General features: G+C 38.1%; 1 pseudogene; it reads left to right on the forward strand.

The window, feature by feature from the left end:
• The first annotated feature begins 4,771 nt into the window (after positions 1–4,771).
• On the forward strand, positions 4,772–118,509 carry LOC110306802 (phosphoglucomutase-1 pseudogene; annotated as a pseudogene).
• The last annotated feature ends 25,670 nt before the right edge of the window (positions 118,510–144,179 follow it).

Genomic DNA, 144,179 nt, shown 5'->3' on the forward strand with positions numbered 1-144,179 from the left:
CAATGTAAGCAGGAGATTGACTATAGTGAGAATACACAAAAACAAAAATCTTTCAGTTGGGGAATATTTGCCTGGTGTTAACACCAACACATGGACACACACACACACACACACACACACACACACACACACGCACAAAGTCATAGTTTACCAGAGTTATACATCGAACTCACAATCACAGTCTTCTGTTAGTCTTTCTGCTTCAGGGTAAATATTGAGTGTACTCTGTTTAAACCACTCTACCTTGGGTCTTTGAGGAGTACTGTTGTGGAATTTGTGGCAGAAACTAACAACATACTCATAAGACTCATCTTTTTCTCTTTTCCTAAATTGACTGTTTTCTTATTATCTGTGTCTTTTCTACTCAGGTGAGGCATATATGCTAGCTATATCTGGTTGTCAACTTGACTACATCTGGAATGAACTACAATCCAGAAATGAAGGGCATGACTGTGATCCAGATCTTGACCTTGAAAGACACAAGTTTCTGACCTGGATCTTGACATGGAGATCTTGAGGCATAGTGGTCCTGAAAAGGTTAGGCCCAGGCAAGGTAATACACATCTTTATCCCAGGAGATTGAGACAAACAGATCTCTGAGTTCTAGGTCAGCCTGAGACAAAGCAACTTCCAGATTCAGGTGTGGTGGAACAACTTGCCAACACATCTGTTGGAACCTCTTCTTCAGGATTCCAGCTTATACAGAAGACCAGGTACAACAACTAGCCTTGTGGACTGAGCAACTACTAGACTTTTAGACTTTCCATTCAGAGCTCCCCATTGTTGTGTTAGTTAGACTGCAGACTATAAGTCATTACATAAATTCTGTTAATATATAGAGACTTTCCATAAGTTGTGTGACTCTGGGGAATCCTGACTAATAACACCATACAAACTTTTTGTTGTTTTCTTGAATGGAAACTAACAGGTGCCATTGCTAGGCCAAAGCTGTTGTGTGGTGCAGCCTCTCTATGATTCTAGTCTTGGTTCTATTCAGATTCAGACTGTAGTACAAAAGTCCAAGGAGATGATACATAAACCAGATGGGGAGAGCAACCTGGAGTCTCTGATAAAACCAGAGTCACAGTCCTAGGTGCTCATATCACAATTCAGTGCTACTCAATAGGAATGGACTGGGACTCTCACAGTTATCATTTATGCTGTGTAATAGACAGCCCAGACAAAAGAGAAAGCTACAGTGCAAACCAGACAGAGAACTACACTGTGTGAGCAGTAAAGAGGAGTCTCTGAGTCAGTGGAGAATCAAAGAGGTTTGAGTGAAAGGGATGGCAGATGAGCCAGACAGAAAATAACCAAACCAAATAGAGCTTTGGAGGGGATTCAGTGGGTAAGAGCAGTTGCTCTGAAAGCAAGAGAAGCTGAGTTCAAATCCCCAGCACCTATGCAAAGCATTTTCTTAGAAGAGCCAGCTAAGCTGTTTAGCCACAGGTACACACGTACACACATACACACATGCACACACACACACAAAGAAAGACATAGAAAGATACAAAGAAAGATAGAAAGAGACAGAGAGATAGAGAGACAGAGGCAGAAAGAGTTTAAAAACAAGCCACAGACTACCACAAACAAAAACAAAGATGTTAATATTTGAAAATGGAAAAAACTGAACAAGTGTTCAGAAGCAGATGAACAGTCAAGGAGCTGTTGGGAAGTGTGGCTAGGTCATATATCATATGTTAATTTGGGGGACAAGTAAGCTACAGGAGACATGACTGGTGGTGCATGCCTGTAATTGTAGGAAGGACAAGTACATAAAGGAGGATCTGGCATTCAAGATTACCATCAGCCCCATAGCAAGTTTGAGGATACTATGGAATTGGGGACAGGAAGGGTAGGTTTGGAAAAACAGAATTATGTCTTCAAGTAAAAAGAAAATTGGCATTTAATTCTCAAAGATTCTTTTTTCTTTTTGAGGAGAAGTCAGGAAAAGTAATATGGTGGTGCTTAAGACAATCAGAACACAGGCTCAATTGTTCTCCATTGTTATGATGAGCCCCCTTGTCATAGCAATGACTAGCAGTGTAGAAGACACAGAGGAAAGGATGGTAATGACAAGGCTGGAGTAAAAGTAAAAGCCAGATAATTGTGTTTTGCTTCAGAGGGTGTGCTTTCTTCTTAGTGTAATAGGATGTCATTGGTATAGAGGCTATGAAGAACATCAGGACCTGGTTGGCACATCTCTTAGATCAGGAGAAGTGAAGTGCTTTGGTAGAAATGAATGTGAGGCATTTTTTAGAAGGTTATGACTCAAGAGGGGCAGGTCCTCTCCAAGAAATGGTACCCTGTGCTCTGTCTACCTTGCCTCTCCCTGCCCCCCTTTATTTTGTTATGTTTTTCCTAATAACACTCATCTCCACCTAAGGTAATATAGCCTATTTTTTCATTTATGGCTATGAAGTACAATCTAAATCCTACTTCACTGTGAGATCCAACAGGGAAGGAAGTCTTTCAGTATAGCAATGTCTGTGCTTAGGCAGTACTTGGGAGAGATAAAGTAGTGTTTCTTGGTTGGTTAAATGAATGGCTATTGACACCGCTATGATTTCCTGGGCAAGATCTGTTGTGTTGGAAGCATTGAAATGATGCCACATATTATTACTTTTGCATATGTAAAAGAACCCCTGCTTGGAACAGAGGGGAAGGCATGACTTCTAGCTTCATCAAAGAGTGCCTTTAGATTCTGCTTTTTTTTTTTCCAATTAAATTTATTTTTTACTCTCCATATTCCATTCCCTACCCACCCACCCCATCCACCTTCTAACTGCTGCACATCTCACACCTTGTTCCCCACCCCCATCTCCACTTGGATGCCCCCATTCCCTCCTGACCTCTAAACTCCCTGGGGACTCCAATCTCTTTAGGGTTAGGTGCATTATCTCTGAATGAACACAGACCTGGAAGTCCTCTACTGGATGTGTGTTGCGGGTATCATATCAGCTGGTGTGTGCTGTCTGTTTGGTGGTCCAGTGTTTGAGAGATCTCAGAGGGGGGGCAGATTAATTGAGATTGATGGTTATTTTATAGGATCGCCCTTCCCCTCAGCTTTTTACAGCCTTGCCTAATTCAACAACAGGGGTCAGCTGCTTCTGTCCATTGGTTGGGTACAAATATCTGCATCTGACTCTTTCAGCTGCTTGTTGGGTCTTTCAGAGGGCAATAATGATAGGTCCCTTTTTGTGAGCGATCCGTAGCCACAGTAATAGTGTCAGGCCTTGGGACCTCCCCTTGAACTGAATCCCACTTTGGGCCTGTTTACCTTCTTTCTGCTGGCCCTCAGGGCTTCACTCCTTTTCCCTTACACTCCTCACTCCCCACCACCATCCACTTTCCCTCCCTGGTCTCTCTCTCTCTCTCTCTCTCTCTCTCTCTCTCTCTCTCTCTCTCTCTCTCTCTCTCTCTCTCTCTCCCCACTTGTAATTGCTTTCTTTGCCCTCCGAAATGGAACTGAGGCTTCCTCACTTGGGCACTTCAGCTTGTTGAACTTTGTGAATTCTGTGGACTGTACCTTGGGTATTCTGTATTTTTTTTTTTGACTAATATCCACTTATTAGTAAGTACATACCATGCATGTCCTTTTGGGTCTGTGGTACCTCACTCGGGATGATATTGAAAGACTTGTATGACAATAACTTCAAGTCTCTCAAGAAAGAAATAGAAGATCTCAGAAAATGGAGAGATCTCCCATGCCCATGGATTGGAAGAATTAACATGGTAAAAATGGCCATCCTACCAAAGGCAATCCCCATCAAAATTCCAACACAATTCTTCAAAGACACAGAAAGAATAATTCTCAAACTCATCTGGAAAGGCAAAAAACCCACAATAGCGAAAACAATTCTTAACAATAAAAGAACAGCTGGTGGTATCACCATCCCTGACCTCGAGCTTTTCTACAGAGCAATAGTTATAGAAACTGCGTGGTATTGAAACAGAGACAGACACATTGATCAATGGACTAGGATTGAAAACCCAGAAATAAAAGCACACACTTATGGTCACTTGATCTTTGTTTCTGTTCTTAATATATAGCCCTTGGGTGCTTTAACTCATCTCTCTGAGTCTTATTGCTCATATATAAAATAGTGTAATTTTCTTTACTATGATTTTGTATATATTTAATCCTTAATCTTATATATTTGCAGAATTCTTGATTTGGTAAAAGAATTTAAGATTTTTCTAGAATTGTATGGTTGTCTGGAATTCTTTTCTTGAATTCACATTTTATATCCTGAAAGCTTGGCAGTGACTAATTTGTACATCTTCCTTTGCTTCCTGAATCTATCCTATTAAGAGAAATAATTTCATTGTTTTTCCCCTTGCTTTCCTTGAGTGCTGCTTCCTGCTTACTACACCACAGTGAGACAGTGAAAACGGGTTTAACTGCACAGTGTTGCCTAGCGATGTCATGCTTCTCTCATGGTCTCACTCTGGGATGCAGTAACTGAATTCTTGCTACTGAGGCTTCCATGCTCACATTTCTGGATCTTTCAATAACCATTCGTTGGGACAGTTTGCTTTTATTAGCTGATGGTCTTGTAGAAGGGTTGTCATTGCTATTCCTTCTAACAATATTAGGTCGAGCCATCTCTTTCTCTTTTCACCAAACCAGCCAGGTTCTGTGTTTAAAAGGTCAATCACATTTATCTCAAATGAGTAAGACAAACATTTCCTGTGCATCCTGAAAATAGAATGACCCAATGAACAGTCTCTTGAGAACACTGAAGAAAATAAAAATAAAAAAGTATCTATGGCACTAAAAGGTGCCTCCCAAACCTGCATTGAAAGTGATATTGAACAGATGGTGGTATCTGAAACAGAATCCACACCCAGAAAGGTGACACCAAGCGTGGTGTGGGTGAGATGACCTGGTCCTGTTATTGTATCCTTTACCATTAAATGACCATCGAGGCCATTCTGTCAGACTAAGATGAATAAGCAACAGTTCGTTCACAGTATTGCATCATGGAACTTTAGAGTTGATTTAAACATAGTAAATACAATTGAAAGCAAGGCCATTTAAAACACTAATCTGTAGACAGCAAGGCAATCGCACACAGATCCTATGATCTGTTGAGTTTTCACCCCTTCTTTCTCATGTCCTCACTCCTCTGAGTTTTCCCCACATTCTTTTTCCTAGTACTTTTTTGAAGGTAGGAAGAACTTCAACTTTAAAATCCACCTGAAGTAAAAGTGCCTAAATATTCAGCAATCCTCAAAGCAAGAACTCGTGGATGGACTACAAGAATGCAGTCTCCTACTATGTGATAATGAGACTTTAAGGGAATTCTCAGTAGCTTGAGATATATTATATGGAATCTAGAATTAGACACAAACCTGATGCATCCTTTGATCTTATCCTACAGGTCTTACTTACTATATGACCCCATATGGTTAGAAACTCAAATGCTTAGTGGGGCCAAATTATATTCTAATCCAAAACCTCAGCTACTCTTTATTTCTAGGTATATGTAGAGTATTGGGGTACAGAGCTATGGAAATTAGTTCATCGGGATTATTTTTTAAATCCACATTCAATTTTAGGCTGGTACACAAAAGGGTAATTTTAAAGCACTAAAGTTAAGTGGAACACTATAGCCAAATATATCTTTGAGATAGGCACAGCCCAGAAGCCAGCATTCTGGGACTTCTGTGTAGAGTCTGTTAGTAGTAATACAGGGTAGATGAAGTAAAATTATTCACTGGGCCCTTCTCAGAAATCACAGCTATGATTTGCCTGTAAGGCTGAGGTTCAAAGTCCTCCTAGCAAAATGGGGTTTCAAATGTGTATGTTACCTGTAACAGAGACTCTTATACCTCAAGAGGAAGTTGAAGTTGAAGACCTTCCCATTGTCTAAGGGGCACCAGGGAAAAGGAAGTAGAGTGAGTGACAGGTGGCCCTGATGGGTATGTGGCTAAGTTAGGCTCCAGCTCTGCCTGGGTAGGTGTTCTGGCCTTGACTGAATCTGAAAATATGGAAGTCCTGTGAATAAAAGGCATGGCCTTGGACTGCAATCTTTTGTAAGATCCTTACCACTAAGAAGAAAAAAATAAAATCCAAGATTGTCAATACTCACTCTGCTTTCTCATTGCCCCTACAGGAATCCAGTTCTTGATTAGTGGATGTGTTTCCCTTTCTTCCCTGAGAGAACATAATAGTTTTGCTATAAGGAAGAGGTATAGCCGGGCGTGGTGGCGCACGCCTTTAATCCCAGCACTCGGGAGGCAGAGGCTCGCGGATTTCTGAGTTCGAGGCCAGCCTGGTCTACAAAGTGAGTTCCAGAACAGCCAGGGCTATACAGAGAAACCCTGTCTCGAAAAACCAAAAAAAAAAAAAAAAAGGAAGAGGTATGAGTGAAACATTGTATTAGTTAAAAAAGAAACATCAATACCTGAATACATTGTTACAATAATTTCTTCCTAACAATAGGAGTCAAGCCTTGGCCTCCTAAATCAGGAACTTCAAACACCAAAATATAAGCCTATCACTAGCTCATTGGAGCATCTCATTCTCCAACTCTTTGCACACACTTGGGCTTTGATTTCAGTAATGACTTCAAGAAACAGATGTTCATACTATTCAACTGAACCCAATACATGAAACAATGTCATTGAAGAAGGGAACCAGAATCTCAACTAGAGAGACTTCTAGATACATTGCTATTGGCTTTGAAGAAGGAATAGACTCTTAGCTAAAGACTGAAGGTAGCCATTGACATGAGAAACCATAAGGAAACTAGCTGTCTACTGGAGCTTGTTTGAAGGACACTATCTGCTCCATTTTAGGGGTGAGACACTTGGACTTCTGACTTATAGAACTGTACATAAATATATCTGTGATTTTTTTTATTAGGTATTTTCCTCACTTACATTTCCAATGCTATCCAAAAAGTCCCCAATACACTCCCCTCCCCCAGTCCCTCACCCACCCACCCCCACCCCTTGGCCCTGGCATTCCCCTGTACTGGGGCATATAAAGTTGCCAAGTCCAATGGGCCTCTCTTTCCAGTGATGACCGACTAGGCCATCTTTTGATACAAATGCAGCTAGAGTCAAGAGCTCTGGGGTACTGGTTAGTTCATAATAATGTTCCACCTATGGGGTTGCAGTTCCCTTTAGCTCCTTGGATACTTTCTCTAGCTCCTCCATTGGGGGCCCATATCTGTGATTTTTAAACACCCAAGTATCTGGCAATTTTTTAGTAAAAGAAAAAAAAACATGCTTTACCTTAAAAATAAACTTAAAAATACTGCACACGGAACCTACAATTTGTAACATCTTAAAATCAAACATGGTGGAATCTCTTTTGGGGCTGGCCTAGTACTTAGCACGCAGGGTTTATTGGAGAGGCATTGTACAGATTTCTTTGGGTAAACCTAAGCTTTATAGTTTCCATAACTCATTGCAGTTACTGTATCATCTCTCTCCAGCTTTATGATCCATACCTCCTTTTCACTGTGTGGGATTCAGCTCATCTTCTCTGACAAGCTCTGCCTCCTGAATTCAGAATTTGACTCCATTTGCAGGTTAGGCAATCCCAAGTCAGATGCTATGGAACAACAGGTTGGAATGATGTACTAAGATTTATTTACCTGCAGAATCACAGAGACTGAGGTTGTTGCTTTTGCTTCTTAAAACAAAACAAAACAAAACAAAAAACTGGGGTAGTCAGATATCGCTGAATGCTACCTCATGTGTAGGCTGATTTTCTCTCAATGACCACTGTGCTCTATGGAAAATTCCTGCCATGCCTTGTGTCCATATCGTTATACCCATAACTGACCTCTGAGAGGCAGTTGAATCTATGATAGCAAGACAAAGCCCTGTACCAGGTATATGGAGGTATATGGAGACCACATATTGATGGGTGCAGGTGAGATGAACAGCAGCTGACAGCAGCTTAGAAACACACTTGTATAACAAGGGACATGTCACATTACCAGAGAGCCTCATTTGCTACAGATGAGTAGTTTGGTATAAAACTAACAGCCCCAAATAGCTTTTTTTCCCCTGCTATTCAGTGGAGCAATCCATTGGAAGCATTTGTGCGGCTCTGTCTAACATAATGGTGTCATGGTGAGTTTCCCAGGATTTTATTGGCACTGATGTGAAAGAGCTGACTGGTTTTTTTTTCTTCCCCTCTGAAACATTATAATTTTCCATGTTCTGATCCTGCAATCATAGCACCATTTGGGTTAACTCAATTTCTTTGTCGCTTTGCTAAAGACAGCCCACACATAATGGCAATTTAAAAAAAAATCATACAATTTTAATAATTGAGTGACTAAGACCCAAAGTGTCTGATACAGGAAGCTCATAATATTTTGTAATATGATTTTGAAAAGATAATACAGGAGAGAGAAATGAGTATGACATGGAAATGACAACACTTCCTTAAAGTGCTGCTATTAAGGAGCAGGACAAGCCCAGATGGTTACCTGAAACACTTGCAACAAAGCAGGACTCTTTGCAGAGGCTCTGGGGGCAGCTTGTAAGCAGGGAGGGATTACAGTGTGCAGTTGGATTTCTCTCTGGATTCTCAGGGCTTTCTTCCTAAGAATCCTTTTATACTCTGATCCTACTCTACTGCTCCAGTCTAGCTACAGCTCTAGGGCAGTTATAGAATCCAATGCCTTCTTATGGTCCTGGTAGGAGCAGTGGTTTTTAAAATCATTTTGTTTATCCTCAAAACAACAGAATCCTTTCTTCAAGAGAAATGCTTCATGTCTATGAACAATATAACACATACAAAAGGAGAACATGGCAATGGTGGTAGGAGAGATGCTGAGGGATGCTCAAGAAAATGGTCTGTGTGCAGACATACATAGACACTCTCTATGAGGGAAGTCAGAGGCATGCAGGTCCTCCTAGCCTCAGCTTTTCCTTTTCTCTCTAGAGACAGACAGGAAACGTTTGAACCTTGAAACTCTGTTTCCAAGAAGTGCTTCAAGCCAAGGTTGTGGCAATGGGTTTCTTCAGATTGCAGGCTTTGAGTACTGCCCTGTGGGCACAGTTCAGTGGGCTTTACTTGGACTAAGAAGATATCTCAATGGGCAGATTCTTTGTGTAAACTATATAGAAGTTCTATAATTGGAAAAGTTCCCTTCAATGATCTTTAATAATCCCAATTTATTTAATATAATATCCTGTAGATTTAAGTAGTGGGAATAAAAAGTACAGGTATTTGCTTTTCTCTATTGTTGGTTTCTTGTCCTTGGAGGTTTATATGAAATGTTTTCTATTTTGGTTTGATCATACAAAGATTTAAAATGACTTTTTTTTTTTTTTTTGCTATCTTTCCTCAAGGCATGTACTTTGGAGTCTCTATCTCAAGTAACCAAGAAAGAAAAAAAGTGACACCAAGGTTACATAGCCTCAGGTCTCCATGTGTGATCTTCAGATGAGGCAACAGAAACTGCAAAAGGCCAATTAATTTTCTAAAGGTCTATAATATAATTTTCTTAATGTTGCAGACTTAATATATACCCAAGCTTCCAAAGGAACTTTGAAAGAATTGGGCTCAATTTTGACATAGGAGTCACAATAAGTTGAAATTTATCTCAGGCTGTCACTTACCAGGCAGACAACATGATTTATCTAATGTCAAAACCACTCCCAGTTTTCACAGTATTTCTGTTGTACTAACAGGAAAGGTTGGCATTGTATGTATGGCTTCTGAAAAGTCTCCTTGGAAATAACAGCTCACTATAAAAATTAGAGAAAATTGCTAGGATTTGTTCTTGATCTTAAGATTAAACTCAGTAAACTTAAGGCAATCTCAACTCTTCAGGAGCTCTGTTGCTCTCCAAAGGGAATACCACTTCAGATGTGTAGCTTGCTACCATGGAAGAAGGTTGTTAATATAAGAATTGCCTTTCTTATTTCAATGCTATAGACAGTAAGTGGCCAGTTTACTCCGACCTGAGGGCTCTGAGCTTAGACAGGGAGCTTTCAGAGCCTAGCTTAGCTCAAAGTCCTGAGAGTAGATCAGACACTAGATGGTGGTAGCTGTTGTCACTGTCTCAATTGTAGAGGTGTTATTGCTAGGCATTTAGGGACACAGTAGGGAAGGAGAAAATCAGTCTCTTTTCTCTAGACCTTTTATTCAACTCCCTCTCACTTAAACAAACTGTGTCAGACCAGCCTCCACCTGTTGCTAAACTACTATCCTAATCTGAATCCCCTATCATTCTGTGTTGACATGAAATTGCACTGTCTAAATGTACATCAGTTACATTTAATGGTGACTGAAATCAACTCATTCCTAGAGTATGCTCTATCCTGTGTACTTAAACCTCATTGTAATAAAATTCCTAGGGACTTTTGACTTTCCCCAGAAAATAATTCTAACCTCCATAGTCCATTGAAAGAACACTCGCTTTTATTATAAAATGTCAATAGGGATGTGGTTGGTTTTGTTGTTGTTGTTGGTTTCAATTTGGGTAATGTGGGCTGAGCTTCAAATTATCTATGAAATGGAACTTAGCCTGTTATGGAACTCCTGCTTCTCCTGCATCTGCTCCTCAAGGGCTAGAATTACGGGTGAACCAATGTTCTTGAAGCTACCTGTGAGCAACCTTAAGAAGCACTGAATAATTTTATCACTTTTCTTTATCCTTTGCTACAAGATAGATGTAGTTAACCTTGAGCATAGGCCTTAGTTACAGGATAAAAATGATATGTACCTGAACCAGGGGTTACAATGAGGGAGATAAAACCATTACTAGTATTGTTTGTTACTAAAAAAAAAATAGCTTAGAACAAGCAGACTAACCTACTTATTCATATTTCAAAACCCGGCTTAACCTTATCGCTTCCATAAATCTTATTTCTGTATTACAGCATTCCTGGATTTGAATTCTAAACGTTACCACAGTAAATATGATATTGAAAATTTATTCCATTTTGCTGTTACTATAAAAATAAAAGGATAATTATCTCTCGAGGGTTATGACAAATTTAACATAGCTTATATAAAGTTCTTGGCACTCAATAATTAACACTATTTTATAAGTTTTACATTTCTCATTCTTTTTAAGTGGCATACTTGCTTATACTTAGGAACTCTTCACAAGTGATGAATAAATAAATAACTGCTTATTAATATTTATCCTCCTTTGCTTTCTTCTTAAGGTTTGGAAAGGAAACTGTCATTAATCTCCTAGAATGCCTACCCTGCAATTTGCCTAAAACTGGACTGCTCTAGAAGAGCAAAGCACAGTCTTAATTTTGGGGCCTCTGTGTCTTCTTGAAGAGCCAGTTAAATATAAAAAGGATTTCCTCACGTCCTTTCTGGAAGTGAATATTTAACATTCTCTTCTAGGTTTAATGAGGCATAAACACAATGTATTTTTGCTCATGATTTCTGTTACTCTTAGACAGGAAATCCTACGTGAATGAGTGAGTTAAGGAATGGCTGTAGATCACATTCTTGTTATGATCAAAAAGGAAGGAGGATTGCAAAGTAATAAAAAGTAAGCACAGATTTTTATTGCTCCCTAAATCCTTTTGTAGGATGTTCTGATTTCATATAAGGAACATTCATGCTGCTATTTTACACTTACCCTTTAGGGTAATTTCCTTTTTCTATTCAGAATTAATCCTGCTTTCTTATGTCTCCCCAAAGCCTGTTTTTAATAGTTGCTCACCCATCTGTGCATTTGTATGCCATCTTGTAATTCTTGTTTCTAAAGAGAGAAAAAAATTATCTCCAATAATGCCAACTGTAGGACAGACAATATAAGTCAAGTTCTTAGTGACTATCTTCTGAGCAGGAGTGTTGTGAATGACACAGCTTAGGGGATAAAAAGGAAATATGAAAGAGATTTGTAATTAAGAACTCAGTTACCCAAGTCAAGATCGGTGCTGTTTCCTCTACTACGTTCTTGAAGACTTCCTTTGTATGCCTCAGAGAACTGAGTTAGAAGGAAGAAAATCATTCTGGCAATTATTTGTTGATTTGCAGAGAACAATTTTGCCCAAGTGACAAAGTTGAATCCTGTAGCAATACTCTCAAGAAATAAGTGCAAAGGCAAGAGCTAAAGGCACTGACTAGGAGCTCAGTGGTAAGTGATGGACTTAAGCAACTAATTAATCCACTAACGAATGACAGGACAGATCTTTGGAGTTATATTGAGTTTTATTTTATCTACATATTGAGTTTTGAAACAACTACTCATGCAGCACAGGTTGCTTCTGAGCACTTGATGAAGCTGAAAATGATCAGCATCGTCTTCCATCTACTTTGCAAGGGCCAAGATTATAGGAATAAACTACTACACTTCTTCATGATCATTTTTATGTTTTTTTTTAAAATTAATGTGGTGTTCTTTTCTTTTTAAAATATTTTTATTAGATATTTTCTTCATTTACATTTCAAATGCTATCCCAAAAGCCCCCTATACCCTCCCCCGACCCTGCTCCCCTACCCACCCACTCCCACTTCTTGGCCCTGGCATTCCCCTGTACTGGGGCATATAAAGTTTGCAAGACCAAGGGACCTCTCTTCCCAATGATGGCCGATTAGGCCATCTTCTGATACATATGCAGCTAAAGACACGAGCTCTGGGGGTATTGGTTAGTTCATATTGTTGTTCCACTTATAGGGTTGCAGACCCCTTCAGCTCCTTGGGTTATTTATCTAGTTCCTCCATTGGGGGCCCTGTGTTCCATCCTATAGATGACTGTGAGCATCCACTTCTGTATTTGCCAGGCACTGGCATAGCCTCACAGGAGACAGTTATATCAGGGTCCTTTCAGCAAAATCTTGCTGGCATATGCAATAGTGTCTGCGTTTGGTGGCTGATTATGGGATGGACCCCCAGATGGGGCTGTCTCTGTATGGTCCATCCTTTCTTCTTAGCTCCAAACTTTGTCTCTGCAACTCCTTCCATGGATATTTTATTCCCTATTCTAGGGAGGAATGAAGTATCCACGCATTGGTCTTCCTTCTTGATTTTCTTGTGTTTTGGAAATTGTATCTTGGATATTCTAGATGTGAGAATCTTCATAAAAATTACAGCTTGCTCTACATAAAAGGTCTGTTTAAGCTGAGAAGGGAAATATGAACTGTTGAGGGCCAGAAGAACAATACAGAAGGTTAGACACCTTACAGAAGGCATAAGATACAAAACAATAAAATATGTGTTTGGAAATCTACATCTCTTAGGATGTAAATTGTCAGAGAATTAAGCTGAGAGAGGAATAGAAAAAGCTCCTGTGACATGATACATTTTGTCATTTCAAGGTGGACATTTGATTGACCGAGACATATTGTTGGAGGAAAAGAGGTAGATATTCCTCAAAGAAGATCAGGAGGAATGGATTGGGCTAATGGCTCTGTCACAAGAATGTGAAGGCTCAACTTGGGGGAGTTGAGTGGTTCCCTGGAGACCAAACAAAAACCCATATGTCCTAATTTAACCTCAGCAACTAATGCATAACTATTGAAAAGCTCCTTGAGGACAAGCCTAATAATTTACACAAACTGAGTTAATCTTCAGGCATTCCTCATGCCTAGGCTCATTCTCAATGATGATAAAGCAAAGGAAGAGAGTTGATGAGTCTTTTGCACTTCATCAGATTTATTCATTTGTTGTTACCTATAAGACATTTTGCCAAATTTCCCCCCTCATGTTTTGATTCATGTAAATATTAACCAACATTTATATTGTGCCAGTTATAGCTTCGTCCATGATGCTCTGTACTTAGTATCTCAAGGTACTGTACAAGACTTCCCCCTTAATAGCCCCTGGGATAGATAACAGAGATGTAAATGTGTAAGGAACTTCATATAACTTTCTCCCCTGGAGGAACTGGGGTGAAATCCAGATAACCGTGGGTCTAATTCACAGTATCAGACCCCTATGATAAACTTCTTTCTATAGACAGCAATTTGCTGATGAGACCAGTGTTGAAGGTCTTAATGTGAAGCTTCATAATAACACGTTGTGTCACTTCAGAGAGGACATAACTGAGTGAAAAGAGAACCTGCTGTGGCATCACCCATACTACTTGTATAGCCTTTACTTAGCTAAGTAAGTTCTTAGCTACTTTTCCATTATTCTTGTAAATGGAAATGGAAATTTACACATTGCAGTGTGGGTTTGAAGATGATGAGTAATCCAGGTAGCACTTCCTGGCATATAGTGAGTTCTTGATAAACATTAGCCATTAGAATTAGTTGTACTTGCAAATGTGACGGCCACCTGCTTCTCTTACGTCCTCAGCTTCGGTACTGTGGGGAACAGATTAAGTGCTAAATAAAGGATGGCTGACTGGGTGACTGATATTTTTTGCCTAGCTTGGGGGAAGACATCCCAGAACAATATGTTACTATTAGTCATTTTCTCCCTAATTTGTACACAGTCTCTTTAATAACAATTTGCACTTTCATAGTGCTTTCTATTAAAACAGCATCATCATTGCCACTATTAACAAGCCTTGCAAATACCTGTGTCATGGCAAGGCTGTGTATTCTATTAAATTCTTGTTCAGGTTTCAAAATGTTAGTCATTTAACACACACACACACACACACACACACACACACACACACACACACACACACAGAGCAAGCTTAGAACATCCATTACACTACAGTAGTTGGCTGCCTTCATGCAGAGCTCTCCATTTTGGAACTGCAAGTCCTCTTCTCTTGTTATGACAGTTTCCAGCTGAAGTTCATGGCTAAAAGCAAAGCCATTGATTTTGAGCAAATTATTTGTGTGTTCATTAAACTGCCATTTTCTCAGACTAAGTTGCTGTTCTGAATTAGCTTGTTATTTGCCTACTTAGAGTAGTTCAGATCTAGAAGGCAACACAAGGCAGGAAAATTAAGGCCCCCAAAGTATACTTTAAATAAACTGTTGCCAAAAGCAACTGGCACTATTGACGTGAACCAAGGGCCTACTCTATTATGATAGGAAAGAAACTACCAATATTTGTTAACATAATAGCTAACTCTCTTGCGTGCCAGTATTTCATTTTATAACCTAAACACACATGGTTTTGGTTCCAAAGAGCAAGGAGATCTATTTATATAATGTGAGCATTATTATTTTTTAAAACTCGAGCAGCAGAGAAGAAGACAGTCACTAATCCCATGTGGCAAATCCTACACAAAGTGTACTTTTTCTCCACTTGCAGCCAATCTGTTTTTGCTGCTGTATTTGTTATCTAGTATTCTTTTTTAAAACATGGGTAAAGACCTCTTAGTCTTTTGGTCTCAGAGGCAGAAAAATGCTGTGCTTCACATTGTTCTTCGTGATCTCCTTATGAACAACAGATTATGCAAATCTGTCTGGCTTGCTCTCCTCATTATTTCTCTCTTACTATCTCACAGCCTAGGTGGTCCCCTGGAGGCTTTCCCACCAGCTATACATGTGTATTTTATTTTGCTAGTTACTTTCTATCTTTGAATTTCATTTTTAAACACCTATAATATGAGAGAAAAGCTAAAAGTAGCACCTTTAATTGTTTTTTTTTTCCTAGCTGAAATAATATACATTCTGTCGTGATGCATTAGGTTGCTAATGATTCTGGTTTTCTCAGTGAGTATTTCTTGAGATGAAGTCTTAAAGATATTTTGAATTTCTATGGGGGAAACAATGGTCTAATGGTCATATTAGTTTCCTTTTGGTGCTGTAGCAAGTTTACTATAAACTTACAAACTTAAATAATGCAGATTTAGTATTTATGAGTTGCTATAGCTTGTCTTACAGCTTTATGACATATATTGGAGTACAATAAAGCTCTTAGCTCCTTCTGAGGGCTTTAGGTGAGAAACTTTTCTTGGCTTTCTTGGATAAGCTGGCTTTACTCTTAGCTCATATTCTGTCCTCAAACACCAGCAGTATTGATTCTCTCTGTGACTCTTCCTCAGTCATGTTTTCCTCTAACTGATTCACTTTCCTCCCACTCTTCATCCTCCCTCTTCTCTTTCAAAGAGCTTATGATTAAACAGACCAGATAATCCAGAATAACAGATAATCAATCTTAGTTGTATCTACAACATTTATTCCAAGATATCAGGCAATACAATGTAGTTACAGGTCTTATGGATTAGAACATAAACATCTTGAAAAAATTGTATATTTTCTTCCAGTAATTAGATATACATTTATTTAAATTTTGTTTTGACATTCACAGTGTGTTAGGCATGTAGTAGGTCCTGGATATGTATTAGCAAAAACGAACGTAGCCTGTGGCATCTTGGAATTTTCAGAAAGGTGGTATAATGTCAATTAGATAATTGTAGAAATAATATTATGAGAGTATATAAAAGTTGTTTTGGGTTATTGTTATGTATTGCCCTGATGCTGTTTGTATTCTGATGTTAATACTGCTTCCTCAAGAGGGGTTGCCCCAACAAAAAGTTGACATGTATTCAGGTGATCTCAGGTGATCCTTCTTCCCTTTCTAGCTGGTCAATAAAGGCCAGAGCCTGTGACTGGACAGGAAAGGGGAAAGGTGGGATGAGAAGTTTGGGAGAGTGGGGGAGAAATAGGGAGGAGAAGTGGGAGGACAGTAGAAGAGGACGAGGAAGCCACGATGAAGCAGTATCACGTGGCTAGGGGAAACTGAAAGTAGCAAAGGGTCTCATAGCTAGGGAATAAGTTAGTATAGTGCTAGATCTGCTCAATCTAGGCACATAGCTTATAATAACTGGATCATGTGTTTTCATATGAGCTTACTGTGGATGGAAATTCCAGCAACAGCTTATGGCTTAGTTAGTAAAATGCTCAGAACCCAAATAAAACTATTGAGCACAATAGCATTGTCTCATTATACCAGCATGGGGGAGGTTGAAACTGGAACATCCCTAATGTTCCTAGCCTAGTCTAGTTGGCAAGATCTAAGCCAAGGAGACTCTGTCTCCAAGGACAGAGAGAACATTCCTGAGAATGATACCCAAAGTTATCCTTCCACTTCAACAAATGTGGATAGTGCTACATGTATCCCTTCATATACATGGGCTCCAAAACATAAATGTGTACACACAAGGTTGTTTGTACTACTAAAAGATGCCAAGGAAACTTATCTCAGGAAATTATGACTTGAGTGTCTTAGTCAGGCTTTCTTTTTTTTTTTCATCTTTTTTAAAATTTATTATTTTTTATTACATATTTTCCTCAATTACATTTCCAATGCTATCCCAAAAGTCCCCCATACCCCCCCCCCACTTCCCTACCCACCCATTCCCATTCTTTTGGCCCCGGCATTCCCCTGTATTGGGGCATATGAAGTTTGCAAGTCCAATGGGCCTCTCTTTCCAGTGATGGCCGACTAGGCCATCTTTTGATACATATGCAGCTAGAGACAAGAGCTCCGTGGTACTAGTTAGTTCATCATGTTGTTCCAACTATAGGGTTGCAGATCCCTTTAGCTCCTTGGGTACTTTCTCTAGCTTCTCCATTGGGAGCCCTGTGATACATCCAATAGCTGACAGTGAGCATCCACTTCTGTGTTTGTTTGGCCCCGGCATAGTTTCACAAGAGAGAGCTATATCTGGGTCCTTTCAGCAAAATCTTGCTAGTGTATGCAATGGTGTCAGCATTTGGAAGCTGATTATGGGATGAATCCCTGGATATGGCAGTCTCTAGATGGTCCATCCTTTCATCTCAGCTCCAAACTTTGTCTCTGTAACTCCTTCCATGGGTGTTTTGTTCCCAATTCTAAGAAGGGGCACAGTGTCCACACTTTGGTCTTCATTCTTCTTGTGTTTCATGCGTTTAGCAAATTGTATCTTATATCTTGGGTATCCTAAGTTTTGGGCTAATATCCACTTATCAGTGAATACATATTGTGTGAGTTCCTTTGTGATTGTGTTACCTCACTCAAGATGATGCCCTCCAGGTCCATCCATTTGGCTAGGAATTTCATAAATTCATTCTTTTTAATAGCTGAGTAGTACTCCATTGTGTAAATGTATCATATTTTCTGTATCCATTCCTCTGTTGAGGAGCATCTGGGTTCTTTCCAGCTTCTGGCTATTATAAATAAGGCTGCTATGAACATAGTGGATCATGTGTCCTTCTTACTGGTTGGAATGTCTTCTGGATATATGCCCAGGAGAGGTATTGCTGGATTCTCCCGTAGTACTATGTCCAATTTTCTGAGGAACCGCCAGACTGATTTCCAGAGTGGTTGTACAAGCTTGCAATCCCACCAACAATGGAGGAGTGCTCTTCTTTCTCCACATCCTCGCCAGCATCTGCTGTCACCTGAATTTTTGATCTTAGCCATTCTGACTGGTGTGAAGTGGAATCTCAGGGTTGTTTTGATTTGCATTTCCCTGATGATTAAGGATGTTGAACATTTTTTCAGGTGCTTCTCTGCCATTCGGTATTCCTCAGGTGAGAATTCTTTGTTCAGTTCTGAGCCCCAATTTTTAATGGGGTTATTTGATTTTCTGGATTCCACCTTCTTGAGTTCTTTATATATATTGAATATTCTATTCCTGTACAAACATCATGACCAAGAAGCAGGCTGGGGAGGAAAGGATTTATTCAGCTTACACTTTCCACATTGCTGTTGATCACCAAGGGATGTCAGGACTGGAACTCAAGCAGGTCAGGAAGCAGGACCTGATGCAGAGGCCATGGAAGGATGTTCCTTACTGGCTTGCTTGCTTCCCCTGGCTTGCTCAGCCTGCTGCCAAGACTACCAGCCCAGGGATGGTCCCACCCACAAGGGGCCTTTCCCCTTTGATCACTAATTGAGAAAATGCCTTACAGCTGGATCTCATGGAGGCAATTCCTCAAATGAAGCTCCTTTCTCTGTGATAACTCCAGTTTGTGTTAAGTTGACATAAAACTAGCCAGTACACTTGAGTAACTGGAATTTACTAGAACCAAAATGGAGGAAGGATGATAATATGCAAAGTTCTTAGAGGAAGGTTGTGCATAGCCATTTGAGAGGTATAGGTGAGGCTTCTATAGCTTGAGATTCAGTAGGAAGTAGCCATGATGTTTAGTGAAATGGAACCAATTAGATGGGAAAGAATGGATTATGCTGAACCTTGGGAGTAGACATCATTTACACTAATACCATTTGAAAGGATGTGGCAATTTAGATATTGCAGTGACCTGCTCAGCTACTCAGTAGTTGATTTTGAGGATTGAAAAAATCTGTGATACTGCATTCACAAGCACTTAGTCTAAGCAACAGAAGTCATAAATATATGCATAAAAGATTATGTAACATGACAGTTAAGTAGTCTGACAAGACAGAGAATACTTGTGAACTAGATGAGATGGTACAGGTAAGAGGTTTACATTTGAAAGCTATTGTTCAGATAGATGCCCCAGATGAACCTCTTTTGGATCTCCTATCTGTGAGGAATGGGTTTCTGGTTGCAGGTGGGCAAAGGAGTCAGTGAGAGTGACAGACACAGACATGAGAGAGTGTGTTGGATCTCAATGTAATGTCCAAACAAAAACTAGACATTTTTATACAGAAGAAAAACAGGAAAAGCCAGGTGGACACATCCGCCATGTTATAGTGACACAAAACAAAAGGAATGCATACATCCAAAGATAGCGGGGATCAGGCCTCTTTTACCACTTAAAATGGAGCCAGGTGAATGCTCTGATTTAATGCTAGTCTATTGTTAAACCCACCACCAGGGGTTCTTAGTAAATACCTGATTATGCTATTCCTTTGGGCCTAGTGAAGAAACCTGTCCCAGGGGAATACCCTTCCACTAACTCTTTCATGGTTAACCCACCTATTTACTAGGCCATTGTGTATTCCCTTGTTTGGGAAATCACTATGCAGACTACCCCTGAGCTTTTCTAGAACTGTTCTTTGTAATGCCTAATTAGTTTCACTGTCTTTACTAGAAGTGAATTTGAATGTTACTGAATAGGAAACATTCTTACTGAATTCCAAGCTCACCATGGGCTTCAAGGATTTTCTAGGACATTGGAACTCTGGTGGAGGCTTACCTATGTCAAAAAAAAAAAAATCAATCCTTAAAGGCACTTATAACAAGAAAGCACACAGATCCATTTGTCAGACTAACATGGGGACAGGGTTTGAGTACATGGGCTATGGGAATGCTAAGGTTCCAGGAGGCATAGTTTCCTTGAAACTCTTTGCCTTTGCCTCGTGAGTGCTTCCAGGCCTCTCAGCCTGTCAAGCAGACGTCACTGGAGTGGGCATAGCAGATAGAATTTTTTTTTTTCTGTAATCAGAAAAATAAAGTGATGACTATGGATATATTTTAAAATTTATACAATAAAGTGTGATAGTATCTTTTATTTGCCTTATATAATTATTATCTCCCAGGTTTACTGTTTCCATCTGATAACTTAGGCCTAGTCCTGGAAGCTTCAGCCTTGATACAATGTAATCTAGGCCTAGAATGTGTTCAGCTTCTACAACTTACTGCTGAGTATGTCCACCCATTCTTGTTCTTTCTGAACTCTGGCTGGCTGGTTCAACTCAATCTCTTCTCCAAGATGACTGATTCAATCTGCCTTCCCTTCTGGATTCTGACTTTTTGCTCTGCTTGGCTTCAAACTAACATTGGCAATCTGTTTTAATCTTCTAGCTACTCATTCTCTGGCTCATTGTATCTTTACCTGTGCATAGCTTGTTCTCTCTCTATGACCTGACTCTGTAAAACTGCCCCAGTAAAACTACTTCTCTTCTCTCTCTCCCCCTCCCCCTCGCCCTCTCCTTCTTCCTCTCCTGCTCCCTCTCCCCCAACTCTCATAGCTTCCCTTTCCTCTCTATTCTCATGAAAGTTGGGCATCATCTATTCTGCCAACTTCTCTGATTCATCACTTTGTCTGCCACCCAATTAGACATAGCTTTCAAACATGGATGTTTCCTTCAACAAGCTAACTATACCTTTTACCTTTATTATTTGGGATTAAAGGTATATACTAAGGGCATGTCTGTATTCCATCCAGAGGGATTAAAAGTGTGTGCTATGGCTGAGCCACACTAAAACTAGATACAGATTTTTCCAGTAAACAACACAATCTTGGGGTTCACCATGTGATCAAATATCCTGCAACAATAAAGTAAGTATATTAATTATTCATTTTAATATCTATACAATAAAGTAATTTTATTAATTATTACTATAATTTTAATATTATGTAATATTATCATGCAATTAGTGTCTTAAATATTTGGATATTATTTCATCAGGAGTACCAGGTTTGGGTTCTCAGCTTAGGGCCCCCAAGTCTATAATCTAAGTGAGAGCTTATATAAAAGAATCTACTGTCAAATTCGTTGAGATTGTTAAGAACTCAGTCTCTTGTGGTTTTAGGTTAGCCTTTTTTTTTTCTTTTGACATATATCCTTATGCATATGTAAGACACTGAAAAGATACTCTTCTCATACTTGAGTTTCTCTGAAGAATTTTCCTACCTTTCTCTTTGGTTTTTCTGTCCTCATGGGGCTGTACTAGATTCACCCTTATAACGTTGAATAATATCCCTCTTTTCAGATCAAACAATAAACCTTCATTAAGTTTGAAATTTTTCTTTGGTTTGTTAAAACACATCATTTGCAAATAGGAAATAGTTCAGGGAGTGTCTTTGGAGATGATAGTTCTCTTTGTCATAGACATAGAGCTAAGCATAATGGAGAATTTTACATCTGCTGTTGAACATCTTTTATGGTGGCTGAAGAGGTAAGTTTCAGAAAAATAATAACTGATACAGTTTTTGTCTGTGTGCACATATGTGCCTAGTATGTTCCTAGATGTCCACTGGATACAAAAGTTCACATCTGTGCTGAACAAAACATCAAGGCTTTGATGAACTGCAATGAATATGGTGGCAAAAAGGTATTAATAATTCAGTATGTTTTTAAAAGTCTTGTTATCAAACAAGATATATTCATGGGTAAAATCTGTCCCACAAAGTGCCAGATATAAATATTAGAATACATTTTCTATAAACTAATGAAACTATTTAGAGAGAGAAATCTTTGTGTTTGGCCATTACTTGCATTTTCTAAAATTAATTATGCCTTTTTCCTTGACACATGTTCTTCAGGGAACCTCTCTGCTTTTTCTTTCTGAGGAAATGCCTCCATGAGATCCAACTGTAAGGCATTTTCTTAATTAGTGATCAAAGGGGAAAGGTCCCTTGTGGGTGGGACCATCCCTGGGCTGGTAGTCTTGGGTTCTATAAGAGAGCAGCCTGAGCAAGCCAAGAGAAGCAAGCCAGTAAAGAACATCCCTCCATGGCCTCTGCTCCTGCTTTTTTACCTGCTTGAGTTCCAGTCCTGACTTTCTTGGTGATGAACAACAGTATGGAAGTGTAAGCTGAATAAACCCTTTCCTCCCCAACTTGCTTCTTGGTCATGATGCTTGTGCAGGAATAGAAACCCTGACTTAGACAGTTGTCGTCTCAAATATTGGATATAAAGACACCTGGAATGCACTAGACAAAATGGAGCTCTCATTTACACAATGATCACCTTGTTTAACTTTTAACTCACATGTACTCTGACATATATTCCTTTAAATATATTTATTCATCTAGGGACTGTCTTTGTTCACTATGATTTTAAATTGGTGAAAGCAATCACTTATCATGTTTGTTGATTGACATGCTAAATCTCATACAGGAAAAATATACGTGTCAAAAGATATAATAAATGACAGTCTTTTGGAAGGGCTTGTTTTCTACGAGTCCTAAACTGGACTTTGAAAGAAGAGAACTTCATTTGAGTGAGGAGAGAAGAAAGGCAATCTTGGGAGGTTCTATGAGGACAACAAGGACACAAACTGGAAGTAAGACAAATACTAAGAGTAATCTTAGCTAGTGCTTCCCGAGGACTCAATAATCATGTTGTGATTTACTATTGTAATTAAAGCAATGCAGCTTACTAGGTAGTTTGTATCTGGTATTTGTCCTCAATACTGGTTTGCCCTACTGCTTGTTTAAAGTAAAACCACTTCTTCACCTCCCCCTCCCCCAGGTGCAGTAATGTTAAAAGAGAAATTGTCTTTCAGGCACAGAGTATTTAGTAAGAATGACTGATATGACACCTATATAAAATTCTGTGTAGCAATTACGGGTTATGTATGAAGCCAGTCAGTGTTATATTAGCTACACGAGGGGAAAGGCTGTGCTAAACCATTCTTCTTTCACATAAAAGCAAAAACCAGGCATGGGAAACTCACTCTACTCCTGTTTCTCACAAGCGTATATACTTTTTCTTCAAAAGGAAATTTTTGTCTGCTCAAGAATTCAGACAAATAATTGGTCGAGTTCCCAGAGCACTGAACCTTAAACCATAGCTCATTATTTTCATCTGTAAAAGGGAAAAAAGAAATTGAGAAAAAAAACTTTCAAGAGCACAAGCTTTGGAGCTATATAGATACAGCCATACAGATACAGAACTTGGTTCAGCCATTTATAGGAAACTAGACTCATGGCACTTCTCTCACGGAGTCCTCAGCTTCCTCACCTCCAAATCGCCCTTGGGGACATACAAGATTATTGGTGTTTTCCTAAGACAGTAGGCACTTTTCATGGCTTTGTCTGTCTTAGGGAAGGGCTGGTCCCATCATATACATCCTGAAAGCTACAGCCGGTGCTTCACACCTTTTCCTCTTCCTCCTCCTACAATCAAGCTAGTGTTCCCACACCACACAGCCCCTGAGCTCTGGCTTCTCCCTTCTGTCTCAGGCACCCTCCTAGTGTGACCCTTGCCTCCCTCCTGGCTTCTGTACTGGTGTAAAGAGGATAATTCCTTCCACTTTTTTTTTCTTTTCGCTCTCCTTCCATGCTGAAGTAAAAGCAAGGCTCTGAGGATGGAAATCCAACCCAGCATGTCTACACTCCCGACATTATCAGACCTTTTGTAGCTTTCTCTTTGATGGTGGGTCTATCATCCATAAGTCTGTATCTATTTTTTACCATTGTGTACTCTCCCCCAACGGTGCTCTTGCAGCTTTCCAGTTCTCACTCTCTCTAGTTTCCATAGCCGCAGAGTTTCTGTGTTCTGTGTGATGAGCCTGGCTTGCCCTTCACCCACTCCACTTCTTTCATTTCATGGCCTTCATGACTCAGGCCCCCACCCCCCTTTTAAAAAAACCTCACAGCCGATATCAGATAACTTTTCTAAAGACATGCTTTTTGAGTTTCTAGTAATCATCCAGATCTTTAATATAATTTTGTAACTACACAGATGATCACATGATTAATTCCCTCAGTGGCCTCCATGCTCCTAGGCAGAACAATGTCTGCCTCTGCAGATGACTCTGCTGCTAGTCCTTAGCATTGTGTCTTTTACAGAGTACCTCTCTGAATGACACTTGTAGAATTATTAATTAAGTGAGATTTCACAGTATCTGCCACTGTATGTTGTCAAATGTATTTGCTATTATTATCTTTCGGTTTCATCATATATCAAATTATCTTAATTTATTTCCTAAAAATTGATTTTGACTTTTCTTCTGTCCTAATTAACTTCACCATATTGTAAGATAAGATTGTCAATGTCATTCAGAGAAATGATGTCTGTGTGCATGAGAAATTATAAACAGAGATTAATTACATTTCTGATCTAGAAGAATCTAGCATATGTCTATGACCTCATCCATATATATATATGAAAAAGTAAATAGATTGTGAGAGGGTTCTTATATTACTTTATCCTAATAATTTTGTAAGCCAGAATGTCAGGTGACTATTCATCCTTTTTTTTTGAATGTAAGTTTTTCGTGCAGCTCAACTGACATGCTAGAGAAAAAGCTTGGCTCTACAAATTGTTGAGCAAATCCATACTGATAACAATAAGGTTAAAGAGTTTGGTAGAAGTAGCAAACCCATTCATGAACTTAATACCTTTCCATATAAATAACACTCAGTCCCAACACTGAAAATTTGATTTGTATTAAAGTTGGCAAATGTTTGGTATTTCAGTAAGCTCTGTGGATAGAAAAGACCTCCTACCATATATGATGTTCTTTTCCACTTAGAAATATGCTCTAAGAACATTTTTCAACCCAGTACTTGAGATTGCTTACCTATTGTTTTGAGTTGGGAATTGAAGTATAATTTACTGCTATAATTAATATTTAGGTAATCTTAAATAGTGGAGATATTTTTCTAATTCTCTGTTTTGTCTTAACTTCAGGTATCTATAAACATATTTCCACCTGTGAAGAACTACCAGAACCCAGGAAAAAGGTCTATGCAGGTTAACATATAGTTATGTAGGTAAAGAAAACAATTTATATGGCCATGACATGGTTGTCTTTCTGTGTTGTATTTTCTGAAGGCCAGGATGTGGGAAACAATATCCTTTAAACTATGTTCATGATTGTTTATGGTGGCTCCATAGCCTTCAGAGCAACTAATATATATGTTTGGTTTTAATATGATAAATTGTCTGAAAAATGTTTGAATTTCAAAAGATATAGGTGTGACTTCATATGAATTCTATTGGGATGTTATATCATAATATTCTTAGAAAACCAGCCATATTTTAGAATTCATCTCTGACTTGGGTAGCCACAGCCAGTTGCAAGGAACTTCCATTGACTCTAGTTATATAGTGTTATGTGTTGTTTTTTTGCTTTTTTTTTTTTAATCTAGAGCAGTAATTCTTATTCTGGGAAATTTGGATTCCTAAACCTTACCAGAGTATTTTTAGTGATGTGTGGAGTCATTTTTGTTTGTCAAAATAGTAAAAATCATAGTGGACATGATACACAGATACTTTGAAATATTCTTCAGTATACAGTCAAGACCCTACATCAAAGAGTCATATCCAAGTATCAATAGTATATTTTTCAGGAATCCCGATTTAGAGGGAGTTCCCTATGAATATTAGCTCCATAGGACCACGAATCTGATTTTCTTTGTGCAATGCATTGAATATATTGGTTGAGTGTTTACTGTCTCTTACTTGACAGGAGGAAATAATGATCAGTGTTGGACATTTACAAACTAGTGTTGTCACTCAAAATGGAGAGATTTTTACTTTAGCTTCAATTATTATTGCTATAGCTTCTCAATGTGACAAATAGCAAGGTAACAGTTTAAGACAATGCTGGTGTCTGTATCAATATTTTTAAAAAGTAAATATGTACTTTTCTCTCATACAAATACCAAACTATATTGTAGAATTGAAAAAATGAAAACTCGATCATTGAAAGATTCACAGCACAGTCTCTATTATTAGACATGTAAGATATCACCTTAGATCATGTTGGACTCTTATCGATTTCAAACAGTGCGAACAAGTTAATTTAAAGGCATGTCTTCCTCACATATTGCCAAGTGTACCTTACCAAAATTAAAAATCACAATAATGTAACACAATGATTGCTGTTCTCAGAATATGTAGTAAAGAGTTGAATTTTTGACAAAACTAATTTCCAATCATTTAGTATAAAAATATACAAAGCTAGCTAAAAATCCTTAGTATATAATGTTCAAGATACTGCCATAAATTTCTAGGAACAAGGAGATATAACAAGACATCCATATTCCCTTGGCTCTGCCCTTTTGGGAGTATGTCTTGGCTTGGAGCTCTCTATGTCAGGGCTAAATATGGCAAGTCAGGGGTTTTCTGAGAACTTTTCTTTTTAATTACAGAATTAGAATCTCTAGAAAGTGCTTGGTTTTAACACACACATGTGCGCGCCTGGGCGCGTGCGCGCACACACACACACACACACACACACTCCAAGGAGAGATGTGTACCTTTTAAAAAACATCACAATTCTAGGCTTTAAAAACACAGCTTTCTTCAATTAGTTTTTATTTCTCCATAAATAAGTTTTACTTTTTTATTAGATTTATGGATGATGCTCAGAGAGGCTAATAACATGTACCAAGACTATTCAGCTATAAGGCTAAGCATTGACCTTGAATCCAGGTCTCTCTTATCCTAAATATTCAGTCTGCAGCTGCCAGGGTTGATTTGACAGTGGGGATATGGAACCAGAAGAGGCAATCTCCTGTAGCCAGGCAGGGTCCCCAGTGGAGGGATAAGGACCCTCACCCATCCACAAATCTTTTGACCCAAAATTTGTCCTATTTAAAAGACATACAGTGACAAAGATGGGGTACAGTCTGAAGGAGTAGCCAACCAATAATAGGCCCAACTCAAACCCATCTCATGCGCAAGCTCTAATCTCTGACATTTTGAATGTTACACTGTTATGGTTGTAGACAGGAGCTTAGCATAACTGTCTTCTGAGAGGCACACCTAGCAGCTGACTGAAACAGATATAGATACCCACAGGCAAACATTGTATGGAGGTTAGGGACTCATACGGAAGAGTTTGAGATAGGATTGAAGGCTCCAAAGTAGATAGAAACTCCACAGCAAGACCAAAAGAGTCAACTAACCTGGAGCCCGGAGAGCTCTCAGAGATGGAGCCACTAATCCAAGGAACATACACAGACTGCACCAACTCCCCAGCCCCCATGCACAGAGGCAGCAGATGCTCAGTCTTCATGTGGGCCCCCCAATAACTGTAGTGGGGTCTGTCCCTAAAGCTGTGGTCTGACTATAGAATTGGTTCTCTGAGAAGGCTGCTTTGTCTGGCCTCAATGGGAGAGGATGGGACTAATCTTGCAGAAACTTAATGTGCTAGGGTTGGGGGATTCCCAGGGAGATCTCAACCTATCAGAGGAAAAGGGGAGTTGGTAGGAGAGGGACTCTGTGAGGGGGTGACATGGGGGCAGCGTTTGGGATATAAGTAAATAAATAAATAAAAAAATTTAAAAAGAAATCAAATTCTTTTTCACATCCTTAATTTAAATATTTGTTTAGGTAGATTCTGCCTAGCTATAGATGTATTCTCTTAGTCTAATACTTTTTCCTTCTCTATTTAAAAGAATAGACACAAAATATGGAGGAAATATGGTAAATGGTAAAAATAGAAGAAAAGTCATTTTTTTAAAGCACTGAAGCAGTAAGAAGGAAATTCTTCTCCTGGGGTAATGTACTTAAAGTCCGTTTTAAAAATGCTCTAGGCAACCACTGTAATAAATCTGAGTTCTCTTCAAGAAAAACATTTGCAAAGGTTTGGATTGTGGGCCAAAGTCTTTCCTGAATGTTTTCTGAGCAGGCTTACTTTATCCATTTACAACACATACATTTATTTCCTCCTGCACACTCTTCAAAATAGGTTAGGGATCCTTATTGTACATTTATGACTTCTGAACTACATACAAATTCTAGACTCACAAAGAGCATGAGAATTAAAAAAGAATTGATTCATAGGCTTTTTGTGAGGAGTGACTAAGGGGAGGCAGAGCAGGATATAGAGTGAAACCTGCATTTGTCAGTGCTCGCTGGGGGTTTCCCTATCACATCTTTGCAGAGAAGAAGCACTCCAGCGCTTTAATGGCATGCTGGATGTTACATGTCAAGACAACTTTGTTGATATTCCATTTCTTCCACCATCCTGGTGACTTTTCAAGACACTTCTTTTTTTTTTTTTTTTTTTTTTTTTGGTTTTTCGAGACAGGGTTTCTCTGTATAGCCCTGGCTGTCCTGGAACTCACTTTGTAGACCAGGCTGGCCTCAAACTCAGAAATCCGAGAGCCTCTGCCTCCCGAGTGCTGGGATTAAAGGCGTGCGCCACCACGCCCAGCTTCAAGACACTTCTTAACACAGCTCACTCTCTCCCAATAATTTGTGCCAAATTGTTTTTGCGCCTCCCCTTCTACTACTTAAGCATCATTCTCAAGTTGACTCTACAACAGAATTGGTTTATTAAGCAGGATCCTCATGTGCTGGACCAAGGAAATGGAACTTAACTATTGTTTACCTCCTGGGGCTGTCACCGACAACTCGAGAATAATTGAGATACATACCTTCTATGAATACATGTTTGCATTTTTTAAATGAATGTAAGAATCAATCCATGAGTGACATATAATCAATACAAACATTGTTGGACCTTCAATATATTAGACCCCCCAAGCATCTTAAATGATCTCAAGCATTTTCTATGATCTCAAGCAGAGCTGATCACACCATACATCTTTGTAAAACTTCTCTATAAATGAAAAACAAAAAAAGAAAACGTATTTGTTCAAAAGAATAGCCTTTGTTTTTTTGGTTTTTTTTCCAATGGCATAATCAAAGGCTGTGTTCTTTAGGCCACATCTAAGGAAAAAAAGTCTATGCTGTATGTGACTTTTATCTTAGCAGGAAAGGAAGAAGCTGTTGTATACTCTGCCCCACGTTCCCTCTTTAACTGAACAATGCAGTCAATGTGAAGAACTGTGCCCTTAAACTGGGAAATGAAACCCCATAAATATGAAAAACTTAGTATTTTCCTCTACCATGTTAGTGGCTACTTTTTATTTCAACGTGATATTCTCTCCAGAAACAAGGACTGAGCCACATGTGTTTTAACGTTAACACTGAAAACAAACCTGAGCTATTATAGACCTCTGGCCTCTTATACAATGAATGCCATTATTTTCTGCCAACCAGGAAAATTATTCTTGTGATCAACCTTGAGGGAGTTGAGCCTGTCCTAATTATTGAACTTAGGGGCGGGCAAGGAGTTAAATATCCATCCAGAAGATCATGGGTTGCTAGAAATAAAGAATTCTGTGGCTATTACTTATTCCCCAAAGCCATCCATCTCATTCTGAGGGGTTTTTTTTTGTTGTTGTTGTTGTTCAGTTTGCACTCCAAATTATTTCCAAAGAGCTAAATATAGCTCTTTAGACTTACCAAGATGAGACTTCTTGAAAGTTGATTTGGAAATGTCTGTCACAGGAGCTGTCAGAGTGACCAGAGCAGATGTGTGACTTTATTTCATACAGAAGTGCCTGGTGGGAAAACCAAGTGATGTTTTATTTCAAAGGATTTCATCAGGGCAGTGTAAGCTGTGATGTCTCAGAATATTACATTGCTTTTTTTCCTCTTATCTCTCAGGTGCTCTCATTATTGCAAGAACAAACTAATGAAATCACAATTAATTCAACTAAGCAGTTACACAAAGAACAAAAAGAAGGAAAGTGTGTGTTTAGGAACAAGAGTAAAGTTCTTATTTTCAAAAGTCCGGTGAGAGCAACAGATGAGAGGAAGGCAGAAAGCTTTGCCCTCCCTCTCTCTTTCTTGTGTCTGTAATAAAAAGCTCTGGGGCCTCCTGTCTTTGTGACCTTAGTTCTTTGGAGAGGGCTAGGGGCATGCAGGCCTGGCTCAAGCTTGCCTTTAGTCAGTGATCTGTGAATAGCTCTTGGTCCCTGAATGACGTGAGTGCAGGTTCCAAAGGGAACCAGTGACTCAGAGCACAGGAGGCACTGAGATTGCCTGAACAGCCATTAGCACGTCATTGGTAATCCCAGCGACACCTTTCACATCCGCGGTATTTGTCTCCATGCTCTCCGTGGAAGGCTGTGAGAATGTTTTATTTAAAGGCTCTGGGCTGCCTTCTGCCTGACGGATTGCTTGTCTGCAGGGCTTACTAACACTTGCACATCTTTCAAGAGGAGGGAGAAGGGGGGTGGGGGGATGCGGAATTCCTAGCATAGTTACAGGCCATTTCTGTGAACACAGGGGATGCTTCTGGCACATTGGAGCTTCATGGTGAATTAAAACTGTATTCCTGGCCCTTTCATCGCATGACAAACAGAAGAAAGGACTCAGTCATTATTGTACAGAGTAAAATCTGCTTAATTCCATAAACATCTGTTAAACATCTAGCAAAGCGTTGCAGTAAAAGAGTGGTTAAGAGCACATTTTGTGGTGTCTGATGAGGCTTGATGTAAACACCAGTTCAGCTGAACGCTGCTTGCATGACTTTTTGAGCATTATTTACAGATTCTGAGCTGCTGTTACTCTGTCAACCAAAAGGAAATCATAATCTTCCAAAGGCTGGTGGTAGAGATTAAAGGATCCAGGCAATACATTACCACCTGACAAATAATAAACACCAAGTACCAAGTTCATTTCTACCAGGTTAGATGTTGGGCTACCAGACCACATGAGATAGCTCTGTCCCTTGGAGAAGCTCACCCTGCAGGTAGGGTACAGGCGAGGAAACTATCAATGGTGATATTTGCTCTCGGTGTTAGCACGGTGGGTCGAGAACTTTGACATGTGCCACTTGGGCATCTACTAAATGGAGATTTTGATTCAATTAATCTACGGCAGGGCGTAAGACTGCATTTCTGACAAATATTTAAGTTTTGATGCAGGTCCAAGGATTATGCTCTGAGACAAGAAGCTAAAACCTAGGGTAATGTCTACAGTATAGGCTGAGTGAATAACAGACAGTGGAACGCGATTGTTCAATACCAATTTTTCTCTCTCTGCGTTCTATGTGTGTGTGGGTGGGGGGTGTTGTGTACGCTATGCCTTTGCATGCAGTTCTTACTGCCAGCTGACTAGAGCTTCACTGGAATTCAACACCAAATGCAAATGTAAAAAGATAAACTGTCAATGTAGCGTATTTGATCAGTGCAACCTTTAGAAAAGGTAAGCTTGGGCTACCCTTTCCATACTGTGATGGACATATGTGGTCACCTAGAAAGGGCAAGGAAAGGCACAGAAGCGTGTGCTGCTTTTGCAGCGTGTATAAAATTGTTGGGTAATATATTTCTAAGGCTAGAGAATGTGCAACAGGAGTTAAATATAGTTATTGAACATTTGCCACATTTATGAACTTCAGAAATGTTAAGAGAACATTTTTATTTTTTCCTTCTCACACGGGAGGCTTTGGAAATGTGTACAATTAGCATGAATTATCAACCCCAGTGGGTGGGGAGTTCCATGTGTGCCTCCCACGATTTCTTACGAGTGTAACTCCTGCAAGCATCAAGCAAACACAGCTCTGGCTGCTTTCCTTTTGACAACCAAAGTTTCACTCCAAACCATGCTGGAGGTCTTAGTCATAGCCATTTCAGAATCAGAGTGCTTCATTTCTCACCCAAACCAATCTTCAAAGTTGTGTTTGGGGAGCTGACACTTTCAGGGTGGCTCTTCTGGGTCATCCGAATTTCTTCTATTTATGCATACCATACATATTTCAGGACTCAGATCACACGGATTTTCCTTTCCCCAGTTTTAACCAACTGAATTTTAAAAGAGTTTATGATTCATTGTTCTTGTCTCTGCAATTTTCGTCCCACACTATGTTCTTTTCATCTAAACCATATTGTCCAGTTACCAGTGTATGGCTACATGGGTTTAGAGGCCAGAGACCTATGTGTTCTCTTCCTATTACATGGTCTATCGCCATCATCACTATAGGTAGCATATACCCAATAACTCACCCTTTGGTAGACCTTGCTTTGGAGTTGAACATTCTTGGTTTTAAATACTGCCTCTATTATTCAGCAGCTCAAACTTGGAGCAAATGTCAGCAGCAACAACACATGTACTCTAACAATAAACAAATACTTAGCTCCCAATATATGGAAGAACATTCTGCATATTTGACATAGACTTTATATTCAGACATGAGTATAATCCTTTGAAAGTTGTGCAATATTTTTATTGCTCAAAGCCTTAACTTCTTCATCTAAAAATTGAAAAAAGCAAACATTTCAGTAGTAGCCTTTTCTTCTGTATATACACACATCACACACACATTTGGACAGGTCAAGCATCTCAAAACATCTTAAAAAAGGCTTGTGCTTCTCTTTCCCTGTTTTAGTCATTCACTTCACTACCCACCTACTCACTGAAGCCATACCTAAAGAAAATCCTAGTGCGAAGTTTCCCCTTAGCATCCATGTTACTCTGATTTAAGTACTTTGTCAGACAATCATGTGTACCTGATTGTTACTATACCCTAATGATTTAAGTTTTGGTCTCGATAAAACATTAAATACTTATGTGAACCTGAAGGGTATTTAACATTTTTTCTGATGTGTAAACTGATGTACATGATGACTAAATATCTGAGGTAGATTCTCAGCTTGGCTATAACACTATGTAAGGCTCTGTTTCTAACCTAGCACTCTACCCTATATTCTGTAATCTCTTCATGGCTTCCTAATTCATTTCCCTTTTTCCAATTATCATTTCTGTCTCTTGGAATTATTGCCACCATCACTTAGTTAGTTTAATTCCTTCCAACTACCCACCTCTTTTAAATTGTCTCCCAAATGGCCACCTATAACAATGGGCCACGCATTTCTTCATCCATCCTTAAGTTATATTCTTCTGATGATCATGGTTTGTCACCGATTAATGTCCAAGTTTCAAGGTCATCTGTCATGTGGTCTCTGGCTTTCTCCTTTCCTCATTTGTAATTTGTAAGTGAATTGGGACTTACCAGCATTTGCACGATTGACACTTCAGAAAGTTGAATAAAGGGGGATGATAGGAATGGAAAGAGGTATATAAATAAAGGAAAGCTAAGATATGATATTAATAATGGCTGGCCAGAGAAATGACTTAGAAAGTAAAGGCACTTTCTGCCAAGTCAAATAACCCCTTTAAGCTCCAGGACCCATGTAGTGGGAGAGCCAACTTACTCAAGTTGCCCTCTGATCTACACACATACACACACACACACACACACACACACACACACACACACACACACACCCCAAAAAAACCATCTAATAAAAATAATAACAACAGTGATGATGGGGTTATATAGTGTATTAGGGACTAGTTCTGTACTGAAGATACAAATTATTCAGTACTTCAATCATTCCATGGTACTGGGATCACCATATACATACAAGGCACAAAGTGGCTTACAACCTGTGGTACAAAGAGATGAAGAAACTTGCCCAGATTCATTCTGCTTTGATTTAAATCCAAGTAGTCTTGGCACCAGCATCTATGTTCTATGCCAACATGCTTGCAAAAGCAAGTAGGATTGGCTGATACAGTGAGAATGTATTTAGAGTAACACCATTTCTCAGCCCAGTTGGTTGATGTAAAAGGACATAGTATGGTCTATATCCTTTCAGGTACAGAAAACTGATCATAAGGCTATCCCTGCTTGTACTCACAATGAACTGATACATGAAACCAGAATATCGACACAGGCTTGGATTGGTATTATTCTATTAACACTTTGCCTTACACATACCATGTGAACATTCTAAGATTAGTTCCTTATATATACTGATACACCTAATCTGCATATATGAACCCACTTGTTCTCTTAACATTCATTTTGTATATCTTGACTCCAATTCATAATGTGTAGGTTTTATTGTTTAATACTTGAGTGCAATCTTTTGGTTTAGTACACTATAACCTTAATGTTAGTTGATAGAATGATTGAACCTGTGAGCAATGGGTATATAAAGGAATGCTGAATTAAAGTGACATTTTTAAATCAATTGACTGAGCAAACTCTCTCTTAGGAAAGTACTGGATTATTTTCTTCTATATTCTTACTATGCCTACTATGATATCAAATTCATATTGAATCATAAAGCTAATGCTAAGATTAACAAATAGGTCATAGAAGTCCATGCCTAATTAAGTTTTATACATATTCTTAAGCTACTTGTTGCTTAGGAATACGGTAATTAGTACAGAATCCCAGTCTTTCTCCTCCTTTCCCAAAGAATGGATGCTATATCTATGGTTGGTATCATTTTTGGGTTCGGCACATCTCTTATTGCTTCCAAAGTAAATATGATGTGTTTGAGGCATGTACAAATCACTTGCTAAATGTACATTTCTGGATACCCTGACATTTTTTTGATGCTACTGTTAGTGCAAGTCTTTAAAACTTATTTTCTATAAAGAAAAAAATGAGTCCTTATTTATATAGGAATTAGCAGTTTATATAACACCTTCATGTTCATTTTCTCCTCTAAGCTTTATAGTATCATCATGGGATATTATATCTGTTTTTAAGATTAATAGTCTGAAATTTTACTAGTGATTGTTTAAACTAACATTGCTGAGGTAAGCAAATATATATGGAAATTCTTCAGATGGAGATACCATATGAACCAAGTACAAAGAACTGGGCAGATCAAATCAAGGTCATTCCACAGAGATCTTTATAGATCTGTATTTATTGCAGTATTGTTAACAATACTCAAATATGAGAACACTGCAAGTGTTCACTAATAAAAGTATGCATAAGGAAAGTGTGACACACATAATAGCTTGTGTATGCTTGTGTGAATATGCATGAACAGACATACACCCACTCTCACACATACACCACACAAACACAGTGGAACTTTATTTCTCATGAACAAAAATGGATGGGAATGTATTCATCATTCTATGCAAAGTAAACCAGACTCAGTAAAACAAATACCAACCTGTCTCTTGTTTTCTCTAATATGCAGAATCAAAGCATTTGTGTGTTTGTGTGTGTGGGGTGACACATAAATGTAGAAGGGAGCTATTTGCATTTGTGACAAGCAAATGACAAGTAAAAGAGACAAGCAAAAATGAGAAGGTAAGGGAATGAGCATGGATAGTGGAAGGGTACATATGAACAAGTTATAAGATATGTATGTGTGATGTAATAATTAACCCATCCTTTTTAATGTTAATTAAAACTCACCAATTTGGATTTAACCAATCTGGAATTAGAACTAAGGTTATTCTCTCCCAATTTTCTATTTACCTGAATAGGGAAATCTGTGTGACTGTGTGTATATTTGTATCCATTATTTCTAGATTCCAAAAACCCTTCCATTATTTTTGTTTTAGTTTGAGAATCTGCCTCTGCCTCTTCTCTCCTTAGCTTTGTTAAGAGTGAATGATGCAGCAGATAGTAACAGTCACTCTAGAAAATGGGCAGGTTCTGTCAACAGGTTTGGGGCACAGATTTGAGTCTCTCAGCTGAAGGACAGAGACTATATTCATAGGTGAAGTTTTATATGTCGCTGAAACTTGAGATAAAGGTGGTCTTCTAAAAAACACTTTAGGACTTTGATTCACAGTTAACCTCCTGTTCTGGTGGCTTGGGGTTTGTGTACACACAAAGCCGATAGAAGAGAAAGAAGAGAGGAGAGAAGAAAAAGGAAGGGGAGAGGTACATTCATATAATCTAGCAATAAAAAGATTCATTGTGTGATACCACAAAGGGTGCATAAATAAATGAAATGCTAGAAATTCGTAGATTTTAAATCATCACCCACACCTCTCTGCCCTTGTTCTATTTTGGCAGGCAGATGGTCTCTCATGTATACTTCTCTTGGGAGATTTTTGTTTTAGCCCTCTGGTTCAGATTGATCTTTTTCTATGTATGCCTTTATTGCATCACTATTTGGCAGTCTTTGTATGACCTTTCTGCTTGGATTTCTATGGAGTGTCACAACCTTTTAGCATCCAGATTCCAAATGCATGGAAGAAGACATGCTTACTTTAGGCAGGCGTTTGCCACTGATCTAATCAACTTTAACCGGTAAGTAAAACTGAGAGCAGGCGGTAACCTCTGCAGTTCCTAAGGAAGGAGGCTTAAATGTGGAGAAAATTAATATAAGTCCTAGTTCATCTAAAACTCTCACGCAACAGAAGCTAAGAGGAAGAAAACCAGCACACAGCTGTAAGGCACTGGGTGTGGTGGAGGACTAAAGCTTGATCATTAGCAAGATGCCTTAAAATTGAACTTCTAAGCTTCTTATCCATAGAGTCCTTAAGAAGGCTCTAAGCAAGGGTGGAATTGCTCCCGTGGTCTGTAGCACAATGAAACTAATTAAGGAAGGAGTAAATGCATTTAGTTGAGAAGAGCACAGTGCTGCAGGGCAGAGGGTCAATTAGATCATCATGCTTTGAAGCTGATAGACTCAATGCATTATGTGGGTTAAGACGCCACTCAGATACTAAGATTAGAATACTACCTTTCTAGGTAGGTTGAACAGGTGGAATTATAATTTGTGTTAAATCCCGAGCAGCCTCTGGAGCTGTATTTGTCATGGAGGAAAGCAGAAAAACCAGCATTTGATAAACTACTCCCAGGGCCAGGTTCTTTTCTTATATTATTTAATTCTATTAAATAAATAATTTGAAGTTGTCACTTATGTCATATATTTTACACAGGAGGAAATGAGTTAGGTTAATAATCAGTTTTCTGCTTCTCAAGCTGTAAAGCCCCACCTCCCCTGCTCTTCCCTGCCTTTCCTTTCCTTTCTGCCCCCTCACACCTTCTTTTAAAACATTACTTCTTTTTGTGATTTTGAAGAGTCAGGATTTGATTTTGTGTTTCATTGTCCCTTTGAATTCTGTATCTGTGGTGTTCACACAGTTAAGTTGGACCTGTAAAGACTTTATTCCCTTAATTTGTCCAACCCATTGATCAAACTGATAATGATACATCTTCAGCCCCTCTCCCCCCCCCCCCCAGCCCCCAAAGAAGATTGCTCATCTTTTCCTAGTTCTCCTTCCTGGGATACTTGGCCCCATTATTCTGAATGTTGCTCATTGTGAAAAGCATCCAGGTTACCATTCACCTCTGTTCTTCCCCACCCGACTTTTGGAGCTGCTAAAAGTTAGCATTTTCTGTACTGGAAATGCCCAAAGCAATCCTCAAAATTAGCAAAAGGCCTTCAGTACTCACCCTTTCACTTAAGTCACATTTGGCTCTAAACATGATTACAGGGCAAACAGTTGTGATGATAAATCAGTCCGGCTCTTCTGTAACTCAATCAGTGGGATACTAACACGGGATTGTAAGGGCTTCAGGGAAGAGCCATGACAGCAATTAAGGTGCTGGCCTTTAAAGGAGATATTGGAAATACTTAAGCCTTTACTTTTAGGCCTGTGGCAGAGAAAATGTTATGACCACACAAACATGCTTGAGAGTAATTTCCTGTGTGTCACTAGACATTTTGTGACACGGGAAGAGGAGGCCATTTTGTCTCCCTGTATAAAATATTTTCAGTATCTTTTTCTTTGTTCCTTTTTTATTCCATTATAAAACTTAAAGTATTATTTATTTAAAAAAAATTCTCTCTGTATCCCACAGCTCAGTCTGGGTCCTGTGCCTTCTGTGATATAATAAATTATAGTGGTCTCAAGCTTTATTACATATAGATATTCAACAGTATTGGACCGCCATTAAATAAAACCGCCATTATTTTCTAAGGTGCTTTGAAAAGCTCTCACCGCACAGTCTTCATGTATCCAACACATCCCTGTTCATGTATGCAAGCCATTCTTCTGAGTATATCTTCATGACAGCCTAGAAGTAGTTGTCCCAGCTTTACAGATGAGAAGTTGGGGCTATAGTGAAGTCATGTCATTTCCAGAAGTGGGAATTTGATCCTAGGATGCTGGGTTTCCATCTGATCCTGACTGCTCTGAACAGCTTATGCTAGTGGGTAGCTCTCTCTTTTTTATCCCTGATCTGTATCTTCTCTTGCTTAGAAATTTTTAAGGCATCTGTGGAAACCGTTATTGCTCTTTACCACACAAAAGTGAATAACTGATGTAATTAAGTTAGCATTCCTGACATCTCTTAGCATCTTTAGACACGTATACTCAGTTGTTTCTAGGCATTTTCCTTTGACTAAGAGAGAACACTCATGAAATATGCCCATTTTCTTAAGAGTCCTTGAACATCTCTTTTATGCCACTTGTAAGGAATCAAATTAAATAATTAACTTTGTAATGATGTGCTCCTACCAATCTTCTCTAATAGAATATAAAACATACTAAGTGCAGGAGCCTAACTGCTATGTTCATTATGGGGTTGAGAACTCCACAAAGTTTCTGGTACCCTTTAGGTACTCATAAATATTTTTGAAGAAAATTAATACTGACTGAATAATAATTTTTAAAGAATAAAAGCCATGAGAAGTCCTACTGCATTTTCCATTTCAATATGAAGCTAATATCAAGCAAATTCTTGCATACATCAAAAGTGAATTGTATTCTTAAGTTTTAAAATTTGCTATTTTATGACTTGAATTTTATATAATATCCTGTTTCAATATTTTATCAGGTTAATATTCCATGTGTTAAATAACAGCTGTTTATATTGTTTTTTAAAATGTTTCTCCTTAACACTTAGTTTTTATGATGTGCTTGTAGTGAACAATTTTTATAAATTGAATGTATCTGTAATATTTCTTTAAAATATTTTGTTTATCCAGATTTAAATGACATGGAAAACTATTGTAACTGATATATATTGTAAAATACTCTGAAAATTGTATTGATAGCAGTAGTAATTAAAGATTTTGTTATCATTGGACCAATCAGTATCTCATTTTCTGCATGTAATCAGAGAAAACAACAGGATTACAGACTGAATAATTTCTGTGATTAAGAATATCTTTTTTCTGGTTCAACTATATTGTTCTATCATCTATCTATCTATCTATCTATCTATCTATCTATCTATCTATCTATCTATCATCTTCATAGTTTAAAAGATACACACCAATCTTATATTACCATTATAAGCAGATAACAAAATAAAATATAGTGGAAAAATAAACATGAGTTTACCATTTTAGAGTATAACATCAGTAACATTGAGTTAATTTAGTATGCTATGCAGACAATATCACAATCCAGCTCTGAAGCTTAGTTATCATCGTAAACAAAAATTTGGATCCATTCCATAGTCACCCCCTTCCCACTGCCTCAAGAAACTGTTAGGTTTATGTTTCTATGGTTTTATTTTTCTATGATTCTAGAAATAGTATGGATATTTCATATAAATGGATTCTGTAATGAAAGGCATCACAACATCTGAATTCATGTAACTGAAAGACAGAAATAATACATTGACAGAATAATGGATGAACAAAATGTAACATGTCCACACAATGGATTATTATTGAGTAATAATAAAGCATGAATTATTGATACATGATACTATATGAATGAACATAGATAACATTTTCTAAGTTAAAAAGAGGTCAGAGCCCCAGTGCTTCCCTAAACCAGTTAAGCTGTGTGCTTTGAGGCAAAAAGGTTATTAATATTAAATACACTGGAAAAGAACAATGGATGTAGCACAATTACATCATCATACATTTTCTGGGACTTCATTTTTGCTAATTGAATCCTACAAGGCTTTGTTGAGATAAGAGTCACATGTTGTTACTCTATGAGCTGCGGTAAAAATGAAATAAAAATAATCACAATTTAAGAAGAATTATGTCCTAGTAGATAGAGTAACATGTAAGTAGAATATTAACTATGCAGTAGTAATGATCTATATTGAGAGAATCCAGATGAAGGAAGAATAAATGCATTCAGAAGGGTCCAGAAGAAAGACAAATGAGAAATTAGGCACACATTTATTGGAGCGGGGGTAGGTAGGAAAGGAGAATGTATTTATTTAACTCTCCCCCTCCTTTATGGTGACTCAAATGGTCTCTTCTCTCTTGTTTTGTCACCTCATCATTGCATCTTTGACAGCATCTCTGCATAATTTCAATTTTAGTACAATGAAAAGCTGCCTGGAGCTTTTAATAATTTGTCAGTATTGATGATTTCAGTGTTAATTGACAATATTTTTAGTGGGTGGTTTTTATTCCAGTTCCTTTCATTAGTTTAGAAGATGCAGGAAGGGTATTAAAAATATGCATCCCCTTGGGCCAACTTCATATTCTCCCACCACAGGCAGCAACTCTAGTGCATCGTTACACTCTTTACTGATGATCTGCAGTGTTCTTCAGAATGGCTTTCAAATTGGCTGCCATGCTTTGATTACTCATGACAACTGACACAACTGTATTCTCTATGTGTGGGAGAAGGAAGACTAAATTGGGGCTGGGAGTCAGCATTTGTGGGTTTGAGGATGAATTCTTTAGCACATTGGATAACTTCACTTAACCTCCATTTCTTCTGCAAGACAATAAATACTATAAGCGCTAACTTTAAGAGTTCTTGGAAGGATTGTGGTAAGGCACAGCTACAGGCACAGAAGGTGCACAGTCGATAAGAACAGTGAAATTAAGACCTGTGAGATTGGCCTAAGTCTTTTCCATACGTCTTTTCAGTCTCAAAGATAGATGACAGCAGTTCCTTTGGTTGATGGTGTTACTGCCAGTCTTTCTTTCATTGAAAGGAGAAAACTAGGATCTACTTCTTTCTCTTTCAGCCTATATCATTAAATTCTGCTGGTGTTTGAGTCCTAACTCTGAGCTGACCTCGTACTACCAAAACACAGAAGGTGCTCATGACTGGATGCTTACATTATTGTGTTAACCTGCTGACTTTTAAAGCTATATTCCAGTGAGTTTCGATGTGCACCGTTTTTAAAGCTGCATGATGCTTTGCTGGGAGGGACTGGCCCATGTATTTATAAATATCTAGTAACTTTTCAGTCCTCCTCTTATACTGTCACCCAAGAGCACTTTCCCAATTGTGATGACCCAAGCTACCGAAAGATATTGCCAAAGTTTCTCCAGTGGATGGAGGTAGACATAAATTACCATCCATTGAGAAACCACTCTATTGTCCTACTGTGAAGTCATCTTACCTAACTGAGAGGTTAACTATGAATAATATTCATGCCCTGATAACTCCTCAATTTAGAAACTACCAATGAATGAATTTTCATTTAGCAGACAGGTTCGTACTTTTGCCTATCTGTCAAGTCCATCAGTAATTGGCTCTAGCTACCCTTTTTTTGGAGCAGAGATTTTTGAAGTTTAATGCACTGATGAATCACCAGAATATTTATTTTGGGTGGAAATTTTTATCTAATGGATCTATGTGAGGCCCAAGACTTTGGTTCTCTAACCATGTCCATGCAAAGTTTATGCTACTGGCCTACATAGCATTTTGAATTATAAAGCTTTAATATATTTCAATTTAGTGCTTCAGTATCTGCTAAGGGCTTGTGAAGAGTCAGATCTATCTGAAGTAGGGCTCACAAACTGGTGGGAGAAAATGATAGTAGTATAGCTATAATAAAGGTGTGCTTGGTACTTTGGAAACAGGGATAGAGATCTAGGAAGATGCAAGTGGGAAAGACATTTGTTTTGTCTGGGACTGGTGTCTGAGAGATGAATAACTGATGATAAGAGAGAGCTTTAATGGCAAAGTGGTCCTGTATTTGGACATGGAGAATAGGTAGGAAATCTACTAAAGGGAAACTCAAGGGAAACATTTTCCCAAAGAAAATGCAAAGCAGAGAGATACAAGCTTCTAGTGCATTAGAAGAATGGTGTTCAACATGGTTGGACCCTTGGCAAGGACTAAGCCTAAAGAGGGTCTGAGAAGTCGCCTTTAGTTTTCAAAACCTGCTCTGTCAAACTAAGCTTTTGGGGTTTTCTAGGTTGGTCTGAGAGGATCACAGATGGGATTTAAAATAAGAAGTCAACATGACCTGAAGGATCATCCTGTTTTCAGTGTAGCTAACAGAACCTGGCAGTGGTAGGAATTAAGAAAAATGAGGACAGTGAGGCCAAGATAAACAGTGTGGGGCTTACTCATAGCAGCCTTTGAACTGGTAGTGGGCACTTCTTCCCAAAACATGTCATTAGAGCTATACAGAATACACACTATGAGCACTGTGCATATGACCACAACACTTCTCATGATCTGGATGTTAAACATTGGGAATTGGTGGGATCCACATGTCACTGCCACCTGCAAGTGACTTGCCAGATGGATTGGAATGAAGATTGAGAAGTGATCACAAAATAACATTCCTTAATTATGTATAGTAAAGTTGAGCAATTTTTAAAAACCAATATAGTAGCTGTTACCAGAGGACTATTGGATGTCTGTTACTTCTAAATACCTGCACATGTTGAACTTGCCTTCCAGGAATGTGATCCTTTAGCCTAAGCAAAAAAAGTTGTGAGTAAAGGAACATGTTTATTTTAGTGTGGGGTGTGAACGTGATCCAGATTGAGTGCCTTGGTTATAAATGTACAGCCATATCTTATGCTACACCTTCTAAAACATTTCATGTACAATTCTAATTAAGTATTTATCATAGCTTTATAATGAAGATGGGAAAGTTAGCTATTTACAAGATGGGAAAAACTAAGCTAGGGTCAGATATCAAAAATATTTGTCCAAGGCCCCTAAACAAGTTAGTATCAGAGCCAAGATTTGAACCATAGGTTTCTAATAGACTCTATCCACAGTGTCTGCACTTTCTGCTCAGTCACTGTTGTATAGCAGATCATCGGAAATGAGGCGATGAGGCAGGAATAGAAACTCTCCCTCGCATGCTAATGCCATTTTCGCCCTCACAGTGCTTTCCCAACTGTGATCTCAGTTACTGTTCACAGCCCTAGGTGCTACTCCAGGGTGCTCATTTAGGCTCGTTGCTAGGTGCAGATGAGCTGAGGAGTCACAGACTCCCTGCTCCTGGCTGCACTGCAAGCTGTGGTTGCTCTAATCATTCTGTCTGCTGTTGCTATCAGAGATAAGACACTCCCATCCTTGTTTCTCTGTCCCTGTGCCTACTTGTGATTGCAGTCTATCTTAAACATTTCTGTATTTAAAGGACACAAAAAGACTTCAGGGAGTTACTAAATAATGATGATAATAAAAAGAAAGAAAAGAAATGTATGATAAAATTGTTGAATGCTACATATAGTATCATGTAGAATATCTTTAAAATAGAAAATGTTCTAATTTAGTACAAACATTATTATATTGTAATAAATATGTATGTTATAATATTCCATTACAGTGTCAAAAGGAGAGAAAAATAAGGTTTGATGCAGTAGATTTAAAATAGGAAAGTCCAATTGCTTTAAGCTTAAAGGTCATCAAAATAAAAAAAATTCCCATGTCTGGTTATATTAGATTCCCCTATCTAGGACATGTTACAGAGATCCATACAGAAAAGGAACTTCTTCTCCCGTGACATATCACATTAACTATCCAGAATGCAGCTACTTTCATATAATGAGCTTTCCTTTCTTTTCTTTTGTAAAAACATTTTTTTGCATGCACATGAGTATATGTCTGAATATATATTTATATATGAGACTATATATATAGATATGAGTGTGTCTAAAGCAGCTTACAGTAGTGTTGCTTGGCTGAGTAGGAGGTGATACAGGACTGTGCTATTAGTGAGCCAGAGGTAGGAGGTGGCTATGGCTGATGGGCAGGGGTGTGAGGTAATTGCAGGGTAATACTGTCTGCAGGTATTTTTAGATGACACCAGAATGAAAGATGTTGGTTAGTGGTGATGGTCTTCCTTCTTCTAGAATGCTGTTATGAAACATGCAAACTAGAAGATAAGGGCTGTGAATTTGGAACAAACCTTTTGCCCATCTCTACTAGAGCAATGAATGGCAGAGGCTTGACTAGCTGTATTAGGGTAAAGTAGAATTTTAATATATATATATTTTTTGGCATCCACTGTACAAGTTTGGGGCTATGGCCTCAGAATCCTGTTTTTCTCTCAATAATTCACTGCAAATTAACTCATCTTTTGATTTTGTTATCCCCCCCCCTTTTGTAAAGTAAAAACTGACTTGGATCACTTATTGGGGCAGTGTTTCTTGTTCAACAAAGTTAGCTGTCCATTTTCTTCATTTTTTTTTTTTTCTCAACCGACTTGCTTTCCCTGGGGCTTTAAGAATGGTACATACATTACAGTGTTCCAGAATTTGATACACTTTTTGGAATTTTAGTTTAATACCATGTTTTCTTTTTGAGAAATATAGCAACTCTAATCAAATAGGATTAGGAAGATGAAAATGTTCTAGAAGCTATGAAATTTTTATAAAGTTACTGTCAGTTTTTGTAATTCTGACTGTCACATTATTTAAAATCAAAACCTAATTTTCTCCATTTCATATCCAAATATTTTCCAGACCTTAGTCATTGTGTCAAACACCTACCACTCATATGACACACTCTTAAAATAGAATTCTGCGTATAATGGAGGATTTTTTTTTTTTAGGACGTATGCCCCTGAGGTCAGTAAGATAATTTATTTATTGGGATAATCCAATCCTAACTATGCCAGACCATACTTATCATTCTGTTCAGAGATGACCAAGAGCAAGTCTTTTGAATTTCTTTGGAAAGTTTAATATGAAATATAGAATTTATAAGTCCCTTCCTATTTTCATTTAATATGAGAATACTTGAGTGTGTCCTACGAAAATGTAAAAATTATAATACAATCATGCTCTATAGAGTAAATTACTCAATTTGGTGTGTTAGTGCACTCTTGTGTTCTCAGAATTTGGAAGGAAAAGACAGGAGGATGGAGAATTGTTGCAAATTAATTTAGAATGTTTTTAGCAGTTAATTCCAGGGCCTGGGCAACTGTTAGATTAAACAGTCTCTAACAAGACAAAAAAATCCACCAATACTCCTCTCCAGACTTAGACTTTAGAAATGATGAAGTTCTTCAAGTAGAAAGGGACTTTACTTCCCCCTCTGGTAAATTCGGAGAATATTTTGATATGTACTTTGCAGTGTCCGAGCATGACTTTGCAGTTGTTTGCACCAATTCTTGGGAAGATGCTTACTCTCTTTCTTGTATTTCTTGGATTGTCAGGATCATACTTTGAAAAATTGTTCTTGGGGTCATTTTTCTCTTCTGAACTTTTCTTACCCTGTTGACTAAAGTTGTTGATAAATAATTCCCATTTGGCTCAAAACCAAATCTTTCTTATTTAATAAGAAAATCATATTCATTGTTGGTATTTAATTAGAGATGGTAAAGGAACAAGTAGCAGAAAGGATCTAAGACTTCCACCAGGAAAACTGGATCTGAGTGATGACTACTCCTTATTACATAGTCCATCTTCATCTGTTACTTCAAAATTCTCAGCCTTCTTTCCTTGTGCCTAAAAGAAATTGGATGCAGGAAACTGCCTTACAGAGTTATGATAAAAATGGATCTGCCATATGAAGCAGCTATTTCATCACTCGGGTATACATCTAAAGAAGTGAAACCAGCAGAGTGAACAAGATGCATGGCCATATATAACTGCAGCATCGACATAGCTCCTATGAGATGGACTCATCCTAGGTGGCCATAAATGATGAACTGATAAAGAACATTTTGTACCTCTATATAACATACTATTACTCAGACATAGAGAAGAATGAAATGCTATCTCAAAATACATTAAAATACAGACGAGAAACATTATGTTAAATGAAATAAGCCAAACACAGAAAACCAAGGACTGCATGCTTCATTCAGACCTGAAAGCAGCAAGCATCAGATCTGACTGATGAGGAGTAGTTATGGTGAAAGTTGTGTGGGACGAATAAAGGAGGTTGAGTTCGACCAGTGCATACTTTACATATGCTTTGAAAATGTCAGTGGCTGCCACTAGTATGATCAATTAAAACATTTTAACTAAAAATTATATAAAATAAGACTGAGATAGGTTAGTCAGTAAAGTATGGTTCTAAGAACACAAGGTCAAAATAAAACAAAACAGCACAATGATATGTGCTCACAATCACAACAATGAGAAGGCAGCAACAGCCCGGGTCTCTCTGACCAGGCACTGCAGCTTTCTTGGTGAGTTTTGGGTGAATTGAGATACCCTATCTTAAAAAAAGAAGAAGAAGAAGAAGAAGAAGAAGAAGAAGAAGAAGAAGAAGAAGAAGAAGAAGAAGAAGAAGAAGAAGAAGAAGAAGAAGAAGAAGAAGAAAACAAATAAAAACCCTTAAAACAACAACAACAAAAACAGTGGATAGTGCTGCAGAAATGGCCTCTGAGATTGTACTCTGGCTTCTATTCACGTACGCACAAATGAACATATACAACCATGTGTACTTGCACATACATGAACATGTATACAGAACCTGCACATACAACTGCAAGAAGTAGAAAATGCGATATTAAACATTTTAACATGATAGTGCTAAAATGCTTGATGAACTGAAAACTTGGTCTGCACGTTGATTCGATTTGTCATTATTTGGTGATGTAGACTGTTTACACTATTGAGAATTACTAGGGCATCTGATCATAAATTTAGCATCAGCCAAATGCTTTTCTAAGACATCTGACATTTAGAAAACAATGAAACTGCATCACTGTGGTAAGGCAAGCAAAAGTGTTAGAATGATATTTATTTAGATTATTCCATAGAATTCCCTGTGTGGCTTTTAGTTCTTAATATTTTCTGGTTTCGTAGAGATTTAGCGTGTTTTTTATTAGATATTTTCTTTATTTACATTTTAAATGTTATCCCCTTTCTTAGTTTCCCCTCCAAAAGACCCCTATCCCCTTCCCCCTTCCCCTGCTCCCCAACCCACTCCCATTACTAATCCTGGTCTTCCCCTATACTGGGGCATAGAACCTTCACAGGACCTAGGGCCTCTCCTCCCATTGATGACCAACTAGGCCATTCTCATCTACATATACAGCTAGAGCCACATGTCCCACCATGTGTTTTCTTTGATTGGTGGTTTAGTTCCAAGGAGTTCTGGGGGTACTGGTTGGTCCATATTGATGTTCCTCCTATGGGGCTTCAGACCCCTTCAGCTCCTTGGGTACTTTTTCCAGCTCCTTCATCGGGGACCCTGTGCTCCTTCCAATGGATGATTGTGAGCATCCACTTCTGTATTTGACAGGCACTGACAAAAGGCCCTCGGGAGGCAGCTTTATCAGGGTCCTGTCAGCAGGCTCTTGTTGGCATCTGCCATAGTGTCTGGGTTTGGGGGTTGTTTATGGGATGGATCCCCAAGTGGGGCAGTCTCTGTATGGTCATTCCTTCAGAGTTTGCTCTGAACTTTGTCTCTGTAACTCCTTGCAATTCCCATCAAATTTCCAACTAAATTCTTCACAGAGTTAGAAAGGATCATTTTCAAATTCATCTGGAATAACATAAAACCTAGAATAGCAAAAACTATTCTCAACAATAAAAGAACCTCTGGTGAAATCACCATCCCTGACCTAAAGCTTTACTACAGAGCAATTGTGATAAAAACTGCATGGTACTGGTACAGTGACAGACAGGTAGATCAATGGAATAGAATTGAAGACCAAGAAATGAACCCACACACTTATGGTCACTTGATCTTTGACAAGGGAGCTAAAACCATCCAGTGAAAAGACAGCACCTTCAACAAATGGTGCTGAGTCAACTGGTGGTTAGCATGTAGAAGAATGTGAGTTGATCCATTCTTATCTCCTTGGACAAAGCTTCAGTCTAAGTGGATCAAAGAACTCCACATAAAAACTCCTCTCCTCTCCTCTCCTCTCCTCTCCTCTCCTCTCCTCTCCTCTCCTCTCCTCTCCTCTCCTCTCCTCTCCTCTCCTCTCCTCTCCTCTCCTCTCCTCTCCTCTCCTCTCCTCTCCTCTCCTCTCCTCTCCTCTCCTCTCCTCTCTTCCACATCTCTCATTTTCTCTTCACTGTTTTTAGAAAAATGGTTTAAAGAATGTACTGTTTATTTTTAATCTGGTTTGGTAGTTTTGCTAGTTTTATAGCTATTTCCCCTTGATTATATGTCCAAGGAATATTTTGGCTCTACCTAGATTTAAATCCTTTTTTTCCAGACAGGAATTTGAATTTATCTGATTGCCAGATTGTGTAGGCTTGCATGTGTGGGTATACTTACATGTTTGTAGACCAGAGGATGACATGTAGTATCTTTTCCTGTTATTCTCCAGCATATTTATTTGAGACAAGCTAGCCCACTAAACTGGGAGTTTCCTGTTTTACTAGACAGGCCTGCCAGAGAGCAAGCCCTTATTGTCTTCATGTCCCTGTCTGCTTCCCAACTCTACCTGCATTGCTGGAGTTACAAATGTTTCTGCAATACCCAGTTTTCACACCAACCCTGGCAGGTGAAGTCAAGTGCAGCTTTGGAAGCTATTGCTTTACCCACTGAACGATCTCCTCAGCCCTACCATACTTTTAAAATCAATTTTTATGGAAGTTATCAGAATTTTTGCACAATCTAGTCACTTAAGTGCATAGCAGTATTTTGCTTTGAAATAGCCCGTAAGTAAAAGGACCTCTGATTTGCTTTATGGCACAACTATATTAGCCAGTAAGTTCTGTTTTGAATTCAATACAGGTATAAATGCTGAATATAAAAATAACTTTACTCAGGCTAAGGATATTGCATGTTTCAAGTTTTCTATGTCTTAGTGAATGATCACATAGTATGAACTCAATTCTATATCCCTTAAGTAATTAACCTGATGCAGAGAAAATTGAACACATTGTGCTGTAATAACATTTTATTACCTAAAACAATTTTCTGCATTCTGTAGCAATTTCATGGTGAATTATCTTCATTTCTTTTTATCTGTTGCCCCCTACCCTTGAAACTTTTAATTAACACAGACATTTGCTTTTACTTTTTATTCCCACAGAAAATTCACATTGTACAACTCCTGCCATTTTCATTTAAGGACACACTTTTGGCTCCACTGTACCTCTTCTAGGAGTTTCTTGAAGTTGAGCAACCCTGCAGGGGATCCCACATAGGAGGGAGTCAAATCAGGGCTGGGTTTATCTACTGTCCTCTGCACAGTCAACTTCTTGAGCTGGGCTTTCATGTCTAACTAACAATCTCCCAAGGCCACATTCTTTTCAATACTTGTGTTTTAAGTGTGATGAAAGAGAAGCTGGTCCATGTGAATGTGCCTTAGGTTGGAATCTTACTGAGGCCAATGCTGTTAACTTTTAAATTTCCTTCTCTTGTATCAAATGATTCAAGGTCCAATTAAGACCTACTTTTAAAATAAGCTATAACCAAACTAAAGTCTAAAAACAATAAAAATTTTATAACTAGGTGTTTTAAAAAAACACAAGAAAAAGTTTATTTCATTTAGTTCTTTAAATAGTTCAGGGTAATGTATTAGGGCCCTGGTGTCTGAAACTATACTATTGATTGATCTTTATCCTTGTAAAACTTATGATTCTTATAATCTTATTATTATTATTATTTATTATCTGCCCACAGCTTATGTTCTTTCACACTTGATAATTTTATAATATTAGATAATTAGATGTGTATACATATTGGGATAACATGGTTATAGTGCTTTACATAAGGGGAATAAGAACCTATATTGCTATGTTTATTGTCTTCACATATATTACTAAGAATTTCAGTGATTCATGGGAGTTTGCACCCAGTTTTGAATATTAATGCCAATTGATAAATAACCACACCATGTAATCAGTATTATTCCTTTAGATTTCCATAGTAGAATGGATAGGGTTGAGGTCATTTTGGGATAAGTCTCTTTTCCAGCATATCAGATATTCTGCAAAATGAATATTTCTGAACAGTCCCAACTCAAACAGTTATTAATGGAAAATATATTGTAACACTTCAGAGTGACTACTTGAAAATATGTGTCTCTTAGCCACTTAATTATGAGGGGAATTGTATGAATTATGGTCAGGAAGGGCATACAAAAAGGAGAACTGCTAAAAATGTGCCAGGGATGCTTAGTCACACATACTTTATGTATGGGGATTTATTTGGAGATCCAATAAACTAGAATCTCAGATAAACTGATTTTAAAAAATAGCTCAAAAAGTATATATTGGAACTAATACAGGCATTTTAAGATTCTATGCAAAACTTTAGTGAAAGATAGTAGTGAAAATAATCAGGTTAAAAAAAAAAAGATGCATTGGTTGAGTGGTAAAAGTTTGTTTAGAAGTGACCTTAAAGGAATGAGGGTTTTATTTTATCCATAGCAGCATTTATTTTTACATTAGCTTTGTTGAGCAAACATTCTCTATGGGATAGCTTCTGTATTGTTTTTACTCCATCTGGGTACCATCATCTTTACTATGAGTGAAGCAGTATTTTATCCATTTCATATGTCAACAAGATAATTCCGTGAATGGTAGTAAATCCAGGACTTATGGGGACTACATAATAGACTGCACGTAAGTAGTTTCACAATACAATTAAATAAAATTTATGTGTAACAATTATGAAAACCATATAGAACTTTTCTTCTGTGTGGTGCAGACACATTTGAGTCTTCTCACACTGAGTCCCTAAACTTTACTTTTAGAAATAGTTTTTTTATTATTATTATTATTTTCATTTGTAATTTCTCAAAGTTGACTTTTTCTCAGTTAAATCTCATTTTGCTGTGCTGAACATTGCTTGTCTTGGCCATTTTCTAGTCATGTGAGGATGGGTTATGCAAAACTTCTTCCATTGTGCAAACTTCTTCCATTGTCCTTTCTATACTTAAATCACTTGAGTATTTTGAGCATGAATGAATGAGTTCTTACTCAGATGTAGAACATATTATACATCTAATAAATGTAAATTATTATCAGTATTATAGGTTTGCTAAGCTCCAAGTGTCTTTTTCCAAATTCCTGTCACTTGTTATCATTGGTTGTAAAAATGATGTGAGTAATGTAGTGGCTCCATCTTTTATGATTTTTTTGTCATACCATGGATGTTGCTCTATGAGCTATTACATGGACTCCTATTCCAGTTAAAGGCCACCTTTAGACTACCTAAACCTCTCCACGTTTTTCATAAACATAGAGGTTCCTTTGAGTTAATACATTCTAAGTTTCATGACAAGTTCGTTTTTTCTAGGGAAGCTAGACTTGGGTGATTTAATTATTTTGGAAAAATTTTAATCGAACTCTATAATCCAAAGGACCTTTAAGTTGTTATTTGTTTGTAAGCTTTGACACTTTTGATTACAGTACGTTCTTAATATTGGTGCCGAGTACTCTTCAAATCTATATCTAGTAGTTTTCTAATTTTGTATTTGATGCACCCTTTCTAGTTAACTAGGACATCATTAACTAGTTATATGAATTAGGCCATCAAAATGCTTGTGCTGAGATTATTTCATCTCGTAGCACAGAGTAGATTTGATTCTTCCAAATGTGTTTTGGTGTATTTGTAGTAGGTACAGAGAGTGATGGAAGAGATGTCTAAGAACTGTAAACCTCTGTCTCCCCTTCTGGTGATTGGGGAACACTAATGTAACTTTGTACTTTCTTTTTCTGTAGAAGTAAAATGTTCTGACAGTTTTGAGTTCATTTTTTCCCACCCCAATGCTAACGGGATTTTTTTTTTTTTTTTTTTTTGCCTTATTTGTTAAGTGTAGCTAATCAAGAAAAAATGGTGAGCATTTGGGTTGAAGTCTATTTGTGAGTGACTTGAGACTATTCAAACAGACAAAAACTTCATTTTTGTAATTTAATTTTATTTGTAATTAATTTTTTACAGTCCATATTCCATTTCCTCCCCCCATCTACCCACCAACTGCTGCACATCTCACACCTCCACCCCACCCCACCCAGTCTCCACGTAGATGCCCCCACTTCCCACCCCATCTGACCTCTAAACTCCCTGGGGCCTCCAGTCTCTTGAGGGTTAGGTGCATCATTTCTGAATGAACACAGACCCAGAAGTCCTCTACTGTATGTGTGTTGGGGGCCTCATATCAGTTGGTGTATGCTGTCTGTTTGGTGGTCCAGTGTCTGAGAGATCTCGGGGTCCAGATTAATTAAGACTGCTGGTCCTCCTACAGAATTGCCCTTCTCAGCTTCTTTCAACCTTCCATAAATCAACAACAGGGGTCAGCTGCTTCTGTCCATTGGTTGGGTGCAAATGACTTCATCTGACCCTTTCAGCTGCTTGTTGGGTCTTTCGGGGGCCAGTCATGATAGATCCCTTTTTGTGAGCATTCCATAGCCTCAGTAATAGTGTCATGCCTTGGGCCCTCCCCTTGAGCTGAATCCCACTTTGGGTCTGTCTCTGGACCTTCTTTTCCTCAGGTTCCTCTCCATTTCCATTCCTATAATTCTTTCAGACAGGAACTATTATTGGTCAGAGCTGTGACTGTGGGATGGCAAAACCATTGTTCGCTTGATGTCCTGTTTTCCTGCTGGAGGTGGGCTTTATAAGTTCCCTCTCCCTACTGTTGGGCATTTCATCAAAGGTCCCTCCTTATGAGTCTCTCACCAAGCAATCTCAAGTGAGGAGGGAGGGAGGGACTTGGGAAGGGAAGTGGATGGGGTTGGTGGCAGTGAGGGGTAGAGAGGAACCTGATCTGGTATTGGGTAAGGGAAAAGACTGAAGCTCTGAGAGCCAGCAGAAAGAATGTAAACAGGCAACCTCAGGAAATAGGAGGTTGGGGGGACCCCCTAAAACTTCATTTTTGAAAGCAAGTCTGAGAAGCAAATTCATCTGTAAGGAATAACAAATTTTCCTGGGCCAGATACCCTGTGGATTCTCTGAGAACATACAAAGTTCAGAGGTTTTGAAGTAGAAGTCTCTACAAAGATTGGAATAATTCCAGTTATAGTTTGTAAAAGCACTTTACAGAGACAAGAGACAAAACATAGCAAAGTCCATTGTTTGGTGGTCTCTCTGACAGATAGACAGAATTCTCATTCACAAATTTTATGAAGACAGGGTTTCCTTTTGCTGTGGCATCTACTGTAATCTACTACTCACAGTATAAATCCCACTAAATACCCTTAAGGTATTTAGATATTTCCATACTTTATTTAATGGTCCTTGGAAGCAATGGGGTGAATCTTTCTGAGCTCATATCTTTGGATTAATTGTTAAATTAAGTTTTCTTACATTTGATCTCTGTATATAACTTTTTCTTAACTCCTTGGGTACTTTCTCTAGCTTCTCCATTGGGAGCCCTGTGATCCATCCAATAGCTGACTGTGCTCATCCACTTCTGTGTTTGCTAGGCCCGGCATAGTCTCACAAGAGACTGCTATATCTGGGTCCTTTCAGCAAAATCTTGCTAGTGTATGCAATGGTGTCAGCGTTTGGAAGCTGATTATGGGATGGATCCCTGGATATGGCAGTCTCTAGGGATCTGCAGCCCTATAGGGGGAACAACATGATGAACTAACCAGTACCCTGGAGCTCTTGTCTCTAGCTGCATATGTATTGAAAGATGGCCTAGTCGGCCATCACTGGAAAGAGAGGCCCATTGGACTTGCAAACTTTATATGCCCCAATACAGGGGAATGCCAGGGCCAAAAGAATGGGAATGGGTGGGTAGGGAAGTGGGGAGGGGTATGGGGGACTTTTGGGATAGCATTGGAAATGTAACTGAGGAAAATATGTAATAAAAAAAATTAAAAAAATAAATTTTTCTTATTTTGCATTATCAGAATGGGTTAAGAATTTTCAAATTTATCAATTTCTGGTTCCTTTTTTACTTACTTAATTGTTTTGTGCACATGTGTGCATAGGTTATGGTGCAGACATATCATAGTGTGTATGGTATTCAAAGGACAAAATTAGTCATCAATTCTCACTTTTTTACCTTGTGGAGGAGCTTATGATAGGCTAGCAGTTCTGAAGAGCTTCTGAGCCATTCTCCTGTCTCTGCCTCCCATCTTGGAGTAGGAGTACTGGGATTACAGGTTTTTACATTTTCATGGCTCTCCTGACTCCTAAAATAAGTTTTTCTTTTTTGTTGAACCTTCCTATGATCACCAAAGATGGCACATTATCTTCAGGACATTGTCTTGCAGCCTCCTTTGTTAGACCACCAAATCAGGGGACACTATTTTTAGACTTTCAATGATATTAAATCATCACAAACATGACATCAGAGATTAGAACTAACAAAAACTTAGTGAACAGTGTGCAGAAAGGAAAGGATGCATGATGGATAAGATGGCAAGTAGACTTGGGGCTAGGTCATTAACAATGGAGGAGTTGGGACCAATGTCTACAGACATAAAGCCATTAGTGTTTCTCTGAGACCAGAAGAGAGAATGAGAGTTGACAGCAAATAGTCATGAAGAATCTTTTAGATGTGATCAAAATTTCAAAGAACAGTACTTTGATGACAGATACATACTTCTGTAAATGTATAGAGAATTTAAAAATACATTTTGAGACCAATTTTTACTATGTGTACGAGTATATTTGCCTGCTCGTATGCATATGTATTACATGCATGCCAGATGATATCAGATCTTCTGGAACTAGAATTGCAGATGGTTATTAGCTACCATGTGGATGCTGGGGAGTTGAATGTAGGTACTCGGTAAGAGCAATCAGTGCCCTTAAACATTGGTCTCTATGCAAGAAGAGCTAGAATTTCATGAAAATATTTCTAATCTGATATATGACCGCAGGATATTAGAAGAAGACAATGGCACTCTTCTCTGCTTCTATTTTAACACTAAGTAGTTCCTAGTGATTCCCATTTTCCACATTTACACTTTATGTAATCTCACCCTTTTGAATGTGAGGACATGTGAGCTGCTTCTAAATAATTCAAGATGACCTGGCTCTTGAACGTTACCTTCATGGTTACTCTCTGTTTAATAAATCTCTATTGTCCTAGCAAAATCAGTTTCTCTTCCTGGCGTGGAAGAAGAAGGCTCTAAAAGTCCTATAGTCATGAGGAATACTTTTGTCACCAATATAATGAAGATCCCAAATCAGTTCTGCATATAAGAGAGCAACCTAAGGACCTTGAGCAGAGGTTACCAATCTGTAAGCTTCACTTGACTTTCTGAATGATGGAGAGGGGAAGAAATCAACAGGTTTTAAGAAATCGAGTAAGTAAAATGAGAAGCCTTTCTTTGATTATAATACAATCACATTTTATGCTTTTTATTTACGTTTTGTGTTCCTGACATTATAATTTATGACCAAATTGTGAGATTGAATGATGCGGTGTTCTGTAACTGTATTTCCTGTCATTTATTTGTTCCTGTATAATTGTGGTAGGTTTTCACTGATTTTTTTTTATATGCTAACTACTGCTTCATCTTTTACCTTGTAAGTATATAACTATTATGAATGTGATAAAGCACACTGACAAACTATTAACTCAATTGTTGCTTTTAAGGAGTTGGATTTCCTTCTAATTATCCCATTTCATATCTCCCACATGAACTTTTCCAGTACAATTTTCTAAATTATGACATTTAAGAATGACCATTTATCATGGTTATATCTCTCCTTTATTCATTATTTAGGACACATAATTGCAATATCTATTATATAACATATATAATATATAATTTCAATATGTATTGAATATGCATTTATATAAATGGAAATTAAATGGAGTCACTTTATAATGGAGAAGACAATATCTCAAGTAGACATTATATGCTACCAAATAAAACCCCCTGGAATGGGTTATACTTTTGTTAATCGTTGACTAAACGGGTACGTAGACCACCACAAATATTGTAGGCTATTGTCAATGCGATTGGTATTCTGTATAACTTGATAGTATTGCTGAAGATACCACATATTTATAGTATAGAAATTGGTGAAATCTAGTTGATTGTCAACTAGATGTTTCACCACTATTTGGTATAAGGCACTATACACACTACTGGGGGAGAAAAAGGAATCACCAGTCTCACTAACCTTTGAACCCTCTGAGCACAATAGCAATGTGCCTGCACAATATACCTTTTGTTTCAATGGCGGCACAAATGCTAGAGGAGTAGCTAACCACATTTTGATTGGATTTAAGACCTACTCTATGAGATGAAACCAGTACACTATATTATTAATTAAGCCAAGAATTGGAAATTAGGTAAGTCATGGTCCCAAGGGAAACATATTACTATTATTCTACTAAGTGAACATAGCAGTAAAATGACTCCTCATGACATATTGATCTACTTACAGATAAATGCATTGCTAAGACCTCATCAGAGATGATGCTTTTTGCAACAGCTTCAAAAATGGGCAGTATGCTGAGAGTGAGAGAATATGGAGTTCTCGGCCCTAAATTGGAAATTCTTGTTATACCCTTCCCCTCAAGGCTCTGGGATTTATTTGGAAGAGGAGGCAGTTGGATTGTAAGAGCTAATGGTGATAAATGATTTTAAGCAAACAGCACTTTTTCAGACAAAACAGGGGAGATATACATATTAACTCACAGAAACTATGACCTGAATGAGCTCATGCCATAAAAATTCTAGCTTGAAGGAGAACTGGGCACATCATAGTACCACCCTTAGCCAAGAAGTTATTTCAAAGGAAAGCTCCTGAGAGAGGAAATCAGCTTACTAAAATGGAGTGAGTCTTAGTTGATGTTTCCATTGCTGTGATTAAACACCATAACCACCACCACCACCACCACCACCACCACCACCACCACCACCACCACCACAACAACAACAACAACAACAAACAAACAAACAAATAGGGAAGAAGAGGTTTTATTTTATCTTATGGCTTGAGTCAGCCATCATTTAGGGAAGTTGGGGCAGGATATCAAGGCAGGAATTTACAGACAGGAAGTGATGCAGAGACTATGAGGGAACACAGATTTCTAACTTGCTCCCCATGACATAGACTGATTATCTATAGCCACCAGGTTCACCAGCCCAGGGGTACCACTATCCACTGGAACTGGACCTTTTCCCATCAATCTTTAATCAAGAAAATGCACCATGGGCTTGTTTTCCATCAGGCTAATCTAGTGAGGTTATTTTCTCATTTGAGATTTCCTCTTCCGAACTGACTCTAATGCACCACTTGTCAACCTGTGGGTTGTGCCCACCCACTGGAATCCCAATCTATACATCAGATCTTCACATTATGAGTAATACCAGAAACAAAAATTACAGTTATGATGTAGCATCAGGATAATTTTGTGGTTAGAGGGGTCACTACAAAATTAGGAGCTTCATTAAAGAGTTACAGTATTATAAAATTTGAGAGTCACTGCTCTAATGTTTGGCATGTTAACAGAAATATAGCCAGCACTGAGTGACATTGAGTATACCAAGCTCATCCCAGGTCAGGCCTCATACTCTGGAATATATGACCAACAGAAGTTGGACTCCACATTTTACAAGACTTCTAATTCTTTTCTTTTTTAAATTTATTTTTGGTTTTAATTTTGGTTGTTGTTGTTGTTGTTGTTTGTTTTTTAAGGGAGACAAAGGACATGACTAGGAGTGGGGAGTATTTGAGACTAGTTATGGGATGGGAAAGTATATGATAAAATAGAGACCCTCAATGGTCAGAAAAGACATGTTCAGTAAGGAAACTTTCAGTGCTGGGACATCTATCTCCCCCTTGAGTTCTTCATGTCCTTTCCGCTTGTCTTTTTCATCCTCTCTTTCCCCCTTCCATCTCCTCCCTTCCTTTCTCTCCTTCCTCATTTTCATTTTCATCTTCTTTTTCTCTATCTTCTTGTTTACTAGGGAGACTCCCAAGTTAAACTTTATAATAGTTTTTCTTGCCTTTACATTGACTTTATTTTTATTATAATATTCCAGACTTGAAGACTGCAAAGTAAAGCGATTTCTATTTTACTTTGTAGAATTAAGTATTATAGGATTTGTTAACTCAGTTATTGTCTGTCTGCCTCACAGCTTCAAGGTATTGTTTTTTCCCCCTCTTTTCCCCTCTCTTCTTGTGAGTTAAACTCTTTGAAAATAACATTTTACTGTCATTTACATATATTTCCAGGCAAAGAGGGACATAAATTCTGCTCATCTAATTACCTTTAACCAGAATCTGACCTCACTACATTGCACAGTCGTCTTTTCTAATAATAGTGCTGTGGGGTAAGTAGGGCAGATATCATCCTTTCTCTTACTGACAAAATAACCTAAGTAAATGTTTTAGGATTATGAATCAAGCCAGTGAATATTTAAGTTGAAGCCACCATGATTTCTTTGTATCCACCTCATTCTGTTTACTCTTTTTTGTCAATAGGCTTTAAAGTAAGGAAGTGTGGCAGTGCTGTTCTGCTGAAGTGTTTCTTAAAATGCCAGTCATAGAACTCTAGTCTTAGGAGCTTTGCATAAACAGGATTTAATAATCAACCCTGTTGGAGGAAAAACTCCATTGTAATGGAGTTAAAAAAACATTCTGTGACACCCTGATAGACTGGAGATGATCATTAAAAGTTAATGACAAAGTTTTATGACTTAAGGATAGAGCAACTACATAACAAGACACATAGAATCTGAGAAAGGTAAAATTCTTTGTACAAGCACACTAAGTGTTGAACAAATGCAAATAGCTCTCTTTTCCATGTTTTTTATATACTAAAGAGTCTGAATGGTGTTAAAGATTATTAAGAATAATTATTTCTCATAGGATTATTAATGTAATTTAATGAAATTACAAATAGTTTGTTTATTTACATAATAGCCTTTCACGGAACATTTGCTATTTATAGAGTACAGTGCTGTGTACTAGGGATGGACATGATGAGAAATGATTCCAGCCTCTGGTGGAATCTGAGGTTGATAAGTGTTTAAAAGAAGTCTGATCCTAACCTGATAAATTAGTCAAGCTTGCTCTAAGGAGCTGACATTCAAATTAAAACCAGATGGAGAAATATGAGTTACTTAGCTCTCAGGGGGTTGTGGGGTTGGAGCAGAGAAAGCACAGAACATTCTACAAATTGCTATTACTTCAGAATCCACAATAAGATATGCCAACCTCGTCTAACTTCCCTGATGAGGAATAGAGATTCTAGAGCACTCGGAAATAAAGAATCCCAATTTTAAATGTAGCCTTAGTCATCAAGTCTAATTCTATACTCAGAATGAAAAAAATGACCACATCCTAAAGAGATGGCCTCTGAATTGTAAATCTTGTGGCAAGGAACTATTTCTTACAGATTAAGATTAATCTGCACAATATCTCCTTGAGAGGCATATACAAATTTTAAAATTGAAAATGACAAGCATAGGTTATTTTAGGCTCATAATCTTTATGTAAATTTTCTTTTTCTTTGTGTGTAAATTTGCGTATGTGTGAATGAAGTATATACGTTTATGCATATATCCATGCGCACACAAGCATGTGGAGGCCAGAGATGAATGTCAGGTTTTGGTGTCTTTCTTTATTATTTTCCCTTTTGTTTTTGAGACAGACTCTAAGTGAACCTGGACCACAGTAGCATGACTAGTCTATCTAACAATAAGCTCTAGGTAACTGTCCTGGCAACACTCTCTAGACACACTGGGGTTATAGATACATAGCACCACTTTCAGCTTACATTTAATATATTTAATACATATATAATACAGCATGCATATTATATCATGTTTATGCCATCCTTTAGAGATGTCAGATTTTGACTTCTGTGAATATGAGTTCCATACCAAACTATTCTTTTGAGCCCTATTCCCCTTGTCTACCAATTTTAAGCTTTTGAGAAACTCACAAGTTAACTTTCCATAATTTGTTATGCAGCATAATGTTTAGGCTGTCTCCTAGAAACATGAAACTGGTCCTTTCCAATCCTTTAAATATTTTACTTGTTATGGGTCACCAGAAGCTGCTAAATTTTCAATAGCTTGTGGGTTTCTCAGATACTTCAGTTTCATGGCCCATTTTCCTAATTTATCTTAAAGTATTGCTTGAAAACTAAAGCAAAACAAAACAAACAAGAAAACCTGTATACATTTACACATCTGACTGAAGAAAGCATGCTTATCAATGAAAGGGCATGGCAACTTGCTTGAATGTCAAGTCCTCAGTGACACATTTCGCATTTCATAAAGGACAATATATTAATGTATGATATAATATATTAATATATTCCCATTAATGCAATATGTAAATAATATAATTGAAGATGTCACCAAGTGAAATCCTTCTTGGAAGCTTCTACAAGAAAGTCCATGTTGGGATCTTTGCTTCCGAGGCCCCTAGAAAATAGCAGGGGCCCAGACTCCCTTCATATTGACAGAGAATTTTCCCCACTAAGGCTCTTTGCTGTCATCACGTTATACTAAAACATTTCCTCCCAGGATAGAATGGAATATTCCAACAAAACTAAAATTAGTTTTGTATGTTACTCAAAGCATGTGTCTATGAGTCTGTATTTCAGATGGTATGAAAAACCCATAAACTATTCCTTAAGCCCCTGAATGTAGTTTTGTTTGTTTGTTTTCTGGCGCCAAGTGCTTTAACTCACTTTCTTAGTGACATCAGAAAAGGAATTTTCTCCTTTGTTTTGACTTCTTGGAACATTGTTTTGCTAGGCTGTCCTTCATGAGAACATTATGTGGGTGAAGTCTACTTCAACGACCAATGAAAATAAAATGAACAGTGTAAGTACTTGAGAATGTTCATTTTGATTTATTTTAGATTTTTTTCACCATGATTACATTCCTGAGATATATTTATCCCAAGAAATGTAACTGTTAAATGACATAATTAAAGATTCCATCAAGTGAAATCATTTTACGAAAGCTTCTACAAGAAACTCCAGGTCAGGGTCTTTACTCCTGACTACCCTAGAAAGTATCACAGGCCTACATTCAGGGAGTGGGCATTTGGTTACAAACTTGATAGACGGTGGTGGGACAATTCTTCTTTCCTTTGCCATACATCTTCCACTAAAGTGGCCAGAGTATCTACCTTGCTCAGTTGTATCTTTTTCTCACCAATGGCACATTAGCAGATGTGATGAAAGTAAAGATTTTACACTTCCTTTCCTGAAATGCTTGGATGGACTGTATACTTTGATTATCTATTGAAAAAAGCATGTCTCCCCGAGAGTCCTTTGTTCTACAACAACTAATAATGGAACCACACAGCTTTTAGTGCTCTATAGATCTGTTAGTGAGAACACAACCTTTGTTAAGTGTATATTACATCTATAGTAACCAGGATGTAGTGGTCATTAACCAGCTTCATTATAGCAACAGCTCCATTGATAAAAGTAAATTATGCTGTCTTAGTACTGGCTGCTCTCACAGTATTATCCTTATTGCTCTACCTAGACAGTTGTCTGTTTTAAATTGTGTTTCCTCCAAAAAGCAGTAAACTGCAGTTTTAACCTCTGGTTCCCTGAATGAAATTGAAAATACAATACAGATGAAAAGATTAGAACATTATATCATACAATTACAAGAGTGCTACTTTGATATGATTAATGTCTTTGTAATAAAACAGGAACATAGAAACATGGAAAGCTTATGACACATGTTGACAAAGGCAGAGGACAGTGTGATGCAGCTACAAGTCAAGGAATGTTGTCAGAACTGCTGATCACAGATGGAAGCTGGGACGAGAAAAGAAGGGTGCCTATCCAGGACCCTAAGAGGACAATATCCAGGAGGACTAGAGAGTGCATTTCTATTGTTTTATTATACCTGATTGGGGATAATTTTGTCCTAGTAGCCTTGGGGAACGGATGTAGTTTCTCTAATGACTCTGGATGAGAAATTCCTTCTCTCATCACTAAATACTTTATTGTATCATGCTTCATCCCTCACTGAAGAGTTATTATAGCCACTTTGTATCTTCTACTAGTCTGTACATTCATGAGACTTTGTAGAACTGTGTCAGAAATCACAGCACATTGGAGCTGCCTGGGTAAATAGGTTCTTATGTGATTCTACTTGACAGAGCAGCACATATCAGTTGAGATGCTATGGAATAAAGATTTTAAATTTACTGTTATATGATTTTAAATTTACTGTTATATGATTTCATATAAGTTATCCAGCCTTTGAGAAATTCAGCATCATTATCTAGTAAGATAAGCTCAAACCTATCCAATATATTAAGATTAAATTAGTTAGACGATCTTGACAAATTTCATGGTCAAATGGTAATAGAACATTCGTTGTTTTATAATTGTAAATATGAACTTCATTGTACTTTGATATCCCATTAGAAATTGGGCACTGAATTCATGTATTATATATCAGGTGTGGTACTCATTGGTCACGAACTTACAAATATGACTGTATGTCATCTTAGAGGGTTACCAAGGCTGTGCTATGGAGAATGACTATATACAGGAGTTGTTCCTTCAAACGTAATGACAGCATATTAAGTCAACAGATGAAAGCATGTCAGTACATGAAGAGCCAAGGGAAAGCTGGGAATATTTTTCTCAGGTCAAGGGATAAAAGCCTAAAGTCCATACTTTCAGTTCTAGGAAATGACAGAGAGTAAGGAGACTATGATAAGTGAAGTGGTCTCAAGTCATCACATCGTGTGACACTTGAAAGCCAGGGAGATGACAGATATCTCAGGGTTTGCCATGCATGGTCAAGAATTTAAACTTTTATTTAACCACTGGAAAACAGTTGAAGGATTTTGTTTAAAAGGCAACTTGAAATTTCAATACCAATTCCTTTAGCTTTTATTATGGAGTAATGAATAGTGAGGTCGAAGGGATAACAAGAAGGAAGCTGTTAGAAAGGAGACTGTGACAATGATGTGAGTGAAAGCAGGTGATAAGTAAAAACCAGAGTAACAGTGATCACAGTTTTTGTAGCTTGAGCCATCGCAAATGATCGCAAAATAGAACATACAACTGTTTCTACTTCTGGGGGTGGGGCTCAGGTTATGTGTCTTATAAAGATGGATATGGTGGCTCTTTTTATTTAGCATTTTTATATTTTAAATTAAACCACAATTACGTCAATTCCCTTTCGCCCTCCAACCTATCCTATGTAGCCGAGTTTCTCTTTCTGTAACGCATGGCCTCCCTTAGAACAACTCTCCTCTGATGCTACTGTCCTTCATTCATCTTCCCCTTTGCCAGCTAAAGGAGACACTGCTCCTGAACTCCTAACAGCAGTTAGCTTATTGAGTAGCTAGCATTGCAGTCCTCCTATGCCTTTCCTACCTTGGCAGAAAGTGTAAATCAGAGTAAAGCTATCCTTCTTAAAATAATTTCGTGTCAGATATTTTGTCACAGAAAAAAAAAACCCTAATATAATTGTCACTTCTTTTCTTGATGGTAGTCACTCTGATTGTCATAAAATAGAATATTATTTAAAGCAGCTTAATGCTTTAATTTGCATTTGGCTTTAAAAATAATTCATGCACTCATATTATGCCCATTTGTTTATCTTGCTACTATCGTTCAGAGTCTAAAAGTCATATCATACATATATAGGGATATACCCCACAAGTGGGAAACATTTATTTCATGGCTTCAGATACTAGCTTGTCAGACCTGATCTCGCATGACATCCTTGACATTTTTTCCCCAAATGAAGGGAAAGGCATTTCCATGGTCTTCTTCTGAAACTTATACAAGTAGCCTATTTTAGTCTCACTCATGGTCTTCCTGTTGTGTAACCTCAGCTGGAGAATTCTCTCTCCACTTCTTCGTGTTCATAAGCATTGTACAACAAACTTACTTAACAAAGTTAAGGTATTCTTTTAGAACTTGTGAAAGAGGTTAGTCTCATAGACATTGGTACTCTTTATAACAGATAAGAAGACTGAATTTTTCTTTGTGATTGAAATTTTTCTCATTTTTCTTTTTTTAAAATAAAGCCCTGTAAATGACCTTGGCTAATTTGGAGTCAGTCTCTATGATGGTGCTGAAGGATTTTCTCTGTATCTTTGGTCTCCTGTGACCTTGTTGCCCCTCATCTCAGGCCTTCAGTTTCTCCTTTCTGACTGAGTGGCTGAGCTAGTTCTTGTCATTGCATTTTTTTTTTTTTTTGTCAGTTGTCTGAGAGATTTCACCTTCTGCTCTCTAACAAATTTCCTAGAATTTCAACTTCAACAAAAACTTTCTTCTTAAGAAAAGCATCATGTTACAATTAATTTTTATCTTATTGCTGAAATGGATGAAGACTCTTCTTCACAGATTCTTATGTAGCTCATCTTGTCAGAATTACATTATTTCTCTAAAGCAAGGCATTCTTGATTCTCTAGCACCTACACATCACACAGTACACTCACTGTAACATACAATGCAAAGCCTCATTTCACCCTGAACTCTATTGTCTAATACCTCACATCTCCTATTTTCCCAAAGTCACACTATAAAATGTGTGACTCTACTTCTCTGCTGCTAATTTTTCAAGCTATTTTACTGCATCACAGGTTTTTTTTTAATTATTTTTTTTTGAATCTGGCTCATATTGCACAGAACGCAAGATACAAACAGAGAGAATATATCATTTTCTAGGGAGCAAGAAAATAACAGTGTATTAGTTGATATTTTTAGTCACTTTCAACTGTTAGGCCAGATTGTGGAGAATGGGAAAATGACAGATATCATATTTCTGTTCCAAAAAGGACAATAAAGCCTGTAAGTAGTTCTCCTTCAGTTAGTGTATAAAGCAGGTGTGGGGAGAAAATGAGAAACAACCTTGTGGGCTCCAGTGAGGAAACACTTCAAAAAATATCATTTGATTAAGAGACAGCCCGCATGATTCAATGAGGAGGCGGAGGTATTGCCTTGGAAAAGCATCAGCTCAAGAAATACTAAATGCCTGTAGAAGTGTCGTGGGTACGGGGGCTAAAAACAGCTTATGGAATGGCAAACTTTCTGAAAAACATGGCAACAGCAAGTGTCCATAAATGGCAACTTCACTTTCTGAAGATGAGTGGGAAACCACAGCGGATAATTTTTAGATGGCTTGTGTTTTATGTCAGTGGAGTGAAATGATGCCTTTGGAGATATTAAGGAGGATGAAAAGGTGTTAGTGACGAAGGAACACTCATGAAAATAGACCAGCACCAGGACACAGTAACCTGATGAGAACCATTCGATGACTCAGTGAAGAGTTCTGCTAATACCTGGAAAACACTACCGTTAGGCAATTAGCTAGAACAGACCCTCTTTCCTGTGAGGTGCACTGGTGAGAAACAGTGTTCTTCTTATCAGCAGGCCTTGTGACACATCATTCATTATCTGCAGGTGACAGAACAACTGTGCTAACTAGGTATCTGAAAATGAGAGGATCTGAGGCAATTATATTTTCTTATTATTTTTAAGTTGTTCATATTATTCCATGATTATGCAAAGATCCTTTGTTGCCTTGAGGATATAGGATGGGGCAGACTTCTTTGGGCTAATCGAGATTCCTTTATTAATTCAGTAGATTTCCATTGAGTCCTGAAAGTGGTTGAGCAGTCTGCAGAGTGAGGCAAAAAGTAAAAATGTCCTGGAAGTTCATCTTGTTCTTTTTTTTTTTTAATTGGTTATTTTATTTATTTACATCTCAAATGCTATCTATCTCCTTTCCTGGTTTGCCTCCCTCCTGGAAAAAAAATTGGATTTTGTGCTTCTTTCCCATTATTTTGTGACTTCATACACTGGATTTCCCAGGAGAATCTTGACTCCTTGTTCACTTGGCAAATTCTTATACTTTGTGCCCCTGTCCTTTATATTATAAAAATCTATACTCAGAATGTATATATATATATATATATATATATATATATATATATATGTGTGTGTGTGTGTGTGTGTGTGTGTGTGTGTATACATATATATCGTGTGTGTGTGATAGTAGAATAAGACACAGAAGTTTACTCTACACAAGACAGTGAAAGACATTCACACTTATGCAGCACACTTAACCACAGTGAATATGACCCTTTGTAAAATATTGCTACCAGCATTCTCAATGGATACCAACTGCTATATGAAACATAGTATATAAAGCATTGGGTGATATTTGGGTCCCACAATGCATAAACCATTAAGCCCACAATGCAAGGCAATATTAATTCTATATCATTTCACATGAGGCTAGAATATAGAATACAGTGTTGAGTAAGGCAGATGCTCTAAGCTGAAAGCTCAAAATCAAATTTCAATTCAACAGCAAAAGATCTTACATCTGATAAAAGTCATCTGAGTCATGCCTTTACAGAATAGGTCATGTTCAACTTGAGTTTCCTGGTTGGATATTTGGTTAAGTGAAAAGTGGACAATGTGTAAAGATGAAAATAAAAATTGTAGGTTCAAAGGTGGTATCAACAGTACTTCAGGATACAGCTGGAAATAGCTGATGTTCAGTTGGCACAACATGGTAGGTTTTCAAATATTGTTAGTAAAGTCCTCTTTTAAATTCTACAAATGATAGATTATGCTGAGCTCAAAAGTATAATGTGACAGCCAAGTTTCTCTACTTAAAATATGTATATTACCATATTGAGGAGTCCACACACTTCAGACACAGGATATAGAGAAACCAAGTTGGAACTCATCTGGAAGCCTCCTCCTTCAAGACTGGCTCTCATTGTATATGAAGGTGGTATATAAGCTGACAAGACACAGGAGCAACTGGCATTCCTACCCAGCTGTAAATCTTGTGAAACAGTAATTCCTAGGCTGGCTATATATCTCCAAAACTACAGTAGTAGCACTTTTTCTCTTGGAGTAGCCAAAAGCTATCTAACTAGGTAGAAGGCCCACTCAGTGGGAAAAAGTCATTCTTGGAACTGTAAAACAAATCAACTACCCAAGGCTGGGAAGGTCATAGACCCTAGAGGACAAGCTACAGTAGTCATTTTCTTAAACTAATATAATTTTAAGTGTCTTCTTAATAGTTGTAAAAACAGATAGTGTAGCTTATATCACCTCTTGTCAGACAAGCTTCCTTTTGCAATAGATGGAAATTATACTGAGATCCATAATTCATCAAAATGCAGAGAATAAGTATCCCTGGGCATTCTCAACTCCACTTGCTTTATATGCTATATCACCCTTAAACCTAAGACTTAGGGAACATCTAGGAAAAGGGGACAGAAATACTGTATGAGCCAGAGGACTTAGATGCTTCCCACTAGGTAGTGTCACCAAGACATATCAAAGGAAATGCCCATAAACTCCTAGCAGTATGGTTGTCTGAACAAGATGCATAAAAGAACACTACTAGTTAACATGCTGATGAGGACAGGAAACATTTCATAAAGTCCTACTCTTAGATGGTCAGTGGGTAATGATGGTCAATCTGCTGAGAGAGGAATTTTTTTCCAAACTCCTGCATAGGGTATTCAATATCAAGTGGCAGTTAGCCCTGTATGTATGTATATATGAATAACAGCAAAGGTACTAGACAATCTACACACAGGTGCATGTGTGTGTGTGAGAGAGAGAGAGAGAGAGAGAGAGAGAGAGAGAGAGAGAGAGAGAGAGAGAGAGAGAGAAAGGGGGGGAGGCATGAATTTAAGAGGAAAGGCCATACTTTCTGTTTCTTCCAGATTTTGGTGTCTTCAAAATTCTTGGAAACAAGACTTTAAGCTCTATCTTCACCTTTCATCTAAGCTTCAATTTCCCTCATTGGGAATCCATTCACATGGAATTTAAGACATTCTCTAATCCCTACTTTAACATTTTAATATCTAAATTAGGTAATAGTAATGGGTCAAGAAATTAGAACTCAAGATATCTTTTGGGGAGACATGGTTTTAACCTACAATAGAATGGTCTGGTACCTGAGATTCTGCAGTTCTTCTTGGCAAAAATGCCTGCCTTCCTTTCCTGAAATAATCACTTAAGAAACCTCAGCTGAGCCTTAGACTGTCCCGCCAGAGCACCGAAAAATCACAGACCGGTGCTATGTTCTCAAACAGCCTTATCAGTGGAGTCACCTAAGGTGCTCCATCCACAGAGACCATGAGCCCCACCTGATCTGATTCAGGCTCCAGGATTCCGTGCTGCTACCAAGTTTTGTGATTGATTGGTTAGGTTCTTTCTGTACACTGAGCCAGAAGTAGGGGTTGCTTTGGAAACTAGATTCAATGCATCAGGTAGAACAGTGACTATTAGAAATACTCAGTCATCCTTTTCCTCTTGGTGGTCATATCGTGCATATTCAGATTTCCCACAGCACAGGTGCCCGGGACAAATCCCAAAAGCAGTTTCTAGGCTCTCCGTTTCAACAAGAAAACCAATCTTTTGCCTCTGTATTCTAAGAGCCTAGCCTAGGGCTCAACGAGAGTCTCAATCTATGGGAAGGCTTTGCGGCACAGAGGTTAGGGAAGCCTTCATCTAAAGGCTAAGCTGTGTGGGGATGAGGCCAAGTGTGCCCTGCAGGTGAGATGGCTGCAAGCCTCCTTCTGACAGCTGAGGAAGAAATGGCTGCTGCAGCAGCTTCCTTGAGATTCCTCATTAGGGTTGCCTCCACCTTGAGCACACGTGTGGGAGCAAGTGAGGGAAGTTAGCATAGGCAAGCTGCTGGCCTAATGGGCGGATGGGCCGCAGGGGAGGGAAGGCATGCTGTTGGTGACTCAGAGTCAGCAAGAGTCAGCAGGAAGTTGGATTTAAGAGGTACTGCCGGGTACTTTTCCATCCTCCCTCCTCCTTTCCTCTCTCCCCATCAAGTTCCCATGGTCCAGGATGCCAAAATGCACAGGCCAAACACAGCTTGCTTTCTAGAGCTGCACAAACCGTTCTGGCTGGTTTGAGCTGGCCAAAATAAAATCACTGAAGCATCTGTCAGAGCTCAGTGAATAATGTACAGGACTGCCTTTGCAGGTGGTTGTTTTAACTGATGGCTTGGACCACGTGTTTTCTGACCAACAACCACCTACTATTTCCGCACACCTCTGACAGCACTGGGTTCCTGTCATGAAAAGTAAAACAAAACAAAACAAAATAACAAAATGTATGATAAATGCTCAGTTTAAAAATATATGACACATGCTATTGGAACCTTGTAGCATATTTTGGAAGCAGTTATCCCATTTTATAGATGAGGAAACAAAGGCTCTTTTCCTGTACTGTTGGTAGACTGTAGAACTCCATGTTATTATGTCTTCCATGTTATTATGTCTCTCTGGTAAGCCATGAAGTGATTGATATCTAGGCCAGGCTCCTTCCCACCAGTCTCCCCATGAGAGACGAAATATTGCTGTGCATCCATCCCTCTGCACTCAGTCAGCTCCGATTAGTTTCTATTTTTTGGTCTCGTGTTTTACACTCATTTACTTCTGCTTTCTCTTCGTAGTTTATCATATCGTTAAACGAGCAGGCATAGTAAGTCTGCAATCAAACACTTGCAATTCCATTGCTGTCCTAACTATGATAAACTGTTTCATTTTCCTATTCATTTTCTTATTCAGGTGAGGGTGATAATAATTAATCAAAAGATAGCTATGAGTGGCCTATAAACTCTGAAATGTTTCTGACGTAGGCAGTGTATATGTATGTAACTCCGATGTAACTCTTTCCTGAAGGTGTTTTCCTTAGCTGGTTTCTGGTCTGTTTGACACTCAGTGAAATTTTCTGTACTTACACACTTGTTCTTTGATTGTTCCATTGCTGTCAACTTTGTATATGAACAGAGTATTTAAAGTGTGTCTGGGAATTCCTCACTGCTCCTATTCAGTTATTGATATTTTTCTATACCTAATGCTGGCACATCCCTAGAAGCTCAGTCACTGTAGCCTGAAGTTCACTTAATAGAAAGTCAAAACAAAGTGACTCTGAATGTAGGCCCAGCCTCTAACTAGCAAATTGCGAACCTCACAGCCTCCCTGATATAAAACAGTTCATAAGCCACTTCCTGGGGATGCTTCTTAATTACTTTACTGGGAAATCTATAAATCAGATCCTGTCAGTCATGTCTACATGAGACTGATAGGAGATATGATAGGCCTTGGGATACTGGATACTTAAGCAATATATGCTGGCAATCTCTCTCTCTCTCTCTCTCTCTCTCTCTCTCTCTCTCTCTCAGTTTCTTTTAGATAGGATTTCTCTGTATAGCCCTGGCTGTTCTGGAACTCACTCTGTAGACAAGGCTGGCCTTGAACTCAGAAATCTCCTTGCCTCTGCCTCCCAAGTGTTGGGATTAAAGACATGTGTCACCACTGCCCGGCCAGTAAGGATGCTTAAATCTCACTTAGAAGGGGGAACAATATAATCATGGGTGGGAGAGGGAAGGGGGAGAGGATAATGGGAACAGGATCAAGTATGATGTGGGGGGGGGGAGACAGGAAAGAGGCTCAGCGGGCCAGGAGAATGAACGGAAATATGCAGCTGCTGGGGGTGGGGAGAACCTCTACAAAATCACAGAGATCTGGGATGGGGGAGGCTCCCAGGACTCAATGTGGATAACCTTAACCAAAATGCCCAACTGTGAGGATGGAACCTGAAGAGACTACCTCCAGTAGTCACACAACATCCCCAGTGGAGGGATGAGACCTTAACTTACCTACAAAACTTTTGACCCAAAATTGCTCCTGTTTAAAAGAAATGCAGGGACAAAAATTGAGTGGAGACTACTGAAGGAATGGCCATTCTGTGACCAGCCCAACATGGGATCCATTCCATAGGTGGGCACCAATCCCTGACACTATTAAGCTTGTGACATTATTACTCCTGTCTCCTTGCAGACAGGAGCCTAGCATGCCTGTCCTTTGAGAGGCTCTAACACCATCTGATGGAGACAGATGTAGGTACTTACAGCCAAGCATTTGGTGGAGATCAGGAACCCCTATGAAAGATTAGGGAAAACACTGAAGGAATTCAAGGTGATGGCCACCTCATGAGAAGCCCAACAGATTCAACTAACCTGGGAGCTCCCAGAGACTGAGCTACCAAAGCATAGATGAGCTAGTCTGAAGCTGCTGCCACTTATGTGGAAGCAGATGTGCCTAATCTTATAGAGACATGATGCCCCAGGTTGGGGTGATATTGTGCGAAAACTCTCTCTCAGATGTGCAGGGGAGAGGAGATGGGAGAAATATTTCTTCTTTCTTATAATCACTTTGTTCTATAGTTTCTTTGACTTTCTTCCAAATTTCCTGTTTAACAACTGGCTTTAGTTACTCTTAATTGCAAAGATTGCTCTCGTCTTTGCTTGTTCCTCCTATTAACTGGTGTCTTCTCTGTATTTGATGGAGATGGGATCCTTAGTGCTTTCTATTAATTATGAAGATTTTACTAGGAGTTTCATTTGGGTTTCTGTATTTGAATAGTTAATAATTTTATGTTGGAAGCTTTCCTGAATTACCTCCTAGTCCATCTGATTGAGCTCATATTTAAGTATGAGGCATTAAGAAAAACAACGAAAATTTGTAAGAGTGCATTGGTGAGATACCACTTGGTGACTGGATTAGGAGGGACACTTTGATAAGTTGACCTACCAAGCATCATGAATCTTCTGAGAGGCACTTAAGTTCCCCAAGAAAAAAAAATAAGTATGCAATATTTTTCTTGAAAATTAGCTCTTCTAAAAAAGCAAGGAGCCTGTAGTTACTGTAATGGTAATGAAAACATTATCCAGTAACATCCTTATGAGGGTTTTATGTAGACTAGAAATAGAACTTTGTTTAAAAGTGATCATAATAGCTATGGCATACAGGAACAGTGAGAAATGAGTTTTATCAGGAGTAATTCCCATGAGGTCAGATGTCAAACCCCTCAGTATTTTAGCTAAATATACCACAGGAATTTATTTGTTCCTTATGAGGACACGATAGGCCATATAACTTATTATTAATAATTATTAATTACAAAACAAAAAGCAAAACAAGTCCTCCACCCAATGCCTCCAAATGTTTCCAGTGTATTAGGAGTTATTGGCTACCATTGAACCATTCTATCCAGAGGTGATGAAAGAATATGAAATTCTTTTAAATACATGATTTTGGAGTAGTCAGACAACAACAATAGTAGCTGCAGAAGCAGCAGTAGCAACAACAAAATTTCTACGTACTTCTGAACTGGAGAGTCCAATGCTAAAGCTTAAGTGTATTAATTTCACCTGAAAGTGTATAAACCAACTTTTAAAATTCATTCATTTATCAAATGGTTTTTATAAAAATTAGTCTGTTTACCATAGTAGCTAAATTTTATTCTTTGAAGTTCTATATTTTAATTAAAAACATGATAAATACATTATTGTCTAGAAAAAATGATAATTAATAGCTAATTAGTTTAACAAGGAAAGGGTTTTAAAGCTCTTTCTTCATGAAGGGAAAAATAAAAGTCTAAAAATAGTTCTTGAGAAGGGGCCAAAGATAATGGTTAGGAAGACTGAGTGAGTTCAAAACCTGATGCCACTTACTACCAGAGTGCCCTTGGGGAAATGGCTTAATATCCTGAGTTGTAGTTGACACCTCTACAGAATAAGAACAATAATAATAGAACCTACTTCATGGGATTGCAGTGAGTACTTGGTGGCGTTATTATTATTACTTTGAGGAGAAAATACTTGGAAAGTCACTACTTTAGATAATACGGCTTGAGAAGGTGTCTGGAAGTAAAAACCAGATCAGCACGTGGATGACAATGCAGAATAAAAGAAGTCTTATTGAGGTGAATTTCCTGATGGGGTTGAGGAAAGCAGCAGAAGGAGGATGTGTTCAATTGGATTGGAGGCTCCTGAGAGGAAAATCCTGAAGGGATTGAGCCGTAGATTCCATCTTCAAGGTATAAAACTTCAGAGTGAAAGTGAATGATGAAATTCATTCCAAGCCCTTCATACAGTTTCTAGCATTGCTCTCGGGAAAACCATGTACGTGGGGGAAAGGAGCACGATACAATGTTGTCTACAGAGGTTACTGCTCTGGGTAGTTGCTGGTTTATATTGGAGATGCCCCTGGGAAACAAGAGGCAACTGCTTCAGATTTGTTTTATGTGGAGGATGGGGAAGCTGCAATGCTTGTCCATGTTTCCTCAGGTGCCGCTATTGGTGGAGTTTCATTCTCTGTCAGCTTTATACTGCTTCTCCTGTCCATCACCATGTAACAGAAGAAAGCCCCTAGGCCAAAGTCATAGCTGCTTGCACTAGCAAGCTATTGGCATTATCAATATGAACAGGGAAACCAAGAACATTTGCTACAGACCATACTTTTTATGTATGAGATCCATCTGTGGCCATGGTAGGCTTTATTCCATTCTCTTTTTATACCTTGGAAAAAGAGAATGCACAAGTGAATTCCACAAAAATGTTTGATCTTATTGTAGCTCAGGGTAATTACTGCTAGCAATAGAGAAACTTTACATTGTGCAGTCTAATAGAAAGTCCTAATTGATCAGGCAATGGGTTAAAATTAGTATATATATATATATATATATATATATATATATATATATATATTAACCATACCCTATACTTTCTGGCTATGACTTATAGGTGTCACAGCAGTTTTTCCTATTGTTCATTTTCTTGCTGAGTACTCTAGTTTGGGACTCTCATGAACAAAACTATTCTCAAAATGCATGAATATTCCTTTTTTGTTTTTTTATTAGATGTTTTCTTTATTTACATCTCAAATATTATTTCCTTTCCTCATTTCCCCTACAACCCCCACCCCATCTTCCTTCCCCCTGCTCACTAACCCATCCACTCCCACTTCCCTGTCCTGGCATTCCCCTACACTGGCACATTGATCCTTCACAGGACCAAGGGCCTCTCTTCTCATTGATGTCCCACAAGGCCATCCTCTGCTACATATGTGGCTGGAGCCATGAGTCCTACCATGTGTACTCTTTGTTTGGTGGTTTAGTCCCTGGGAGCTCTGGGGTTACTGGTTGGTTTATATTGTTGTTCTTCCTATGGGGCTACAAACCCCTTCAGCTCCTTGGGTCCTTTCTCTAGCTCCTTCATTGGGGACCCTGTGCTCAGTCCAATAGATGGCTGTGAGCATTCACTTCTATATTTGGCAGGCACTGGCAGAGCCTCTCAGGAGACAGCTATATCAGACTCCTGTTACCAAGCACTTGTTGGCATCCACAATAGTATTTGGGCTTGGTAACTGTGTATGGCATGGATCCCCAAGTGGGACAGTCACTGGATGGCCTTTCCTTCCATTTCTGCTCCACACTTTGTCTCTGTATCTCCTCCTGTGGGTATTTTTATTCCTTTTCTAAGAAGGACTAAAATATCCTCACTGGTCTTCCTTCTTCTTGAGCTTCATGTGGTCTGAGAATTGTATCTTGGGTATTCTGCACTTCTGGGCTAATATCCACTTATCAGTGAGTGCATACCATGTGTGTTCTTTTATGATTGGGTTACTTCATTCAGGTTGTTATTTTCTAGTTCCATCCATTTGTCTAAGACTTTCATGAATTCATTGATTTTAATAGCTGAGTAGTACTCCATTGTGTAAATGTACCACATTTTCTGTATCCAGTTCTCTGTTGAGGGACATCTGGGTTCTTTCCAGCTTCTCGCTATTATAAATAAGGCTGCTATGAACAGAGTGAAGCATGTGTCCTTATTCCTTTGTATAAAATATATGATCTCATTTCTCTTCGTCAAATGTGCAGGAGTATCTTATTTTATGAATGACAGGTATATGATCAATATTTTTTACAAAAACTTTAAATTCAGTAAAGTAGCACACACACATACACACACACTTGGCAGACTTTTTAATCTTGGCTTTTAAAATAAATATATATTGGCACCCTTATGTGGCTTTAATTTCCTAATGACTAACAATGTTGACAGCTTTTTCACGTGTTTCCTTGTTTCTATGTGTGTTTTTGGCAAAGCATCTGGTCAGCTATTTTGTCCATGTCACATTGGTAGTCTTGAGAATAGCTCAGATACATCACTCTTAAAGCAGCTATGGTCTTCACCTTGAATCCTATGGCTCATGGCCATTGGCTGTCCTTTTGATCTTGCTTCTGGTTTAGTCTCTGCTTAGGCCATGCTTAGGTTTTGTCCTGTATCTTTTGCATGTCTTAAGTCTATGTTGTCCAATAATTTTTTATATTATGATTTAAAGTTCTATTGACATTAGTGAAGTATCTTCTTTAAAACAATAAGCTCATATGTCATAAAGTGTAACTAATGATATGGTGAAAGGAAGCAGGCAAGCCAGAGGGAGAAAAGACAGTAGTGGGGACAGTTCTTAACAAGTCTGTGCTTATCTTTGCCCATTTTCTACCGTGATTTAAAAATAAAAATCAGGAGCATAAACCTTTGTAATGAAACCTACTTTAAATTTCAATGCGTTAGTATAAAATATTTGAAAGATGTAAGGATTCTTTTAAGTGTTCAATGTTAGATGGACTAAAATTTAGTCTGGTAATAAATCCCCTCATTAGGTGAACACATGCATGGTTCTTCTTAGAGTGAGGAGGAACAGTAAGGGCCAATCCTGAGCAAAGTAGGACTGCTTTCAGTGAGTGCCTCTGCTCAGTGGGACATCTCCTTCTTAGGCTGTGAGAGGTCCCTCTTCTCTATGCCTGGGAAAGCAGTAAGCCATGTTTCAAACACGGATGCTTTAAATTTTTCAAGCAATTTTTCCAAATACTTTTATTCCTGTTTTTAGTTCCAATACCTTTGGTACCCTGACGCCCATGTGACATGTAGCCCAGGCTGTGAAGCAACCCTTATTGCAACGCTGTTCTTTCAGTAGATTCTTGGATGTAATTTTCAGTATAGTCAGCTGTTGCACTGGAAATGAACTCTCTTTTCTCATAACCATAAAGACCATTTTCCCTTTCATACTATGTCCTCAGCTGATACATAGCTGATCTCTCATTTGTATTTGCAACTTTTCTATTTTCATGTAAACACCAAAACCAACTTACTATCTTCTTAGTGTTTTGTCCATCTCTTTAATATACTGGAGTTATTGTATAAATCTTTCACTTTCATTCCATCCCAACCCACAGGAGGTAAACATCTCAGTTATTAAACTGCTAGATGTACGACAGCCACTACCAAATAAACTTCAGAGGAAACTCAATGTAAGGAAAAGATGTCACTGCAAGCAGTGCATGCATTTTAGAAATAACCTCCAGGAAGCACTAGGCAGTAGGGAAGGGAGACAGAAATGTTACTATGTATGTTTGGAATCACACTGGGAATTTAGAACACTTTGTGGAGATTGCTTTAGAAACTGAGTTTGCTATGTTGTTTATCAAATCCAATGTGTCATTGCCTTGGTGGTTTTGTTACCTCAGCACTTCCGTTTACTTGGTGAATGGGGGAGGGGGGAACTTGCTCCTGAGAGAGTTAACAGGTGCTGGGAGACAATAACCATTGTATAACCATTGTATAAACACTGAGGCTAAGGTGTACTGAGAAGTCTGGGAGCATTCGATTCTCTGCCTTTGGTCATCAGACTCAGTTCTCATGAAGATCTGAGCCCCTCAAAACCTTTGTCTTCTTAGTCATTGCTCTTGCTTCTGCAGTACTTTGTGCATGGGATGGCCTCCATTCTCCAGGGTCCACACTACTGGCCTGGTGAACTCTGTCTAGTTCCACCAAATCTTGGTATAGTGGCCACTTCCTCTTAGATTCATTCCCAGTCTCCCTAGGGCAAAATTATGTCATATTCTAACCACTCGATACTCTGTACATATTTCTGGTGGGAAGCTTATCAGGCCGCACCATTACACTGCCTTTTTCTTGTTGGTCTCCCCAAAGGGACCTGGAGCAATTTGAAAAACAAGACTTCTTTTATGTACCTTTTTGTTTTGATGAATGCCCCACGGAGCCTCACATTGTATAAAGAACCAAAAGCTATGGAGTAATTCAACAATTAAAACTCGTGTATGGTTCTTGGATCTTTCAAAGGTGCTATAGCTTGTTAATAGGAAAGTTGAAAGTCAAATTAATGATTTTTAACACTCATTTTTGAATGAAGTACTAGTTTTCATATGAAACTAGAGAGAAGATGGTAAATATGGAGGGTGGTTAGTATGTCATTATCTAATGTTATTGTATTTTGTTTATAGAGAGAACTGTGTCATTGCCTTGCCCAGCTTTATAGCCATACCTAAGCAGCTTTGAATTAGCTAATCACATGCCAGGTAAAGAAACCTGGTTGAATGGAACTGGCTTAAGACATCAGTTATTTACTTTCAGATCCTTGTTGGTACGTCATTGTTAGGAAGCCTCTTTCAACCCATTCGTGGTGTGGTTGACTCAGTGATTTGATACCCATGTTGTCAACGCACAAGTTCTTTTTAAGTGAGTTCTACAGAATCCCAGAGTGACCTATAAGTGCCTTGTCACCTTTGCTATTACCCAGACCAATAATCATCTCAAATAGTTTGCATACTGTTCAAAACTAGTAGCCAGCTAGTCTGCAATATATCTATGCATATGTGTGCACAGGAACACACAACGGCATGTGATTGTCAGAGGTTAACCTCTATTATCTTCTTCTGTTGCTCTCTGCACTTTATTTTCTAAGACAAGGTATTTTCTCTGAACCTGAACCTTGCCAGTATAGAGTATGGAGTATCCTGGGAGTCCTGAGAAGTCTTTAATCTCAACCTTTCTTTAATGCTAAGGTTGAGGATACTAGCCATCTTGATTGGCTTTTAGATGGGAACTGAAGATCAGTACTCAGAGCCTCATGCTTGCTCAGTAAGTACCTTACCTGTATCCCTAGTAATAAGATGAGGCTTATTTATTTATTTATTTATTTATTTACGTATTTATTTATTTATTACTGAATCAGAGTTTCATCGGATACCAAAAAGACATTGTTTAGATGAAGCCATGGGTTTCTGTTCATCAGCTCAAAGACCTGAATGTGGGATAGACAGGCTTTAGTTTTGGGGGTTCATCAGGGAAGGGTTGCTGATGAGCTGCCAATAGGCATCAATATGAACATTTCACTTGGTCTAGTGGTTGAGGCCCACCCAGCAAATGGCTCTCAGCCTTCCTGCTTTAGAAAGGTTCTTGCTATCTCATAAAAGCAGGATCTGTCTCAGAAGAGGGTCTCTGAGGATATGAGTTCAAAGAGACTGACAGGAAATATATATATATATATATATATATATATATATATATATATACTTCTTTTTATTGACTCTCACATTTCTCATACATTAGAAAGCACTTGTCATACTCCCTCTTTGTCAGATTCTGGAAAGCCAGATTCTAATCCAAAAAGAGTTGGTGAGTGTGGAACCAGAGTCTGCGCAGTTTGCTAGGTGACTCCAATGCTTCCTGGCATCTTGCTAATAACTCTGATCCAATACTGAATAAGTAGCTATGATGATGACATTTTAAAATGCAAATCTGAGCATCTCCTCTCTTAGATTAAAGCCTTTAGTGACTTTGAATTGCTCTTGAAATAAAAAAAAAAAAAGAGTTTATCACAGAAACAGGAACAATGATTTTACTTCCTGTGTTCAGCCTTGCCTCCAGCTTGCTTTACCCTTCTCTCTAGGTCTTTCTACCTGCCTTTCTGTCTGTCTGCTTCTTAGACAAGTTAACTGCTCCCAAGTGTCCACTACAGTTTTCATATCATCTGGATTTTATAATTTTAATAAACATGCATCAATGCCTGCTGTGTTACCTCAGGTTTAGCATAGCAGTGAGAAAAACATAGGCCATTGTCTCATAGTGCTTAATTCTAGCCATCCATGAAGGGTGTTGTAAAATATGGAAGAATAAACACAAACATATTTTTGCTATATAAGTGTCTATGTGTTTATTTGAATGTGCTCATTGTAAAAGAGAAACTATCAGTGGTTCAATGGAAGTGAGGTAGTAAAAAGCTGGTCCTTTATATCCAGGATTATTAGGGGAGGTGATGCTGAAAGAAGTCTACACAGAGAACTGGAGGAAGAAAGGTAGGGGAAATGACTCCACATAGGAGGAACGTGGGATGCAAAGCCACAATGCAGGATTGTGATTTGTATATTATGTTAGTTCAGAGGAATAGCACATGTATTACTTATACAAATTATATATTTATATGCACTATTATTTTATTAATGCCTCTCTCCTTCAATAGACTCCTTCATTTCCTGAGAGCAGAGACTAAAATTTTTTTAACATTGCATTCCTGAACTACATAACAATGGTATGTTGCAAAATATATACTTGATACTTATTTGTGAAAGGGATAATGGGTAATAAGAAAGAAGAGAAAAGTAATAGGTGAAAGAGGCATGGGATTAGGAAAAGAGGAAGCTAGAGGCAGAAAGAGAAGAGAAAGGAAGAAGTCCCTAAAAGATAACTGAGTAGCCAACCTTTGATTTAGTCAAAGGAGACATCACCATTATTAAGCTGTCTTGTCTTGCCTTTTCTGTTGGCCCTACATTATCGATCAGACCATGTATTACTGAACACATTTCCCCCCTTTTAATGTGCTACTAAAAGTTTTATCTGGGTTAGTATCAAATCTTACAGATATTAATGAGCTCTTCAAAATCTGTAAACAAAATTTAAATAATTCCTTGATAATTTCACACAATATATTTTTATTATGTTCATTCCAATTCCTCTCACTAACCCTTCCCATATTCACAGCCACCTCATGCCTCTCAATCTCACTTTCTCTTTCATTTTTAATGGGGGATTTAGGGAAAGCATTTGAAATGTAAATGAAGAAAATATCTAAAAAAGAAACAAAAATTGATTTTCTGAAGTCCACCTTCTTGAGTTCTTTCTATATATTTGATATTAGTCCCCTATCTGATTTAGGATAGGTAAAGATCCTTTCCCAATCTGTTTGTGGCCGTTTTATCTTATTGACGGTGTCTTTTGCCTTACAGAAGCTTTGCAATTTTATGAGGTCCCATTTGTCGATTCTCGATCTTACAGCACAAGCCATTGCTGTTCTAGTCAGGAATTTTTCCCCTGTGCCCATATCTTTGAGGCTTTTCCCCACTTTCTCCTCTATAAGTTTCACTGTCTCTGGTTTTATGTGGAGTTCCTTGATCCACTTAGATTTGACCTAAGTACAAGGAGATAGGAATGGATCAATTCACATTCTTCTACATGATAACCACCAGTTGTGCCAGCACAATTTGTTGAAAATGCTGTCTTGGGGCTCCGAGATAAACAAAGAATTTTCACCTGAGGAATAACGAATGGCTGAGAAGCACCTGAAAAAATGTTCAACATCCTTAATCATCAGGGAAATGCAAATCAAAGCAACCCTGATATTCTACCTCACACCAGTCAGAATGGCTAAGATCAAAAATTCAGGTGACAGCAGATGCTGGTGAGGATGTGGAGAAAGAGGAACACTCCTGCATTGCTGGTGGGATTGAAAGCTTGTACAACCACTCTGGAAATCAGTCTGGCAGTTCCTCAGAAAATTGGATAGTACAACCGGAGGATCCTGCAATACTTCTCCTGGGCATATATCCAGAAGATGTTCCAAGTGGTAGGAAGGACAGATGCTCCACTATGTTCATAGCAGCCTTATTTATAATATCCAGAAGCTGGAAAGAACCCAGATGTCCCTCAACAGAGGAATGGATACAGAAAATGTGGTACATTTACACAATGGAGTACTACTCAGCTATTAAAAAGAATGAATTTATGAAATTCCTAGGCAAATGGATGGACCTGGAGGGCATCATCCTGAGTGAGGTAACCCAATCAAAAAAGAACTCACATGATATGTACTCACTGATAAGTGGATATTAGCCCAGAAACAGAATACCCAAGATACAAGATACAATTTGCAAAATACATGAAACTCAAGAAGAACGAAGACCAAAGTGTGGACACTTTGCCCCTTCTTAGAATTGGGAACAAAACACCCATGGAAGGAGTTACAGAGACAAAGTTTGGAGCTGAGAAAAAAGGATGGACCATCTAGAGACTGCCATACCCGGTGATCTATCCCATAATCGGCCTCCAAAGGCTCACACTATTGCATACACTAGCAAGATTTTGCTGAAAGGACCCTGATATAGCTGTCTCTTCTGAGGCTATGCTGGGGCCTGTCAAACACAGAAGTGGATGCTCACAGTCAGCTATTGGATGGATCACAGGGCCCCCAATGGAGGAGCTAGAGAAAGTACCCAAGGAGCTAAAGGGGTCTGCTACCCTATAGGTGGAACAACAATATGAACTAACCAGTACTCCCCAGAGCTTGTGTCTCTAGCTGCATATGTATCAGAAGATGGCCTATTAGGCCATCATTGGAAAGAGAGCCCATTGGTCTTGCAAACTTTATATGCCTCAGTACAGGGGAACGCCAGGGCCAAGAAGTGGGAGTGGGTTGATAGGGGAGTTGGGGGGAGGGTATGGGGAACTTTTGGGATAGCATTGGAAATGTAAATGAGGAAAATACCTAATAAAAATAAATTTAAAAAAATTTTAAAAATTAAAAAATTAAAAAAAACACCCCCCTCCAAAAAAACCTACAAAAACATATTGACTTTAGTTTGGGCTCTCTATATATTTTTCAGTACGGAGCCATCATCCACTCTAACCTATCAGGGCCCAAACTTTTTTCAAAAACCTGACTTTTCCTTCCCCTGATGCCATCAACTTTCCATAGCTTTCCTTTTAGGGGTAGGAGTCACAAACCCCTTTCTGCTCCATGCTAGAATGTTGCCTGGCTTGGCCTTGTACAGGTCTTGTGTAGGCAAGCATAGCTGCTGAGTCTTAAAGATGACTTCCAATATTTATACTCTGATTCATTTTCTGATGAATTTATTGTTTAATTTTCAGGAGATGTTGGATTTTCCTTGTACTAAACACTTAGGGGGACTTTCCTTACACCTTTGTTCTTCCTTGATATGCATTTTCATTCATTTACTTTTGATTAATATATCTGCCATTCATATCAACATATAAGGCTAAGAGAATATACTACAATCACTACTACTACTAATAATACATATCAACCATAATAATAATATGTCTTTTCTGGCACAGATAAAATTCCTCCAATATTTGATAAAGATTTATATCCTTTTACTTTTGATGTTCTTACATCTCTCTCTATTGGAATGCACATTAAATTGATTTGAAACAAGAACTCAGGGGGATTGGGTTTTTGTCCAGCAAGATGGGCCAAACCACACAGTCTAGTCTGGATTTCAGGATGGGTGAGAAGCATGTTATATCCATAGTAAGTGCTGTCTTTGCTTGGATTGAATCCAAACCAGCAAGGTAGTTAAGTAGCAGTTATAAGTCAACATTAAGATTATAGATTACCTGAGGGGCTCTGTATGTGCTTTGTATAAAAAATTTATGTGATGTTCCCTAGATCTTCCCACCAGGTTAGATTACATGGACCCTATTTTGTGGGCAAGCTACTCCTTTTTGTAGACAAAGAATTTAGAAGGACTTCGTGTGCTGTCTAATTAATATATTAGAAGTTTGCATTGTTTAGATCTAAGGGCAGCTTAGGTGACTAACTTCAAAACTAGAGAGGCACTCAGAAAACATGTCTTCAAACTTATAGGGCAGGGATCACCAAACATATTCTGTAAAAGGCCAGATGGTAAATATTTTAGGCTCTGTGAGCCATATGGTATCTGTGGCAACTAATTAACTCTGACATTGTAGCATAACAGCAACAACGGACAGTGTCTAAATGAGTGGGGATATCTATGTTCTAGTAAAACTTTATTTATAAGAACAGGTGGTGGGCTGATTATAAAATTATGTTTATGCACATCTTATAATACATTGTTCTGTTATAAGGCTTCTATCATATCACAGTTAACAAGAAATCTGTAACAAGAGCTAATGTTAGTCTGACAAAGTGAGAGATGTTCTAGCATTTTACCCCTAGAGTATGGTTCATGGAGCAGAATATTCCCTGCCATCACAGGAAAATTAACTATGCAATATTTCAAGACCAGTCCCACCCTATACACTGAATCAAAATTTGTATGCTGATCTAATGCTCCTATGACTCCTATGTCTACTAAAATTTAAGTCCCACTGTTGTAGCACTGAGCAGTAGATGTGGTCTCACAAGCCACTTCCTAATACAAAACCTGAGCTACAGTACATAGTTCCAACAATCCCTCCGAAGCAAGTGGAATACTGTTTCAAATGTTGCTGAAACAACTCTGTGGTGAATGTGTTGTCCCACAAAGAGGTGTCCATTTATAATTGTTTTGTATTTGTTGGTTTTCAAGATGTTCCATGAAGAGAATGGCATACACCTGATTTGCACTTTGACTTTCTCAGTTCCCTCAGCCTATACTGGCTATTGATTAACCCTTTTCATAGATAAGATCCCATGGTGCCATTGCATTTGGGGCTTAACTTGATACCCTTTTCATGCAACATGATTGCTTCCTTTCATAAGTTCTTATGTTCTGACAAACACACTGAATGTAATTTCTAAACTACAATCTCTCTGAGAGTGGAGATCTAGACCTTGCTTGCCTTTGAAGTGCCAAAGACTGTTCATTTGTCCAACATACATATCTATTGCCCTGTGTGTACTCCCCATGATATACAGAATATGTGTATTTGCCAAACAAACAAAGAACATAGTTAATTCTCTCCCTGAAATGACACACACTGCTGTATAACTTGAGTAACCTGTGTCTTAATCCCATGTAAATGAGACAGATAACTAAGCATAGTAGTTCATGCCTGTAATCTTGTCATGTGGAAAGTGGAAGCAGGAGCATTGTTATTTCAAAGCCATAGGTTTTGAATAGGTTTGCATAGGAGATTCTCCCCCGTAAATGAACCTAAAATCAAAGAAACAGAACTGAAACTGATAAAGCCTAGGCCAACAGTGGTACTTAACACTAACTCAGGGGCTCTGGAGTAGCTTGCAGATTCTGAGCTAGTTGCAGATGGAAGAAGATCTAGATAGATAACATATGATAGACGGTCATGGAGAAGGTCATATTTTCCAGCACCTGATCCAGTCTATCAGATGTCATTTGGATGATGGTAAAGTGATAGCTTACCAATGATACACCTGTGTTTTAGGGTCAGGAGAAGCTGATTACTGTAGGAACTTTTCCACAGGTGAATAAGTCATTCTTGATTTATACACTCCTCTGTTGAGTGACTCTGGATATCTCAGCCACAAATAGAACTGAGTCTCCTGCTATGCCTTTGGAGAAGGTATATAAAGAGCAGCACAGCATAGATCGTGACCTTTAAAACCAGTCTGGGGAGCATTTTAGTTTGCTGTCTATTACTTTGATAAACATCAAACAATATGGTGACCAGATGGTTTATTTTATCTTACAGCTTCCAGTCCATTACAAGAAAGCCAGCATAGAAAATTCAGGCAGGAACCTGGATGTAGAAACTGAAGCAGAGCCCATTGAGGAGTGATACTTATTGGTATGCTCTGTTTGACTTCTTATACATACCAGAGTCTCCGGCTAGGATTGGTTCTACCCACAGTGGGATGAGCCCTTCTACATCTGTCATCAATGAAGAGAATGTTCTCACAGACATGGCTATAGGCCAGTCTGATGGAGGCATTTTCTCAACTGAAGATTCTTCTTCCCAGATGAACCTAGCTTATGACAAGTTGACAAAAACATTAACCAGCATAACTGGTTATGCTCAAGGCATGCTTTCATGGTTAAATAACAAAAAGCATGGTGTCTTAGGCAGCTTGTGGTCAGTACTTAGTACTGATGAGTTGTTTTGGTTACACAGAGAGAATACTGTATGCTGAGAGTCTGGGAAGATTTAATGGAACTGGTGGTTCTAGTGTAGCACACAGAAGAGCATACTGTTTGTCCTGACTTGTGTTGCCCAGAGCTTGGGATGCTTTCAGCCTTCTCAAGGGCACATGTATAATCTCTCCAGCTACTTTTCACCTTGCACTCTGTGGCCAGGGACAGTCTGCTGCTCTCTTTCCTGGAAGTTGCATTGCATCACTGTGTGGGCTCAAGTTGTTAGTCTTCCTCTCCCCATCATCCAAGAAATATAGCTACTTGGCACACCGGCTCGATGAATAATGTGGTACAAAACCATCACTTCCTCAGCAGAATGCGGTCCACTCACTTATGCCAAGTTGTCTCTCCTCTGGGTCCCCAGGAGGCCATAGAATTGTCTGCACAGCAGGCTGGGTCTACCTGAAAGTGAAAGTGAATTCCTGTGGCAAGAAAAGAGCATGGGGCAGCATATGCTGGCGATCATCTGTTCATGCTTATTTTTTCCTCTTTGCTGCAATGAGACCTGTTCTCAGCTCTGCAGGAGACAGGAGCTCAGGTTCTCTCCCATCTTTTGGAGAAAATATTTATCATCTTTCAGGTAGAATAATTTTTCAAGTTACCATACAGTTATCATACAGTCAGCAGTCACTTATTAGGCATTGATCTCATGCCAAACCCTGTGTCAGATGCTAGTGAGATGACACTGAATAAGATACATCTCCCGTCTTTTTGGGATTTCGTGTGTATGTAGCAAAGAGACAAATTAAGCTAGGCAATTATAATTCAGTGATAAGTGCTAGGACAGATATATGCACAAGATGCTCATCCTTTACTCTGAAGGATTATATATCACAGTACTTGCATGAGGTGTAACAGGAAAAACCTTTCAAATACATTACTATTGGAGTAGAATTATAAGTACAAGTAGAAATGCTATGGGGAGATAGATAGGGAAAGAGGAAATAGTGGTAAAATTATGCCAATACAGTAAAATTAATGAGTGATTTGTTGTTGTTGTTTTTTGTTTAATGTAGCTAGAAAGAAGAGTACAGGTAATGGGTATAGTTAGCAATAAAGACAGAAAGGTATGAATTTTAGGTTTTCTACTGGTCACAAATAGGGAGCTATGGGAAAACTTCAGGGCAGTTAGGAATGTGAACCTATAAAAATGGACTTATAGCCACTTGTGGTATAAGGTAGAGACTGAGTTACCATTCTGATGTGGAACTGGAGACAAATTTCTGGAGATGTCTGTGGGAAAAATGCTGATGATTAATTCCAGTAAAATAGTTGATAGACAAGATAGAGCTATCTGTATTGGCTGGCAAAGTTACGGATGGCTTAGTACAAGCAGCAGATCCTCACAACATTGCAGAGGTAGTAGAAAATCTGACGATAAATATATTATGTAAGAAAGACAATGATGATGATAAAAATGCTGTTACAATAACAGAAAACACAAACAAAACTCAGAAACAGAAAATAAGATTTGACACAAATAACGGAACCATCTTCCCTTGTGACCTTATTCAGGTCATATATATTCTCAAGGGCCACGTTTCCATTGTTATCTCTAATTTAGCATCATTATTAGGATTAGCATGATGTTCCTAACATTGTATCAGAACCTTTTCTCATGATTCAAAGATTTGATTTCCATACTTGGTCAAATTATAGTCTCAGATACTGTCAGGTAGAATATTATTCATTCTTGGACTAGTCATTGTGATTTAAAAACAAAACAAAACAAAACAACAACAACAACAACAACAACATCAACATCAACACCAAGCCTGCACATATCTGATTTGGCCTACTCCATGTCTGGTGTTCCTCTCCTGAGACTGTATTATATTGAAGCACTTGGTCTGAGAGATGGCCTTAAGTCTGTAGCACAGTTATCACATTAAGAAGAACTCACACAATATGTATTCACTGATAAGTGGATATTAGCCCAAAACTTAGGATACCCAAGATATAAGATACAATTCGCTAAACGCATGAAACTCAAGAAGAATGAAGACCAAAGTGTGGACACTGTGCACCTTCTTAGAATTGGGAACAAAACACCCAGGGAAGGAGTTACAGAGACAAAGTTCGTAGAAGTGATGAAAGGATGGACCATTTAGAGACTGCCGTATCCAGGGATCCATCCCATAATCAGCTTCTAAACGCTGACACCATTGCATACACTAGCAAGATTTTGCTGAAAGGACCCAAATATAGCTGTCTCTTGTGAGACGATGCCGGGGCCTAGCAAACACAGGAGTGGATGTTCACAGTCAGCTATTGGATGTATCACAGGGCTCCCAATGGAGAAGCTAGAGAAAGTACCCAAGGAGCTAAAGGGATCTGCAATCCTATTGTTGGAACAACATGATGTACTAACCAGAACCCTGGAGCTCTTGTCTCTAGCTGCATATGTATCGAAAGATGGCCTAGTCGGCCATCAATGGAAATAGAGGCCCATTGGACTTGCAAACTTTATATGCCCCAATATAGGGGAATGCCAGGGCCAAAAGAATGGGAATGGGTGGGTAGGGAAGTGGGGGCGCTATGGGGGACTTTTGGGATAGCATTGGAAATGTAATTGAGGAAAATATGTAATAAAAATAATAAAAAAAAAAGAGTTGGTGGTACATGCTTTTAAGCTAAGCACTTGGCAGGCAGAAGCAGTTGGATCTCTTGAGTTTCAGGATAGCTTGATCTGCAGAGTAAGTTCCAGGACAGCCTTGAAATGGAAACTTAAGGATTTCCATTGTAAGGTTTTCCATCCACTTGGAAAGTTGATTGGATGGTGTCTTGCTGGGGCAAACATGTGAAGGAACATTTCACTGCTGAAGCAGACATAGGTGAAAGAATATTCTGCTAAAGCAAACATGTGAAAGGACACACGATGAAGGATTCTTTGCTAGCAACATGCATATATTGGTCCACCTTACATTGCATAGTTGAGCTCCATTTGTCAGGACACTGAGGACTTGGGTTGATTGGATGCATGTGCTGAGACAAGACCCATGCTGAGGCTGTGATACTTTGAGGGTATAAATTAGACTGGGCAGAGTCACACAGAGAGAGCTTGGCTTGTTGGTACAGCTAACTATGCAATACTTGTGGGTCTTGAGTCTTCGCTGATTTTTGCTTCCCTAGAGAGCTACAGGCAAGAACTTCTGGTGATCCTGGTAGTCCCTCCAGTTGACTGGAGCTGAGGATGAGGCCTGGCTGTCTCTGCTAGGCCATGTCACCACTGTTGCTAAACTGACTATCAAACTGGACAGCTGGTGTATCTGTGAAGTGTCTGTGAGTGGATCAAGCTGCCTGCTAACCTGTGAACTGAACTGCCGATTTCCAGACAACACAGACAGGAGTTGCTCAAAAGAACCTTTCTAAGCAGGTGCACTTCCCTTGTATCCTTTCTTTACCACTGCCTCTGGTGGATGATGAGCTAAAGGGAGGTTAAAGCAGTCAAGAACCATCATTAAAAATAGGGTTGAAAAAAATTAATGGTACATAGTCTGTCTTGGAACAAAAAAGAGCAACAACCAAAATGTTGGGTAATAAGCAATAGATGTTCACTATGTAGGTTGTCCTATTTTCTTTTTGAGAAACTGCATGGGTAAATATACAATTTACTGAGAGTAGAGTGACATTCTCGTATATTGGCATCTCTTCTGTGAAAGTGGAGGTCTTAGTCCCTTTCATGTTGCTATAACAGAACACTCCAGACTAGGAATTTATAGCAAACAGAAATCCATTGGCTTGTGTATTTTAGAGCAGGAAAGTTTAAGATCAAAAGGCTGGCATCTAGAACATACTATTTTTTCTTATAAATCTGTTTAGAAAGATGATTATTACTACATTTAATTTTTCTTACCATATATGTTACTCACATTTTCTCTTCAAAAACTCCACTGATCCTCAAAACCTCTGTATTCCCCCTCAAAATCACAAAACTAAACTGAACAAAATTCTAAGCAAAGCCAAAAAGACATAGACCACAAATATATAATAAATAAAAAACACATGAAAACATAGAGACTGTTTTACATTGGTCAACTACTCCTGAGCAGGAGCTCTGCCTTGGAATATGATTAGCGTACCCCATGTCATTTCACTGAAGACATCTTCTTTCTCCCAGTCAGAATCAGTTGTAAATAGCTTCTTGGTTAAGAGTACTACTTTGTGTTCAAAAGTTTTCCTTGGTACAAACTTTCTTGATACTTAATCTTACTGCTTAAGGAAGTGAGAGGAAGAAAAAAAGGACAGGGAAAGAGAAGAGGAAAAGTGAGGGGGAAAGCAATGAAGGAAGGGAGGGACAGAGAGACTGCATTTATAGCTTCAAGACCTTTTAATATTGACAATAGGGAATATTTGTGACTACAAACTTTTCATTAAACCCTTTATTTCCATTATTGCACAGAGGTGAATTTTCCAATGTAAATGTTTATTATGTTACACTTAAACAGCAGCATGTGGATTGAAAATTAAGTTTAAATCACATTGGCTTAGTATACTTATACTTTCAGTTTAAGAGCTTGGCACTCAGTATGCTGATAGTGAAGTTTACATAGGCCATGCATTTGTTCTTTGGACAAACATTGTCTGTGATCTATCTGTGTTAGTGTAAACATTTCTTTTCATCATCTAGGCCCTACTCTGTCATTGTCTCAGACAAGGTGCTGGGTCTTAAAAATATAGAACAGAATTAGCCATGGTGATCTCTAATTTTAAGGTGTATTAGAAAATGAGAGAGATATATACTATGCTCTGTTAAATTAGACAATATTAGAGAAGGACACAAAAAGAATGGGGTCAATTAAAAGCAAGGAATGAATATAGACTTTGTTGAAGAGATCTTTTGAGAGGGGAGAGTTTCTGATTATAGTTTTGCTGTAAGTGGAAAGGAAGTGAGTTCCCTAAAGAGCATGCCGGAGCTTGCAGAATTATAAGTAGCTCTGTATAATAAGAACATAAAATGTGAAGGTGTTGGAAAGATACTTTGTTGATTGATAGTTATTCTGAATCGCTGCATGGCCATCCATTCTGTGATATGATTTGAGAAAGAGCTTTTTATTCTTCCTTAGTTGGGAGAATGAAGACAAGAGTAGGTTTAATCTCAAAATGCCTAGACAGCAAGGTATAGGTTAGTTTTATGATGTATTTTTTATATTAGTTCATTGCATAGGAACTTGAGGAAGTAGAATTCTGCATTTCTACAATTTACTTTTGAAACCTTCACAGCTCTGCTAGAAAACTAAGAGAAGACACATCAAGTTTTATATATCTAGTAGCACAAATATATTAGTTGTTGCTGTAAGAAGGACTATAGTTGTTTACAAAGATCTACCAGATGTAAACTAACCACTAACTCTTAACAACTTCTCTCACCTCTTTCTCTTCTTTCTTATTAAGATAGGTTCTTGTTACTTAGCCCAAGTGGCATATAGTTTGAGAGTCTACTATTTATAGCCTATTCCTTGGTGAAATTTCAGGTATATGCTACTATTCTTAGATCTCACATTTTGTTTAGCAAACGCCCAATCACCCATAAAATAATAAGTTCCAATTCAAGGTGTCATAATTTGAACTTGACTGTTTTAAGGAAAATTTGTTTAGATATTGGTACATTGAATAACAGCTCCTTTCATTTATTTGTCAAAAATGTCAGAATTTATGCTCTTTCCTAGGAGATAGTGAAAGAGTCTTATCCATCTTTTTAACTGCATGTAGTATATTACTATTATAGTAATAAGCCTTTATAAAGAACATTCTATATAATTTATACATGTTCTATTTATAGAAGTTTCTTTATACTAGTTTAGATATGGCTACTTAGCTAGAATGTTCATTTAACACAGAGTTTTCTAAAGAAGAGTAATGATAAAAAAAAAAAAAAGTTCCACATACTTTGAAAGCTAGAAGGTATAAGATAGAGAGACTCAGATTTCATGTCAAATAAGATCAAATTCCTGGGTTTCTTTATGTTCTGCCTTTTGAGATGTCATATAGCTCAGGCTATCCTTGAACTCCATATCCTTGTTTGGATACAGATAGTTTTGACTTCGTAACCCTTCTATTTCTACATTATCAGTAATAATAGATATGTACCATAATACCTGGCTATCTCCAAGTCCATTGATTGTAAAGTGTTGTTTTTCCATTTGTCCTTGCATGCTGTGTTTGTATGCATTTGTTGATGTTATGTATAATGCAGAAATCTCCATTATATGATGGTTTTGATTTCTTTTGGTATATTCTCAGAAGTAGCAACATTAGAGAATATGATAGTTCTATTTTTTTATTAGTGATGGAACTAATATCCATTGTTATTATCAGTGTGGAAATATTCCTTTTAAAGCTTTTTTCCAATTTTTTATTAGATATTTTCTTCATTAACATTTCAAATGCTATCCCAAAAGTCCTCTATACCCTCCCCCTCCCCCTGCCCTCTTCCCTACACACTCACTCCCACTTCTTGGCCCTGGTGTTCCCCTGTACTGGGGCATATAAAGTTTGCAAGACCAAGGGGCCTCTCTTCCCAATGATGGCCGACTAGGCCATCTTCTGCTACATATGCAGCTAGAGACATGAGCTCTGGGGGTACTGGTTAGTTCATATTGTTGTTCCACCTATAGGGCTGTAGACCCCTTCAGCTGTATCCCAGGTCCCTTTTTAAGCTTCTATAAAGGCAGTGATCTCATTTAGATAGGTTCCCCCTCACTTTATAACACAATCTCATTCCAAAGGACACACACCTCCTAATAGTATCAACTAAGTTTAAGATTTTAGTAAGGAAATTTCAAGTGGACACAACCATTCAGAGCAACTGAGTGGCTGAATCTAGCCTGCGTTTCTTTTTCATTTTGTGCTATTTCTGATTTTCATGCACAGCCATACTCTTACTTTCTTTTGTTAGGAGTGGCACGGTGGTTACTATTGCATGCCAACTTCACAGTATCTAGAACCAGCAAGTGCTAAGCAAGTGGGGAGCTCAGAGGGAAATCATCTTTGTTAGTTCAGATGAAGTGTGAAGAATTATGCTTAGTGTGGCTGTCACCATTCCTAGCCTAGGGTCCTAGTTGAACCAAATAGGGAAAAACTACCTAAGAAACAGAATTTACCTTTCTGATTCCTGATTGTGGAAGTACCCAGCGTCCCCCTTCTTTGGTGTCTATAATGGACTATATATTCCCTGAGTTTTATATTCCTTTTTGTTGCCAGGATAAAACATCATGGACAAAATGCAACTCGAGGATTAGGGAGTTTATGTGGCTTACATGACCCCATGGAGACATTTTCTCAATTGACATTCTCTCTATTCAGATGGCTCCACCTTAGGTTAAGTTGACAAAAAATTAAACACCGTAAGAAAAAAAAAATTAACCTTTTCTTTCTTAAATTGCTTCTCATCAGGCACTATCTCAGTGACGGCAAAATTAACTAAGTGATATAGAAAATTGGTACAGAGAGTAGGAAGATTGTTGTGGTAAACCTGGATACATGATTCTTAAGCCTTTGGACCCAGTTTTAGGGAGCAGGACTATGCAGAAAAGTTTACAGCTGTGAGCTACAAAAACCTCAGAGTGCTTCAGGGTTCTATTTTGGTGGTGGCTTGAAGACAATAATGTGAAAGTAGAGGCCTAGAAGGTGATGCATCATAGAATATTGACTATTGGGAACTGGGCAAGAGGCCATTCAGATTATAGTCTGTCTTTGCGTATGTAACTTGGGTGAGGCTGAATTTAAAAGTAATGGCTTACTGTTGTCATTGTGGGAATTTTCAAGGCAGAATAGTGTTAAGACTGTGGCATGGTTATTGCTTACCACTGCTGTCAAGGTCCCCAGTGACAAGAAGCAACAAGTGAAGCAGGATAATATAGAAAAATTTCTGGCTTTCCAGGTATAAGGCTCAAACAAATATGTATAAGGCATGTGGTGGAAAGGAAGAGCTGCACTGGGATAATGGGAGAGAGCTCTGAAGACAACGTCTCACCTATCAAAAGCATAAACTTGTACAATGCAAATGCATTTTAAAGGAGAGTCTCTACACTCACAATGCTAAACATGTTCACTGTTCCTAGAAAGAACTGGCTGTAAGACTGTTTCCCTCGGGCCAGTATTCAGAGGCTGCTGTAACTGTGGTCTAAAGGGAATAGGCTAAATCCTGAACTGGCAGCATAACTTGGCAGCATTGCCCACATGACTCTACGTTTGCAGATATTAAAGATGCACAATTTGGGGATTCATCAAATCTTTAGCCATGTTTTCAGAAAGCTGCTGAGGTCAGGTGATAAGCAGCAGGATTGTTGTCCCTGAAAATACGCGCTAAGAGACTGGAGCTCTGAGTCTGAAACAATGAAGCACTTCAATTATAGCAGAAACTCCAGGATTTGGAAGGAAAACCTACATAGCATATACCAGGAGAAGGAGGTAGCACGTGGAGCGTGCACAGTTCAACAGAGAGGATATATGCTTGCAGGTAGCAGATCTGGACTAGTTGGACTAGCTAAACTCATTGGAACTCAGAAGGCTCCCTCCTAAGCTTTAGATATCAGGAACAACTATACAATTAGGTATTTCTCCTGTTTTGATCTTGCTTTGGTCTGAATATTCCTCCCTACATCCTCATTTTTTCCAATTATGGAAAAGAGGATGTGTGTGTGTGTGTGTCTGTGTGTGTGTGTGTTTGTGTGTCCCAATTAGAGTTTCCCTTCTCTCTACTCTTCCAAGTACCTCCTACCTCCCCTCCACTCCAGATCTTCTCCCTTTCTGTCTCTAAGAGCAGACACAAGAATCAGAGACCCACTAGTTCACACATTCAGTACTTCCATTAAAAATACAAAGATAAACGCTATAATATATACATAGAGGACCTGGTACAGACCCATGTGGGCCCTGTGTTTGCTGCTTCAGTCTCTGTGAGTTCATATGAGCTTTACTTAGTTGATTCAGGGGGCTTTTTCTTCTGATGTCCTCCATCCACTCTTGCTTTTAAACTTTTTCTGCTTCCTCTGCAGTGGGCTTCCCTGAGCTCTGAGGGGAAGGATTTGATGGAGACATTTGATTTAGACTCACCACACAATGTCTGGCTACAGGTCACTGCATCTATTCCAGTTATCTGTTGGAGGATGCTACGAAGATGATTACTAACTATGACATTGATCTATGAGTATTGAGGAATATCATTAAGAATCATTTTATTGATACTTTTCTTTAGACTGGTAGTATTTGTTTCTCTGAGCTATCTAGTCTCTGGTTCTTTGCCATGCAATGTCAGGTGATCTTTTCCATGTCATGGAGTGGGTCAAAAGTCAAATCAGAGATTCCTAGATTATATTCACAATTATTGCCCTAGGATAACTGGCAGGCAGGACAGATTGTCAATCAAAGGTTTTGCGACTGAGTATGTGTTAACATTTCTCCTTTCATAACCTGTAGAGAATCTTCTTCCTATGCCAAAGACACAAGAGCATAGGGGTAAAGACTCTATGTAGATACTGTCTTGACTTCTCTATGTTCAGTGAGTTATGTGGGTGTTGTCTGAAGCAACGGATCCCTGCTGTCAGTTTACAGTGTCTTAATCACGGCCTGCATTGTTTGAGACTTTCATGGGATCCTCTTGGCCAAAAACTCAGTTGAATACAACATACAACTGCTACTGAACATCTTATTTGGTCACAAGAGAGGTCCTCATTTTTACCTTTTGGAATGAGAACGTTTACCCTGTTGGGCTTACATAACTAGGGTTTTCATTTAATAAGATCTCATAGTTAGATTACCGTGAGTCTTAGAAAGAGACTTTGACCATCTAAATTATACTGAAACTGGAAAATATTATGGGAACTTCTGAGGTTGGGCTGAAATTATTTTGCAACATGTTTATTTAGTCTTACAAAAAAAAACCCCAAAACCCACATTTCCTTGTTTCTCTCTTTCTTCCTCACCTGTCTATCTGCCTAGTCCCTGGCCAGGAGTGATCACTGCATTCTTGTGAATTTTCTCTTACCAATGTGCATATTACTCATTTTGTCTCTTCCAGTGCATAATTTTGAGCACATATGTCATGCATGGGTGGTATGAAAGAGATAAGAATTTTGATTTTTTTTTTTGGTGGGGGATCTGACATTCTAATGAAAAATAGACGTAAATAACTAGTAAGAGTAAAAAAATAAGTAAAGAATAAAAATGAGTGTTGAATACCATAGAGACTGGTATTATAGAGTGATGGTAAACTTATTAGTGAGGTAATGCAGTCACAAAAGAACACACATGATCTGCACTCACTGATAAGGTGATATTAGCCCAGAAGCTCAGAACACCCAAGATACAATTTGCAAAACACACATGAAACTCAAGAAGAAGGAAGAACAAAGTGTAGATACTTTGATCCTTCTTAGAAGGGGAAACAAAATATCCTTGGAAGGAGTTACAGAGAAAAAGTTCAGAGTAGGGACTGAAGGAATGACTATCCAGAGACTGCCCCACCTGGTAATCTATCCCATAAACAACCACCCAAACCAGAAACTATTGCTAATGCCAACAATAACTAGCTGATAGGAGCCTGATCAAGCTGTTTCCAGAGAGGCTCTGCCAGTGCCTGACAAATACAAAAGTGGATACTCATAGCCATCTATTGGATGAAGCACAGGGTCCCCAATGAAAGAACTAGAGAAAGAACCCAAGGAGCTGAAGGGGTCTGCAGCCCCAGAGAAGGAACAGCAATATGAACTAATCAGTAACCCCAGAGCTCCCTGAGACTAAACCACCAATCAAAGAAAACACATGGTGGGACTCATGGCTCTAGCTTCTTATGTAGCAGAGAATGGCTAGTTGGTCATCAATAGGAGGAAAGGCCCTTTGTCCTGTGAAGCTTCTATGTCCCAGTATAGGGGAATGCCAGGGCCAGGAAGAGGGAATGGGTGGGTTGGGGAAAGAGGGAAAGGGGGAAGGGGATAGGGGATTTTCAAAGGGGAAACTAGGAAAGGGGACAACATTTGAAATGTAAAAAAAGAAAATATCTAATAAAAATGTTTTTACCAAGAAAAAATGTGAATATAAATTAAATTATTTAAAAATATTATTTTTCAGCTTGATTTTTGGGATATATAATTAATCACATATCTTATCATTTCCCACTTAAAGCAGTTATATAAGGGTTCAAAGTATTGTTAAGTGTAGGGAAAATTCAGTGTAGTTTTTATTAGATTATTGTTAAGTTTTAGTTTGATTTATCTTCTATCCTGATGGAAGGGTAAACTGTTTATATTCACTCCATAGCCAGAAGCTCAGACAGCCCCTTGGATACCAACTTTCTTTACTCCTCCATGTCTGGGTTGTATCTGTCTGTGTTTGGTCTTGAGAGCAGACTTTTGGGGATGTGCAGTGTGTAGAATGACATGAATATACTAGTTCCTTTCACAGGAAAGAATTGCTTGATAATTTTTAGAAATTGGATGCTGCCATTGCAGAATATAAGTTATAACTCACATTACACTGACAACTGGGCAATAATGAAGCTCTACCATCAATGTTGTAGCAGAACAATATCAAAAACATGAAGTCCTTTTTAAATGTATGAGTGAACGATCAGTGGTAGGGACTAAACATGTGACCCCTACCATTATTAAAGAATAAGAGATTACTGAAAAGGGGACAAAGGAGTGTTCTATGGCAAAGAATGCTCATTTATTCAGCCACCACTTATGGAGTACTTAATATAGATTAGAGTGCTTCAAAGCATTGGGTATAAACTGGCCACAAAGACAGACAGAATTTACTGGCCACATGTATTTACCAGACACTTGACTAAATAATCTATAATTTGTCCACTTTTGCTTGTTTTAAAAATGGATGTTGTGAACATCCCTGGGGAAGCAGTTATGAACAAAACAATAAAAATAGATTATAATGTTATTAGAGTACCGAATATGGTGTATTTGAAATCATTTCAACTAGTTCACTCCAGAAAGAGCCCTTCTATTTGTGAAGGACCTTAATCCTCCCAGATAATTTCCTCTAATGTACCACTCCAAATCATGTCCTAGAGTTTTCTTTTCTGCCTGAGTTCTTAAGCCTCATCAGAGGCTGCTGAGCAATCGTTTTGAACATAAGCAAGGTGATCATTATCATCATTATGCTGTTACCCTTGAAGAAAGCATGTAAAGAGGCCAGGAAAAGATGCATAATTTAAGAAAACACAGAAACTGAATGCTGCATAATAGCCCCTTTATTCTCCAAACTGCCACTAGATCTAATTGAGATGGAAACTGTACAAACACGCACACACACACACACACACACACACACACACACACACACACACATACACACACACATACACACACACACACACACACACACACACACACACACACACTTGAACATATGTATACTTACCAGATTGTTTTGGAGCATTACATCAGACTGCAAACCACATAGTATAGTGATCATATATATTATATATATTAGTTCTACAATGGAGATAACTCAACATTTTAATGTTACCTGGAAAAGAAGGCACTTAGTAATTTTAAGTTGGAAGAATTAGTTGTGTTTCTTAGCTATTTATTGTGTCTGTCAGTTTCTCTTTAGTATGTTTTTTTTTTTTTCTTTTTTGGTTTTTCAAGACAGGGTTTCTCTGTGTAGCCCTGGCTGTCCTGGAGTTCACTCTGTAGACCAGGCTGGCCTCGAACTCAGAAATCTGCCTGCCTCTGCCTCCCGAGTGCCCGGCCATTTTAGTATGTTTTTTGTGTGCTTTGGATTTCCCATCAGAATCCTACACCCACCCCACCCTCCCAGTATCAATTATCCTTACATAATTATATCACTAGCCAGTTGCTCTTCACCACTGATGCCTGTGCTTGGCTCACAGGCTTAAGGGAATGTCTCTTCCAGTCTCTTTATTCCCCCTATCTGTTGTTCCTCAGACTTCCTTTTCTCCACACCACTTATCATACTTAGATATAGACCCCATTTCCAGTGTCTTTGGAGAGCTTCTTAAACTCCTGGTGGTATATTTACCTGTCAAACCTCCTTTTTTCTGCTGATAGAATTCAATAGTTTCACTCCTAGAGATTTGATTTCAGATCATTTTTAAGTCAGGGAAATTAGACTGAACTAAACAACTCCTACAAAGAGGAAGGAACCTTGGGAGTCACACCTAGGCTAATGTTGTCTCTCGAATTTCTAACCATTTTGCCTTGGGGAAGTAGTTTAATCTCTGAATATTGATTTCTTCATCTGTGAGATAGGATGAAGCATGTTAAGTTGTGTAAATATTTCTGTGCAGTGCTTAGCTGATGGGCCATGCTGCAGATTCCTGCTTCCTACATTTCTCCCTGGGCTCTCTGTCCACCTCTAATTCTGGATTCCTCAATTTCAACATTACACAATTTGGGGCCTGGTAATTAATTCCCATCTCTGGCATCTAAGCTGTGAATTAAATGCTGTTTAACAACAGCACTGGTCTCTACTTATTGGTGGTCAGAAGTTGTTTCTAATCATTGTGACAACCAAAGTTACTTCTAAATAAACATTCCCTAAAGAGTAAACATATCCTGGATGGACACCATTGTTTAAGCTATCAAAAAAATCTTAATTTCTCTAACTCATTCTTCAGATTTAGCTTACTTCTAATTACTCAATAACTCCTGAAAAAAGTAGACGGCTTAAATTTTCTTCTAGCAGCATCTTATCCATCTTTAATTTATTCATTTTTCATACTTAAGATCATGTCCTCAACAATTTTCTTTGTACCCTGCTATATCTCCAAGAGCCTGCCCTCCCCTTCACTCATTGTCTCTCACACTGTCTCTCTGTCTCTCCCTGTCTCACTCTGTGTATGTGTGTAAATGAAGGACTTTAAATATGAGAGGCAAGTAGTTACATATCCAGTTACATACTGGTATATACATATATACTTGGTTATATACCCAGTTGATAGTTATATCATATTACCTAGTGAACATCAATATATGCTGAACAAATGGAATAATAAGTTCATTTTACTTATTGATACCTATCATCTACCTATCATCTATTTATGTGTTTCTCTCTGTCTGTTCATCTGTCTGTCTAAACTTTAATATCAACATCTCTATATAAGACAATGTGGATATAGAACCTGGAGATGGTTAAGAGTGCTTTCTACTCTCACTGATAACTCTAGTCAGGTTACTGGTAACCACCTGCCAGTTTACAATCATCTGCAACTCCAGTTTAAGGAGTTCCAATGCCCATATCTGGTCTTTGTGGGAACAAGATCCATTCATGGTGCCCATATGTACATAATCATTTAGAAGACACCATGCAATCTTACAAAGGAAGGAAGCAATGAACAATACTACCTAGCTAGCTAGCTCTGATATCTATAAAACTACAACACCAACCAATATGGTACAATAATCTGAAGGTGCAGTAGTGTCATGCATCTGTCTTGGCAGTAACCAGCAGCTCTTTAACTGGACTTAAAGGATGGACCATCTAGAGACTGCCACACCCAGGGATCCATCCCATGATCAGCCTCCAAATGCAGACACCATTGCACACGCCAGCAAGATTTTGCTGAAAAAACCCTGATATAGCTGTCTCTTGTAAGGCTATGCCGGTGCCTGTCAAACACAGAAGTGGATGCCCACAGTCAGCTATTGGATGGAACACAGGGCCCACAATGGAGGAGCTAGAGAAAGTACCCAAGGAGCTAAAGGGGTCTGCAAACCTATTGGTGGAACAACAATATGAACTAACCAGTACCCCCCCAGAGCTCGTGTCTCTAGCTGCATATGTATCACAAGATGGCCTAGTTGGCCATCATTGGGAAGAGAGGCCCGATGGTCTTGCAAACTTTATATGCCTCAGTTCAGGGAAACACCAGGGCCAAGAAGTGGGAGTGGGTAGTTAGGGGAGTAGGGGAGAGTATGGGGGACTTTTGGGATAGCATTTGAAATGTAAAATAAGAAAGCACCTAATTTAAAAACAAAGAAATGTAAAAAAGAAAAAAAAAAAGAGACACACAGCAAGAAGGATGGAGATGATTACAACCAAAACCAACCAAAATGCAGAGTTGTGGAACACAGCCACAATGGGAACATCTCCAAAATAACTCCTACACCCAAGGCCCTGATACCATTGTGGAAGACAAGACAGAAAGAAATAGTGTAAGAACCAGAAAACAAGGAAGTTTTCTATGAAATTGTATCTCCTAGAAACCTTAGAAACTATACACATAAAGTCTCACCAATATGACTTCCTAAATATGAGCTGAACAAGGACAAAAGCAATAAAAATATTAAAGATGATGGGGGAAAGCCCAGGAGGTTCCAGCCTTACAGAAAACCTACAAAAAAACTAAAGAATTTCAAGAGCATGAAACAGTCTTCCCCAGGGAAGAATATATCATTTTTAAAAAAAATTATTGAAAATAGATTTTTCTCTTATACAATACATCCAGAACACAGTTCCCCTCCTTCCATTCCTCCCAGCTCACCACCCAACCTTTCCATATCCACCAAATCAACTCTCCTGCTGTCTACCTTTCAAAAAAAGCAGGCTTCCAATATATGACAACCAAACATGGCAAAGCAAAGTACAGGAAGTCAGGGCAAAAGCTCTAAAGCCGAGACTGAATAAGGCAACCTAAAAGGAGTAAAGACATCTCAAGAGCAAGCAAAAGAGTAGACATGCCCATTTATACAGTTAAGAATCTGACAAAAACATTTACATAATTCATATTGAAAATACTTCTGGAAATGGGAAGCATTAATTTCCTCATAATTTTCAGAGTATGTGGAAACACAAAGTGGCAATAAACTCACACAGATATGAAAGAGTTATGGATGATGTCAGAATCCTGAAGATCTGTTTCTGCAGAATGAAGTATGTTACTGGATATTAAGATACACATATGTGTTAATACTGAAGCCCATGAGAGAATGTGATCTATGCAGTTTACCTCATTTCCTTCCATTTGATAACACCTAAGGCTGCACTTTTCTGACAGTGGACTGGAGGCACCATTTGTCATTCATTTATTCATTCAAAATGTTTTGATGATTGTCTGCCAAGTGCTAAACACTATAATAAAAGATGTTCTGTCAAAGATGTGTTGGGAAAAAAAAAGAATGTGACAAAAATAAAAAAACCCAAACAATAAAAACAAAAAACAAAAAGAATAAAAGAAAAAAAAACAAAACAAAACCCCAAAAAACCCTCAACAGCTGCAACATATACACAAAAGACCTGGTGCAGAACCCTGCAAGCCCAGTGCTTGCCATTTCAATCTTTGTGAGACCATATGCAAACCTGCTTAATAGAATCAGTGGGACATGTTGTCCTAGTGTCCTTCATCCCCCCTACCTCTTACTCCTCTCCTATAGAATTCCTCAAACTCTGATGGGGAAGGACCCAACAGAGTTCTCCAATTGTAATGTTTGGCTGTGGATTCCTGCATCCATTCCTATCTACTGCAGGGGAAGCTCTTGCCTCTCTGATAATGACTAGAAAAGGCACTAATCTATGAGTATGGTAAATGTACCAGAATATCCATTAAAAATGATTTCATTTTTTGATTGTGTCTTGATTTGTCTTTGACAATTTCTGTTCTACCCTTGATCTCTGTGCTAATCATTCCTGGCCATCCAAGCAGTATCAGGAATGGGATCCCTCTCCTAGGGTGGGACTAAGGTTAAATCAGACATTGGTTGACTACTGCCACAAGTTCTGTATCCCCATTGCCCAGTTGCATCTTGCAGGTAGGGCAAATTGTAGGGAAAAGGTTTTGTGGCCCTGTTTGTTTTCCAATTCTCTTTTTGTACCCTGAAGAGTACCTTCTTGTGCAAAAGAGACTAGAAAGTAGGGGTGGCGACATGGGATGAAGGGAGAGAGTGTAGGGAGAGGTAGATAGAATAGGGGAATATTTGGGGGGGAGGGGGATGATATGGAAACCAAGTATAGTAGAAACTTCTGGAACCTATGAAGTTGATCCTATTAAGGACTCCTAGTAATGGGGGGGTAAGGAGTCTGAACTTGCCATGTCTTGTAGTCAGGGAAGACTTCTAGTGGCCACACTGGGTTGCATTTGATTGAGTTGTTAGCCAAGGGGGAGATCACTGAACAACCCAGCCTGCTGCTAAGACAATGGTTGCTTCTCTGAAAACTGACAGTATTGCTGTTTTAAGATTTTCCATTTATGGCATTTTGATGTAGTAGCACCCAAAGAGTTGTTCGTTGAAATTATACAATTGCATATAATTCTTACCACTTGGATTTGTATCTGTAACAAGTTTTTCAAGTGCAAGACCTAAATGAATTAGATTAAATGTAATTTTTAAAATTCTTGACTATTACACATTGTTGGCATTGGTTATGATTTGATAATCTAAAGTACTCACATTCTAATATGTTTATTATTTGGCTCAGTGTACAGTTTTCTAAAGACCATTTATTTTTTTAGGGGTTGTATTTGTCTTTTGTTATAATATACTTTAATTAGTATGAACTAATTTTAGGAATTTTTGTTGGCTCTGCCTGGCTTTGCTGTAGTTGCTCATTTAGTTAGAACTAAATTAGAGGGACAACTCTCTCCTCCTCTTTTCTGTTGCTACATATAACACTAATCACTGTCTGTGGTGATGCCCTAGATAGAGTCTGTGTCAATGGGTCACTGATCAGTTATGATTGACTGTTTCACAAACAAACAGGAATGACTGATCGTCAAACTTGCAACTAACACAGTAAATTAAAACACAGAACCCGATGCTATAATCACCTCTGTATGTCTTCATTTCCTCCTTCACAGCCTGCTCTTGCATATTTTCTAAGGAGTATGCAAATGAAAGCATGTGAAGTTTGAATGGACAGATATGGGAAGAGATATTTTATACTGATGATGTCTTTTGCCTCCACCCTTTCTGGGGAAGAAACCTCTGCTGTCCTCATAGAGTATGCCTTGATGATCATTGCTGAATGAACAGGGGTCAAGGGGCTGACCACTGTTTACTAACTTACCTAGACAAGAGAACTATCCATCTCTTTTGATTCTTTCTGTTGGGAAATTTGAATCCAAATTCAAAGTTGATAATGGTGGCACCAGTCTGTAATCTCATCAAGTGGGAAGCTGAGGCAGTTGACAGGTTTATGGCCAGGTTGGAATCATAAGCAGACTCTCAGTTTGAGATGTAGCTCAGTGATACAGTGTTTGCCAAACATATGCAAGGCCTTGTGTTCAGTTACTAGCACTGCAACAAAAACAACAACCACACACGCACAACATACATTACACACAGCACCTCTACCATCACCAAAAACAATTTAAAAAATCCAAAAATAAAGAACACTAGAGTGAGAAAAGACATGCTAGGTTGACTTTCTACACAAACAAACAAACAAACAAACAATCAGTCAAATTGGCAAGAGAAGTCATGGCAGGACGATAGAGACCACTCAGATGTGACCAGAGAATAAATAGCCGGGCAGAAACACTTAATTGTCACATTCACCTTAGAGTCTAGCCTTGTACTGGGTCATAGCAGGAGTTTAAATATTTTTATAGCTGTCTGCAACTTAGCTCTGGCTAGATGGAGAGAAAAATTATGGTCTCTTCTCTACACTTCTGTTTCTTCTAATATAGACTTGCTTTGGTTATTTGACCCATCTAAACAGTTTTCTATTTCTTGCACCTTCGTGGTTCAAAGCTAAGAGGCAAGGCAGCATGAGGCACTTAACTCCAGCTCTGCTTCCTCTTAACTGGCCAGCAGCTCAGACCTTTAAATGAGTAGATGGTCAGGTTATATTGAATTCAATGGGCATTCCTTGCCATTTATGGATATGATCTGTGTCTTCCAATTCATATGACCTTTAGAGTTTATAGAAGTCTTTAATGCTAATCGAATAGAAAGGCAATTTCTCTGTAGAAGGTACTTTCAATTCTGCCTTACCATTCTAGGCTGCTGCCTGCTGCCTGGCTAGAAATCACACCGAAACACACTTGCATGACTTCTGATTGTTTCAGCATAAGTCCCGCGTTCTTTTCTTTCACAAGGCATAGTTTATCCATTGACATATTTACCAAGCAAAATGTGGTGAATGATAGTCTATACAGTGTTAAAATGAGATGAGCAGGACAAATGAATTCCTTATGTCTTGGTATTCTATTCATTTTGAATCTTGTATCTACTCTTTGCTTTCTCCATCTTGCTCTGTGCCTGGGAGACAGACAACACCTGCACTCTTTTGCCCACTGCATTTCAATTAGGTTTAGCCAATGAGAGGTAGTGCAGGAGAAGAGAGGGTGGGGGTAGTGAGAGGTTTAGATATGGAAGCTTCCTCTTTGCTCAAGGTTATAATCAGAGAAACTATCTGATAAGATCTTACTGGCCTTGAACTTGTAATCCTTTTGCTTCAGGGTACTAAGTGCTAGGACTATAGTCATCTCTCCCATGAGTTGGTCATCTCTCCCATGAGCAGAGCTACTGTAAGGGGGCCTCTTCCCTAAGGTCCAGAATTCAGTGAAGCCAGGAATTGTGTTTTCTTCTTCTCCCTCTTAGTCTAAGCCTGGGTGTGGTAATTGTCTGGGATTTACTCCTTTCTAGATATCTCTGCATTTGTCATAGCTTTCTTCATGGATGAAGAAAATTAATGCAAGCTACTGATTCCACATAGTATTGTTCACATGGACTTGTGTTCAGGGCTTACCACTTGGGATTGACTAACCTATCAGAGAACTCATATCGAGAGAAAACTGACTCTCCCTTTCTCAGAATCTATCCATTAGCTCTTCCTCTAATGAGGGGATCTTGTAACTTTAGATTTTTCTCAACCCTAATTATAATAATGGTTCTTAATCACTTTAACCTCCCTTCTAGCTCACCACCCACCAGAGATAGTGGAAAAGAAAAATTATTAGGATATGGGGGAAGTGGGTTTGTTTAGAAAATGTTCTTGGGAGCAAATTGCATATGCATTGTCAAGAAGTCAGCAGTTCAGTTCATAGGTCAGCAGCAGTAGCTAGAACCACTCACAAACACTTCAGGGATATACACACAATCCAGTTCAACAGTGTGTGCATAGCAGTAGCCATGGTATGACTTAGCAAGAACAATGAGGCCTCAGGTGAATCAACACTAGTCAACAGGAGGGACCACTACCACCAGGGACACCAGGAGATGTTCTTTGATGTGCCCCTCTCAACAAAGTGAAGATCAGCGAAGATGAGAGACCAAGAAGCATTGCAAAGCTAGCTAAGCAAGCAAGCCTCCATCACTGTCCACTGGGTCCTATTTACACTCCCTCCAAACATCACATGTCCTCCATGGGTCTTGCCTTACCATGTTTCTGTCCTCAGAATGTGAGTCTGTCTTAGCAAAACTCCATGTGAATCTATCAGCTGTCATCACTCTGCCAATCCTCCCAAACCTATGGAAGCAGAAAGAAGCTGCAGGAGCCTCACAAGAAGTTTTTGATGCATTTCTCTCTATGGAGTTATGGCAAATTGAGCTCAACATCACAATGTAAGTCGAACTAATACATGTGTGTCCTTAGCAAAGAATCCTTTAGCATGCGTCCTTTCACATGCTTGCTTTAGTAAAACTCCTTTCACCTATGTCTGCTTCAGGAAAATACTCCTTCATCCGTTTGCCCCAGCAAAATACCATCTGACACAACTGACTTTCCAAAGAACCTGGAAGTTTCCACTTCAGTGGCATGGCCACTGGTGTTTTCATTATGGAAGTTTTGTTTGGGCAACCATAGTTTTCTAATTTTATATGTGAAGCTTTCCTATCATGTGTAGAAGAGTCTTTGGGCAGCCATCCCAAGCCCAAAGTATATCATATTCATTGTATCTCTATTTACAGTAGCTAGAAAATGGAAAAACCTAAACCTACTTTAATTAATAAAAGAGAATAAAAAATGTTGTACATATATAAAATGGAATTCTGTTTAGCGATAAGGAAAAATTAAAATTAATTACATAAAAATAAAAGTTTTATACACACATAGCCTCTTCAGTTCATATAATGTTACTTTATGTATATAATTTCAAAGCTGACTACTTGATATTAAATAACAAAATAGGGGAGTAGACCCTGCCCTATGGGGAAGACTATTTCCCCCACTCTCTAAGTATTCCCTAGATATCTGTATGTTTTGTCTAAAGTTGAAGCCTCTTGAGCTTTCTCTTTGATGTCTATTAGCATCCTTTCTGCTCAGATCTTGTTTAGGTAGGCATGTTGTTGAGATTTCATGAACATAGCTTCTCTGACATTTCTAGAAGATATAATCTCTCAGCAAAATCCTTACTCCTCCAGCTCTAACAATGTGTCTGCCTCTTCTTCCAAAATCCTCCCTGGGCCTAAGGAACAGGAATTGTGTCAGATGTGCCAATTGGGACTGAGGGCCACGTGTTCTATTGTGCTATGCATTTTGACCATTATGGTTTCAGTAACAGTCCCTATCTCTTATGAAAAGAATTTTCTTTGATGAGGGATATTTAACAGTTCAAGAAAGAGAGGCTGCCAATTTAAGAGAGTGTAAAGGGTATGCATGGGAGGAGGGCTTGGAAGGAGGAAAGAGAAGGGGGGAAATTATTTAGTCACGATATAATTTCAATACTTTTCTTATTTTAAAAAGTTTTTTTTTGTTTTTTGTTTTGTTTTGTTTTGTTGTTTTAGTCCAAAGATCTAAGTAGGATTCATATTCTCCTACCTATTTTGAGCTTTCGTTTCAGTGGGGGAAGAGATACTAATGACTGAATATTAACTGTGTTGTCACATAATCGTGAATGACATGGAGAGAGACAAGAAGAGGTCACCAGAATGCCATAACCCACTGTAGTAAATGTAATCAGGTAAGGCCATCTCAGCATTTGAGAGAAGGAAAGAGCTGGTGAGACAGATAAACTGTGCAAGGTCCTGACACAGGGACAGTGTTGGAGTTTTGAGACTCATAAAGGCCAATAGAATAAATAAGGGCTCTGGTAAATAGCAAGAAATGAGAGTAAAATACTCTCTATGCTGCTCCTCTGTTGAAGGCTGCACTGAATCCATGGATGCAAGGAGAGGGAAGATGTGTGAGGACGGGAGGATAGATTTTGTCAGTTTGCTTACAAAATGGAGACAAAAGTGAATACCCAAGATATTCAAATAAAACTTATAAATTCATAGTACTGTGTTTGGTACATAGTGGGTTGCATCTCACTTCTTCTTCCTGTTATATGACTTTACCCATAATGTTAGATTAGACCTAAGTATCTTGGCCTTGTAGGCCTTATTAGATGATCCCAGGAAGGCTTTCATGATATCCACTATTCATTCATTCATTCATTCATTCAATCAATCATTTACTCAGCAAGGACCATGGTAAATTTTATCATCATCTGCACAATCCCATCTGTAGGATCTTTAGATATATTTTCCCTGCACAGGATTGTAAGATCTACATGAACCTCTTGACACTTGTTCTTTTGTAGATATTCAGGCTCCAGTCTGGGGCCTGGCCTATTACAAGCATCTCAAAGAGTGTCTAAAAAAATAGGAATATAATTTACCATTTCTTCAGCATGAATTTAATCCCATGAAGACTGGCTCCTGGGAATTCCAAATGCCATTAATAAACATTAGTTTAATTGGACTGAACTCTATATAAAACTTTATCTTTACTTCTGTGCTGTGTACAAGAAGAAAACTCTGTGAAAATAGTGCTTACTTCGCTTACTGATTAATGCCCATAAATGTTTCTGAGTGAAAGATAATCTAACAATTGATTTATAACCTGATTCACATCATCTAGATGTATGTTGCGGATAGAGAAGTTACAAGATAGAAATCAACTAATCCTAGACATTTCTGTAAAAATGCAGTGAAACTTTTAGCATAAACATGTTTTTTCTTCATGGAGCATCAAAAAGAGCCTTGCAAAGAGGCCTTTGGACACATCCTCAGAGAACCATTATGAAGAAACAACACTGAAGAACTTCACTTTCCTCTTTTGTATTTGGCAACACTGATGGTTGTATGTGTAAGAGACAAAGACAAAGTGATCTGCCTGCCCTTGGTTGACCGTGAATCCTGTGAAGCCCTGGAGAGGGGTTGAGAGTGGGAAGCTGTCATCTTTCCACCTGGTACTGGTTGCCTGGAGAAAGCCAGACAGGCCAGACAGCATCTGACACCCTGCTGAGAACAAAGCTATATGGGCTTGGGACACATGGTTCTGGTTATCTGAGTGAGTGCTTTTCAAAGGCTAAAATGCCTCCTCTTTCCTTTGCCCTTATTTCAGAGAGGCTCCTGTCCAGATGGCAGAGCCACCTGAAAAGCACACTCACAGACCCAGGGGTCCCAGGGTTTATGGGATGCACCTCTCTTTTAGCACTAGAGCCAGGTGCTTCAAAGCCCTGTTTCTTCTGGGGCTTCTGAAGAACTGTGTGCATGTGGTGTTCATTGAAATGTTGTCTTGTCAGAATTCCTGGCCAAAGCACCCACTCTCCATCCATGAAACTTTGCCTGTGTTCTGGATATCCCCATAGCCCAAGAGACATACAGTGGTACATTCGCTTGTACCTGTATACTTACCTGCTATTATTTCTGAGTAAAGCTTATATTTGGACATTAAAAGGAACACATGAGCTATCAAACTATTTTTCATTGTTTATCTAAATTCTTACTTGTATATTTCATATTTTTATTTGTGAAATTAGGCATCCCTACCAGATGTTTAGGACTTGTGGCTAATATTTCAACAATTAGATATCCCTTCCTGGACTTTACATCTAAGTTAGTTGATGTGAAGGAACAACAGTGATTTAGAGTTTATTCAGTCAGTATCTGTGTGCCAGTGGCCTTCATGTCGGGTAGTTCTGAGGTGATGCAGGAGGGTGTGGGGTGCAATAAATGGTAGGAGCAGTAACATCTTGGGCAGACTCATTCAGATTTCTCTTTTTTTCCAGATATCTTACAAAATAGCTTTCTATGATGCTATGCTTTCGAGTACACAAACCAGAGTTGATTTCTGTTTATTATTTGGGATTTACTTGTTTATGTTTTTTCTAACTATGGGTCTTGCTTGTTAGGCTTCAGCATTATACTAGCTATGAAAACAAATCACTATAATCTGTCAGTGTGAGGAGCATAATGCATTATGGCCATAGCTGCAACTGCTCTGTATATTCCGTTGTATAGGCTCTCGGTTATCAGTCCCTATAGGTGGCTCCTGGATATCTAGGCTCCTGAAAAGCTGGATGATAGATCAAGTGAAATGTTTTTTTCTATGCTGCTGTCCTAGGCTCTTTCTACCCAACTTCTTCCCTCCTTTTTGTCTTTATACAGGTGTCAGACCTAACATTATCTGAAGGCCTTCTGTACCATGTCCTAATCCCTCCCTGTAATGTAGCTCTTTCACAATAAATTACATCTAATAATCTGCTTCTTGGAAGACTTCAACTGTCAAGAGATGAGGGAAAATGTCTCTTAAACATCATTTGTGTGCCTAAGTCTAGCTCACATAGACTTTCCAACTGTAGTCTAAGAGAAACGGACACAGTATGACAGCCTTACCCTTATCTTTGACCCATTTCTTCCACTGTCCTGAAGTAAAGGAAGGTGATCTGCAGATATTTTAGGACTGTGTGGCTGATAGCAGAGTAACTTGTCTAAAGAAATTATCTCCTCCCCTTTCTTTGGTTGTCTGGCTCAAAAAAAAAACCTCTGTGATTTGGGGGTATAATATAATATTCTAAAAGTTTCCCTTCTCTTAAAAATAGGATCAATTTCTCATAACCACCTTGAAGATAAAATCCAATTTCTGGTCACATTGCATCCACCCAGGTCATACCTGATGCCAAAATTTTCATAGCATCCACCATCATGCAGACCTGTTTTCTACTTTATTGACCCTGTGGTGGCTTCTGTTAAGAAGCAAATATGCTGTGCTTTTACATTCTATAATGCTGCATAAAGGGAAGCTATAGCTATGAGCAAAGGATTTACAAAGCAGAATTTGCTTTAAGAAGACTATCTGGAGATAGTAGTTACAGCTGTAGCCAACTACCTACTCTAGAATTTTGCAGTAATAAACTGAAACATTGAATTCTAGCTGCTGCTAACCCCAAAACAAGGCGAGATATATATATATATATATATATATATATATATATATATATATATATATACATATGTGTGTGTGTAAAATATTTTCCTTCCTATTTCCCTCTACCCCAGTATGAATTATAAGGAACTGCTGAATTGTCTAAAAATTGGTTCAATCCAATATAAAGGATGGCACTACTAAGTATATACTTTATAAATGTTATAAACACAACTCTTGGGAACTTACTAATTCATTTTTCTTAGGAAATCTTCCTGTTAGTCAATACGTGGGAAACTATACTTGGCTTTCTCAGTAATATCACATGGTGGCCTAAAACCAGAACTCATTGATAGTTATGACTCTTTTCCTTACAATGTGAATGTTTCCAGTAAGCTTGCAGCTCAATTCCAACCCTGTAAGATCTACTTTTGTTCTGCTTGGAGACATAAATCTTCATCCCCAGCAGACGGGACTACTGTATTAGCTCATAACCTCTTATATTTATTATAGTAACTCAGTAACAAGTTAGTGGAAAGAATCGGACTAGGCATCTAACTCCAGGTGAGGTTTTAAGATCTTTCCTGACTCACTAGGACACAGTGGTTAGCTAGGTTTCCAATATCAGGTGTGTTTTCCCTCTTGTTGAGTGGGCCTTAATTCCAACTTGGGAGCTATTGTCCAGTGCCAGACAGTCAGCCCTAGAACATAGATACAAGAAGCATTATATGACTGAATAAGTTATATTTGGAATTATATGAATATATTTTATGCATGTAATAACAATTAGTGAAAATGGAGACTATGTCTTTGAAGGAGAGCAGAGAGGGGTGTAAGAGAAAGGCATGGAGGAAGCAAAGGAGAGGGAGAAATGGTGTGATTATATTATAATCTTGAACATTAATGCAAATTCAAAAAGAGAAGAATTAATGAAGATGTACCCTGACATTACTATTTTTTAACATTTGAGAGTCTTATACAGTAGCTCAGACAGCTTCCTGTCACACTGTATCACCCAGGTTAGCTTCAAACTCATAGCAAACTTTCTGCCTTAGTGTCTATGATGTTTGGAGTCCAGATGTGATCTACTGTAATTGGGCAGGGTCGCTGGGGGTTTCTGAGAAATCACTGATGCCGAGATTCCTTTTCTTAACCTTTGAATGAGTTTCTGAAAAGTCAGGTGGAGCAAGGACCACTTTTAAGTAAAACTTTTGCCTAATATAGGAATGGAAAGTAGAACCTCTCTTAAATTTCTGAGATCTTCTCACGAGTTCTGAGGACTCTTGCCCACTGGTAAATGGGGTGCTTCATTCTTTGACTATTGTTTTCAGGAACGATTTTGAGCTACTTTACTAAAGAAATGCAATGAGCATACCTGCAATATTATTAAAAAATTTATTTTGAAAGATTGGAAGTATTCTTAAATATTTACAACAACTTATGGGAAGGGAACTACTTTTTAATGTTAAACAAGGAGTTAATGCAATTTTGTAAGAAATAAGAACCTCAAATTTTCTAGGCAAGGGTATCCCTCCATCTTTGCTTCCTGTTAAGATTTGTAGCACTGCTACAGTATTTATTAGTTTTCAAAAAAATTTCCCCTAATATATGACCTCAATGGTATATATTTGTTGTAACAACTAAATGAACTAAATCTTGCACTATATATACACTGTGGTGTCTGGCTAGGTCTATTTCATACTAGAAAAATAAAGACAGCATATTTGCAGGTGAATCTGTCTTCTTTCATTGAACTTGTACGCAGAATACTTTCTGCCCCCACTACTTCTCCCCCCTGGGGAGGTGACCACAGATCTTGATGAACTAAACCTACAAAGGTCAACCTGTCTTTTAGGCATTGGGTGTCTGGGAAATGGCACAGCTGTTAGGATTTGCAACGAAGATTTCTCTTGGTCTAGAATCACATCTGTAAACATGATGTCAGCCTCAACCAGTTGTCCAATGATGAATATGGTGCCTACCTAGCCATGGCTGTGCTTTTGGTGGTCCTTGCCTTTTAGTTGAAGACAGGAAACTAATGGAAATAACAAAGGAAGGTGAAGACATTTTCATCTACCTATGTGAATAATTGTTCTTGGGCAGAACAACTTATCCACATCATAGCAACTCTTGGTTGAACTCACAGGTCATACATAAAGACTGTCCAGCTTCAACCCTTCACTCACACCTTTTCCATGAAAAATACGAAATGGAGGGTAAGGAGCAATCTTTTTACCATCCATTGGTGAATGCTCTAGGTTCCTTTGAATCATTGGTGGATTGTGTCCTTCAGAATTAAATAAAACCCATCTTAGTCATGCTTTTACATGTTTGGGCACAAAACTCTCTGTATAATTACTCTTCTTTTGAATTTGAGGCCCCACATTGATGTTTGTCTGTCTGCCTTTCTCTCTCTCTCTCTGCCTCTGTCTCTCTCTCTCTGTGTCTCTGTCTGTCTCTCTCTGTCTGTCTCTGTCTCTGTCTGTCTCTGTGTGTGTGTGTGTGTGTGTGTGTAAAAACATACATAAATATACACACAGCAGCCCACAATTTAGACTAACTTGTGTGGTTTATATTAATTAAAAGCAAATGAATAAGAATAATCTGTAATCAATGGCCTGTAAGTGACTAGTCTTGAATAAGGATTCATAATAGGACTGTTTCAAATCTTTAACACTTCATTGTAATATCTGTCACTATGTTAAGCCCTATGAAAATACACAGTATATTCATTACCTTTTACTCTTTTAAACATTATGTTTACAGTTAGAAATACATTCTACTATAACAGAATGCCTTCCTAATACTTACCTAAATAGATATCATCTTCCCACCCAAAAGCATAAAAAGAAATTTAAGGAAAGGTTGCTACTGGCCCAGTTAATTAAGCCTTTGTAATAGTGATATAAAAATCTCTTCCATCTCCTTTCTCTCTCAGCTTTTTTCTTCAGTTCTTTTTATTTGCATTTATAAGATGGTCAATTTATATCTAGGAATTCTAATTCTATTGAAAGCCATAAAGTAGGAGAAATGCAATGGTGGTAGTTTTTCATCTCCAGTGTAGCTGGGAGGAAAGTGTCTATTTATGAAAGCCTCTAGTGAACTTCACCTAATTGTAACTCATGGCTAAACCCACAAGGGAGATTGAGCGAATGTATAATTGACTCTTCTAGTTTGTACAGACCTAGAAAAATATTCATTATAAAATAGGTAGCATAAGCCTACACCATAATCTTTTACTGCACTGTACGGGACTTGAGACTACAGAATAAATAACTGAGCAAAGAGTGTGACTTAATCCTTCAATAATCATGGGCATCATGAAACCATAGTTATTAAATGTGAAGTTACTTTAAGGCCACAACAGACCCAAAGAACTGGCTTCTTATATTCCATGCCCCAGGGATCCACTGACTTTCAGATTGTTTGTGTCCCCAAATAGTGTGTTTTCCTGCTACGTCAAGTGCCAGCAAGGATTCTCTTGCCGAATGCATCAGACTTTTCAATTAGAGTGTTATGCTTTAATGTATTATGACTTCTTTCTCAGCATTTTTCTTCTTATAAAAATTTTACTGATTTATAATATTGTTTATATTTCACAAAATATTCATTTAAAAATATTAATATTGGCTTTTCTTTTCTTTTTTAATATATTTTTAACATAAATTTTTGAGACTTTTACATACTCCACACTAATCTTTCTAATTCCTTCAAGGTCTACAACTCATCCCTCACACCCTCTTGCAGCTTTCTGTCTAACCAGCGTCCAGGCTGTACTGCCCATGTACTCATGCTGTGGGCGGGACTAGAGGATGAAGAGCTTTCAAAAATTTTTGTTTCTTTACAGTTGAAAATATATTGTCTCTTGATTAAAGCAAGTAGGTAATATTGGATTTTTTTTCTAAGACTACAGGAAAATATTTCTATTTATTTTTTCCTATTTCTGAGTCTGTGATCATCATATCCAAGTTTTATTCATGCTGATGTTAATTGTTTCCTTGACATTCCTTTAGAATTAAGTGTAGTGCTGTCTTTGTAGGGAGGCATATGTTCAGGTGTTGACAAATCTTGAGATAGTTTTCTCTATGTGACGATCATGCATGGTTACTGTGTTAACTTGTAATGGTTTCTTATCTCTGCTTTGGATTTACAAAATCATTTCCATATTTACAGATAATAATGGTTTTACTTTCAACATTTACGTACTACCTACCCCTCTTTTATGAGTTTTCTTTTCCTGTTGCATTAGTTAAATACTGCACAGTACGTTCAACACTAGTATCAAGAAAAAGCTTATTTTAATGTCTTTTACTTTGTGAGAATGGCCTTATTATTTTCCTCATTAATTAGAATTCTGGCTCTGAATCTTCTTTTAATTTTATTAAGATGTGTTTTCAAAAGAGGGTGTTACATTTTATGAAGTGCCATTGCCACATCTATGAAAAAATATGCTTTGAAAACTATTGATTAATCAGTTTTTCTAATGATTCATTTAGTTCTTTCATTCATGTATAAGACTGAATTTTTCTTGACTTTTTTAGTATAAATACAGAATGGCAGTTATATAAGTTAGGAATTTTTTAAAAGTTGACTCTCAGATTCACTTTTGACACCTTTGCTCTCATAGTTATGCAACACAGAGAGAATCTTAGAATTTCTGTAAGGTCCGTTTCTGTTTTATATTCCTTACTGTTGATTTCTAGTTTTTCCTTTTGAAGTCCCTTTCTCCTTTGCCTTACTGTTTTATTTCACATATTTTTGTTAGGGAATATTATCTTGATCTTGTTCTTAATTCTGCAATTTATAGAAAATTTATTAACCCAATATGTAGTTATATTTAATAAATTTTTAACATTTGAAGATTTTATTTTCTTATTATAGGATATGTACATATATTTAAGTTATATGTGCTTTATAGTGGTGTTTCTTTAGAGTTAGGAATATGTACAATTTTTATCTGAATTAATGTACCCTCAGATTAGTAATTAAAAGCACATATACCTAACATATTTCTATTTTCTTAATGTCTACATGTATTATTTTACTTTATAATTTAGTTCAAAACAATATATAATTGTTAGAATTAGAAAAAAAAAGGGAATCAAAATGATGTTGTTTTCTTATGAGTGGAACACTTTCTAACAGGCCTGTGCTGTGATTATTTACTGTTCTAAAGAAATACATCTTTATTAAGGCTGCATGTCTTTTAATTATGTAGTAGCAGACTCTAGGCTTCATTCTGTACTGGAAGAGGAATGACTGTAAAGAACTTCCTAGTCTAGCTGCAGCTAGAATATAAGAGAGCACATTAGATTAACTCAAAGCGAAACAAGGTAAAATTGACAAAATAATGTAAAAATGATAAAACTGATTAAAGCGTAAAATGATAAAAGTAAAAAAAAAAAGTGGTTTTGCATTTGTTTGCTTACAGTGTGCTCATCCACAGAAACTTATGAAAGTCTAAGAATAACTTGTAGGCCTCAATTTTTTTTTTTCTATTCTGTGGGAACCTGGGAAGAAATGTTGTCAGGTTTGACAACAAACAACAGTACCTACTGAGATACATCACTAACCCCTGCCAAATAATCTAAAATAAAAGCTTGGTTATTTTCAAAGTCCCTTGATGTTTTTACTGATTTTTATTAGATTTTAATATCATCTAGCATGACAGTAACCTCTATTGTTTAGACTTAGCTGGTATACCTTTTATACTTTTGTTTGTTTGTTCACACCCCTAACTGCGTCATCACTTCCGAGTGCATATGCCACAGAACTGGGATTGGACTCTCAATCTCCAAATTCTTTTTTTTTTTTTTTTTCTTAATAGCTAAGTTAAGGAAACCCACTGCTATTATTTGTATATCTGGTATTTTTGATCTTATATTTAATAATATAGCTTTTATAAACTATACTATATTTATGCTTTGTTTTCCCTAGGTTTGGAGGAACTAGAAGGACTGTGTTTTTGGACTTGAGGATATAGCTGCCTAACACGAGCAAATTCCTGGGTCATAAAGCTTGCACCATACATGCCAGACATGAAGATCCAAAATTTAAGGTCATCTTCAGCTGCACATGGAGTTTGAGGACAGTCTAGGATATGTGAGAACCTGTCTCAAATATAGTATTTTATTTTATTAGATTTTATTTTTTTATTTTTTTATTTTTATTTTATATTATATTTTTACTAGGTATTTTCTTCATTTACATTTCAAATGCTTTTTATTAGATTTTAATAATAATTTTATATACTAAAATCAGATCTTTTATAAAAATATAACATATCTATTGGTTCTTTTATATTTCAATTTCATATCATGCACCTCAATCACACTCATTTCCCAGTCTTTCCATATATACACCCCACCTTGGTGATCTCTTCTCACCACAAAAAGTTAAAATTGAAATAAAAAATGTCCAATTTGTGTTATCTTTATACTCACTGGAACATGATTGAACTCACTGTGACCTGCTCCTTAAATAGAACTGAGGCTTTCTACACCGAACCCCCTCCGCCAGAAACCATCATTTGTGTAGCACCAACTTCTACAGTCGTGTCACACTTTTTAAGAGTTCTCTTCAATGCCTTCCTGTTTAGGCTGCTACTTTAGGGGCTATTGGGAGTTGGAGTGAGGGTAGAAGTTGTCACAGAAACCCTCTATGTCCCTCTTTCTCAGTTGTACATTTGCAGTCTTTGATAGCAATGCCAAAGTAGCTCTTTTGCTCTTTATAGTCAGTGGAAGCATGGATCGTAGGCGTTCACATGGTCTTAGGTGGCAGCACAAACAATGAACACAGTCCCCAGCTTCAGTAGGCCCACAGACCCAGATGCTTGGTGTCAGACAGACTACAGTCATCACCCTGACCGCACGTGGGAGTGAAGGCCACTCCTATTAGTATGGCCCCCAAAGGGCCCTATGACTCATAGTCATTAACATAGCTTCAGGATGCAGCACAGACCACAGACATTCACAAGGCCTTTAGTGGTAGCAAGAGCCACGGGCATTAAAGATGGAACTTCTATTATTCAAACTTATCTATTGAATTTTTATAATGACCAATGGTGCTACATGCACATTTTTCTGAAAGCAGATGTCTTATTCATTGGGCCACAAGGGATCATTGGTGTCGGTGTGAATGTATATATATATATATATATATATATATATATATATATATATATATATACACACACACACACACACACACACACATACACACACACATATATATATATATATGATATCTTTGGTGCTATTATACTTCTTATCATAGAAGTTTTAGAGTAGGTTAAATGCTCATCTGCTTCAGTCATAAACAACTCATTAGCTTTAAGCATACCATTTAAGTAGCTATTTAAGATTAGGAAATAAACATCATACTTTACATCTTGCCATCTTTTTGTTTGCTTAATTTTTATCAACCATAATTTTATCATTGATGTCTACTCAGTGTTACAGGTTCCACATTTCATTTATTTATTCACAGTCCTGAAAATAAATAAATTTTCATGAATGTGGTTTCAACCTTTTTCTTTTGTTTGGCTTCAATTTACTTTGTCGCACATTTTAGAAGCATTCATGAATCATAAAATTTATATTTCCCCAAATACCGCTAATTCTGTTTGAAACAGATTTTGCATAAATATAAAAATCTCGTGGGAATGTATGTAAAGAAGATCCTCTGTGAATAACTTGGTGCCCCTGTGAACTCTGTTATGAACTCTGCTCCCCTGGACGACTTTGGAGGCCACCCAACCTGACCCTAACCTCACCTACCTGGTGGAGACGATGAACTCAGGAGAGCATGATTTCAGGGCTGCCTTTGATGGTGATGGGGATCAGAACATGATTCTGGGCATGTATGGGTTCTTTGTGAACCCTTCTGACTCTGTGGCTGTCATCGCTGCCAATATCTTCAGCATTCCATATTTCCAGCAGATCGGGGTCCCTGACTTTGCATGAAGCATTCCCACAAGTGGTGCTCTGAACTGGGTAGCAAATGCCACAAAGATCGCTTTGGGTGAGATTCCAACTAGCTGGACACTTTTGGAGAATTTGATGGATGTAAGCAAACTGTCCGTCTGTGGAGAGGAGTACTTTGGAACTAGTTCAGACCACATCTGAGAGAAAGATGGACTGTGGACTTTCCTAGCGTGGCTCTACATTTTGGCCATCCACAAACAGAGCCTGGAGGATATCCTCAAAGACCACTGGTAGAAGCTTGGTTGCAACTTCTTTACCAGGTATGACTACAAGGAGGTGGAAACTGAGGGTGCAAGCAAAATGATAAAGGACCTGGAGGCTCTGATGCTGGACCACTCCTTTGTGGGGAAGCAGTTCTGAGCAAAAGATAAACTCTACCTTTGGAGAAAGCTGATAACTTTGAATAGAGTGACTCAGTAGATGGAAGCATTTCAAAAAATCAAGGCTTGCAGCTTACTTTTGCAGATGGTTCTTGTATCATCTTCAGACTGAGTGGCACTGGGCGTCTAGGGGCTACCATGTGGCTGTATATTGATAGCTACAAGAAGGATGTTGCCAAGATCAACCAGGACCCCGTGTCATGCTGGTGCCCCTGATCTCCATTGCTCTGAAAGTGTCCCAATTCCAGGAGAGGATGGACCTCAAGGCGCTCATTGTCACCACCTAGAAAGAAGGCCATATGTGGCACGTCCCTCCCCCAGGATGCCACCTGATTGAAGAGCATGGATAGAAACAGTGTATTTGCCTGGGCCCTTTAGGACTCCATTTTGATTTTTTATTTCCCACTTGATATACAGCCATTTTGAGGCATTGACACTGTGTGGGGGAGAGGGAAAGCAGATCTGAGGGCTCGCACTTCTCTTGCCCTATTGAATTGCTGCTGTGTGGGCACTTATTTCCCAGCATCAAGTACAGTACACTGCACTGTAAAGATTTGGAGGCAGAGGGTCAGGAACAAGGCTATCTCCTGTCCATAGGATATGCCTGTGAAATGATATTGAAGTTCCTGCTTCACTGTGAAAGTCTCTCCAATCGTGTTTACATGCAATCCAACAGAACACAGTTCCTGGTGCCTTCTCTCTAATCAGATTTTCTCTCTTTGAGATGTGCTTGTCTTCTGATCTCTGTGTTATTTTGCATCTCCCAATTGCACAGATATTTGTGGTATTAAAGCAGAATGTGCTACAGTTTAAACTTGAGGGGAAGTTCTAAAGCAGTAAAATATTGTAAGGGTATAAATAATTGTGAATATTTCAGCACTAGTCATAAAACAAGAACATAAAGTAAATATACAAGAGTGAAGGAATGTGAACTGAGGTAACTGGGGTGAAGCATTAGAATTTAACGCTCAAAAAAGAGTAAGTCATGAAATAATTTTTGTAGCACATTTATTGCATTAACTAATCAGATGCCTTATACAAAAATACATCCAACAGCATTTCTTTACCACCCCATACCCCTTCATAGAAGTTACCTCATTTGACTAAAAAGAACTAAAGGGTGAAAAAGAAAAGAAGGAAAAAAAACCCACCATCAAAGCAAAGCAAAGCTAAGAAAACAACAACAAACAAACTCCAGATGAGGACTATGTGTAGCTCTGTGATCACAAACATGCCTACCAAGGAAGTTCTGGATTTGCCCTCCAGCACAGAGAAAAAACACAGGGCAAACCAAAAGATTCCAACTTCTACACCATTTTTACAATATACATAGTTCCTGTAGTATTTAAACATGTCACATCTGGCCTAACTCAAATATATTATTCAGATGCAAATCTGACAAGCATTTGCTGAGAACCCAGTAATTTAGTCACAAATGCATAATTCATAATAATTGCTGACTGAACATTTTAGCCTCTACTATTTGGTAGTAATGTGCCAGGCACTGAGAGCATGAATATAGATCTGCCCTTATGGCCTATAAGCTTAGAGTTTTGTATAGCAAGCAACAGAGAAGTCTGGAGTTATACTATCAAAAAAATGAGGCTGTCCTCACCATTTCTCCCATGTTTTTTCTGCTATGAACCCCATGGCTACTTCTGTGGTCCTCACACATTTCAGTGGCAATGTTCTCTGGCTAGAATGTTCATCCCAAGATGATCATGTGGGTTATTGCACTTCATTTAGGTCTCTGTCAGTACTATTTCTTTATGATGCCTTCCATAACCACACTAATTTAAGTTACACTTCAACTTTGTTTTTCTGTCTTTCTGGCATCATCATCATGTACATATATTATAGTACTGTATCTATCTATCTATCTATATTCTATTTTTTCTCTTTATTTGTCTATAAATGTCATAAATAAAGAAATATCTAGAAGACATTTATGTCTGACAATCATATTCATATGTAATTTTTTAAATCCTAAAACTACTTGTAAAATAGTTATCATTCATTTGATAGCAATACTGTATGATGTAAAAACGTGGATGAGACTTTAATCAAGATGACAGAGAGAAAGGTAGATCATAAAGACTCTGTCTTCTAAGGACACTATCAGTATTCATTCCAAGTATGGAACACCCCCCATCCCATTACTAGAAAAAGAGATTTAAGGCCGAAAATAAAATTCTCATTATTATAGATTTTTCCAACATAAGTCTCTCAGCCTTCACTTGGTAGTACGCTGAGTTGCCACAAGCCAACAAAGATCCATCCTATTTTCCTCTGAAAAGAATGGCAGAATCCAAAATATGGGAAAGGATTGTAGGAAATCCCATGAACTATAAGCTTGGCCAGTTCTCTGTCACTAGGGGAAAACCAGCAGAAATTGAGCATTAGTTTATTGACTTAAAACTAGGAAGGAAAAGAGTGCCTTTTTTTTTTTTTAAATACAGTCAAATTCAAGATTTTTCAGATTTTTCCAAGGCATGTTCCCTCTCTCTCTCTCTCTCTCTCTCTCTCTCCCTCTCTCTCTCCCCTCTGTGTGTCTGTCTTTCTCTGTCTCTGTCTCTATGTCTGTCTCTCCCTCCCCGCTCCTTCTCCTTTCCTTCCTCTTTAACCCTTTCCTACCTTTGTCTGATTACTTCTCAGAAGACCCCATGCCATTGCAAAGTTATTTAGGCTTTGCAGCACCTGAATTCAGAACACAGCAAGAACAACTCTTCTGGTTTGGCTGCTGTCCTGTCTGGAAAGCTCTGATTGGGTTGGCTTTTGTCTTGCGTGGGAAGTAGCTACCATTACAGTCAAGGCTTGGGTCACATGTTTATACCTGGGACCAGTGTAGGTGAGAATGAGTCTCATCTTGTGGAATTATTTTAGTGAGAAAAGTCACGTAGAACAATGATTCCCTTTAGGAAAGAATGCTCCAGAGATAACATTATTCAGAACTCCTCACTGACCTTCTATTCATACAAAGCATATCCTTTCAGCAAGCGGAGACTTTCAAACATATCCTCTCTGCAAAACTCGGGGCTATGACCTGTGTGTCATCTTTTTAATAAATTAATTCTGAAATTTGAAGACATAGATATAAAAAGAAATACCCAGAATGCAGAAAAATAAATGAATTCACAAATCAAGATAAAGATTGCTTTGGGAACTTGACAGAACAGAAAAATGATGCCTGTGTATATGACCACAACTCCTCTCTCTCATTCCCTGACCACTCCTAGCATCTTTGAATAGATGAACTCTTTGTAATCTCTATCATATAGTTAGATTCCTTCATACATTTTTACCATGTCTAAGACAGCCAGTTGTGTCAGTCCTCTCTAGCAGCTCTGTGAGGACCCTTCCATAGTCATGGCTTGGCAATATTTTAGGATCTCTTCACTTCACGTAACTGGCTTCAGTGATGTTTTGCCTTCAGACAGTGGGTCCTGACAGAAGTTGAAAAGGTTGGGAAGCAAAGGAGAGGGCTAACCACACTACATAGTGAGAAGGGGTTACCTTCAAATTAGATATCTTTATTAGCATGATGACTCATAGGATGATAATGCTACTTTGCCCATGGCCAGGATAGAAAACAAGACTATAAAGGAAAAGTTGGCTGATCCTTAGAAGCATCCAAGTTATATCTTTAGGAATTTAAAAAAGTACCTTGGTGTCTGCTTACTCATCATGGGCCGGATGTTCTAAGCTGGAGGAAAAAATGGAAAAAGAAAAAAGAAAAAGAAAGAAGAACTTTTCCTATCCTCCCAATCTGACTGTCAAGGACCAAAAGCCCAAGCTTTGTCACTAGTTAGATTTGTGACCTTGAGATGTCACTTAACCAACACTATTTTTTGCTTCCTGATTAAGAAAATGGAGAATAAATTATATCTATTACATGGGTCAGTATAAAAATGTACTTGCATATCTCATAATGACTTGTATATATGTATAAATAAACTCATATATCTATTGCATACATATATATGTATATACTTTTTATATTGTGAGAGGGAAGAGAAGGAAGAAGGAAATGAGAAGGGGGTGAAGAGTAAGAAAACTAAAAGCTTCTATTCAGCAATGAAAATGAATAGAGGTGTAGAGTCATTCATTCCTTTATTGTTCCCTTCTTCTACACATGATCTTAGTTGATCTTTACACAAGACTGGGTTGAAACAACTGGCAACTAGATAACTTTCCCCATTGGTATTCTTTGTTTAGTTTGTATGTGAATATATATATATAGTATATATATATATATATATATATATATATATATATATATATAGACATATATATATATGTCTCATACTATGAGAAAAGTGCATTTTTATACTCAGATCTTATTTTCTGTCAGTAACATGTTCTTGGGTCAAAAGTCCCCTTTAACCCCTTTCATCATGTGCATCTTTTCCTTCTATCTTGAATAGACTTAGAGTGCAGCGGGTACTCAGTTCACCATTGGACTCTCCCATGTTAACAAGGCAAGAGGGAGTCGGGATCTGCTGGGAGACAAAAGCAGCTGAGCTTCCAGGTGTGGTTCTCACCACATGATCCTTGGAGATCAACCCTGGGTCAGTTTCTAGGTACTCAGTCACTGCAGAGTCTCTGTACTCTCCATCTTTGCTGTCTGGCAGAGGAAGTGATTCAGAGGATGCTGCAAGTCTTTCTTCATAGCCATCATCCCATCAGCATATCAGCACCAAAGTCAACTTATGTTTCCTGCCAATTTCTGTGACCAAAATTTCTGTATCATTTTCCTGAGATCTACAAGATGCTCTCACAAACCACAAACAGGCCAGTAGAACCAGAATTAACCCAGAGTGTCCTCAGCAATATTCACAACATGCCCCCTCACACTGCTGGAAGGATGTTGAACATTGTAAGCATTAAGATCCACTGGCTTGTTCAAAGTCTCACATGGGTTTGTGACAAAGAGAAACAAAGAAACAGCCTCCTGGCTCTTCTGATTAATATCTATATAAATTTTAAATCTACTGAATGTCTTCCAATGTAGCATTTTGTCACTATATTTTACCATATTAAATGTATTATAGTCATTTATCTGCAGTTCAAAGTACAGAAAAACTCATTTGAGCTTAGAAAAGAATTAGTAGATCCTTTTAGGAATATATATTTAGGAAATAACAAAACATTTATTCAGGTAGTGGGGTTTTTTTTTGGAATTTTGATGCATTTGCTTCATAACTTATGCCATGAAGGAATAGTCTCCACTCCTATATCAAATTTTAATTGAGCCACAAAGCAAAAAAAAAAAAAAATGAAAATTGTGTCGTGAGAATTTGAATGGAAGAGAATTTCACGACTTTAGAGTTACAGTAGATAAATATTATATTTGATTTCAGCAGGATAAACATAAAAATATAAACACTTGTTATTGCATCCGGTGGAGGGAAATTTAACATGAATTTTTATTAAGGCAACAAGTATTTTTTAAAAAAATAATTTTAAAGTCTAATAACACTGAAAAAATTGATATTGGTTTTCAGGCTGCGGTGGGAGCACAGTAAGCTTGAAAATCATACGTTCACAGTACGATAGCCCAGCCAGAGATTGTGTTTTTTACACACACTTCCAGAGCCTCAAGATTATCTTGCACATATGTGTGATTTTTTTTAGAAAGTCATTATAATATATATGCTCATTAAAATGACTACTTAGAAAATAAGAAAATCACAAGTGTTTAATTATATATATATGTATATATATAGAGATATATATGCATATGTTTCTTTTAATTACTGTTTACTATACATGTTTCAGGTACAAAATTATTCTCTTGTCCTTTGCTGTACCTTTCAATTAGTTCATTTGTCTTTTTCATGATTGCCACAGGTGAACATCCTTTTTTATAGATAAATTCATATTTTTATGATTATTTTCTTTCTAGAGCTTGCCAAGTTCCAGAGTATGCATATCTGAGGTAGAACTTTACATTATGACATTTTCTTCAGTAGTCTACGCCCATGTACTATCTTCTACTCCTACAGAATGTTTTCAATCCACAATACTGACAATATTTATCACCAATAAACTAGGAAAAAGGGGAAACTATGAAATCTAAATTTAATTCTGATATTTTGGCTTCTAAGAAATAATAAAAGACAGTCCTAATATATACATTTTTTATGCATTGTCAACATAACTTAGTAAAGATTTAAAACTATGCTTCTAAGCATGAGAAAGATGAGAACTCCCCTTTCCTGCAGTTCCCATTTACCATGTTAAATTCTCTGGAAAGATTGACTGTTTAGTGGCTGGTTGTGTGGCTTCTATGTGCTGGATCTCTCTAGGTTCTTTGATTTTCATTTTTCTATTGTCCAGTGGTCAGTATCTGGCCAGGGCTTAGGTAGTTCTAGGCCCGCAGAAGAGAAGGAGAAGGAGGAGGAGGAGGAGGAGGAGGAGGAGGAGGAGGAGGAGGAGGAGGAGGAGAAGGGAGTGTTTAATGAAAAGCAGCAAGGAAAATGACTTAGGAAGAAAGTGTTAAGAAGTAAGATTCAGCCACTTGGACATTTCAGAGAAAGATCTAGATGAATAAAACTTGGACCACTTAGGAAACTCTTTCTTTCCAGACTTTGATTCAGGGTCACATTGGCTGGACTAAAAAAAGGCTGGACCAGATTGAGAGAGATCATGTTATTATGGTCTACCAACATCAGTTGTAGAGGGTAGACATCAGATCAAAAGGACTGAGTGGGAAGCATCCAGCACAAGCTATCTGGCAACTAAGAATAAATAAATTATGCTCTCTAGAACTGAAGTCTTTAGATCTATTGAGGGAAGCATGCAAATAGAAACCACATTCTTCATGCTGGGAAGGCTGATATCTTCTTTTTGTCATTTCCAGGGGCTCTCTGAATTCTGTTATTGACATTTTCTGATGTTGAAAACATGTGATTAAGTTGTGCTGGGTGCACTCATTTTGTACTAGGAGAGTGTAACCTTTTTCTACATTAGACAATTCCTTACCAGCAAGGCACTAAAATGACACACACAAATCACAACCAGATTTAGACCATGGAGGCCATGGGTGAGAGAGGAAGGAGAAAGACCATTTGAGCATGCACGTGAATGAGAGATGCAAAACCTTGTTCTCGTCAACAATGAGGAAAACGTGGAGTTAATCAGAAAAATATCTGCTTCTTTTTCTGATGTCTTGATATAGTTGCTAGGCGGCTTTGCCTTTTCGAAGGTAGATTGGATGAGACATATTATACAATTAGTTTTCCAATGTGGTCCTCTATTTTTTTCCATTGCTGCTTAAATTATTCAATTCAAAAGAAAATTTTATTCAACAGAGGATTACTTCCCAACTTCACCTAGAAATTGAATCTTTACCACATGTGATAGGTATTAATATTATCAGCCCATTTTGGAAATGTGGAAAGTTGGACTCTAGAATGCCAGTGAACTTGACTCAGATAAAAGAAAATCTGGACTGAAATTCCCAAAAAATTCAACATAAAAGATGAGGAAAAGAATACATTAATGTAAAATGGTAAGTTTTATTATCTTAATTAAATTTTATGTGAAGATGGGCTAAGACTATATAAAACAGTGTTAGAATACTTAATTAGTATGTAAACGGCCCCTGAATTGATACTTTGTATTACTCTCAAAAATATTTTAATGAAGACATTAAAAACTGTACAGATTGGGCTTAGTCCCAGCAATTGGAAGGCAGAGGCAGGTAGATTTATGTGACATCAAGGCAGCCTGGCCTACATAGAGAGTTTTAGGATAGTCAGAGCTATATAGAGGGACCTTATCTCAAAACTTATTGTACACATGAAATGATGATATAAGATTGTCTACTTAAGTTTTTATGTAGTGAAGGGTCAAAGAACCTAATGAAACTCAACTTCTTTCAAAACTGTCACTAAGATGCACATGGCAATTCCATCTTGCATTTCTAAGCTTAACAAGTTAATGTGAAAGGATTTCCAGATAAGACTGATCTATTATGTGAGATCCTGTCTTGTAGGCTTATATTTTCAAAACCTGCTCCAATAACTATACTTAAAGGTTTTAACCTCCCTTTTAGCCTACGATCCACTGGTGAAAGTGGAAAGGAAAGGTTAGTAGGGCAAAGGAGGATGTGCACCTGTTTAGAAATAGTTCTTTGTGGCAAATCTAGTCTGTGTTGTTAGGATATCAGCAATTCAGTTCACATGACTTAGCCTTGGTAGCTTGATCCACTCCCAAAAACCATTCATGAATCAGCAATGGCAGTTCTACCCAGAAGAAACCGGGAGGCTTTGTCAGTTGGCCTGAGTCCATGGAAGGGGCAAGAATCTGCCAGAACACCACCATAAGTTCTTGGGTGTGTTTTTCTCTACAAAGTCCGGACAGAGGATGGCCAGCAAATAGTGGCAGAACTAATATCTACAACATTGTTCTCTAAAACCAATGTCAGCAAAGCTCAAGAATGACCAGCAAAGAGTGGCAAGGTCAGCCAATACCACACAGCATAGTCCATTGTCAGCTGGGTTATATTTATGCCCCCTCATCACATGTTTTCTCACGTGTCTGCTCTAGCAAAACATCACATGCCCTTTTTCCAGGCTGCTTCCAGAAAAACACCACATGTCTATTCTCAGAAAAACATCCCCCAAATGTCTGCATCACCAAATATTCTCTCAAAGACAGTTTCTAGAACAACATTATGAACTAACCAGTACCCCAGAGCTCTTGACTCTAGCTGCATATGTATCAAAAGATGGCCTAGTCGGCCATCACTGGAAAGAGAGGCCCATTGGACATGCAAACTTTATATTCTCCAGTACAGGGGAACGCCAGGGCCAAAAAAATGGGAATGGGTGGGTAGGGAAGTAGGGGGGAGGGTATGGGGGACTTTTGGGATAGCATTGGAAATGTAATTGAGGAAAAGATGTAATTAAAAAAAAAAAGAAAAACATCATATGACACAACTTAGTGTCCAAAGAAACCAGTCTCTAAAAATTAAAACTTCACAACAAAACAATATTCTACTTCTTGTGTTGCTTGTTTTTTTTTTTTTTTTGTTTGCTACTTGAATAGCAAACCCAATAGTTATCTTAGATTTTCCTTTTTCAATTCTTTTTCAGAAAAAAGTATTTTATTATTATTACTATTGGTGTGTTTTTGTATTTCTCTGTGTCTGCATATATCTTTTTATGTGTGTGCATGCATACCTGTTAATGCTGTTTCGCATGTTCTGAGATTAGAAGAAAATTCTGGGTAGTTGGTTTTATCATTTCACTTTTAGACAGATACCAAAGATCAAACTCCCAATTTCTTGGCATGCACAGCAAGCCTTTACCTGATAAGCTGACTTGTTAGTCTGTACTTCAGATATATTCTTCAAATCTCCAAATTACTAAATAAACAGTGCCTCCTTTCCAACTCTATTCTTCAGTTCTGGCTCTAGTTCATATCCTAATTGTTTCTGGGAAACAGCATTTCAACAATATCTTCACTGACCTTTGAACCTTCTAATCCATTCCATCCTATGTCTTTGTAGGAACATATTCCTCATGGAGTCGTCAAGGAACGTCTCATGGAGATGTTCCTTAGAGCCAGGTATGATGTGCCATATTGATAATCTGAAAAGCTATGTATGATGCCTCATATCTATAATTCCACAATTTGGGAGGCTGGGGAAAAAGAGTTTCCTACAGATAAGAGGCCAGCATGGACTATTATTTTTAAATAATGAAACAAAGAACTAGATAAATAAATAAACAAATTAATAAATAATAACCAACATCTGAACAGGTAATCCCTCCTTTTACCATTTCAGTGAGCCCCAACGTCTATCCCTTCTAATTTTAGTGGTAGGATTTTAATAGTATCTATGGCTTATTAGACTCAAGAAAGACATATCCATAGTAGTTCTAAAATGTTCTCTAATGACTCACTTTTCATAAATTCCCTAGTTTTAGATAATAATTACTGAAATTTTAGGTTGGAACATACTGAGTATATACACATTTTAAAAATGATCCAGTAAAATGCATCCATTAATGATATGAATGATAATTTAAAAAATGATTTTGGGGTTAGAAATATTGTTCAATGATTAAGAACACTGGCTGCTTCCTTAGAGGATTTTGATTTCAAGCATCCACATGGTGGCTTATAACCATCTGTACCTCCAGTTTTAAAAACATGGTATCAGAAGCCTCTGGTCATCAGACATGAATACAGTACACAGAAATACATGCAAACAAAACACCTATACACAGAATAAAATAAAATTACATTAAATCAAACCATCCTAGGACGAGTGGTTGACAATCATGAAATACTGGACTCTGGTCATACTTAGATCCTTAGTATAATACTAATACCCAATAGAATTTTGCCTCATTATTCATATTATTCATATAGTTTCCTTATGTCTTATTTTTTCTCTCTCAGTAATTCTCAATAATTACATATCCTGACAACTAGCATAGATCCTGGCACAGAGTAGATATTTTATAAATATTCATTAACTAAATTAATGAAAGAAACCTGTCTGCCCTACTATATGTTAAGCTCCCTTAAGCCAGGGATTAATGTGTTAGTCATGTCTTGTTTTTCTTCTAGAATGCTGTACACATAATAAATGTTTGTTGAAACAAAGAATTAGCCAGTAGATTGATAAAATATCAATAGAGATAGATAAAAATTTCCAATCAGTAGAAGGCAATGTAATCAAGGGAAACGATACATCAAACAGGGGGTGAAGAAGGAAGAAATAGAGAAGTCTAGGAGATGATTGAATAGAGATTAAGGTGCAACAGATCTTGATATACATTATCATTACCGTTCTTCATAGCAAAGAATTTATCTCTGCTCACAATGAGGTCTAATTTTGGCTCTTGGTTTTTGGAAGGTAAGATCCCAGGACTTAGAGTGCTGTGCAGTGTAGTGACCATGTACTACAGTGTCTCACACTATCATTTAAAGTGTAATCAGATAGCATCAAAAGTTCTTTGGTCAAGGTTTTGGACTACATAGTATCAATCTGCCTCTAGGAAAGCAAAAGGCTGAGACTGTCCATGAATGCAATCTATCCTACTTATATGGCACAATCCAGATTTGAACACTGGGTACTGAGGCTTAGGAACTAATCCAATTACCAATGTTCTGTGAGTATTGCCACATATGATTTCTGAAAGAATAATAATATCTCAGTGCTACAGGAATATGACAATATCTAGTTTCTCATTTGAAATATTTCTGGGATCTTTCCTATGTGCCTATTATCTTGCTTATTTAGATTGTATTACTGAACTGTAGAACATAGTTACTATGAGATAACTTCTTTCAGAGCTTTCTATGCATCCCTTTAGAGCTTGAGTCCTCTTGGGGTTGATCTTGATAACCTCTGCCTAAAAGCTACTTTTATTCACTGGAAGTAATTGTCATCTCTGAGGCTTACTGCCTCAGTCTGCTCACCTGGACCTAGTCCTGGAAGTGTGTAGCTTCCATCCAGTCTTGTCTAGGCCTAGAACATTTTAGCTTCTGAGACTTACTACTGAATAAGTACACTCTAGCTGTTTCTGAGCTCTGACTAGCTGGTTATACTCAGTTGTTCTGTCTCAAAATCCTCTCCATGTTCACTAATTCAATCTGGCTTTTCTCAGCTTCTCCTGAATTGCTGTTTGGCCTCAAACTAATTCTGGCAATTTGTTCTACTCTGGCTCATTCTCATTCTCTGGCTGGGTCTGTCTTCACTTTCATCTAGCTTGTTCTCTTGTAAATCTGTTTTATTAAAACTCTCACAGTAAAAATCTCTTCTCTTTCTTTTTTTTCCACACTGCTCTCTTTTAAGTAGCCTCTTTTTCCTCTCCTTGTGAGAGTTGAACATATTCTATTTTGTCAAATCATTCTCTGATTCATCACTTTGTTTGCCACTCAATTAGACATCACTCTCAAACATGTATGCTTCTTTCTACAAGCTAACTTCACATTCATTGTTTAGGACTAAAATTGTGTGCTAAGGCCTCAAACCACACCACAACTAGAAACAACATTTTTGAGTAAATAGCAAATCTCAATTGTCATCATGTGATTAAATATCCTTCAACCTCTGAACCACAGATATGATCAGAATGAAGCAAGTCTTTTATAGTCTTTTATTTCTCTCTGGAAATTCTATAGTTAGCAGAATTTTCTACTTTCAAACTCATATTGTATACAAACTATTTTTTAAATGAAACATTTTACAGAATGTCACTATATTGAACAAATGTAAAAGGACTTGAAATTGCACCAAGATCACAGGCTCAGGACTTAGCATCCAATGACTGCATTGTCTCATATATATAGTAACTATTAAGTGCTTTTATAGAAATCAAGATTCTACATAATGTTTCCTGAAAGTCCCTATCATAGGGTAGACACCATGTTGGAGAAAGACAAATGAATAACAATTTGGAATACCTGATATATGTGGCCTGGGAGCTATTTTATGGAATATTATTTCATCCCATAATTGTTCTTCCAAGTAGGCATTTACCACTTTTACTATATAAAAAATAAGCTTGGAATAATTAAGTTCTAGCCCTGAGAGATGCTGCTGGTATAAGTGGGAGCTGGGATTAGAAAGTCAGCCAAAGTTCAGCTTGATCCTTTAACAATAGGGAGATAACTCAGGGGCTTGCAGGGCACAGATTTCATAATGGAAGCCACGTAACAAGGCGGGGTCGAGGTGGAGCAAACTGAAGAACGGAGATGTGGAGTTGTTAAAGGTGAATGAGCTATGGACAGCCGTACTTCCACTTGTCTGATGAGACATAGTGTGGATACAATTTAACTTCAGAGAGTCCTGGCCTTTTAGGTCAGTATAGAAGAAAAGAACCTCCTGGAGCATTGCACGATGCCAAGTAGTCAAGAAAAAGAAACATTCTTCTCTGTTTAAATGGAAAAGCAATTATTTTAGGTCACTTCTGGTCTCATGATTTTACTTGTCAAAGGACACAGACTTCTTAGAACTGGGGACGAAAACCAGTCAAACTTAGGCAAGACCCATTTAGAGAGCTAATACATGAAAGTGTTTCTGTAGTATTCATAAGAATAGAGAAGATCAGGAGAAGGGAGAACACATCCTGGTGACCTCCCTCACACTGGAGTCAGACAAAATACCATTTATTTTAGGACATTAAATGTCTTTATGTGAAATAGTATACACAAAATATGGCCACTGGAATATCAGGTAGGGATTGGGAAATGCTGAGATGGTGCAAAACATAAGAGTGTGAAATGCTGTGTGTTACATGATCAAATGCACTCATTCCCACAATGATCACATTAGTTCTATTAGATAGATAAGTATGCTAAATGGCACAGAGTTAGTATAGCCCAATTGTAAAAGATCAACCACGTATAATTTGAATTTGTATATATCTTCTTTTCTGGAATATAAGTTCTATACTGTTTAAGCTCTCTCCTGTTGTTCTCATCATTGAATTCTGTAAGTTTCCAAGGTATTATACTTATTTGGTGTCTGCTAATATTCTGAGAGTTAATAGTTAGTGTATATTTCAGACTAACATTTAAACATGAATCTTCTGGTTTAGACAATCCACATTGGCACCTGCATGAATATTTTAAGTTCTTTAGACTGGATACATGGTGAATGGCTCTGTCTACAATGTTTTAATTTATGTGTTGTCTGAGTAATTTCCAGTCTTTGCAGAGAACTATTGGGATGAATGATTCTCAAGGTTTAATGACCATCTGAAATATGAGAATAACAATAGTTAGTATTTTAGGTGAACACATATATAAAATAAGTAAGGGGTGTTATATATGGTATCGGCCATATTGAAAGATGAACATGCAGGGTAGATCATGTAGTGAAATTACTAGCAACAGAAACTTGATGACCAATACAATGATTATACTCCTAGAGCCTATGCTAAAAAGAGAAACTGAACTCTCAAGTTTGTGCTTGGGCTGCCACACATACAACGTGGCACCCATGCTTGCATGCATACACATACAAACACATATAAATGCTAATAAATGAAAATGTCTAGAAAAGACTTTTGCTTCTAGCATTATAAATATCTTTTTCTCACTGATGAAATTTACTACAAATAAGAAAAGCTGGCTTGATGTTGAGATTCTGTGAACACCTGATAATTTGACATCATTAGTGTTCATGTTCTCCATCTGTCAACTACAGCAAATGAAGTGAAGTCTATAAGGTAGCAGATTTATAAGGTAGCAGATTCTGTATTGCCACTTTTTTAAAAAATTAAACCATATAATTTCTTAAACAATGCTATAAACCATATTTTTGTCCTCAAATAATTGTGTAAATAGAAGTTTCTACATAATGAGTCCTACACTTACATAATAGAGGTACTGGGCACTAATTTTGAAGTAGATCTTTCTGGCTAAACATAAAGCCATTAGATTTATATTCTTGAAGCTGGTGACATGTTTTGCTGAAGTGGTTACATCTAGAATATGATGAATATTCTAGAACTGTCTCCCAGGAAAAAGACATAGTATTATATCATTTAGTATTTTGTAATCTGTGTCTGAGATTGCATAGATATCAGGGTCAAAGGATATGATATGAGGAATGATAGCTCTCAATTAAGCAATGTTCAGGTTCTAAGTTAGGCTCTAAGAGAACCCTCCAGAATAGGTTTTCATAGGTCTATGAATAAAAACTCTAAGTCATGAGGAATCTTCTCTATCTAGAAGTGTGTGGGTTCAGGTTTAGCAATTCTGTGGGTCAAATGATTTCTTGGTCCATAGACTGACAAAGCTTACCTATTTGCTGGGTACCACCATTGCCATAAGTTTCAGCATCTCTTGAGTCCTTAGGTTTCTGTTTCTCAAGTTTAACTTGTCCAGGACATTGCAAGAAGAGAATCGTGGGGGTATGATTAAAAGCATATGGCATATGAGATGAGGAGGGAGCAGTAAGCACAGCAGGAGAGAGGAGGATTGCTAAATTGAGTCTTTCTAATAAAGGAGAGTGGGAGAGAATTCTCTGCTTTGGCTAAGGCAAAACTGTACTGTGTAATACTCCTTTTTCTTCCTTCTAGTCAGGAGTAAAATATAGAGAAGAAACAAAGTGAAAGAATAACAATGTCTAGCTTTTCAAGTGTTTGGTTGTCACACCTTACTGGCATCAGGTAATATTTGAATGCACTCTAGGCTACACACACACACACACACACACACACACACACACACACATACACACACATACACAAACACTACATACCTCTGTATACATGCATATGTGTGTATATAGTCCACTGCTCAATACTTGGGAAGACAGTGGTAGTACTGGAACTTCCATGGCAATTTTCTACAAATAAACATTTATACACCCACTTGAGACTTACTGCACCAAGTCTAAGGAAGCTACCACTTGCTTTTGAATACATGTCAATCCTCTCTTGCTATTGGCTATCTTCATGCATGACATAGTTATTCTTTTATGACATAATAAAATTTATGCTATGTGTCAGTGACACATACCTTTAATCTAAGCACTTGGGAGGCTAAGGCAGGGGGAATTTCTGTGAGTCTGAGGCCAACATGCTCTACAGAGTAAGTTCCAGGACAGCCAAGACTACATTGTCTCAATATATATATGAGATCAAGATATTGATACACACTCAAGTGAAACCCTGAAGATCTTTAGCTGTCTAGAGTTATAAAGCAGTACCTATACTTCACTCTGGAGGGCATTTTCTCCCCTATAGTATTAAGATGCAACTAGAATTACAGTGCTTTCTCTTTGTTTTGATACTTAGGAAAAACCACAAGCCAGACACCTGTATGTTTTGTAGGTCTAGACTTCATTTGAAGAAGAGTTGACATTTGCTTGTTCTGAATGGATATTGTGGCTAGGTTGGATAGAGTTTCTGATCTTGTGGTCCTCAGAATTTCTAAATTCTCTGTTCTTTCCTGGGCTTGGTTTTCCAGTCCATCCTTAAATCCCACGTTAGGTGCCACTTGTCCCACCCAGCAGGACCCAGTTATTTGCGGGTGCGAGGGGGACCACAAACCTGAAGAGAAAATGAGAGGAAGGGAAAGAGAAGCGGAGACCAAGAAGGGTTCCTATCAAGGTCTCAGTTTATTAGGCTGAAACGCCAGGTTTTAAGCATACATCGAGGGAAATAGGAAGGGGTTGAGGGGGAATAACTAAGAACAAAGAAGTGGGCATCTGGGGACACGAAGGCCGAATTCAGGCTCCAGGTGATGGGAGGCACTCTGCATCTTGTCTCTGGAATGTAGAATCCTCCTTAACAGCCTTGGGTGTCAGGTTGAGCTCAGCACATAAGTCATGTCCTTAGAAGTCTTGGGAGTCAGGAAGAGATAAGGAAGGGGGGACTATAATTCAGCTTTTTACAGCCTCAGGTGCCAGGAAGCGAATAAGGAGGAGGGGGTGATGACCGGCTCCTTAGCACAAGGCCATTTGGCTTGTTAGGGTGGGAAGCTGCAAAAGGCCCACTTTCTTACAGTATGGTCTCCAACAAGCAACTTAATCCTTCCAATAGTTTTCTTTTCTTTTCTTTCCTTTTTTTTTGATATAAAATGTTCTTTTAGTACATGCTGTGTGTGAGACTTATGTCACACTTAACTTTGTAAACCATGTTGATCTCAGACTCACTGTGTAGACCAGGCTAACCTCAAACTTGTAACAACACTTTTGCTAACTTCCTAAGCCTCCTAAGGGTGATTTTTATAAGTCTAAGTCATTGTTTTAGAATGTAATAAGCTTCTACACTGAATTCAGCTAAATTCTATTTAGCCATTTATCACAATTACCTTTTAATCTAAGATGACTGTCATTACATGTGTAATAAACCCACAGACCCTTCAGATCTATCTCCAGAGATTTGGCAATGAGTGATGATATTGCTCTTGGACTAGGCATGTTGTAGGGATGCGCAGAGTGCTGCCTTATATATATTACATACTCCTCAATTGTTTGTGTGATCTATGTCTTCTACATGATTCTGGTTGTTGAGTCTCTCTTAGGAGGAAACAGCTTGGTCTCTGTCCATGTTGCATTTATAAAAACAATTTGAATTACTTCTCAAAATATATCACAGGGTAGTCTGGTTTCCTGCCTCTGGCAAGTGCCTATTTTAGAACCTTTGCCTGCACTGAACCTAGTACATTGTGCTAGACCTTGAGAAGAGAGAAAGACTTTTTCTTTTTTTACCCAAGCCAGAGGTCATTCGGGGAATTAAAGATTGCTGGGTCACAAGATTTGGTTTGCCATGTTATTTTAAAGGTGACTTTTCCTTCAGAAGAGGTTGCATCCAGTAGCAATAATTTTCCTTGTTTAATATCCTTTGAGTTGGAGCCTGAACCAATCAATTAATGTGTAGTCTAGAAATTAAGAGATACAGAACAGACGTTTGGAGAAGTACCTGAAAAAAAACAAACAAACAACAAAAAAAAGCCCTTCCTCCCAATCACGATCATTTCATCCTTTTATTTTTATATGATTCAACTGCATTAATAATTCAGCAATATGATGTCATTCTTCACCAATCTACCTAGTTATTTCATTCATACAGCACCAACTATTTCATTTGCATTTCATACTATGGTGCTCCTGGTCACCTGGGAATATAGATGCCTTTGAATGAAAAATCACTTCCAGATAGGTTAGTAACATAACCAAGGTCATGTACCCCAGAGGAGCTCGTGCCTTTTTTTATGCTTCTGTGACTTCTTTAGTACTTCATTGCTGTCATCATGGTTGAAGTGCTTTTGAAGAGGATGAAAAGGACCACAAAAGAAGAGGTTTCTAGTTGGATGTGAGCCTTCTGACTAGGGATAAAATGAGTCTCCATTATGCCTCCACCCATCACTAACAATCATCTAGTACTTTGAGACCTTTTAGTCAATTGATTAATCAAAACTTATCACTGTCCTCATGTATACCTTCACTTTCAGGAAGAATGGAAATAGAGCTCATACACAAAGAATCTTTTATCTAGTAACTGGTTCTACTACAAAAATTAAGGAAAAGAAGCTGACATGTTGAAGAAAGCCAGGACATACTAGGTGCATGCCATTTCAGACAGTACCTCTTACAATTTTTAGAATCTAACTAAAATGTAACTCTATAACAGAATTAGATCTCTCCATAGACTCTGAAATTCACATTTATAAGAGGCTTAACAATCCCCAAAGGACTGAAGGAGCTGAAGGGGTTTGCAACCCCATAGGAAGAACAACAATATCAACCAACCAGACCCGCACCAGCGCTCCCAGGGAATAAACCACCAATCAAAGAGTACCGGGCGGTGATGCCTTTAACTTGGGAGTTAAAGCAATGGGAGAAGAGGCCCTTTGTTCCTGTGAAGGTTCAGTGCTCCATTGTAGGGAAATGCCAGGGGAGGGAGGCAGGAGTGAGTGGGTTGGTGGGGGAGCACCATCATAGAAGCAGGGGGAGGGTGGATAAGATAGAGGGCTTGGGGGGTATCGGGAAAGGAGATAACATTTGAAATGTAAAGAAAATATCCAATAAATTTTTTTTTAAAAAAATACGGATGCTGCTGGGATGGATGAGGAAGACAAGGGAAAAGGAAAAAAGGAAGAAGGATCAACAAACCTAAATAAAAATTTAAAATGTTGAAGTGATCCAGGACATGGTACACATGAAAGCAGTCTGGTCTACACACTGAATAACAGGATTGTCAGGGCTACACTTAGAAACAATGTCTCAAAATGCTGTAACGAATGATAATAATTGTATGATAATTTAAAATAAAATAAATTGATTTTTTAAAAACAAAACAAAAAACCAATATGTGTAGTGTTTAATAAATGATTAATAATGGTATTTGGTAAATAATTAATTTAAACCCCTTTTGACAATTTTATACCCCAAATTAAAAACCACACTGTGCACCATGATCTCCTTCATACAGTTCGAATCCCAAGTATCACTCAAAGGTTTTGTAATCTGACTCAAAGTACCTCACTGCCCTTGATGCTTGACATTAAAACCCAGAGTAAGGAAAACGTTATATGATGTGAGCAGAGTCTTAAGTACTTGCATTTTTGAACAGAGTTCCTTTAAGAAAATGCATTGTATAACTATCACAAATATGAATGAAAAATAGTGCTGTCTATTTTAAGCTAAGTGTGAGAGAGATTATTGTATACCTGAGAAACAGTATCATTTATTTTCTTCTGCCGAGATGTGTTGCGGAAAGTGTTAAAACTCGGCAAGCTTTTGATTTGAAATGATATATGAGCCATAGGATAATAGTAGCAGAGAGCTCACTGGTGCTATAACCATTCTGGGATATTAAAGTGCTATTGGCATTCATAACTACCAATGCATAAAAATAGCAAATGCTAATAAAGTGGCCCAAGTACTGAGAGTTGGCCTGGGTCAACCTTTTGCTTTCTGAAATATATAGGCCACTTTGCTTCTCTTGCTGACATTAGACTGTCCAAAGTTTGAACATGTAATTATTCCTCTGCTTTTTGTCAACTGTCCCATGCCCCAAATGGACTAAAATGAAACAGTATGTCTTTTCATCTGTTTGGAGGTCTGAAATCCTGTTAAGTAAATAGAGTGAAGATTTTGAACCAGGTTAAGGTAGTCTGATTATGCTATTTGTATTTATTAATATACTCTGAAGTAAGGTAGAAAGTCTGGTATTTTCATTAACTTTCAAATAAAATCATGTGTTGCCTATGCATCTACATAATTGTCTATAATCTACTTTGAAGATTTATTTTTATTAACATAGTGTGTGCATGTGTGCATGTCTATTTGTGTCTGTGTCTGTGTGCTCATGCACTTGTATGTGGGTGCCACAGAGGCCAGAGGCAGTGGATCTTCCTGGACTTGGAATTTCAAGGGGGTGTGGGCACTGGGTGCTGTGTTCTGGGTACTGAGAACTGAACTAGTGTCCTTTGCAAGAGCAGTATACAGTCATAACTCTTAAGCCATGCTCCTAGCCTTGTGTATTTTACCTGAACATATAGAAATTTGAGTATAAAAAAGATAGTAACCATCATATCCATTGATCTTTTTTTTGAGGTATTTATTTATTAAATGAGTGATTTACACAGAGCTTTGCTTCAAATACTAAAACCTGTCAATCATGGAAACTAAGGAATTGTGGGTAACACTCTTGTTTTTGTCCAGGAAGAGACATGTTTGGGTCCAATGACATGAGGACAGCTTACAGGGAAATATATTAGAGCTAATAAAACAAAAACGAATCTACAAACTGAGTACATGGTACCAAGAAAAAGTGGTAGTAATGTGATTAGGATCTAAACAGCTATAGACGCAATAACCATAGATACATCATTCGCCAGAGTGGTCTTGCTCCTAGTCACAAGGGTGGGATTATTTACGGTAGAGAGCAGATATGGACAAACAGACCCATACTGTAATCTCTTCTGTTGCTCAGACAGCCTCACTGTTTCTGTTTAAAGAAGACAATATTTCATGTGTGCCTGGCTGATCTGCACTTCAGGGAGTTACTTTGGCAGTATGTAACAAGCATCTTCAAATATTCACACCCTTTGACTCTGGCAATTCCAGTTCTGGGAACCTTTCACTTGGAGAAATCCTTATTCTGAGTAACAACAACAAAAAAGCTTTCTACACAAAGAGTCGCTCAGAAGGACCTCTTTTATCCGTGAAAAAATAAAATGGAAATAATGTAAATTCCTGAAAATGTGGAATGGATGAGTAACTTACAGTAAGTCTACTTAAGTGCTAACGTTTATCGAGGACCATCTGTGCCAGGCACTCCTAAATACTTCTGGTATCTTGGTGCACTTAATTTTTGTGATACTTTGTACTGTCCCAACTTTGCAGACCAGAAAACTGAAGTTTAGAAAGAATGATCATGACTTACGTAAGGTTATCCAGTCAGGACACAGCAAGGCAAGGATTCAAATTTAGGTGGCTTTAGAATAAGGAGAGAGCTTACAGACTTCGGAGAACAAGGACACAAAGCAAGCGAGGTATGTGATGGTGCTTGTGGAAATATAAAATGCTCCATTTCAATAAGGCTATGATCAGAAGATCTGTTTAAACCAAACATCTAAATATAGCTATCACATGTTTTTAATATGCCAACCTTCCTTTACTTTTGGCTAAATCATTTTCCTGCTCCCCAATGACAATTCATTCCCTGGTATTTTTCCTAAAGATTGACTCCTTATGGTTTCTCGAGCCCCTCTGGTCTTTTTCCCCTCCACATACATCATGTAAATTATAAATGACTTCCCATACTTTGCTTAGTTTATCTCTCATCTTCATCTCTCTCTCTCTCTCTCTCTCTCTCTCTATATATATATATATATATATATATATATATATATATATACACATATATGCCAGCAGCATTCTATCTCCTCAAATCTAATATTGCTCCAACTTCTGCTGATTGCCCAGTTCTGAGCTACTCACTTACATGTAGGCCTCACAGTTCGCCACTGTATTTCACATAAATTGTTCTCTTACCTTTGCTTTGTGTATGTTTGTGTTCTTGCAGTTGTCCTGCAAATACCATGTGAATGCTATTTGTTTCATAAATGTCATATGACAAGTCTTCAGAAAACTGAGCAGAGAAACTTTAAGCATATCAACTGAAATAAATTTTAGGTGCAATAACAAAACATTTTTAAAGGTTTGATTTTATCTATTTAATCTAAATTAACAGGGATTTAATTCAAAATTTCTAAGAATCACAACAGAAAATATAAGACAATTTGATTTTGATTCCTATTAATAGAATATTCTAATTCAAAGAGATCTGGGTAATATCATTGAAGCCATCCCTGGACCAGTGAAGATGAAAATGAGACCCAGGGCTGGAGAGATGGCTCAGCCGTTAAGAGCACTTACTGGTCCTCCAGAAATCCTGAGTTCAATTCCCAGCAGCCACATGGTGTCTCATCTGTAACAGGATCTGATACCCTCTTCTAGTGTGTCTGAAGAGAAAGACGGTGTACTCATATACATAAAATAAATAAATAATTCTTTTTTAAAAAAGGAAATAAAATGAGACCCAGAGAAATGCAATAGTTACCTCAAGTCCTGTAGGAGAAAGTGGAGACTAGGACTCGGAGAGGAATTTGCCAGGCAAGGACTGCAGTAGATTAGATGACAGTGACTGTTTATATTCAAGTGACTCATCCCATTCCCATGGGCTCCACCTCACACCTCACTACTTCTTAATTTTCTTTTCTTTTCTCTTTCTAAATTTCACTTTAAAAATTCACTTCACATACTGATTGCAGCCTTCCACTCTCCTTCCAGTCCTTCCTTACATAGCCCCTTACCACTTATCCCTATTCCTTTCTCCTATAAGAAGGAGGAGACCAGTGCTGGGTAGCCCCCACCATGGCACATCAAGCCACTGATGGGCTAGGCATATTCTCTTCAACTGAGGCCAGAATAGGCAGTCCTGTTAGGGGGATCAGAATCCACAAGCAGGCAACAGAGTGAGAGACAGCCCCTGATCCATTTGTTGGGGGGCCCCACATGAAGACCAAGCTGTATGTTTGCTACATATATAGGTAGGTGTTCGGTCCAGCCCACGTGTACTCTTTGGATGGTGGTTCAGTTTCAGGGAGCCCTCAGGTCCAGGATAATTGACTCTATTGATCTTCTTGTGGAATTTCCTCTCCCCTATGGGTCCTCCAATTCTTTCCCCAACTCTTTCACAAGACTCCCTGAGCTCCATCTAATATTTGGCTTTAGTTCTCTGTATCAGTTTTGGTTTTCTTTATTTTTCTAGCTCAAAAACAGAGATCTGAAAATCAAATCCTTCCAGGTATTCAAAAGTCCTGAAATTTCCTAGCCCCAACCCCAGAAGAGATAGAGAAGAATCTACTGAGTCTTACTCTTTTCCCTGATCCCCTAGACCTGTCCTAATTTTCTGTTTCCCCTGGCACAGCCTGCCATGCATGTCTGAGAAGAGTCAATCTCTGCCAATTTGGGATTCAAGAGCTTTAGGTTTTATTAGAAAGAGCTGACCATAGCTCATCAAGCCCTTTGACATGTAACCATATGGCCAACTGAGAGCTTTTGAACAAAAATTTGAAACTTGTTTTAACTTTTAAGATTTCATTAATCTTCATTAAGCATCCCACTCACCACCCTTGTCGATAATGGCATTTCCAAATCCTGCTATGTACATTAGAAAAAATTAAATAAGACTCTTTTCTCCATCACTCCACTGGAAAAATACACACACTTACAAGAACCATGGTTCCTAAATGGTGTTTATTATAGTAACATATGGTAGAAAATTAAAACAGACTGTTACAGTCACTAGGTGAACAACCCAGCAGTCCCTCACAGATAACGCCTCTTGGTGGACTTTCATGGTCAAGCTGCAACTCATGGTAGCTCATGTTACCTCCAGTTCAGGACTGTATGCTCTGAGTACTGATTGAATGTATTGTTCATGCTTCCTTGAAGAGGGCTAATGGAACCTTGCATGATGATGCAGAAGCAGCTTGCATCTCAACACATTGTGATCTGGCTAGAATTAAATAAGCTTAAATAACAAATGCTCAGATCGTGGTTACTAATTAAGAGTGATGCCAGAATGCTTATAAGTTTTACATATGTTCCTCATTTGGCTGAAATTTCGACAATGAGTAATGCAACACAAAGCTGGTCACCTGGCTTTCAAGCAGATGATGTCTTGGTTAGCTAGAGGCTAAGATGCCAGTGAAATCCTTGAGACTGTGAGTCAAACTGTGGCTTTAACCCTAGGTGAGTCTCTTTCTCTCTCTCTCTCTCTCTCTCTCTCTCTCTCTCTCTCTCTCTCTCTCTCTCTCTCTCCACCTACCCACCCATGTGTGTGTGTGTGTGTGTGTGTGTGTGTGTGTGTACGGCCTTGCCTGAGCTCAGAACAGATGCTAAAACCAAGCACAAGGACGAGTTAGAAAATTAGCACAATGCTCTATCTACTACCAGTCAAGTGAATTATTTTTAGTGTCTTACAAATATTTTGCATTCAGGACACAAAGGAATCCAAAATTAAATCTTATACAGTATGTGATCACCCATCTTCTGTTGAGTTTATTAGCAGATATTTCTAAAAATCAGACTCTTTGTAGGAGCAAAACTATTCTACAATTTCAACATGACAGTTCCGGTATGGCCAACGTTCTTAGCTGAGTTGATGCCATCCTTTCACCAGCTTTGCTCATTTTCTTCCCCTTCTGTGTTGCTCATCAGCACCCATTTCTGTTATTCTTTGAGTTAAACTAGGTCTACTCCATATTTTCTCTAAATTCTGCTTTTTGCGGGGTGCTGATTTCAGACAGAAAAGAGACCTCTTGTAGTTCATCATGGGACCTTCTTCTAGGGTCTACTTCAACAGACAATAAACAATGGGGACATGACATAGCCTCATGAGACCTTCTCTGTTTCTACTACTTGTAACTTTGTCGATGTTGCAAAGCAACCCGATGCTATGAGAAATTGCTGATTACAATGAATCTTTTTCCTCCTTCAGAGTCAACAACACCACCACCAACAACAGAACATCTGATTTTTTTTCCCCCTCTGGCTTTTTCTACTGTGTAATCTGGATGGTTACACAGGACTTTGCCTAGAGGACTTTACAACATATTTTCTACTCTAGCTTTGTAGCACTGAACACAGATCTTATATGAAACAGAATTGTGGTCTAATTTTAGATTTCCCTTGCTTCGGAACAGATGACTTAATCAGCGTCTCAATTCCTCTTCTAGAAAATTGAGACAGTAACATTTCATGCATAAGGGTATTGTGAAGATTAAGAGAAATAATATACACACCACATTTAGGACATGGCCTAGTGCAAACAGTCAGTCAAAAATAGTAGTCACTAATATTATTAAGACTTTCCTTTTACTGTAATCACCTTCCTATGGATCTGTGCAGTGAGTCAACTGTATTGGGTGGTAGAGAACAAAGAAGAATGTCCGAGTCAGTACATTGTTAAAGACTTTAAAACTTCTTCAAGGCTTTACAAGTGAGACAAAATATTTACCTCAAAATATAAGTTTTGATTAAAAATATTCAAATATACCACCAAATGTATAGTTTATGTCTCATTTTGGATAAAACAAACACAAACAAACAACAAACAAAGGAAAAATCCAGAAAATCCCTCTATATTGTTAAAACAGGGCATCATGACAAAATTTTACAATGCAGTCACTGTTATGTTGAGAACTTGGGAATTACAAGAGAAAAAAACAGTGACTCCAGGCTCTGACTAGTAGGTTAGACAGCTGTGAAGGTCCTACAATGTGACTCCCCCCCCCCCCCCCGTGTTAAAGACAAGGAACCACTGAAGACAGCTTTAACTACAGAGAAAATCTACTGAGGCCTTCAGCTGGGAGTTGTGCTATGTGAGTAAAGTGAGTTTTAATTTTCGCCTGTAGAGTTGAGCTCTGTAATATAGCACCCTTGTCACCAACAGGCCCAGGCTTTTGTCATGGCATCTCTGCTTCTCTGTAACCCTAGTGGTTTGGCATCAGAGTCTTGTCTTTCAGCATATTAAATATTTACCAACAACCTATTGGCCATATGTCATCGCAGTGTGTGGCGGTGACAGACAGCATCACTACTTGGTACCTTTGCAGGTGAATTCTGCAGGTCCTGCAGGGCTCTGCTGACTCCCAGATCCTTGTTAATAATCAGGCCTTTTGTTCTTTTGTCTTCTTGCTTGATAAACTGGTGTCCATATCATGGGTAGAATTATAAGGGAGTGGAGACATGCATTTGTTCCCCTTCCTATATTCTCTCTCCCCAGGGTACCATGAATGAGATTACCATCCCAGACTCAAGGTGGTGTTTGCTTTAACTAGCAAGCAGGAGCCAAAGCGTAGTACCTTAAATGAAATCATTCCGAGGTTTGAATTCTGCTTACATTGCTTATTTGCCAATGGGCTCTGTTCATTTTATGCTGTTTTAAGGAAAACTCAC

Source organism: Mus caroli, unplaced genomic scaffold (genome assembly GCF_978045245.1).
Source record: "Mus caroli unplaced genomic scaffold, Mus_caroli_1 scaffold_2, whole genome shotgun sequence".
Classification (NCBI taxonomy): Eukaryota; Metazoa; Chordata; class Mammalia; order Rodentia; family Muridae; genus Mus; species Mus caroli.